A 130554-nucleotide genomic window follows, 5' to 3' on the forward strand; every position below is an offset into this window, starting at 1 on the left:
ACATGCGGCTCCGTGGTCCTTCCCAACCTGCCTGCATCGCACGGCAATGCTGCTTCCAATGAGGAGGAAAATTCCCTTCTCTTAGCCCCAAAGGCACCGCAAGATGGTCCTGAGCTTGGGAAAATAAAGGTATAAAACTGCTTGGATTTAACCTCTTATTCATTGAGAACTGGTCTCGTCACTGTCGTATTGTTTCTTGACTGCACCCTGATGCAGAATGAAATGGGAGCTTTAAACGACTATTTCATCCCTGGAGTCCCACACACCTCTTCACACAGTAGCACAGAAGCCTCCAGCTTTCATTCCTCCTGCTGTTTCCCACCGAGGATTTGCCTTATTGCAAATTCCACTCTTACTTGCAGCCTGAAACAAGAAACACCCTCTTCTAGACCCCTTGGCTCCCTTGCAATCTGCTTATGGAGCCCAGGCTGTGTAGCCTGTGGCATAAAGTCTAAGTGACTCCTACAACCTGAGTGATGCCTGGGGCTGGTGGAGGGTGAGCTGTGGTCTCTGTGTCCTGCAGGATCTAAGGCAGAGGGGCAGGGAACCAGGAAAGATGAACTGTCCAATGCCGAGCATCATCAATTCCCCAGCAAAGTGGTTTCCATCATGGGAGTGTATTTGCTACGTGAATCACATCCCATTCATCACTGCAACTGTCTGGATGTAGCTTTGCTAGCCAGGGCTTGGCCTCTCTGTTCAAAAAGCCCCCAGTGTGCTGTGTGGCATCTTCACAGCACAGGACGTGGATCAGAGCTCCTGCCTGACTCACTCTCCCCATTCCTCACTTCACAGAAGATGCTTCCTTTCATCCTGGAGAAACCTGTGCTTCCTGCAAAAGGATGGACAGGGGAGACAGGATGTCTTCACGCTGTCATCACTGAACTGCAGGCAGGTCCTGTGCCCTCCATCATGTCTTCAAAGAGGTGCCATGGATGGGAAGCTGTGCAGCTGGAGAGCAGCATGTTATGAAAAGCTGCTGCAGGGCCCTGGCAAACATGCCCTGGCTTGAATTCATAGCCTGGGGCTGACACTCATTTGGGCACAGGAAGAAGGATGGAGAGGTCTGGTACTCAGATATAAAACACGGGCCTTTCTGACACTGTGAAACTCAAACCCAAGAGCAAAATCATTTCCTATCGCCATGGCACTAAGCTCACGGCAGAGATTTTCACCTTCTCTGCTTTCGGAATAATTCATTTAACTTTATGGCATTTCACTACCATGCAAGTCAAACACACCAGCAAGCGTCTAGATGATGGCCCTGGGGAGAAATCTCCTTGACATATTTGATGCTGTATGAGACAACGCAGATGGTTGTGGAGGAGACTTTGCTTCCTTGGCAACCTCAATGCCAGGAAACCAAACACACACACGCATCCTTCTAAGGTTACAGCCCAGGAGAGGAAGCACCTCAGCTCTGCTCACTGCCCTGGTGGTGAGAGCGGCTCTGGATGGTGCTGTGCTCACCCTGCTTTCTGTTCACAGCCCGAGCAATGCAGGCTGAGCTGGAGTTTGCTTTCACCCCTGAGTAATGAGCATAATGAAATGTGTTTTGGCGAGTCCGACTGACGACGACAGTTGATTTCTCAGGGTGACAGGGAGATTTACAAGCTTTAGATAGCTTACAGGTCCTTATTTACAGCTCTCAAGCTGCAGCCCAGACCCAGGCACCCATAGATTTGGACTCAGAAGTTGAGCAAGTAATGTTTAAATATCTCTCCCTCCTCTTGATTCGCTGCCTGTGGGATTAATACCCATCACAGGTATGGGTGTGAAGAGAGAGCTGCCCGTCTCCTCCACCGACAGCTCTGGGGAATCCAGAGCAGGTGAGTCACTGTCTTTGCCATGGAGAAAGGCAAAAGACTGCCCTTGCTGGCTGAAATGAAAGGACAGAATGAAGCCTGGATCATCCTGGCCACAATTTATGGGGGAGGCAGTGGAGCACAGGCACAGGATGCTCCCAGTGTTTAAATGGTGTGAGTCAGCAGAACTACCCTCAATAATACCACCTGAGAAGTAGAGCTTGTCCATTAAATATATCCTGCGGATCTTTCTCTCCTTTCCCATCCTTCCCTCTTTAACGCAGGAAGAATCCCACTTAATCTCTAGGGAGCTTTTCCTGAGCAAAGGAAAAAAAACCCACCAGGCTTGACCCTGACCTTAGCAAATGGAAATATGATGTAGTGAGAATTGAGACCTGAGACTCAACTGGCATCTTCAGTTCTGCTGCTGAAATACAGCAGGTCATTTCACATCTCTATTATGAGCCTCGGATAATGGGGAAGCAAATTAGGTAATTCCATTTTTTGTATTAGTTGGTTTTCTTGCCAGCTGGGAGATGGGATGTGAGGTATGTGGAGAATGACTGCAGGCACAGGATGAGCAGCTGGTCATAGATATTGTTTGGGATACTATTTCTGCATGACCTGCTCCAGAGATATCAAAAGAGAGTGTGTCTGTCTCCCCTGACATCTATACCTGCTTTCCATCACTGACTTCAAAGCAGTTGCTCTGCTTCTGCCCGTATTTGGGGATTCAGGGCCATTGTTTAAAGATAATCTTGAACCTTAGCTCACCTTTTAAATGATCAAAAATGAGTTATGTACAGAGACATGAAAATTAAAGCACATCGAGGAACCCACAAGCAACAGCAACATGTGCAGGAAAGGGAGCCTTTGCCACAGCTGACAGACAGCTGTTTATGGGGAGCATTAGAAACTCCAGTTCTCATCCTCCTCATCGCAGAGACTGACTGACTTTTGCATGCAGGTACATAGGAAAAGACAGATCTGCAGAATCAAGAGCAGTGTTAGTGAAAAAACAAGAAGGAAACCCCAAAAGATCACTGCATGAAACATCAATAAACTTAGTGAAGAACAACTAGCTCCTAGGCAATCTTTAGAGACAAAAGACACAAAAACAATGTCTAGAAAGTAAAGCCTGATTAAATTTAACAAGAAGTTTTTTTAAAACAAACACAAAAAATGCAATATGTGTGATTAATGAAGCAAAGTATTTGATTTCTCATCTCATGGGGTCTTCAACTCCAGACATTCTGGAAGAGATGCTTTAGCGATACCCATTAGCAAGCTCAACCGAGGATTGAAAGGAGCATATTTGATGCTCTCATGCTTCTTTCTGATCTAAAAATCCATGAGCATGTTTGCATTTGGTGAAGCATTTGATATCATATCATAAAATTTAGCTCTTTGGATGATCTGAGTGCGATAGTCCATGGACCAAATCACAGCTGAGCGACTGCAAAGAAAGAGGAATGCTAAGCAGGGAGTTATTGTATTATAGAATTATGTTTATTAGGGCATCACAAAGATCAGGTCTTTGGTCTTTTCTTGACATTTTTATTGATGACTCTAAAGAAGGACTGAACAAAAGGATGACAGGCATTCACAAGAGTGACATGAAGTTGAAAGGGATCACGAACACGAGGGAAACCAGAAAGCTAATGTAAAGGAATCTGGATAGTCTCGAAACTCAGAGTGAAAATCTCTCAGTGCGATGAATCTGAGCTGGGCAGATTGGATGTCTCATATCTGCTGATGCCTGCAGGCTTTGAAGGCGATGCTCATTAAGACCATGCCAAGGGGGAAAAGCCTAAAAAAGGGCAGCGTATGTGGAGATGCTCCATCTGAAGCCCTAGAGATATGCGATACAGCAAGCCAGAAGGGAAAACAATAGGGAATCCTTTAGCACTTTTGGCAGGCAAGCCATTTAATAAACACATCTACCAAGAATCTTCTATAATAAAACTCGATGTATCATTTCCATTCACTGAGCTAGTGTCATGTCTGCGAACTGCACAAGGCTTTGTCTCCTCCATGCATTCATTTCCATCCAAATGCCCAGGCAGAGCCTCTATTAGCAACCTCTGTTGACAAGAGTGGATTATTCAGGGAAGTGTAACTAATTCTCTTATTTCTACGAAATCTATGCTCGCACGAAAATTCACAAGTGGAAATGTCTACTGTATTTCCTGTGGTTTAGGTCTTTGGGGCTGGATTTAAGGAGGGATTCCAGAGATCCCAAACAGGGATTAAGACTCGGAATCTGCCGTGGTGTGCAGGTAGCCTGCAGTTCCCTTAACCCAAAGGACACAAGAGGGTTAGGAGCAGGCAGAGGACTCCCAGGGACACTCTCAACTGCAAATGGATCATGGATCTATAAGCCCTAGGGGGAATCAGGCAAATTTAGCCTGTCTGTGCAGGTTGCCCTGCCGTGCTGTAGCATTCCTCCATCCAAGAGCCCTTGCCAGCAGCCAGGGAAGGGTATTCTGGAGGAATGGCATGATGGAGCAGAGCAGGCAGGGAACAGGGACAAGAGAACCCAACGCCAAATTACTTTATGTGGCTGTGGAGCACCCAATGCTAAAGGATTTGTATTAGGTGAAAGCTTGTAGGTCCATCCCACCATGTCTGGCATTAGCTAATGCCTGCGGAGCCACAGTTTACATGATTTCATTCTTCTGTGACCTAGAAGCTCTTTCCAATTTACTCCCATTGCTCACCCAAAGCATTACATACAGATCCTCATGCAGAACATGCTGTGCTGTGGCACCTTACTCCATTGGCCTGCACTGCTCCTGAGCACGGCTTTATCTCTGTGTAAAATAAAGGTCGTTACGGTGTCGTGCGGGTAGTGAAGGCTTTGAAGAAATGCTTTGAAGCACACTACAGAAGTCGACATTATTACCCACTGCCCAGGGATTTGGAGAGGGTTTAGTCTGATAAAAAGGCTTTGCATTCTGCTGGCAGAAAGCATGATGTGAAGTGGAAGTTTTGCCAAGCTGAATTCAAATGAGTTGATTTTTCTATCAGCCCTTCTTCTAGAGAATGGGTATCCCATTGCCTGGGCTGTGTGAGGTTTAATGCTCTAACAGGTTCACTCTAACAGTGAGGATCCACTGGGTAGAGCTGTGCTGAAATGTTAAGGGGCTTGATTTGAGGTGAAGTTCATGGTACACTGGAAGACATTAAGCACATCTGGCTCAGGAGAAGTGCTTGTAGGGATCTTGGTGCTCGGGATTTAGAGGCAGATTGTGCAGGGGACAGGAGTTGGAGTAGAAGCTAGATTAGCAAATCCCCACAGCTAGGACCATGGTGAATTCGGGAGGATCCTCCTTAGGGAGGATTGTTTGTTATGTTTGGCTCCAAACAGTGCCGTTAGACTCCTGCCTTCATAAACACTACCTTCTTTCACAGGTGTTTGGATTCGGGAAACAAAATAGGGAGAAACAGGATGGAGTAGACATCTTTCATCTCAACTGCAGTAAACCTATTAGCATCCCACAGGTGAGAAAGGGTTTGTGGCACTCTGCTGATAACAGCACTGACAGCAGATGTTTAGTGCCAGGCAAATTCTTTACAGCCAACCTTATTTGAAGTGCTTCCTTCCAAAAACCCTCAGCTGCATTTGGAGTGATGCTGGAAATATTTTAAAAGGTGGTTCAGGCAGCAAAAACAAGAGATGGGTGGAAATTGCAGCTCACAAAGGCTGGTTTAAGTGACAATTTGTGTAGTGGGAAGCGACATTTATTTAGTTGATTTAAAGGTGCTCCGTAAAGGAAACAAATACATTTTACACCTACTCTTCATGTGTTACAGAGGCTTGAAGATTTAGTTGGAAAAACATGTTTGCTATTCGAGAACTATCAGGACGTTTCCTTTTCTGCTTTGATTTTTAAACAGAGTGGAAAGTAGGTGTGATTTTTTTTTTTGAAGTGATGAGATACCTGAAGCTTCTGAACATCCAGATTCTTATACCCCAGGTGTCTTTCTGATATTTGAATTAAACAGATGATAACAAGCAACAGCGGGTTTCTAGCAATATAAGAAATAATCCTTCCTTTCCCGATTGCTTCTCTTTTATCTTTTCATCTAGTAAGGTCATAATCCTACTATTTCTCCACTCATCCTTAGACACCCTCCAGCCTAAGATAAAGCTTCATGTTTCTAAAGTAAAGACAGGAAAAAAATCCTTCTTTGGCAATCACAGCAAAAACAACCAAACAAAATCCTCGCTAATGAGCTGCAGCATTCAGCCTGTTTTGAAAGCAACAAACCATAGCAAGAGCTCACGGATTCTCCCCTGGCAGTACACCTTTTGGGATGTCCTCCTCCTGGTATCCATCTTGCCATGAAGCAGGCTTAGGTCTGGTTGACACTGGGGATTTGGAAGCCTGGCTGCAGATGTTAACAGATGTTTCCCTGCCTTCCCCAGAGAGTGGGTGCCACTTGCACATCTCTAATCCTCTATCTGCTGATTCCTGTAACAAGATGCTAAGGGTTTGATCTCACAGCTTCCAGGGGAGCTGCTCCACCGGGGAGTTATTCAAGGCAAATCAAGCTCACCGTCATTCCCAAGGAAAGGCGGGTGCTGGGATGACAGTTGCAGGCGTTGCTCCATTAAACCAGAATTAAAGTCTGCTGCTGCTTAAAGGGGAATGTTTGAGTAGAGCCAGGAGCTGGTTTGCCTCATCCTTGCTCCATCGGGTGCTGGGATTCCTGTGAACTGCAAGCAGATGCTTGGCAAGGCGCGTTGCTCTCTATAACTAGCTCTTCCGTAGCAGTTTGACATCCAAGCTCAATGAGCGCATCCTTTACAATACAGCACCCGGGATCAGCGGGGTCCCTCCAATCCACAGTGCGGGATGGGGAGGGAGTGTAACCTCTCCAAAGGCACCCATCGGGGTGAGGTGTTCCACCAGGGGATGGAGAGACAAGTCACACAGCAACTCTGTGAGCTTCAGCCTTTCTGGAGACCAGCTTCATGCTCCAAAGCATGACAAATGGTGTGCAGACATCCCAGAGTTGCTTTCATAGTGGCAATGACAATGATGTGCTAGTGCAGCATCCTGCAAGGACTTGGCTGGATTCTCTGCTTCTTATATATATATATACACATATACCTGTGCAGGTATATGAAGGACTTAAAGCAGCACTTTTTAAGACACAAGCAAGCAGGTACTGATGGATGAGAAATTCTGTAACAGCACACAGATTTCCCCTTTGACCGAATCTGATTTGTCTCTCCCACAATGAGAAAGTAAGTGCCATGTCTGGGGGTGACAACAGTTCATCTGGACCAGGAGATAGTATAAAATCCAAATCTGCCTTTTACACATCCAGATCACTTGTAATTCTGGCTGGAGTCCTGCTACTTGGCAGTCCCTTTAACATCATCAATAAACCTCCAAAGCCATCTGAGGCTTCAAGATTAGCAGCTACCACCCCGACGAGTTTATTTTATGCAGCTGAAGAGATGAAGAAATACAGTCTGAGGACACAATCTGCAAATTATCTTTGAACAAGAGAAAGACTTGAATTATTTGCCAGCTTCCTTCAGGTTGCACTTCAGTGGGCCAGGCAGGACGTACTGCATGAATAGGCAGTGAAGCAGTGGGAGGCAAAGTCATAATCGCCTTTTGTGTTCTTTGATTATTGTTATCCAAACTAAACAAAGATTTGTGGTTTAATGGTGTCCTTCTTTTCCCTGGTCTTATTTCAGATTAACTGCTAGACTGCAACACTGTGTATTAGCGATAGTGTAGGAACCTGTTCAAGAGAGAATCTCTTCACCCCAGCTTAATGATTGCACCCACCTTTGTTTAAACAAAACCTGCTGCTTATCATAGACTTAAATTGCAAGCCTTTGGCAGCAATAAAGCTTTTAAGTGTCTGCAAAAAGCCATAAATGGTTTAGAAAGGTTACAGGAATAACAGGCTAATAATATAATGCGCTGACTAGAAATGTGCAAAGGAGTCAGACTTGTCCAAGCATATCTGAAGCTTGCTCTAGATCACTGGTCTTTAATTAGCAATAGGGCTTCACAGCAGCCCTCAGACCACTTGTGGCAGGTGAAGCATTGCAATTTTGCTGTTCTGCTGGTTGAGGTTATCTATCAATAGACACTGGAAGAATGATTTATCCTTGCAATTATCATGTGCTCTCTTGTCTGACATCCAAGCCCAAAGACTCTCTGATTGAGACCTGGTTGCTCCTTGAATTTCTATCTCTGCTAGTAGCCTGGGTGTTTAGTTTTGAGACGTCAGAGGTGTGCTCATGTAGCACTGATCTCTTACAGGTTATGCTTTATTTCCTTCCTCACTGGAACTCTGCTCTTTATCCAGAAGGTGTATTACCTCTGCTGAAAATCCTTGGGAAGGTGGTTTGCCTCATTTTGTACACATTCCATTTCTCACATAGAAACACGTATTCATTCCTGCAAATCCAGCTTGCCTAAACCCAACAGCTGAGCCAGCTTCAACTCCTTTGCTTCTTTCTTCTCTGTGCAATTTCTCCCCTATTCTGAGAGCTAAAAATACATCTGGGTGCTGCCTGGAGGCCATCAGAGAGCACAAAGGAAAGGGCAGCCTGAGCTTCATATGCATTGCTAAGCAGTGCATGAAGAGCCTTCCTCACAAATGGGGATGCTCTTGTAATAGGCATCCATAAATACAGAAATCTGCCATACCCAGAAGCAATTGCATATAGAAACACTCTTGCTTCTTCTATTTAGCCAGCACCAGACTCTTGTATAGAAAGTGCAATTGTGAGTATGAGCTCAAACTCATAATGATGCTGAGCAGGTGTAAACGGGTAGAACAGCTCAGCGGGGAGATAAGCTCCACCATCTCTCACCCCTGCAATCAGCACAGCCCTCTCCTCCAGGTTCCTATTTGTAACAGGGAAGAAAAGCAAGAAAGGAAAACAAACACTTTCTGCCTTTTTCACTGACTGTGAATTTCCTCTCCACTTCTCAAAGTCCTGTTCTCCTCTGGGGAGTGCAGGCATCTACATCCACCCCTAGATAAATGGAGATGTGGTTTCCTTGTTATCCGAGTGGGACTCTTTGTCCTATACCCATGGAAAACGCAACTCACCAGGCAAAATCTAAACCCCACAAATCAGATCCCCAAAAGATGATTATTCAGATAAAATGCTTATTATAGACGGGCTGGTAAACTCCCCTTGCTCCTTTTTATTACTGCTCTGTTCAGAACAAACCACATGATGTCATTGAAGAACAGAGTTGCGAAACGCCACATTCCAGACCAGGAACCAGGAATGATTCCCAAATTAGGCAAATGACATGTGAAATATCAGTAAGAGGAAAAAAAAAAGAAACCCACAAAAAACCCCTAAACCAAAAAAACCCCTGAAGCCATATGAAACAAATTACAGTCTCCAAAACCGTCATGGCAATGACTCCTCATCTCAAACACATTTACTCACAAAGTCCTCAGTATCTTGAGAATATGGAGCTAGGACTGAAAAGTTAATTTAGAATTCAGGATTAATATTTGCATATTATTTATACAGTAGCAATCTGCAAATATTTCCTTTTGATAGTGCTGTTTGACAGAGGTTTTAGATGTCTTGCTTCCCACCGTAATGGCATCTTTCAAGGGGTTGGACTGTAACGAAGCATCCACGCTCCCTCTGCTCCAACAGGCTATTTACTTGTTTGACTGTTAATATGAAGAGCAAGTCTTATGTTATTCTGAGGGCTGAAAGCCTGGAAGACCCTACTCCATGACCATCATCAAGATGAAAACCCCTTTTCCCCTTTGTTACACTTTCGGGACTCCTTTCCAGTACATCATTTCTTGAGGCTGGTTTAGTATTTTCACTTCTGGGGTAGAATTTCCCTCTTCTGGCTCTAAAGGAAGTTAATACAGCAAGGACAGCTGGGTCAGTTCGTGTTGTCTCAAGTTAGGTGACATCTGGGAAGTCCTCAGGAGATAGAACACCTCCTGGGGCTTTATGCCTTGTTCTCAAGCAAGTTCATTCATTTTCTGCTGGTTCAGCCTTTTTAACATATGAAGGGGAAGAAACTCCACTAAATACCTTGTGTAGCTCAGAAAAAATGGATCAGAGCTTAGATATTATTTTCTTAAGAATCAGTCACTTGAGATTTCTATTGAACAGGCGGGAACAAAGCCCAGTCTGGCTTAATTAAAAAACTAAACCAAATTAAATTGTACTTGAGCAGTTCCTCAGCATCCCGCACAATGTGGTGAATATAACATCTCTTTGCACTGCAGAATGGAGACACCATGGAACAAACCTGGGTCCTCCAGGCTCCAAGTACAATGTTTAAGCCACGGAAGGAGGCAACCCTTTGCCAAAAGGAGGAGCAGGGTCGGTGGGTGCTGCAATATTCACCCACCCATCCCATGTTGTCCATTCTCTATGGCTCCCTTGATGAGCCACAGGACTAATGCTGCAGAGCAGCAGCCAGCATCTCTGCTCCATCTCCTCGCAGGTCACAGACACCTCCAGGCACATGCTCAGCTCCTCAAAGCAATGCAGAGTTGGAAGGGTCACCTAAGCCAAGAGGAAGATTCCTCTTTCTTTCAGAGAGCTTCAGCTGCAGCTCCCAGTACTGCTGATGTATAATTTCAGCACCAGCCTCCTGAAACACTCTGCGTTTGGTCACATCTGCATTTCTCTGACATCTTTTAGTGGAAAAGACGTGCAGGGCTCATGCAAGAGGTACATGGAGGTACAAATTATGGGACCCCCTGATTCTGCAGGTTCAATTTCCAAACAGAGTCATGCCTGTACCCCCACGTATCTAGACATCGCCGATCAAACCGAACTGAATGCAAGAAATACAATAAAATCATTCAAATCATTAAGCACCATCACAGAGAGGCTGTTTACTCCCAATTATGCTCAGACTCAACCAGAAGAGGGTATAAATAAGATCCTTAGATGGCAGGAGACAGAGCAACGGCACAAATGGAATTAACTGCACTTTGCACATGGTTAACACCTTCCTCTTCTTCCTCCTGCTGTGCAGGTTCTGACCTGAGCACCAAACACTCCAACAGCATAAGCTTACTTCTTAGGAGGGTGAGAAACAAGCCAGAAGAATCTTGAGCTTTATCATTTCTAGACTGTTAGGAATACGTTTGACATCATACATTGCACCTTGTCAAACAGAGGAACTCTGCAGTGACAATAAATATTAATTCCCTGTGCTGGCTTTCAGCCTAAATCTTAGTAGATTGAAATATCTGTCACAGGAATATAAAAACACCTAACAAAGTAGCAGTAAAAATCAAACAAAAGTGCCGGATTCAGCATCTACCACTGCCCTGTTTATGCTAGTCAAGTAATAGATGTTCCAGGCTGTGCATTTCAGAGGCAATTACAGAGATATGTGCATACAATACAGCAAATCCTTCCGCAAATTTGCAGGGTGTTTATTTCAGGGAGAAGTCTGGCTCTTTTAAAAAATGGATGTGAAACGCAAGGACTCAGCTTGCAAAGCCCACAGAGCCCCTTTGCCAGTCCAGCACCACAGCAGCAATGCCCAGGTAAGATTAAAGATGATCACAGGAAAATTGTAGGTCCAGCGACATCCATTTCTCATGCTTTTCAGACGGATTTTGTGTTGCCCACCCACCCCACATCACTCCATGGCAAAGCCAGCTTTGAGCAAGCTTAGGAGGAGTCTTTGCTGTTCATCTCTCCCTGCCCAAGGAAAACCAAAGGAACAGATGTAAGGATGAGCGTGAGACATCATCTAGTGTTTACCCATCACTCCTGTCTAACAGCTGAGCACTGAAGGCAGAATCCCAAGTGGATTCATACCCAGGATTCCCATACGGTGACTGTGAAATACGAGTTTTTGAGGGTGAAGAGTGTCTTTGACTAGGTACATGCCCAGCACACGGCACTGTGGAGCTCTGATTTCACACAGACAAGCAAAGGCGACTGGTAGATGTGGATTTGCACCTTAAGCTCTGTGACCAGCCAGAGGTGGTTCCTGCTTTGGAAGCCCCTTACTCCTCTTCCATAGAATCACAGAATGGTTTGGGTTGGAAAGGACCTTAAGATCATATAGTTCCACGCCCCTGCCACGGGCAGGGACACCTCACACTGAATCATGTCACCCAAGACTCCATCCAGCCTGGCCTTGAACACTGCCACATCATGCTGCGGAGAAGCACTGCAAGAGGAATAGCAGGGTACAACCAAGAGGAATCCGACAGAAGCCGAGCAGCAGCTGGCAACCATCTCAGAACAGGCAGGGCCAACGTGTTTACAAATAGTGGGGCAGTGTTTACAAATAATAAATCATGTGAGAAGCGCTCAGAGCCTGCATCACCGATCTGACCTCCTGCCCAGCCGCATTGTATTTGGTTCTTATCTGTTTATTTCTTTTCCTGAACAGAAATAAAGTGGGGCCCCACTTGGAAACTGGGCAAGTACACAAAAAGCAAGCAATGAAATGAAGCTGCAACAATGACCGATTCACACAGCCTAGGGGGGCCTTCTGCACGCCGTCCATGTCAAAACTCCCTCATCCCAAAGAACTTCCTGCAAAAAAACATAGGATGCTTTTATAACCGAGTGGGTGGCATTCCATACAGCATCCCAATTGGTCAGGGAAGCCGATGAACCATGCGCTATTTCACTGCCACCTTTCCAACGGGACACTGCCAGCAGGAATACATCCCTGTAATCTTTTTCACAGTTTAGTCACACATTCCTACAGATTATACCCTGCCATGCCACCCTTGAACTATAGAGTTTAATAGGAAGGAAATCAGCTCGCTCTTCTCTCCCTTTTTCTCCCTTTCATTTCGGTGGCAACATACCCCTCTTCCTCCACCACAATTACTTTGCAGCGGGGAAGCTAATGCTTATACTAAATACAGGGAGCAAAGTAAGTTATATCTTAGCAGTTATCCTAGCACAGGCTCCGTGCTCCCCTATTCCCTCTCGCTGCCTGGCTCAGCGGATGGCACTGCATGCTCAGCACACCCGGGATGCTTTGCAGAACCGTGGCTGAGATTTCCATCAATCTTTAAGATTTTCAAGACGTGAAATACAAGTAAATAATCGGGAAGCAAAGCCTGGCTGACCAAAAGAAAGGCAAAACCCAGCAAATCTGGTCTGTAAATACTTGAGTTCAGCAGCTACGCCGCGCTGAACCGGCATCACAGGCACGTCTGTTCCATGTCTGATCGCAGCTTGAGCCCTGTGATCGCTTCGCATCTGGGCAGATGGTGCGCGTTGTAATTAAAGCAGTCGTTATCGGCGAGGAAATGGCGCTGGCACCGCCGGGGCGCCGGGGACCCGGGCGAGGAGGAGGCGCCGGAGCCCGCGGGACCGGCCCCTCCACAGCCCCGCCGAGCCCCAGCCCGGCCGCGGGGCCCCGGCCGCGGGAGGCGGTGCCTGGCGGGGAGGCGGGACAGGCCGGGCCGGGGCCGGCGCTGCTTTCCGGGGCTCGGCGCGGCGGCGGCGGCCGGAGCCGGGCAGGATGCGCTCCGCGGCTCCGCTGCTGCTGCTCTGGGCCTGCCTGCTGCTGCCCGTGTTGCTGCCGGCCGCGCCCGGCGCCCGCGGCAGCCAGGAGCCGGCGGTGAACGGCAGCCGCCTGCCCGCAGAGCCGGCCGGCGCGCCCGGCAACCACAGCGGGGCCCAGCTCCGGCCCGTGCCCGCGCTGCTTCGAGACCTCTCCGCGCTGAAGGCCGCCGTCATCGGGGCCTGCGGCCTCACGGCCGCGCTCATCGCCTGCCTCCTGCTCCGCGTCTTCAGGTAGGGCCCGGCCGCGCCCTCCACCGGCAGGTGCCGGCTCACGGGTCGGGGCTGACGGCTTCGGGGCTCCCCTTGCCCCGGCCGGGGAGGAGGAATGGGGCCGGGGGTCGGGCTGGAGGCGTTAAGCCCCGGTGCGGTAGGAAGCCGGGTGGTGCTGAGGTGCTCGCCTGTTATTAGTGTTGATAAAGCCTGACTCCAAGCACACCGTGTGTAAATGCCTCGTGAAACTCCTGGGCAGTTGCAGTGGTGCTGCTGGCCTCCAAATCTGTGTAAAATAGGGCAGCAGTTGGGTTGCAGGTGGCTTTTTCTCAGGCTTAGGGAACACGGGTCCCAGCTCTGGAATGGGCACAAACCAAAACACGTGAAACTCCAGCTAAACATATGGAAATACACGTGGGTTTGGGGTGGGGGTGGCAGTTTGTTGGGATAAGTGATCCAGGGAGGGGGCTTCATCCATGGAGATACCCAAAGCCCAACTGGACAGCCCTGCTTGATCCTGAGAGGTCCTGTCCATTCTCAGCCACACGTGTCTGGTGCACACGTGGGATAACACAGATGCCACCGCTGGGTAAAAGAAGATGAATCATCTTTCCTTTTGCTTTCAGTGAAGCTTAAGCAGACAGGCTTGAGGAGGTTCAGCATAGCCAAAAGCTGAAGTTGGTTTAGACCACGGTCCTGGTCTGACTTGAACTGTGATGTGTTACCAAACTCCCCGATGTTTCCATCAGGTAGATTGCTGAGGGACTCAACCTCTTGCTCTCAGCTGAGGACAGAAACTCCTGGTTGCTCGCAGAGCCAGGAGAAGTGCTGGTGAGCAGCAGGAAGCTGGGCAGAGGTTTGCATCAGCTTGGTGCTCAGATCTCCTCCATTGAGCGTGGTATAACCAGCGTGGGCTGGTTCATTCACTGCCCTTCACACTGCTGGAGTGGAGTGGGTTGGTGCTGGCGTGTGCTTGAGTTATCCAGGCGGTCCTTGAAACTCATGTCATGTCCAAATTACATGAGCAAATCAAACTCAGTCCCTTTAGAAAGCCAGTGTTCCTCTCGGCTTGTTGCCAGAGGAGAAGAAAGGCAAATATTAAAGCTCCATTGGCACTGTTAGCGTTAATTATTATTTATCGCCGGGTAGTGGCGAGAGTCCCCGTGATGCATGAGGCTGTTCCTGACTCACAGAGTCTACAAATAAAACATAGTTGTCTGTTTGTGCCCAGCTTTACCAGGAAGATTGCAAACTCTCAGTAATTAACAGGCATCTGGCTTCCAGGTAGGAGCAGCAGGAAAGAGCCCGGAGAGTGGAGCAGCGGTGGCGGGGAGGAGGTGAGCGCCATGGCTCAGGTGACAGAAGTGGTTGAACAAGTGGAGTAGGCATATTCTTCCTTGTTCTGTCTTGGAGCAGCTCCTTTGTATTGACGCGATGGCTGCAGCTGAATGCTCTGCTTCTCCTGCTTCTGAATTACCTCCATGTAGGAAGGGCGATGTTCACAAGGGTGGTAAACTGTGGTCTTGAAGACAGGAATGGTAAGAACTGAGATTTTATAAAGAAGTTGACATTTAGCTGAATTACTCTTACGCGTTGTAGCAGCTGGCAAAAAGACAATGCAAATAAACTTACCCATTAAAGTGAGGTGGTTTGGGAGAACACAGTAAAACATTAAAGAGATTTTTTGTTTTAATCAATACAGCTGCTTTGCAGCCATATAAAGTTGCCATGGAGAAACACAGCAAAATCAGTAGTAGGTATATAGCTAGAATTAAGAAAACTATAAGTTCATAATGAAAAGTTTCTACTCCTGGTTCTTCTTGATCTTGGAGAGTTTATTTCATCTGCCTCAGTTTGTTCTAGGTTATAAAGCGAGACCTCGTGTCAAGGAGACCTGGCATAAGGCTGAACGTTTCTAAGCCAAACAGAACAAACTGATCGCCTTTAAAGACCTTTCCCTGTACCATAATCAGCAAAATCAGGTCCAGGTTAAAGTAACCTTGGGATTGATGCATTAATTCTCCCATGTCCGAGTCATTGTTACGCAACTGATCAGAGTTAATACAGCATTAAAGATATATATAAAAATCCCACCCTCTGAGGTCTCTCTTATATCTTTAATAGAACCTGCAAGGAAACTGGAAAATGAAACTTTTGGCTTCTGAGTATGTTTCTTTATGTGACAGAGCACTTGTTTGTAAACAGTCATCCCAGTTGCAAATGAGACAAGTATACCAACAGGTACGTTTGTACAGTGTCACGCTGCAGCTGACAGCATCGATCGGAGGAGATTCTGTTGCAGAGGAGATAAGGGATTTACCCTCAATAAATGTAGAGCTTTTCTCCCTCAGAATAAGAGCTTTGTTCACACTTAGTCAAAAACATTGGGATTTTTTTCCTGAAGTGTCATGGATTCCTATTAAGGAGGTTTTGCTGAAATCCAATCTTTGATTAAACCTTCACTGTGAAATTGCTGGAAGTAAATTATCTTTTTAGGTATGGGTTGTAGAGATGAAATGAACCAGTGAGTGGCCAGATATTCTCGTCACAGGCATTGGATTTCTTTCTTAATACATTTTATTTTTGTATACATCTCATTTTTATATAGTTTTATGGGTATATTCTTTTCCTTTGTTTGTTTGAGTTGGGATAAATGCATTTCTCCAGCTCTCCAGCTCTGTTTTTAAGACAACGCTCAGACATTCCTCTTCATCCCTTTTGGGAACGTTCCGCTCTGAATTCCGCTGGTGGTCGTGTGATTCAGAATGTGGTCTCATCAAGAGTGCTCTGAATTTCCTTTCACTCCGTGGATTGTGAAGGCCAGCCAAGATTTTGCTACTTGTCTGCATGTGGCAAGGTCTAATTTGCTATAGTATGTTTTTTTGGTGGGGGAAGCAAGCTCAGTTTTGGGCTTGCTTTCGAAATTCCCTATACCCCTGGGCCCTGCATGCTCCCAAACCAAAGCCATTTCCACAACAGACCAGATTTCATGTTGTTCCCAGTCAAGTAGTTGGGGAGTTTGCATTACTAAGAAAAACAGCGTCTTGTGACAGCTTATGAACAGTTCATGCTACTAAAGTCACTCTTTGATCTGTGTTTTGGATTTTGCCTTTTCCCCTCCATATTCTGCCCTATTTCTCTCTCTCTGTTCATTCCATTGCAATACAATTCTTGGGATCAGCTCCCAAGAAGTGTAATTTTTCAGCTGTGGCTATCTGTGCTGGTAGACCATATGCCTTCTAGGGAAACCAGGTGAATTCCTTCTCCTCAGATGAGCCAGCTGAAAGCAACCCGAAGCTTTAGTTGCAGGCAACTGCGCTGTGTTTGCTACATGTCTTGACCTGCCCTTGAACCAACAGAACCCAGGCTGGAAAAGGCTCCTATTTATCTAGGTTTTTAGAGAAAAGCTACCTGCATATTTTGTAATTCAGTGCTTCTGGTTCAATTTTGATTTCCTCCTCAAAACCCACTTCAAACTGAGTTTTCCAGTAATTGCAAAACTGGTATAAATTACTGAGATGGAGGAGAGAGTTTCAAGCATATGATCATAGGATACAAGACCCTTGGTTCTCTGAGCTGGGCAATTGCTCTGGGCCATCCAAGGCTTAACCCTAGAGAGTTTGATTTGAAATTAATTGTATTATAACCAGTTAGAGTACGCCAGCAAAGCCAAGACCTCTACCAGGAACAGGAAAGAAAACTTCACCATTAAAATGACCTTAAATGGAGAAGAAAAAATACAACCCAACCCAACTGACCCCAAAACATATATTCGTGAAAGCTTTGTTAAGCTGCATGTAGTTTAGCTAGAGCCACAAATGGGACATTTGTCCTGGGTCTCAGAGGTCCTGTGTCTTTGGGCAGACTGGATTGTCTTGATGTGAGCATGACAGTGAAAAAGCAGAAAGAAGGGAGAGGGGATTGCTGCTGTCTCATACTGTCTTTAGCTCTTTATAGCTCTGCTGTGAACAGTCGCAACAGGATGAATGCTGTTTCTTGTAGGATTTGCTGCCTTGAAGAGTTTGGGTAAATCATAAAAGTTTCTATAGCTCTGTCCTATAAAACAAGGACACATTTCGAGCACATCTCTGACAATATTGGTCTGACTGTGCTATTATGTTTGGAAGTACGTGTTGGCACTGGTACTGACCACCAGATGTGAGTGGCTGTATTTTAATTACCTACAGACATCACTGCTTCATTGAACCACAACAATATCCATTTAGGTGTTCCTGAAGTTATTCCCCGCAGCAGTCTCTGATTCATCTCTGTTATTAGCAGCACAGTTAACCAAGGGGAGCTTCTGCTCTTTGTGGCTGCATATATGCCATCTTAAGGACTTGATTGTTCAAAACCACAGCACTTTAGTTTGCTATAGCAAAACATATATTACAGAAAACATGTAAGGACTGAGCTTCATGGTTTAACTTTGTTGTATACAGCACCATCCAGAGAGCAGAGATACCCAGACAGATGAACTGTAATGAGATATCACTGATCTGATTCATCAGCTGGTAGTGAGCCTGGAGTTTCTCCAGGTTTATATTTCTTTTTTTCTTTAAACTGCTGAGGGAGCCTATTAACAGCAAATAAACTGGTCCCAATTCCATTCCTGATATAACATTGCTGCAGTTCTAGGAGACAGATTGTAGCTGGCTTAATCAGACTTCCAACAAGCACTCTGCTAAGGAGGGATAGGGTTGTTTCTTTGGTTTTTTTTTCTTTTCCTAGGGGATGGTGCCTTTCCTCTGCACCTCTCGGCAGGAAATGTTCATGCTAGATGAGAAATGCAGAGACCTCCCTCTCTGGTCAAGAATAGCATTATCTTTGAATATCAGGGTTGTTGACTAAAATAGATTAGAGACATAAATAGTATACTGAACTAGTGAGTTGACTTGAGCATTTACTCCACCACATGATGCCTCAGAAAGGAGGATGAAGTGCTGCATGAGACTGATGCCTGGTCGAAATACAAAGGCACAAAGTCAGTGTTCTGCTCCAGCCCATCTCTGTTTGTGCACTGTGTGGTGTGGTGGAGGGAGTACATCTGATATCTGATGGACCAGACCCTGGTGTGGTGCACAGTGCCGCAGGCATTTGAGCCCAAGGGCAGTGCCAGTGTGCAAACCCACTTCATCCTCTCTCTGTTAAGCACTGTGCTCACTCCACCTGCATTCTGCTAACACCAGCGAGCTGGTTGTGTTGGGAGCAGCACTGCTCTACAGTGAAAGGTTAATATCCTTGGTTGCAGTTAACTCCACACCCATGGTGATTCTGTGCACCCCCTTTTAATTACAGGAAGGTGGCTGAAGTCACACAACAGAAGCAACATGAGTTTTTTCTTAAGTGGAAATAGTTTTGTGCACTGAAATACCCAATACCACTTCTACTCTGGCTAAACCACTCTGGGAGTGTTTCAGCTTGTTATGCAAGGGGCATACTCTGACCACAGCTTCCAAAATGCTTCTTGCTTGCTTTAAAACAACCCACACACAAACATGGCTGGAAAGGGGATTCTCCCTTTGCCCATGAGGGTTAACATACCCTGATCCTATCCAGGAGGCCTCCAAAGTTCATGAAACATTTGTATTCTGCAGTTCCTGCCCTGTACTCTGCTGCCTGCCTGTAAACAAGACATGCTGCCTGTTCCCACCCACTGGATAAAGTACTTTTCCCCTGATGATTACAGGGATCTTACTGAGGTTTGGGAGTTTTAATGCACAATGGTTTCCTGATGGGTAGGGGCATTCCCAAGCTTTCCTTCTCATGTTTATGAAGCCTAGGGGAGCTTCAGTGAGCAAGTGTGGAAAACGGACCACTGAAAAGTACAGCTTAATAACAAATAATCCAGGTAATCTGGCATAGAAATAACTGAGGAAGAAGAGGCAAGGAAAGCCCCTTTTGCTCTGCCAGTGGCAAAGAACTGATCGTAGCAGCTTAGCCAAAAACCAGCAGCAAAATGAGCTTCCTCCCTTTTCTAAAGCTGAGGGTTGGGGAGGATTAATAGATCACTACGCAGCGACTTCTGCTCCAGGTCCTCTTTAAAGTCTAACCCAAATAGACTAATTAATGGTTGGAGGCTAAAGGGTTCTAACTTTCCATTTCTAAAAGTACCTATTCTGCAGTAATTGCTTCAAACCCTCCAATATTAACTGTTGTAAGATGAACTCCTTAGAATAAGTTATGTTTGCTAATGGAGGGCACGAGGGAGGATGTCTCTCAGTGAAGTGGGCCTGATAGGGAGGTAGGGTCTTAAATGGGTGAACCTTTGAACCCCCCTGCAGGCTGTATCTATAAGGCAGAGTGATGAGGCTGTGCGTGGTTTGTTCTGACAGGTAGACACAGGTTAGTTTTGGTCTATGTTTAGGCTTCACAGTGTGAGTAAATGTTTGTTTCTTGTAAAAGCACTTCATTACTTGTAAGATGAGACCTCCCTGCATCACTTTGCTGCTAGGTCTTGGCTGAGAAGCAGAATAATATAGAGAAGTGTTTTCAAAAGGATTTTCAAGTGTTTGGGTTAAGAGTCCTCCTGTATTGGATATAAAATTGCTTGTTTCAACAACAGCAGTAATAGAACAAACCATCCTGTGCTCTGTGTGACACAGCGGCACAGATTACCACAAAGATTAGACGACAGGAGATGACTTTCTTCTCGCTTCTGATGCAATCTTAGCCTTCAGAACAGAGGGGAAATGCAAACTGTTCCATCCCAAGGGCTGGGACCTGTTTGTTCAGCCTTGGACTACTGCCCAAAAGCAGTGCTAGGCAGAGAGAGGCACTACGACTTCCACGTCGGAGCTGTTTGCTGGTTTAAGTTTCCTTTTAAGCCTGGAAGGGACTGTAGTGGTGGAGATGCATTTGCAGGGCTTGAGTCTCGGTCTCTCTGTGATGCTCACACCTCTGTTCTCGCCGCTGTGTAACGCTTTAAAAGCCATCATTCTCGATGCAGAAATGTCAATGTTGAGTGCAGCACGCCTTGCATGATGTGCCAGGGCAAGACTTCTTGATGGTGGAAGCATGCTCATGACATGGTGTCTGCTCAGAGCAGTAGCTGTGGTAACCAGAAGTTAGGGGCTGCTTGCTTGTGCCTGCACCAGCTCCCTTCTCACGCTTGGCTGCTGCCAGTTTTGTTTTATGGAAGGTGAAGGGGAAAATTCTTCTCCCCCTGCAGGCTCCCTGTACACATGAGCACCTCCTTTAATGTGTAATCACAAAACTGGATTCATGCATGAGCAGCATGACCCTCTTAATATGCATGAAAGGAGTAGGTGAAATAAAAAGAACCTACACAATTCAAGCTAGAGGCAGAAAATTAGTTGAAAAGCCATGCACCAAGTGTTTGTTAATTGAGAGTAAGTGTTAGAAAATAGATCTCAAAACCATGGGACATGCAGATGCTTGAGCATCTCCATTTCAAAAGGAAAATAGGGCTGGTATCTGTAAGAGGAGAGGTGGTATCTACCATTAGCTTTGAATGATAGTTGGTTATTTGTCATAGCACCTACACAGCACAGAGCATGAAACTTCTTAGACAAGGCTCAGGGTGGTTGCTTTGGGAGTCCTGAGCTTGGTCTTATAGCAAGGAAAGAGAGCAGGCTGCTTGTACCCAGCATCAGCACCCCTTTGCTCCTAATCCTGCCCAGAACATTGCCTTGTCTCAGCAGGGCTTGACCTGGGCTTTCGCATCTAAACATGTTCACTAAGCCATTGGCTGCTTCAGCTGATTAAGCGCACATCTGACTTCTCGAGCGTGGCAGCAGAGGACTGCCCTGCTCCTGCCTGCCCTGGATGCCAGAGCATCTCTGGTTTGTCAGCAGCTGAAAGACTGACATTGATCTGGATTGCAGTTGATGAGAAACTGTGCTCTACACTGACAGGTACAAATGGTGGCCTAGGAAAGGCAGCGGGAAGGGACAGAGGCTCTGCAGCCCGCGCGTCTGGAGAGGCCAGAATCAAACAAGGCAGCGATTCCGCGTTGGTGGGAACAGCTTCAAGGAACACTGAATAAAGACAATCCTTTCCTTCCTACCTCTCTGTTTCAGGTCTGGCAAGAGGATTAAGAAGACCAGGAAGTATGACATAATCACCACTCCAGCTGAGCGGGTAGAAATGGCTCCTCTGAATGAAGAAGACGATGAGGACGAAGACTCAACAGTGTTTGATGTGAAATACAGGTACTGCTGTGAGCCTGTTCTGTTAGGCTTGCTCACTGAGCTCTTACTAGTGAAGACAGCAATTTTTTCTGTGCTGGGCCAACTTGGCAGAGATGAGGCAGTCACAGTCTCCCTTTCACTTTGCCCAAGTTTTATCACTTTACGGCCCCTCTGCCTGTTCTCAGCACACATTGCTCTGTTCTCTCCTGCTCTTGTGATAACCACATCACTACCCCTAGGCTGTCTGCCCTCAACTTTCCTCTGCAGAGCAGCACAACGGGATCCAAGTGCCCCAAATAGCTAATAAGGTTTAACAGACTGAACCTCCCTCTTGGACAGCTCTTGGCAGTGGTTCCTGTGTGCTCTCAGTGTCTGTGCACACACTGGATGGAGGGCTGTGGATCAAGGGCTGCTTTCCCAGGCGCTGCCATCGCTGTGAGCTTGGGAGGGAAATGATGACCAATCTCCACTAACTTTGGGTTTGTACCAGGGTGCTCACACGTTGTTCTGTGACACTGAGGTTCGCAAGGGCTTCACTGGCAAGTGCTCTAGCTGTGCTGCTTCCAAGTCTTGGAAGGCAGATGCAGGGACTATAAGAATGAAGACCTTAGGCGCACTGTAGGGGAGGATCAGGTTTGAGATCATCTTAGGAACTGAATGTGCACAAGTCCATGGAACCTGATGAAATCCAACTGTATCCTGGGCTGTATCAAAAGAAGCGTGACCAGCAGTCGAAGGGGGTCATCTTACCCCTCTACTCTGCTCTTGTGAGACACCACTTAGAGTATGGCGTACAGTTCTGGTGTCCTCAACATAAGAAGGACATAGAACTGTTGGAGCAAGGCCAGAGGGGGCCATGAGGATGATCAGGGGCTGGAGCACCTCCCGTATGAAGACAGTCTAGGAAAGTTGGGGCCGTTCAGCCTGGAGAAGAGAAGATGCGTGGAGACCTCAGAGCAGCCTTCTAGTGTTTAAAGGGGGCCTATGACGATGCTGGAGAGGGACTCTTCATCAGGGACTGTAGTGATAAGACAAGGGGTAATGGGTTCAAACTTCAACAGAGGAAGTTCAGATTAGATATAAGGAAGAAGTTCTTTACAGTGAGGGTGGTGAGGCGCTGGCACAGGTTGCCCAGAAAAGTGGTAAATGCTCCATCCCTGGCAGTGTTCAAGCCCAGGTTGGACAGAGCCTTGGGTGACATGGGCTAGTGTGAGGCATCCCTGCCCGTGGCAGGGGAGTTGGAACTAGATGATCTTAAAGGTCCTTTCCAACCCAAACCATTCTATGATTCTAAAGAGAGGACTGTGGTCCCTCACTGATGTTGTCAGCAGTTACCCCTTAGCAACAAACTTTCCTTAAATGTGTTTGTCTTTTTGAGATAGAAGTGATGTGACAACCCAAAACTTTTGGTGCCTATTCTGGGCCTGAGATTTATAGCAACCACTCAGCACATCAAGATGCTGCATGTTGATTTATGGCATCAGGGTATCTGCATCTCTTATTTTTATTTGCATCAAGCCATCCACAGCATTTGAGTTGCATTCTCATCCAAATAAGGCCTACTCTAAAATCTGTCTCACTTTGGCTGAAATAAGCTCTCCTAATTATAAAAACACACGTCTTGACAACTCCTAACGGGAGATTTTACAGACTTGACTCATGTTGCCCATCTCCTAAGTTTGGAAGGGGCTGAACAACTCACTTGCTCTGAGCACATGTGTGCCAGCATCTAGAACACATACCACTGCTTGCTCTGCTGGCTGTTTTTATAATAGCTGTGTTAGTTCTCTATAAATGTCAGGCAATAATTGGAAGCCCTGGAACAATGAAGGGTGTGTGTTGTGCCTTTATGTGTAAACAATTAGTTCTTGAATTAGAAGCCTCCTATCAGTCCTTGCCTGACCATTGCCATTCTCTGTAGCTGCCCTGTGTTCGCTCTGATCATTTCAGGTTGTGCAGTTTCTACTTTGGGACCAAGCTTTGTTAAACCCTAGTGCAGCGATCTGTCTTACCACAGGCTGCTTTAACAGCCCGTGTCTCCTGCCCTTCCTCCTCTTAACCGAGTACTTTCCCTGGGAGATTTTGGTAGTGGGATCAGAGGGGTTTCCAGAGAGCGAGAACAAAGATTCTCAATCATGGCAGTGCTTCAGGAGAAGATGTCCAACAGTAAAATACTAGATGAACAAAGACGAGAGCTTGCTGGAGACAGTCTGACTTGGGGGAGCGGAGGTCGTATTATCTGACGTTGTTTCCTCAGAGCACACACTGCGCTGATGCTTTCACACAAGTTATTCTGTCTTTGTGGGTTCCTTAGCAGTACAAATGGCTCTTCACCTTGTTTGATGTTCTGTTTGGAGACCGTACGGGTTTTTGATTCTTAGTTAACCAGTCCTCTTTTCAGCTGTGGGAATTCCTCCTTTTTGCCACAGTGCAACAGCTATTCCCCATGTTCTGAAGTCCTGCTTTCAGGCATATGTTTGTTTAGCTCAAACAGAGCTACCTCAGTTCAGCAGGGGAGATCATCTTACAGACAAACCCTTAGTAATACTGATTTTGGGACTGCTTATTTGAGGATGTATTTGCTGTATCAAGCTCTCTAGTTCCTTTGTGTGGCTTGGAGACTGCATCCCCAAACAGTTCCTATCTCCCATCACCAGTAAAGACACTTCTTTGTAAATCTGAATCACTGATTTGGACCACCGACATCCCCATCAAACCAGTCAGGAGGTTCTTCACAGGTGCTCGTGTGTAGGTGGGAAGAGAGGGCTAGAGCTGCAGAAAGGGCATCTCAGACATGCCTGTAGTAAGTCAGTGAACTCACTTCTACCAGGTCTTCTGTTGGGGTTCCTTCCCCAGCACCCTAACCCCCACATTGGCATTCAGGAAATAGTTATCTCATGCCATATAAGACTTCCTTTGTTTTTTGTAGCTGAGTGCAGATTCCAGGAAGACTGGGTAAGGAGAGGTAACTTTATTCCTCTCTGTGGTTAATGGGAGTTAGAAATACAGGTAGCTCCACAACTGGAGAGATCGGTTTGATTTGGATATTCAGCAAGTGCCTGCAGCTTCAAAAGCACCTCTGTTAATTGCTACATCAGGAAAGCTACTCCATTATCCCAAAAACCAGAGTGAAACAAATTTGTGCAGGTGTGAACTTGAAGAGGTGTCACTAGAGCAGGTGCATAAGGCATGGGGTGATCCTGCTGTTTCACCTTGTTAAACAATTAAAGCAACGTGTCACGAGGTGCAGCAGTCGTGATGGGGACAGGAGTGATGGCTGTCTCCTGGCAAGTACCAACAGGTAGAGTATTCTGCCCTCTTTCATCTCTTTGTTTTTCAATTCAAATGAAGGTGCATCTTTGCCAGCAGTCAGTATCAGTTGTGGCAGCTGCTCAGGTTTATTCCAGCAGCCTCCTAGCAGTGAGCTCACTTGGCTTATGGCACAACACACTTCTGGCCCATCTGTGCTACCATGTCTTGGTGAGGGGATTTTGACCACGTGCTGTTTGGTGACTCTGCCATTACTGGGATGGCTTTCAGAGAGGCTAAACCTCACGCAGCCCCATGCTGCAGCACGATCCGGTGGTGCAGTGCCATGGCTGACAAGAATCATTCTCATTTCCCAATTCTTTATTTCTCTGTGACAATGCTGGTACTGAAAGGTATGCCTCAGGCTGGACTGCCCATTGTTCGCTGTTGTAACATATGTGCTGCTGTATCTACATCAGAAAATAGCTTTCTAGAGCTGTTAAAACCAAGAATTTTCAACATCTCCCTGGCTCCTGAATATCTCGTGAAATTAGCTGGAATCTTTTGTCCTGTTCATATTTGATTTAAAGGTTTTGAAACTGTGGAGAAAAAGGCCCATTCTCCATAAAGCAATGATTTGTGATGGTGTTTGAACAGTGCTTTCCATTAGAAAGACACCAAAAGTACTTTTAAAATACAGATTTCTGAGAAGAGATGGGAATGGAGTGGAAGGGAAGCCAGTTCTCCAAAGAGCAGTGCTGCAGGGGCACACTGGCTGTGATGGTCTGTAAGCATTATTCAATTCAAGTGGTACTTTTGTGTACTGAAGAGAGTCCTATGCTTTCAGATCACTTAGGGTTACCATCAGCGTGGCAATAGGGAAAAATCTGAAGAGCTGGCCAGGAGTGCCATGATAATGAGTACCTCCTGTACGTAATAGTAAGTACATTACCCCAGTAATAACCTGCTCTGGCTGATACACAGGTCTGGTTTTGGGTTTGTAGCATAAGTCTTTGCTGCAGGTGATGTGGGTAGGCTCTGAGCTGGTTTGTTTGAGGTCCTGTCCCATTGTTGAAAGATCCATGCTGGCACTTGCATCTGTATTTGGGGGAGTCTGAGATTCCGTGCTGTCTCCCCTCCATAATGCAAGGAACACTAATTAAAAGGCAGTTGGTGTCTAGCAGCAACAGGGGAGAAGCGACGTGTACCTCTCCAATTGTTCTCATGCAGTTAATTTTCTTTCCTTCAATGCTTTGTCCTTGTGTGTATTTGTTTCCAGTCTTACACGAGCCATCAAAGAGCAGCAGAGAGTATAAATTGGGCTGTTGGATGAAGGTTGTTCTTTTCCTTTTCTTTTTCCTTTTTCTTTCTTTAGGAGGCTTTAAGGTTTTGGGCTGCTGGTAGATCCCACCCCCCACTTCCCTTGGGCAGTGAAGCAATGAGAAATAACCACCTTCCTCCCATAAAGCAGACTAATGAGACCACTTCAAAATCTTAACTAAACACAATCCTTTCTGGGGATGCAAAAGCCACCCACTGCCTGCCTCTGGCAGATGCAGAAGCGTGTGTGTGTGTGTGCTGGATTAGATACCCCCTTTGCGAGCTCATTTTCAGTAGCAGAGGAAGCAGTTCTGTCAATGGCCTCTCTAATCCTGCAAGCAGAATTTCTGTGTGACAAGAGGCTGAAAGCAGAAATCAAAGATTGTCACAGAGCAAAGATGCCAAATCAGAGACATTAAAACCTTCTTAAAAAGCTTCATGGGAACTATTTTTTTATAATATGGAGGATGATTTTCTATATGTTTTTGCTCTGGTATTGAAAGAGGCATTTAGATAAGTTCAGGAATTGTTCTCTAAGTATTATAGAGCTACACAAAGAAAGCAAACCGAGCATGGGAAGGATGTGTGTTTCTGTGCTGCTGAAGGCTAAAAAGTATCCCTGGTCAATGATTTTTGGACCATACGGACTGTATTCATCATCATTTTCCAGATGTCAGATTTGGTTTCATGTTTTATGATGGGATTGCACTTGCTGCATATCTTGGAAAACAAGTTAGTGGAAAGCTAAATCCCATCCTCCAAGTGCGCTCTTTCTCACCCCACCAGATGATCTTAAGATTTCCCTCTCCTCTTTGCTCCTTTAGCCCTTTCTTTCAAGAAGCCAGGGAAAGTTGTATAGGTTTCATGATCTTCTTGATGGAGCTAAGCCATTGATTCATCAGGCAGGCAGCACTGTGTGATATGTGAGAAGGGAGGAGCGAAGTAAAGTAGGTTACGCGCAAACGTCCCTGACAAAGCAGTGTTAGCATCCATCCCCCATCAGAGAGCACTCGACTTGTTTGGTGTAAGAAGAGAAATGAGATTAAAACAGCTGCAGAAAGAACCAGTTTCTGAAAAGGTAAATAAAATTGTTAGCTTATTAAGCTTAACGCTGGCACAGCTCGTTGGGGGATTTCTTGTCGACTTCAATAGAAAACCGAAGACAAGCACTGAATAAATTCTGTGGCGCCTCGCACATGAAAGGCTTTGAAAGCACTTCAGTAATCTGGGATATCCGCAGTGGCTCCTCTCCCCGCTGACTTGCAGCTGTTGGAGGGAGCATGCTCTGCCCTTGCCACGCTCCCTGAGCCCAGATGGGTGGATGTCACAATTGTCCCTGCAGGGTGACACGTGCCACGTGAGAGCCCGGGCTTAGGGAACAACGTGGAATCTAAATGCCGGAGCTGGAACTGTCCCAGTCCCAACGTCAGGCTCCTAAATAAGTGCTGGAAGTTTTTCCTGGGCGGATTGAAGCCTCCATCCTTCCTGTCAGCTAAGTGAAATTCCTCAGTTTGTTTTCCACATGGATTGTCATTTGTCTCTCTAGCAGCAGAATACAGAAGCAATTTAGGAATGCATCTTCCAAAGAGCTCTTGAAAGCAGAAAGATTTATGTGTAAGGAGTGGTGGCAGGCAGAGGGAAGAGGGCAGGGATGTCTATTCAGCCATCATGGGACTAAAGGGCTTTTGAGAGCTTGCAGGATGTTTTAGAGGAAAGATGCACCACATGTAAAATCTGGATTTTTGGATTCATGCCTTTTTCAAGCACTGATAGCATTGAACTGTGTGGAAACATCTTCATCACAGTTGCAGGGCTCAGCCTGTGATACCCTTGAGTCTTTTGGGAGTCTCTGTAAAATGAGAGTTACACTATCGGTGTCTTCCCTTTGAATACCTCTTTTCCACATTCTGACTGTGTGTGCAGCTCTGACTGGAGCGTGGTATTGTCTGCTTGTTAGAGCAAGGTGTTGACTCTCAGGGGAGGAGCTCTAATGGATTTTTTGCCAGCAAGAGCTTCAGGCCATTCTGGATGGTGCTTGGTGAATCGTGCTGGGGTTTGTTGCAGCTTAATTTTTCCTCTTTCAGCGGGCAGCAGTGCAGGTTAAATCACTGGCACAGTCAGCTGCTATAAATACAACAAATTGCCAAAGCTTTGGTGCTGCTCTTAAGGATTTCCCATGAGTCCACAGCAGGGAAAGAAAGAGATGGTCGAAAAGCAATTTCTGTTTGGCTTTGGCAGGCCAGGTTCTTTTCTTATGGGCTGTAACAGGGGTTATAGAGCACACCACAGCCTGCTGGCTCATTCAGTCCATGATACAGTGCAGTCCTATGGGAGGCCTCGCACCTCCTTCATGGGGTGTAACAAGTTCCTATTAAGACTTTCTTATTTGAACCCTGGAGCACTTAAAGCAATAGGGTACCAGAAGGAGAATCCATAGCACGGAGGAGAGGCCACGGGTGTTGATGGATTAAGGGCTGTGCTGGTGTGTAAAAAGCCGAGAGGTCCAAGATGCTGTTTCATTTGCTGCCCTGTGCACACTCCCTTCTCTGCTCTGCACAATGGCAGGTCGCAGGATCTTTCAGCACCTGGGTTTTTAATTCACTTGGTCTAGCTGCTTCTGGCATGGTGTTAACATCTCATCAGTGTCCAGCGTCACCACAGAAATCAGCTGCTAGAGGGAACTGATGGCAGTCATAGCGAATGATGCTGCCTTTTCCTTTGTGTGCTTTTGGATTTTTTACCGTTTTGCATGTGGGTTCTCATCTCTGTCTGTGAACTGTTTAATTGCAAACCCACAGCTGTACTAATTCTTTCTGCTTTCCAGGTAAAGCAGCTCCATGGAGTGTTGGTGCCCTGCAAGATGTCATTCTGCTGTCGAGGGACCTGCTGAAGCCATAACCGTGAAAGGGGAGGCTTTCATCTCTGCGGCGTTACAACCAAACCAAGCCTCACCTCCTCAAGGTGCTGTTTGTACAGCAGGCTGTGGATCTTCTGACCAAAACAGCACCATTCAGTTCCCTGGTTTCCAAACTGTGTTGGAACAGAGTTCCTCTTTGCAAACTCAACTCCCTCTTGCTTTAGGAGGGCTGCGGTGTCACTAAAGCATGACAAGATGCAACCCTGTGTACTGACTCCCAGCTCACTGTGGTCTAAATAAGTTTTTCAGAAGGAAAAAGGCAAGGAAGATTGAACCAAGCTGGCCCAAGGACTTGTTTTCTAAGATGCTAATTCAGTACTTCAGTCACTGCTAAACTTTGGTCATTGTTAATCAGATCATGTGTTTAAAAAGAAATAGAGTGTATTTTTTGGGTCTTACGGAGGTGACTTATGAATTTAGATGGTAAAAACATGCTGAAGTGACACACGCTGTGCTCAGTGTAGGATTCTGGGGGAAGAGGGTGAGAGGTTGACTCATAGAGAAGATTTTCTTGACTTGCTACTGATTTATTTTTCTCTAAAACAACAATTGCACTAAGCTTTCATGATGCTATTCTCATTGTCCCAAGGAGCTCTGATCAGACCAACTTCAATAAGTGAGACCGCAGGGAAATAGGAAGAATCAGGCATGCCCTAAACTACAACAATCTTGGATTAAAGAAGATATATTTTTGTAATTTTCTGCCCTTCCACAGGGAGTGAGAGCAATGTTTTGTACTGTCCTGTGCTGACTGTAACTTGTCTACAATTCATCTATATTACCTTTTTTTCTAAGCAAAATAAGCCCTCATGTGGAATGATTAGCTTGCAGAAAGAACACCTCTTATTTTTCATGGAAGCTTCATGTAAGTGATCTTAATCTGTATCAAACTGGAAGTTTTCCTCTACCGTTTGCTTGACAAATCCCATTTAACTCAAGGATGCATTTTTAACCATCACTCTGCTATGCTTCGTGCTGCAGAGGTCAGAGCTGTGGGATGACACTATGAGAATTAGATTGCTGCATCTGGCTGGATTGAGTTTAGGAGACCACAAGCATGTACACTTTCAGGCCATCGTTAGAAAGGGCAAACCTAACTGGTTTAGTTTCTTTACTTTGTGGTTTTCCTCTAAAGTAACCACAGATGCAATTCAGACTTTACTGCACTCCTTAACACCTTTCATTTTGGGTATTTAAGTTGGCTGGAACGCCGCTTTTCTTGGGGAATGCATATTTTCCAATTGTTTTAGCATTGTCCCACTGTTTGCTTGACCATCCACTAGCCTCCTGCAGTTACAACCCCTCAAGGAGACTGCAGAATTCCTGGCAAAGCACCAGCCGTGCAGTGAGCTGCCAGTTTTGGGTTTTTAGTTAGTTTCTTTTTCAACGTCTATTGGGATTTGGGGCTTGCTGAGAATACTGATCTGCTTTGTCATGGTACCATGACCTACCCCAGTTCTGCCCAGCTCCCTTGGGCCCTGCAGCCAGTGAAATGAGGTGAAGGGGAATCTTTTTCCTTCCCAGCAGCCTTACACTCTTATCAAAGAAGCTCCTGTAACAGAGCTTGCTTTCCCTAGCTGTGACTCAGCAAAGGCTTTGCAAACAGCCTGGGTGGAAAAAATCCCACAGCAGACAGTTGTGTTCGTATTAGTCATCAAGGCAATATAAAAATGCTATGTTATTTTCATTCATGGAAAGAGTTTGAGTCATTCCATATTACTGTTACTAAGCAATATTTAACATGTCATTGTGAGGTGAGGATGGGGCTGAGCAGGTTGTGTTCTAGCTGGTAGGAGTCACAGGGATGAGTAGGTTGAAAGGTGCTGCGGGTTGAGATGAGGTCTGGGGCTCTTTCCCCACTTAGCTAAAGCAGGTTGCAGACTTAGCCTGGATGATGCTGTGTCTCTTCAGGACAAGTACTCTGAAGACCAGAAATTGAACTTCTTAGACTGAGTCTTTTTGAAGTAGAGAAGTGGCAATGCTGAGAGGAGAGATGTTAAAAGCTTCTGTTTGCGTTTCCAGAGGTGATGGAGCAGACACCATGGCAACATGTCCACGTCCACTCTTCTGCCGAACTCATTAAGCTGAGTGTCAGGCACTCTGGGTGAGTGGTGGAGAGGGACTGAAACCTTCTCTTTGCACAAAAGAAAGGCAAGACCATGTAAGAGATGAGAAGAAAAGGTGCATAAAGGGCACTTCTCCTTTCTGAGGGTGAGTCAGTTCTTGAAATCAGGAGTTTCATTCCAACAACTTCAGGTCACTTGCTAAGTTCAGCTAGCAAAGGCCATCCACTCCTATTGCTTGTGGCTAAAAAAACCCCACCTTTTCCATAACATGGCCAAATCTCAATGGTGAACAGGGACCAGGTATTGAAGATGTTGAAGATGGAGGTGCTCAACTGCTGCTGGGGTGCTCTGGCTCCTCAGGGAGATCCCAAACTGCGTGCCATAAGCTAAAAAGCGCTTATAGGGAAGCAGCAGCTGCTTGGTGGAAATAAAAGGCCAACCTCACCCGTTGCTCATGGTCATGAATATAATCCAAATGCTTCGTTTGATACTCAATGGCTGTTGCAAATGTGAGGCAATGTTTACCTCTACAGAAGTTGCTGTATGTGATTTAAAGTGTCTGGTTAAATATTCTATAGCTATATTTAGTTAAGATTTTAAGAGCACTTGATGTGACTCATCTAATAGTATATATATGAATATTTTTTTAATTGTAGGAATTGGAACTGTTTGGTTCAGGTAGTTCTAGGAGTTCATCAGAGAAGAAATAACCATTAACCACTATGTGAGTGTTTTACCTTAACGTTCTGTGTATGTTACGCTGCAGGTTTAATGTGGTTGTGACTGTGTCTTAGTATCTGCTGCTGTTTTGTGTTGCGTAGTCAGACTTGCTTTGTTCAGGAGCATTCTTAAAGGCATAATTTTTGTTACAGAAAATGAAAAGAGAAATGTTATTACTACAGATGTCTGCCTGTAGCTTGCTCACTGCTTACAAAACCTACCCACTAGTGGTAGAGCAGGCAAATTAGAGGCTTTCCTATTTGCACACGCTGCGCCGTGGAGGAGGAACGCTGTGCAGAACTGCAGCTTCTTTGCTCCAACCACAGCCCTGTCACCCGAGGTTACATTTGAGAAGCCAGAAGTCAATGTGCCGTGCTTGCCTGCAGATTTAAGCCAGAACTACACACCCTGGCTTTGTATTTGGGGTTTGGTTTTTCTGCCTTTCCCCCCCGGAAGATGTGGAAATGACTGCAAACACTTGTTTAGCACACTAACTTGGGCTAGCCTAATGCTTGTCCTAAACCCAGATTGACTTGTAGAAGTCTACAAGCACTAATGAAGCTTGAACACAAGCACTAATGCATTTGAGCATTTGGTTTGTAACTGCTCCCTCTGGTTCACTGTACATGGTATAATCTCTGCAGGGTGGCAGGCTATGATTTTCATTAAGAGTTTTTTCTTCTGTTAGATGAGTTTCTGCTGCTGCTGTTTTTGTGTGAGGGGTTATCAAAACTGTGTGTTTTGTTTTGTGCAATTGCTTGAACCTTTTCTAAACGATGTTTAAGAGAATTTGTCATTGTGACCAAAGCTTCTTTTTAAGAAAAAAACCTGGTAGGATGAGTTTGAATGGACTTCTCATGTTTCAGTAGAAACTGCCATCATTAAACATGTTCTTGAAATCCCCATTGTGTTGTGTTATGTCTAAGGAGGGAATGGGAGAGTGGCTGTTGCTTGTTGAAGTTTGGTGAATTTGGGACAGCCCTCTGCGATCCATCATTAGAGGGGTGCAAGTCCCTTTGTCCTGTGACCCTGATCCAGAGTGTGGCAAGGGGGAAAACTGGTTTTAGCTGCATAGTGGAGGAATATGTTTAATCACACAAAGCCCTCATCAACCATCAAGAAGCCAGGCCTACATCTGGATTCAAATGTCAAAACCTCAGCAATAGGGAAGATCTCAATACCTTTGACTACAACCATGTTCAGTACCTTGGAGCCCACAAACTGTAAACCTGTTGTCCCAGACTCCAAACCCAGTCGAGTGAACCAAGCCGTGTCCCATCCCTGGGGTCGCCACGCCACGCCACAGCCCTAAAGCACTTCCTTCCACTTCAGCCTTGCTTGACCAAGTTCGCCATCTCTGAATCAAGTTTGTCTTGTGGCTATCAGGGCGAGACAAGATGCTGGAGTGCTAGAAATAAGGAACAGGGCAAGCCGAGGCTTGTTTACTGTTGTGTACGTTTTAGCAGTACTCTGAAGACTGTTTTCCTCTTGCAGACACTCCTAGACCCTGAAGCAGCTACAGATCCAGTACCCCACGCACAAATCAGTTCTTCCTGTCTCCTCTCCCACGTACCGCACCATTGCTCCTGTCCTGATGTCTTCATCTCTTTGGTAATAGTCTTAAAGAGTAGTTCAGTGCTGCAGACAAAAAGCAGCTGCTGTCCAGCTGGTGCTTTTTACATTATATCCTACCAGTAAAGTAAAGCTCAATCTAATTCAAAATACTCAGCAAAATGCTATGAGGCCTCAGCCACGAGCCAGCTGTTGTGCAGCAAAGCTGGTTTGTGTGGGAAGTTCAAGACCCCTTAATGTGAGCCCCAACCTAACACCGAGCTGTGGCTAAGTAGGACAGGCTCATCTTAACATAAGCTGCAGAAGTGAAAATGCCACATAATGCAAAGGCAGCAGCCACAATCTCTGGGTGCACTTAACTTCCTGATGAGTTCTCAAGTGGAAGATGAGCAAATGACCAAAGATCTGGTGTAAATTATTAGCTAAGTAAGAGCTGAAAAGCTGGAGCTTGATGAAGATGATTGCAGCCAGGGCTCTGGGAAGAAAGGGCCGGTCTCAGTTTAACCCTTTCTGAATTTTGACATGGGGGAAACCTGAAGCTACAACCAAGTTCTTGCACAACAGATTCCTCACACAGTCTTCATATATATCTGTATCTATCTATCTATATATATAAATGAGTCCTATTAAAGGGTTATTTTGTCAATATCTAGAAGAGTTCTGTGTGGGCCAGAGTATAATTCTACTTCCCCTTTCCCCTGTATGTGGCTGTTGCCACCTTTGTACAAGCTGATCTTTTACTATGAAGTCTGTGTGCAAGTGCCAGATTAACTGAATGGAGCTGTCTAATACACATTTATAACCCTGGAAAGGGAAGGATGCCTTTCTTGTGTCCTGGTGTCAGTGATCTTTGGATGCCTGGATACTGATAACTGCAAAACTGCCAGCAATGTTTGGCAAGTGCCGTCAGAGAGACATTAACACGGAGACGATTTGAATTATGCCTGACAATGAGCTCTGTTAAGAGAATGAAACAGGAATAGCTCTAATCACTTAAAGACCAAGTAGTCTGCAAACAGGCTGCACAAACACATCACTGAAGATAGTTCATCTCCCTATTTATCAGCTGGTAATTACCAAATTCCAAGAGGCCCGATGCTCTTCTAGCTCTGGTTTCTAACATGTATCTACTCCCCTGAGCTCAGCCAACTAAGCTCCTGGTTGGCTCGCTTCTCCAGTGACCATTTGCTCATGGCATGTTAAATGAGCTGAGTATAATTCAAAACAGCACTTGTATCTCATGATAAACAGCCCTTCAGTTCAAGAACACAGTGTGGAATGGGTGGCCATTGCTTCTGAAACCAAGAAGAGAAGGGTTCCCCTAGCTCCAGGGCGAGAACCCACTTAGGCTGCGGATGGATGAGTCAGGGGAAGGAAGGTCCTGAGGAGATTGAACAGCTGCTTCATGGCTTCAACCAGCATGTTTAATCTCTATTTTGGAAGAGTTTACAACCTTAATTGCCAGCCTTCAAAGCCTGCCAGCCCTGGCTTGAGAATACACTCCTACTTGTTGCCTGCTGCTCACTCCATGCCCTCCCATGACAGAGGAGACCAACTGATCCGCACGTGGAGCAAGGACCAGGATCCCCTGGGCAGGGTTTCAGCTTTGTAGTGTGCAGATGGGGGACTGTTGTTTTGAAAGATGAGGAGAGATAAAGACCAGATGACCTACTGCACCTTCCCAGCCAAGTCAATTTATTTTGAGGGTTTTATGTGAAGGGTAACATATCATCTGCTTACAGCTCTTCCCGACTCCTCTGGCTTTCTTACACTGCCTCTTCCTAGGTAACTTAATTCAATATGCATACTGTTATTCTGGCCTGGCAACAGATTCCTGCTCAGCACCTTAACCAATTCCAAAACCAAATGAGCCAGTTTGGACTTATTCTGACCTGCCTTGGGCAGCACAGAGCATCCCTGGGGACTCCTCTGTCAAGTCTAAAAGCCAGTGAAATCACTGTGGCAGCACTCCCACTTACACACAGGCAGGAGAGTGGCTTATTCTGGGCTTTAGGATCACAGAAACCAAACTCCTACAGACCTTCTTGCCCTACCCGCAGTAAATCCTCAGCTATGAGTTTCAAATGTGTATTTCTTGTCAGGTAAGTAGTCTGTGAAAGGGACACAGAGGGACGTGGGTTGATGTAGCTGGTCCCCATCAGCTCTAATGCACCCCCTCAGAATAAACATTGGAAGGCTGCAGAGCAAAAATATTACCATCAGTTCCTTGAAGCATCACTTGTAAATTCTTTGCCTCCCCGAAGCCATCCTATCCACGAGTTTCCAGACTGCCTCTGCTCCAATACAAACATATTTAGCTGAAGAGAAGCTCTCTTTATAGACACTTTTCTCTTCTCCTGCCCTCAATTCATAAAGGTTTAAGCTCAGGTCAAGAACATTTGGCATTTCCCCATTTCATTGCTGCCTGGCTGTCAGCAGAGTTGTCTCGGTAGCACCTTTTGGACAGTGTCTGAAATTACCCAGCTCTCTCCATCTCTTTGTGTAAGAACTCTTTACAATACAGATCCCAGTGGCACCAAGATGTTTCTCAGTGAACAGAACACCCAGTCTATTTAGGTAGTTTCTCATATTTCCTTTCCTGGATCCTTTTGCTGATGATGCAGCAATACTCTCAAAGCTCAAGAGGCGAGCGCAGTCCCTGCTGCCCCATTTACCAGGCAGCTTCCTCTGACATTTCTGCCACTAACTTCCCCCCAGTTACCTTACTCCCATCCATCACCCACTCAGGGGTGACACTTGCCATGCTCTGTGTCTCCAAGTCACCCAGACACACTCACTTCTCCTCTTGCATGGCCATGGATCAGCTTTTGGCTTGGTAATATGCATCACAGACCATCCTTTGGCCAGTTATGCTTGGTAACAAGCAGGCTTCAGTGGGACTTAATTCGAGCTTCCAATCTGAGCTCCTGTAGTTAAGAATCAGGCCTATTTAAGCAGTATTAGCATTCCTGAAGCTTGCTAAGCTTAAATAAAACAATACCACTCAGGATACTTAGAGGCAGGGTGAGCTTTTGCTGAAGAGCTTCTGTTGAATGAGCTGTTCAAATGAACAACTTGCTCTGTCCCTCTGTGTATATGTAATGTGTTTTAAATCACCGACTCGCAGCGCATTGTTTGCTACTGTTCAAGGAAACAAATGATTTGCTTTTAACACAATCACTATCAGAAGTAAATTATTCAGCATTTGCTGCTTGGAAGTTAAGAAGCGAATCTGAATTCCTTTTTAGTTCCTTCCTCTTTTTTTATAATAGATATACAAGCTGCAGGGCACACTTTTATGCTCCTGTAGTCAAGATTTTTGTAGAATTGACTAATAATCTATTTTGCATATTTATAAACACTTTATTATTTATTAATAGAGCATTTCAGGAGTAAATTTATAATCCTGCCATGTGATCTCAGCCTTTCAGAGAAAAATGGTTGCTCGTGTCAAAGAGCTGGAAATTAGAGCCAGGGTAACAAAGAAGTGAGTGAGAATCTCTCATTAGTGTGAGAGCAAAGAGGCAAAGGCCTTTTGCAAGAATGAATCCGTGCACACAAGATGGCTCAAAACCCCCACGTTAGATGTCAAGCACAGAACACAGCACTCAGGATATGTCAATTCCCTGCTCTGCTTACTATAAACCTACAACATAGCACAGCCCTACAGCTGTATAAACACACTGCCCAACACAACCTGTGCTCTCTCCAAATTGCTGTTACTGCACTCAGCCACTCCATCCCAAGGTGTTTTAAGCTTCAGAAGCTTTGAAGGGAGTGCTGATGCCCTCCTTGGTGGATTCAAGCCTAAAGACCGAATACAGATGCCCTGTCACTACCCTACATCTCACCCCACTGATGTTGGAAATCACAGACCACTCAACCACTCCCAGTATCAAATCTGGATGTTTCAGGCATCCCATCTCCACCCCAGAGCATTAACAAACTGCTCAGAGACATGTCCCAGGAGCAAACAAATATATGCACACATATGGTTCTGATACCACCATTGTATTCACTTAAATACAAAACACTTTCTAGGTACTCAGAAAAAGCCCCTTACCTTCTTTAGGAAGCCCCTGGAGATCCATCCTTATTGAGACTGCTCAGCTCGTCTGGTCTCCACAAGCTCTTTACTACTGATCTCCTTGCACCACTTGCAGTGATTGCTCCACTTGTGCCCTTTCTCATTTTCTGGTCTTCACACCCCTCCCACCCCACCCCTTGCACCTCATCAAGTGACCCAATGCCTGCCAGGTACCTTTGTTGTTAGATCTCCTTCCACCCCAGTCCTCATCTGTCAGGCCCAGGTGGAGGAGGAAGCCCAATTAACAAGGCACAAGGCTATAGATCCACAACAGAGTTGGCAGCTTGAGTAAAGACATAGTTCTGGGATGAGGGGTTCTGAGTTATGCATGTTCCCCAAATCACAGCCCTTTACAAGGATGCTGAGGCTGTCCCGCTGCTCACACTGCGGCTGTGCTTCCCCCAGGGCACTGGTGGAACATAGAATTGTAGAATCATAGAATCAACTAGGTTGGAAGAGACCTTTAAGATCACCAAGTCCAACCTTTACCCCGGGACTGCCAAGTCCACTACTAAACCATGTCACTAAACCATGTCACTAATGAATTAATGTGAATACCAAGACCCTTCTCTAATGAGCCCCAGTGCTGCCTCAGGGCTTGTCAAGCACAGGAGGTCATCTCAGAATCAATCATAGAATCAACATGCTGGTTTTGGAAGCAGTGTGTCCAGAACTTCACAACACAAGGCAAAACCCTGCAACAGTGGTGTTGCACTCATTCCCTAGCCCTAGAAGATGCTTTTTCCTGGCTGCTTCCAGCCATAGAATGAATGACATTTGTTATCCCCATGCCAGGGCAGTGTTATTCACCCGGTTAACAGTGTGTCTGGGCTTGGCATTGCTACCCACTGGCTTTCTGCGAGGCTGAGCTTGCTGCTCATGCCAACCTGTGCAGCCTGAGCCACCAGAACACCCTCACAGAGCTCCATCTCTTAACCAGGGCTTCGCAGGTTGGACAGGACATTAACACCCTGCACAGGGGGCTGCAAAGCATAAATCTCCAAGAAATCTCAGGAACCACATCCAGCTCTTTTTCGATCTGGAGCTGGCAAAGCAAGGAGTGTGTACTGAGGTTTCACTTGGCAAGGGAGAGGTGATTAATGAGTCTGGCGCGTAAAAGCTTGGACAGAGAACTGAGGTGACCTGCCGGGCTCTTCAGCAGCAGAACAGGGCCCAAGGTGGGTCTCCTCCTGTCCTGGGGAGCTGCTGTGCAGTTTTCCCTGCACCGGTGGCATCAGGGGGCTGCTGCTGTGACAGGGCAGAAACCTCTGGAAGGTGATGTGTTCTGCACTCATTCGATTGTATTTTCCTGAAAGGAACTAGGAGAGTCTGGAGTTTTCTTTGATTTGAATTCCAGAGGAAGCAGAGCAATCCGGCTGTGCCTCTGCCTTCTGATGGGGAGCAGGTGGGGAAGAGCACAAGTAGAGGAGAGAAGGTGAATCGAGCCGTAGTTTGGCAGCGTACCCAAGTGTGGCAGCGTGTCATTGAGGACATTTAATTGTTCCCTGCAACTCAAATAATGTGGAAGGCATTAGTAATAGTAGCAGCTTCATTATGTTCCTTTTCTGATGCGCTGTCTAAAAAGCTGAAGTCTGAGGAAAGACATTTGGAAACCAGCATTTTAGGCTTCCTTTGGCATTTTGGTTTTTCTGCAGAACCTGAAAATACTTCAATGCAGCTTATTAAGGGCTAATATAATGTGTGCAAACAGGAAACCTGCGCACAGAATACAAATAACAAGTTTTTAGTAGGTGGGGTGTCAGTTGGTGATTGCAGTGCTGAAGAGCAGAGCTTCTGCCCCCCACATCTTTGACCCTCCCAATAACGCATGAGCTGCTAGAACAGAGACCAACAGCCTTTGTTAGGAGCTATTTTTAATTAGCACAGAGCAAAACACATCCTGTTGGCTTAGAAGCCTCGTTGGGATGGAGGTAGGAAGGTGCAAGGAACACGGCATGACTTGAAGAGCTGGAGAAGAATCTGTTCCTGCTGCCTTGGTCACAGTGGAGCTCAGCTCAGACCCTGCTGCTGCACATTTAACATGGCCAGTACATTAAATCATCTCACTCCATGGCTCCATCTGTCTATCCATCATATCCCACTGTCCAGCTCCCATCAATGGGGTGTTTGGAAATGCAGGGTGGCATCTCTGAGCACGCTGTGGGTCTCAGTACATGGACACGTTGTTTTGCTTTTTCGACTCTGCCCATCCAGCAGTAAAAAGCAAGAAGGATGGATCCTGCTCCTGCTGCTACCAACACAAGTGTGGAGCCACCCCACTGCTTGCAGGAATATTGATGCCTCATGTATATAAGACAGATTGATTTTCTTTTCACCCCAGTGCACAGAAGGGAGACACGCTAAAGAGACATTTTAATGGCATTGGGGGTAGTGGATAGATTGGTGGTTGCATGAGAGATTTTCACGTGAGATGCTGGGGTTTGTCACAGCTCAACTTCCTTTTCAGTCTGAAATGTTTGCATTGTCACTGGGTATTTACCATCACTGCTGTGATGAGTTTTCCTGGCGCTGGGGAGCACAGACTCACTGAGAAGGAAAAACTCAATGTAGCAGCAGCCTGGAGCTATAGGAGGTGAGAAAATCCTCTTGCGCATAAGACAAGAGGCTAAGCTGAGATTTCACAGCTTGCTGAGGCGTGGTCTTTGCAATGACCTACATTTGTACATGATACATGGGACCCAAACCTAAACAAGACATGATGAAAGAGCTGAGGAAGGGCAGAAGGGGTGTGTGGTTCCTGGGAAGGCTCTGGGAGGCTGCAGTGGTTGGAGCTGGACCGTCGGTGCTAGGATCAGTGCTGCACCAAGTGTGCTGGTGCTAAATCAAACCGAGGTGCCTGACCTGTTTCCCATCAGCCGGTAACAAGATGAAATCAGTGACAAATACATCTCTCCCTGGGCTGCCTCAGAAAGGATGGGAAGAAGAGAAAAGGAGCATCGATGATGATTTGTCCAATGCACCCGAGTCTTGAAATAAATAGTTCAGGAGATGTGAGGTTATTTGCGTTCCGCCACCTCTTCAAGCCGTGCTGTGTCCCTGGTGCCAGGCTATCCAGGGCTTGGAGACATGCCCTGGGTGAACATCATTGTCCTTTCAGATGTTACTGTGTCACTCAAAGGCCACCATGCACAGCTGGGTGACCTGGGTGGTTGTCAGCATGTAATAGCTAACAATACGCAGGAATGAAGGGGGTTTTCTCTATGCCTTGTCCCCAAAATGTAGCAGGATGCTCCTTTTTCTCCTTTCCCTCTTTTCTCACCCCATTCCTCCTCCTTCCTATTATTTTGTCTTTTCTTTCATGTTCAGCTTGTGGAAGGAGTTACTAATAGCAGTCTAGCACCGTTCAAAATGCCCTCCCAACCCTGTGGAACGTAGCAGGCATGTCACGGCTTTTCCTTTTTCCCTGTGCACAAAATCTAGCCAGTATTACTCATATTTTCTCAAGACTGAAGGTATTCTTGGTGTTGAGGTGACATGATGGATGGAGTGAAAACGAGGTCTGAAGGGATCAGTGAAATTGGCGCTTCTATAGAAGATGGATGAAGCATCCGAAGAATTCCCTTATTCACAAAAGCATTTGCCAGGTTGGGTTTTTTTTTTCCTCCCCAATGTGAAGGAAGAAGAAACATGGAGTGAACAGTCTGCCTCCAGTGAGGCCAAGGCCAGGGGCTGCCGTGCAGTGTGTGTGCCTTTGCTTGCCCCTGCCAGCTCCATTCGGCATATCAGAGAGGCAATAGGAATGATAAAATCCCTTTTGTTGTCCATCCTCCTCCTGTAAGGGGAAAATACAGACAATGCTGGTTGAATAGATACCTTTACACAGAGACCTGAGTTTGCTGTTGGCTTGGGCAGGGCATGGTTGCAGCCACATGTGCAGGACACGGCTGCTCTCAGCAGCATCTGGTCAGAACTTCCCTCCTTGGACATCCAGGCAAAGCAGGGCATTCATGTGTGCATTCCAGATTCAATCTGAAGCTAGGAAACACTGGCAAAAGGGGCTTATTTGGGACTGTGAATGTAGGTCATGCTGAAGATGAACAACCTACATTTCCCAGGTTTGAAACTGCAGAATAAAGTAACAGGCATCGAGCCCTGCGACCATCCCACTGCTGTCCCTGAGATGGAGGAAGCCAGCATCAAATGTCTGGAATAGTGAAGGAGATGGCCTGTTTTAGGGACAACTGAGATGCACTAGACTTGGAAATACAGTTTGTATTGGAAATACAGCCAATATTGACTTACTGAAAGGGCTGTGAGCATCCTGGAATAGCTGCTGGTAGAGGAATCACAGACACCTGGGGTGCTGGTACATCTCATCCTTTCAGCAATAATCAAGGCTCACTACTCTGGAAGAAGTTAAGTGGCTTGCCCTAGGTCAAGCAGGCCATTTTAACAGAGCTCTGTGAACCAGGCTCTCTAGGAAGCATGAATAAATGAGATCTGCTCCCCTCTTGAATCACAGCTCCGATTCCACCTATTGTCTCCAGGCCCATGTTCTGCACTACTGCTGCTCCTGCCTCTCCTCAGGCTCTCAAACACTGGCTTGAAAGGATTTGAAAAGATCCCAAACGAAGCTCGTTTGTTTATTCATTGGTACTTTACTGTCTTTTATAGGGTTATCTCAATTAGTTTGATCATCTCAATGTTCACCTATTTGCATGCTTCTCTGCACACCCTGCCCCCTGCAAAAAGTCTGCTAGTTAGGGTTTTGGAAGTGAAAACTGATCACAGACTCAGATACAGGAGCTGGAGCGGCAGGAAAAACCCAGCCCTTTGAAGCAATAGGAGGCTCAGAGGAGGATCACAGTGTTTTGCAGAGGTGTGCTCAGGTCACCACTGCAGCACGCTCACACGTCGCATGAGAGCTGGAGCTGCCATGCCCGGTCCAAAGGCATCCTCCTGGGTGCGTGTTTGATGTCGGAGAGATGGAGCACACTGGATGTCAGCCGGTGTGTGGAGGTCAAGAGGCAGGACACAAACAGTTTCTTGGCAGGATTGGGCAATTAGCAGCCCTTTTAGAATCCCCAGCAGCATGTGTGCTGCTACCTCCGTACTACCTGTGTAGTCTCATTGGTCTTAGCACTTGCAATGGCCAAAGCCTTAGTGGGCGATCAAGTATTAGATACCCTGCTCAGCTGTCTTGACATTAACTGAAGAATTATTAGTATAATAAGCATTTTACCTTGTTGTTTCAAGCCTCAGCACAGAACATTTTGTAGAATTTGACTGCAAATTTGGACCCTGTGGCTTTTGTCAAAACACTAAATGCTGAATTCTCCACTTCCCTTCCTTCTGACATCGCTAATGATAATAATCGTCCCCTCACAGCTGTTAATCCTCTTTGCAAAATGCTCTGCTGGCCTGAGTCTCCTCTGCCCTGCATATGCTGCAGTCATTTATATCAATTCAGTATGACCATGGAAATGACCTGGTGGGACTTTAAAGTGCTGTAAATGACCACAGAAGAGATGGGCACACACTGTTCAGGGATGGCTTCACCAGTTATTGAAGTCTGGTTGGTTTCGAGTTGGAGTCTGTCCTTTAGTGTGGGTATGGCACAGCCATGTCTCACTGTAAAGGGATATCTCAAGTGAGGAGAATCACAGCAGAAGGCACTTGCCAGAGCAAGGACCTCTCCTGAATCCTGTCTCAAAGACTCAGACATAATAACTTGACTTATTTTGTAAGATGAGCAAAATCCAGTCTGGTTGCTGTGTTAAAAACACACTCAAGCAAACAGAACCTGCAGGTGATGAGCCTGACCCCCTGCCTGAGATACTGGGATTCTTTACATCTATCTTCTCTTGATGTGCAGGTGTTAAGCCTCAGCTCATTTCATGCTCCTCTCTAAAATCATCTCTGAAGTGATGGGTCCCCTCAGACTCATACTAATATAATGATTGCGATGTCTCTGGGACAACCTTTGCAATGGGCACAGATTAATCAAGTACCAGTTATGGTGCAAATTTAACCTCACAAGAGAATGGCAAGACCTTGAATGCTCCCTTGTATAAGAGTAGCAGCGAGCTTTTATTTAATGTTCTCCAGCAATCTATCTCCAAGAGCTTTAACAAGGTGGGCTACTGTTTCTCTCCTCCTTTAGAAAATGAAGAGCAGCAGCAGACACTAAATTACCTCCTCAAGTTCACTCATTTGAAGGGCTGCCTGGTGCCACCAGGAGAAAAATTCCCATTAAATATACTTCTGATGAAATTTTCAATTGTGTGTGCTCGGAGTTTTCCATGGGAACAACATGATTTCTGCAGATGTTCTTGACGGAGAAAAACCCAAGCCACGACGAGACGATCCGACCTGCAAATTTCAGGCGTGTTTTCATCTAAGTCGTGGACCCCACAGCCCCACAGTGAAGTGTCGTGATTAGCAGAGGAGCACCAGGGCATGTTATAGCCAAAATGTGATGCCAGTGGGGCAACACTGTCAGTGTTGGGCAGCCTGAAAGCTTTTTAGTCTTTCTAAATGTCCCTATATGTGTATGTGTGTGGCTTTCTCTTCTGTGGGGATTGTCTTCATTCCCCAAGAAAGCAAACGCTGAGACACTGCAGTGGGAATGCTCTCCTCCTGCCTGGTGGGTAGGATGGGATTTAAGCTCCAAAGAGATGGATCACTCTGATTTTCCTGCTCACAGGTCCCCTCCCTTCTGCCACGAGTCTGTGCTCTTACAAAAGAACATATTTGTGTCCTGCCTTAAAGTTTTGAACCGTCCAAACACTGAGCTTCATGATAACCATTGAGGTGTCCAGAAGGAACCAGCTTTGCCTTGCGGTCTGTAGAGGTTTGCTAGTCCAGGTCTTTTGGTACAGCCTTTCCCCATTTCTCCCTCCTGGTTTATTACAGCCCTGAGCCCACTGCCAAGACTTGATTCTTTTTTTCATTAAGTGCCTTGCAGTCCATTTACCATTGAAAAAGCCTTATCGTAAATAATTAAAACTACAGCTGTCAAAATAAATGGCTGAAGCCCATTTTGGCATTGAAATACTGTTCATTTTGCTACGAAATAGTATCCCACCAGGTTGGGGGACACGGGGGGATTGTTTTTTTGTTGTGGTTGCACGCTTGCAGCCAGGAGCCTGTCAGTGCCCTGTGACCAGCAATGCATTTCCCAGCCGTTAGTTCAAATTAGAGTAGCTCTAATGACAAGTCCAATGGCAGCTCCAGCTTCTAATGGCTAAAAGGAAGGTGTGGACTGACCCTTCCCATAAGCGGAGCAGAACGGTTTATTTTGTCCCAGTTTCTGGAAAGAGGAACAGGCACAAAGCAGTTGTATAATGCTGTGTTTGGTTGGGTTTGCAGCCAGGAGGTCTGGGGCCAGAAGCGAGCATGTGGCTTTGGTTAGAGAAGCAGAAATGACAGCAAGAACCATCAAACTCCTGCGGTCTGGGGAGCTTGCAGCCTCCATGTGTTTTGCAGAATCTCCCCAGTGCACTTTCTTTCATTCCAGATCCACCTTTTCTTGATCTCTTCCCTCTAAAATAGAGCTAAGGAGATGTTTTTGCTGCAGTAAATACACATTGGGTTGGACAAATTCACCAGTGTGTGCAGGGAGGATTTGAAATGCATGCAGCAAGTGAAGGGCTTTGAGACGACAGGACTGGAGGTGGTAGGAGATTCCACTTGGGGCTCTGATCCCAGCAGAGTGTGAGAACAAGCTCTTAATATCTCCCAAACCTCCGGTTTCTCTTCCAGTCACTGAGCTTACCCCGAAGAGATTTTCCTACCTCATTTCTAACAGTGAAGGTCCTGATCCAGGAGCTGCAGCCACAGAGGAGATGAAAGGAAGTTATGGCTGAGAATGTGACGTGAACTCTGGGGAAAAGCTGAGCTTTGCAGGGATGGGGAATAGAAGTGCTATGAGCTGGAACAATGCTTTTTCACAGATCATGTGATATGTGGGGTTTTTGAAGTCACAGCTCTTGAACTTGAGATTATTTGAGATGCTCAGCTTTCATTAATACAACAAAAGCTGCAAGTTTCGAACCCTCATGGTTACAGGGAGAAAAAGGACTCTGAGAACCAGAGAAACATAACAAAATTAAAAATAGATGGCGTACAGAAACATTCCCACAGGTATTATCCCAAAATACTGTTGTGATTTAGGAGAAAGGTTGAGCTCTGGAGTTACCAGCTCCAGCGCTTGTACTTCCTTCCTGGGAGAGAGAAGCATCTTGAAACGTCAGAAGCCCTTCACAGGGATTTACCCTGTCCTCCCACTCCTACCCTGGGTTGCAATGACCCAGCCAGGGTCTGTCTCTGCCACATGCCTCTGTCTGGTGCCTGCTCCCTGCAAAGGATGCTTTGGTTGATATGATAAAAGGAGCAAAGCAGAGGTCCAGGAGCCAGGAAACCTGGGGTTTTCTCTCTGGCCCTGCCTCTAACTTGCCGCCTGATCTGCGGTGGGTCACTTAAATCAACCTACCCCAACACAATCACCCAAAACACCGCATGTGAGCGGTTGGTTTGTAGAAATACAGGTCACCCACCTCTGCTGAATACCAAGCTCTGTTTTTAAGTGCCTGGCTTTAGCTATGGAGATGACAGTAAACCCCTCCATGCCTCTGTTTTCCTTATCTGTGCAGCGAGGATAATAGCATTGGCTCATTGTCATAAATTGCATTGAGCCTTTCGTCTGAGGCGGGAGTGGATGTTTCTTAAAGAAAGAACCTCAGGCATTTGGAAGTGTAAGTCCTGGGGAAAATTGGTTTGCAATTAGTCAGATGACTTCTGAAATTATTTTCTCCCTGTATCTCCCTGCTGGAGCACGAGGTGTCATTTCTTGCACGTCACTATTGCTTTCACTCCAGAGCAGGAGCATTTGCTTGCTAAGCTGCTAAGCAAACCCTTCTCCGTTCCTGAAGACCTGGGGCTGGACCCATGTCTCATAGTTCCTTGTGCCCTCATGGAGTGATCTCTGGGCACTGCTGGCTTGTAGATGCTGCTTTTAGCCAGGAGCATCCCAAATCACGGCTGTTCTTGGATTTCTCCCCATTCACGGGTCGGGCTGTGCCCTTCGGGTGGCTTTAAATGCCACCTCCCCTGTGACTTGTTAAAGTGCTTCATCAGTGCCCATCTTCCTCTGCAGGGATGACCTTTAACTCATCTCTGCTGTTGCTACCTGACTCGGATCACCTCAGAAGAAAGGTTGCCATGGCGATTTCATATTCTGCTCAGCCAAAAAAATCCAGCTTCTGTATCTTATTAAATGCTCCCTCTCAAGAACCCTACGTGTGGAGAGCCAAGGCCAGGGGTTGCCTGTGCTCACTGTAGCGAGGAGTTTGTTCACCAGGAGTTTTCCCGCCAGCCGGAATGGCTGTTCCTTGCCCCTTTGCCAAGCCGAAGGGGATGTTTTTTTCCCATGTGAGGGTAGAAGCTGGGGGTTTAAAGCCATTAGCAGCACTATGAAAACACTCCTCTGCAAAATGTCAATCTGCCTTTTCAAGGGGATTTTCCACTGCTCTAATCTAAACTGCGCTGTCAAATGTCAGGAGCGGATGTGTAATGAGGATCAGTTGGGAGCCCTAATTGGATCGGTATTCAATGGGCTGCTTTTTTCCCTGGTTGTTGTTTTATCCTTGGGACTCTGTTTTCACAGGGATACTCGTTAAATTTTAGAAGCTAATCTCTGTTTAAACTATCAGCTCAGGGAACCTTGCTCCTTGGGGGCTGCTTGGAGCCACCAGTGCTTGAATTCACCTGGAAGACAGAGAGAAAACCACAGAACCATAGAATGGTTTGGGTTGGAAGGGACCTGAAATCTCATTCAGTTCCAACTCCCCGGCCATGAGCAGGGACACTTTCCACTAGACCAGGTTGTTCCAAGCTCTTGAACACTGCCAGGGATAAACCCATCGAGGATGCTTCTGCAGGAGCAGTGAGGACCATTTTGGGGTGTAGGCAGTTCTTGCTAAAAGCTAAGTAGCATACACAGTGAAAACTCAGGTCTAAAAGCACCAAGGTCATGGGAGTGATGGAGAAACGCAGGGAGTGCCCAGGGTTCCCTTCTCTGCTGAGAAATGTGAATACTCACAGGCATGAGGAAGGGGTCCAGCTCTCAGAGATGTCCACTGCATTTACCTCCAGCTGGACTGGGCAGCTACAGCCATAGGCAGCAGACCCCTGACTGCTTCTAAGACCATAAACTCATATAACCCCTTTAAAACAGCCAATGATGATGCCCTCATGCCCTGCAGCTGCCTCTCCTGGCCTCATTACCTCCTTTCCATCATGTGCCAGTGTTTCCCTGTCATTCCCTGTCAGAGGCAACAGGTGCTGCACGAGATGATTTTAGTGCTTCTGTCACCAAGCACAAAATGCGTCGTGCTCTATCATCTTGGAATCACGGCCAAAACCCCTCTGAGTCATCCAAACACCATCCCTGCCCAAATCCCAATGTCCTCTGCATCCCACCCCCTGGCACGTGGTCCTGCTCCCCATCCTCTGGCATTGCACTGCAGCCAGATGTAGCCGATGGGGAAACAGCCGCTCGGCAGATCCCTGTGGCAGCATGGAAGCCGCTCCCTGCACTTTATTGTCTCGTGCAGCACGTGCTTCCTAACAGGAAAACCTTTCCCAAAGGGTTTATTTCTCCATGTGAACTCAGTGTCCTGAAAGCTTTTATGCAAACTATTGTCCTTTGACTTTCTATCCCCCCCCCCCCCAACAATTTCAAGCGGATGATTTTTAAAGCATCCTGGTTTCCTATAGTTGTGCTTTTATTGAGTTTTTAATTAAAACCTTGGGAAGACCATAAAAGACACATCACAGATGCAACTGTTTCCATACCCCATTTCACATTAAACATAAATAACCACACACCCCTACAGAACCTCCTCTCTGCTGCCTTTGCCCTGCAGCACATGCAGAGCTCCAGGGGGTCCACGTTTTTAACAGATCCTTTGGCTAGGAGCTGGCTACACACATGTAACACCTCTCCATCCCTAATTGCATTTCATTTAACACATGCAATTACCAAAACGACTTCTTCCAAAAATAAACCACAGGATGTTCAGAGCTGCCTGGCTTCTCACATGGGTTTCAGCCAAGAAATTTATGCCCTCCTGGTCTCCCCTGGAAAGCCCAGGAGCAGGTTGGCATGCTTGCAAACCTGCCCCTTCTATAAAATCCCAAGAAAAGATGCCAGGAAGCCCGTACTTGAGGCAGGTGAGACACCCAGGTTACAAATCACAACGCCTGCCCAGTCATTTCTAGGCATTTGTTACGGTGTCTTAAGTCAGCAGCCTCGACAACTCCCCTGGTCTCCAGCCAGGAATAAAAGTGCTGAAGGAAATCAGGCCACAGCGATTTCCCCAAACCACAGAGCTAACATGCATGGTGATTAATTCTTTTAGCGGAAAGAGGGTTTTTTCCTGCTGTGAACTCTCCCAGGGGCTGACACAATAGCCCCTCTCCTTGGCGCTCATCCCGTGCCTTTAATCATGTGTCCCACACAGTTCTGTAGGAAGATTCGGCAGAAATCTGTCCCGCACGGTGCCTGAAATCGACCCGCTGAGGTCCATCCTTTGAATTGGAGATGTGACCTTCTGATGTGGTGGGTGAAATCACAGTCCTTTCGGGATTGGTGGAAGCTGCCTCTTGCCTGCAGCTAGGCCAGGATGTGTCCCACCACACGCTGGCTTCTCAATGCAAGGAACAGCACTGCATGCTAAGACTTGGACTCTTTGGGGGCTCATTATTCATTTTAAAGAAAAGAAAACATCCAAGTCCAGGGCTTGTGGTTAATATAGAGCTTGTAGGAGTTAAGTTCATTCTTCCCAGAGTTGTCTTAGTTATGGAAGAATTTCAAGAGTCCTTTCTACAGCTTCCTTGAATTTGTCATTGAAGGTTTCCTGAATTATGCTTGCAAACCTCCTTAAATCAGATCACAGATGGACCACAAATGCCATGTTATTGAAGTTGAAGGACACAGCATACTTTCTGGGGAATAATGCATTGCAGTAAGATGATACAGAATAACTAGGATGATTTTTGTTTTGTTTTCTTTTAACCATGTTTCCTTCAAAGCTTCCATCCACAACATAACATTCACCCACCCCCGTAACTAATTCATTATTTTACAGCAAGTAAAATCAAACAGGAGACAAATGACTGTTGTTTAGTGCCATTAGTTTCAATGGCTTTACACAATATTTGAGTCATTGGCTCGCCTCTTGCTTTGGAGGAATCCCAAATCTGGATGAATCTACACGCATTATAAACCATCCATGGGGCCAGGCCAGGCCTGCCTAGCAGATGGAGGTCCATATGCTTTGGCTCTGCACCCATATGGAACACTAATATGCAGTCCAGGAATAGAGCATGCCTCTTCTCCTCTTTACTAGCAATCTCAAATCCAAAGTCATTTTCAAACAGGAGCCGAGTTAAGCAAGTTCATATGGAACCTGTGCAGCAAGATGCTACAAGACTGATGGTCCAAGCACAATATTTCCCTTGCTCTGTGGTTCCTCTGAAGCCTAAATTGCACCATTCTCTAGAAAGCAGTGTATCAGGCTTTCCAGAGTGCTAGTTAAAAACCCCATTACATCCCTCCAATGTGCTTTAACCTTTGCTGCCTGGGTTGTGCAAGAACATGGAGTGCTTCATCTGCCCTCGCTGGAGGAGATCCTTGAAGCAACCAAACCAGCAAATAGCTGTGGCTATTGCACAACTCCTGGGAGGTTTTGTTTGCTGGAGGCACAGGATTAGTATCAGATGGCCTGCCACCATTTCAGCATAGAGGGACTTACTTAACTTTTATTGCTGGCTGCACTCCTCCAGCAGCACTGGCAGGTTTGTTCTGGCACTTTGAGGGGGGACAACAGCCCCAGCTGCTTTTTGGCATTGTCCTGGTGCCTAATCCTTGCTCAAACTCTGTGCTTTTCTCATCAAAAAAATGCAACAGTTACAGCTCAGCTCTGTTTTGGGCACAAGAGCAGTAAATTCAGTGCTTGCACTGTGCAATCTTTAAGGAGGTTGGCATCTCCCTGAAGATGGCATCTCCTTGGCCATCCCTGGCGTATGCCCTCCTTTTGCCCTGTGCCTTTTTTGAGGTGTTGGAGATAGCTGCTGCTGGCTGAGTGCTGAGGATTCTTATGCTAACCAAGAGGGAGATATTTCCATCCAGGCTATTTCTTCATGTTTATTCTCAGCTCATGCGCAAGGTCATGAGAGCATCACAGTGGGAAGGGTTGGTGGGTGCTGATTGCGCTTCTTGTAAAAGTGCTTGTAGATTTGCTTGGAGATGATGTTAAGCAGCTAAATGCATCTGCCTTCAGCTGGATTGTAAATGAAATTGGCATGTGATGGCTTTGCTCTTGCATCGGGCAAGGTTTGATGGAGCTGAACAGGTTATTTCCAGCTGGAAAAGGAGCTTATTGCTGAATGCCTTGATGTTGCTAATACTAGGAGAGAAGTCCATCTTCCTGGGAGTATGATTTCTTTTGGTTATCATTCAGACCTCTGTCCAAGGTCTTTCTCAGTCATTTCTTTACATACATGAGTGATGTGCAACTGTCTGGGGGCAGAAACAAGACATGTAGTCCATTCCCTCTCCAACCTGGAGCTTAAGCTGGGAGTGTTGCAGTATCCATGGTGAGATGACCCAACGTGGAGTTTGGACACAAGCCATCCCATGAGGGTACTGGAGGCGCAGAGGACACTTGCCAGCTTGTGGGTGCTCAGTTGTCTTCATATGGAAAAAATAAGATTAAATAGAAGTGAAGAAAAGGAAAGCTAGAAAGCATTTGATATAGTCAAAAGAGGGACCCCAAAGTGAAATTCTGCTGTCTGGTGCCAAGGACACCACATTTAGAGATGAAAATAGGCGTTAATAAACCATTCATAAATGTGAGAAGCCTAAAAAGAAAAGCAACCAAAACACTGAGAGAGCTGAAAAATGTGTGGTTTAACAAAGCATTCCACTGGAGACCATGGTGATGTGCCTGGTTTTACCTCCTGACGCTGAGGGGGACTCTGGAGCAAACCACTTCCCTGCCACCCCCTGTGGGTCTCAGAGCTTTAAGCTTTAATTTCCATAGTTTCAAGCCTCTCTAGCATGAAATTGGATCCTTTAAATCTTTAAAAGGACTGATGGTCAAAAAATAACATCTACATATCAAGATCTGTAGATGGCTCAACCTTTCTGAGACTGTTCTGCACAAAAAATTAAAACTGAATTCCATTGGGATCAACTGAAACCATTTATGTCTTTTAAGCGAGAGTGTGAAGTCCACAGTGCTCAGTGTTATTCTCAAGCAGTATCGAAACTGCAATGTAAAAATGCAAACAATTTTCATTACACCTTCAAAACAAAATGTTGTGTCTTCCTGGTTTGCAAGACTGGTGTCTTAAGGAATAAAAAAAGAAGATGATTCAGTAGTTTCTTGGCACTAAAATAAAACCCCCTCAGGCAGCTTGAAATAAATGAAAAAAGAAGTAATTTGATTCACAACGACTATTTGCATTTTGTTCACTAATTATCTGGGCTGTGACTGAAGCAGAGGATTGGTTATTGACCCTGCACCAAGCCCTGGCTGATGAAGCATTGAGGGGAAGCTGATTGTCCCTCCTCCATCCCATCATCCATCATTCAGTGGCTGGAAGGGAAGCAGTTCCTCTGCCAGCTCTGCCTGGGCGAGGGGCTGTGGATGCAGGAGGCAGCTGGGGTCTTGCACCGCAGCTCAGAGGAGCGGCTGCAACTCACCCAAGTCAGCTTTAAATAAGGCAGAGCAAGCATTAGTTATAAATGGTTTTGGCAGCAGAAGCCTGCAGACTCTGCAGCTTGACCAGAGGAGCCGTACTCCATGCAGTGCAAGATAAAAGCAAGATCTCCCCCAGGAAAGCAACGGCCACGTCACTGTAGATATATAGATACTGTTGTAGGAAGAACAAAACTGCTGTGCTGTTGCATTTCTCCTCTGCACAGCTCCGCATGGAGCAACTTTGCAGCACACACACAGAGCAACGAGCGTGGAATGAGCTGAATTAAACTTCTTGTCTGAATGATCCCTGTTCAGCCTGGGCAGATCTGTAATGACAGGTTCATTCACCAGGGACCAAACTCACTGAAGTAATCCAGGGGAGAGGAGAACAGGAGCAAGCAGCTCAGCAGCATTTGCGAGCGCAGTGGCTTCATGGCAGGGCTGGCTGTTAGCCCAGAGACAAAAAGAAGCATGTGGCAGATCTGAAGGCTGAGAGGTAACCAAGCAGACCATGGTTAAAAAGAAAAGCAGACCGGGCAGCTGTGCTTCTGGCCATGGTGTGGCTGTGCAAGACGACAAGACTTTTATCCACAAGCTGTTGTAAAGAGAAAATGCACCAGAGGCACATGGTGAGGAAAAGGACATTGGGTTTGGCCAGAATCACCCATTAGACTATTACCCCCAAAAACCACACTGGGAAACACAGCCCACGACTCTGGGCTTAGCCAGGTGGAGACTCAAGTTTGCCTCTATTTTTCAAGTTTAGGTCACTTGTCACCATCTGAAAGCCTTTTGGCACAAATATGCCTAACATATGGGATGGAGCTCCCCATCTCAGTGCCACCAGCATCACCAGTTTGGGCTGGCCTCACCGCTGCAGAGCGCAGCAGGATGGAGGAGCAAAGACCAAAGGGAGCTACTGCAGTTAAGTACATTCATGGTGCAACACATGCATCCCTGCTTGAATAGCATCAATACTCTTTTTGTTTCACTCTTGATGACAGGAGAGCCTTAATTGGGCATGAAGAAATTCATCAAGCAGCAGCCCGGTGTGGCGTCAGGTCCCCACAGCATCTGGCAGCCGCCGTGCTGCTGCCCTGCAGCTGATCAACGGCTGTGGCCTGCCCCAAAATAGCCCAGGTATCATCCACCTACCACTAGCACTTCTGCTGCCTGTGCAGAGCAGAAGGTAGACCTGAAACTCCTCTCCTGCTGCTCCTGAACAGCACATGGGCTTTACAGCTTGCCGAATTGCAGGCGTTTGGGCTTGGTGGAGCCAGGTCCCAGCTATTTTCTGGAAATAGAGATGATAAAGTACATTTCCTACCTGAGGAACTGCTCAGAGAACCAGACCGAAGGACTTTACACAGCTCACTAAAGCGAGGAGAAATTTCTAGGCGTTTTTGTGCATATAAACTCAGCAGGGACCAACCTGCATGGCAGCAAAGTGAAATGGGAGCTCAGCCATTGATTTCGATAGCTGCAGGGTCTTGGCTCTCGGTTTAATGTATTTTTAAAGCAGGGGTGAGCAGGACCCACTCTGGAAATAGAAACATCACCAGCAATTTCATCTCCCTGAATAATTTGCCTCTAACTTGCCTGTGCTTTGATCCAGCAGCTGCTTCAAGGGCACTAGAATATTCCTTCTCCCATCCCTTTTTCACCCCACTTGTGCTGCTGCTGGATTCAGCTCAGTACTCTTTGTAGGGACAGGGAAGACGTCCTGGTGGCTTCCGATGTCCCCTGACAGAGCACTGACATCCACCCAAGATGGGCAAATAAGCCCAGCCTTCCCCTCTCCTTCAGTAGCAAAGGAGATTTCAGGGTCTGTCATTTAATCTCACGGCATTTTATGGTCTTGCCCCCCTTCTCACCCTTCTAGTCCATAAAAATAAATACAAAATAAACATAAACCCCTGCACATTTATTTCATTTGTTGTATTTTTATTTAAAAAGAAGGTTTGCTAACAGCAATCAGTACCGTGCCCAGGCCCCTCAGTACAACAGTTGGCTTTAGCAGTCCCTGCGGCTTCGTCCCTGCTCTGTCCCTCCTCTGTGCCGGGGACAAACCAGGGAATTATCCAGCTTTAACAAGCACTCCTGAATCACGGGAAGCTCCTTGGGATTGCAGACTACTTCCACCCTGCAGTTTTACTCTATCTCCTCCTGTCTCAGGACACCCTAACAGCTTACGCAGAGGTTCACAGCTAGGTTGAGCTTTATCGTGTAATGAAACTCAAGCAAAAATGATAATTAAAAAAGTGCCAGGTTTTAAGGAAATACATAAAGGAAATCATTTTCTGGAGTTGGAAAGAAACATCCCCTCGGTGGCAGATTAGCCCACATTTATCCACTATAATGTTGCTTATACCTTAATCTTAGGCATCTTCATCTGACACTAATTAGCAGGCTGGAGGCTCCTACGGGTACAGTAGCTTCTACATCCCAAAACATGAAAGCGAGCTGTTCCCTTTACCGCTTGAAACACTCTGTTTTTAAAGAGACAACGTCAAGTATTTCAGCCCCAAACTGTACACTTTTTAACCTGCAAAACACAGCTGTAGGAGGAGGCACAAAGGTGATGATACCCAGCCAGGAAAGCACTGCAGTGTGTGTCTGAGGCTTGCCTGTGTAGTGTTATTTATTCTCCCACAAATTAAACCCAAACTGCACTCACTGAACCCCGGACTCACCTGCATCCTGGCACTGAGTGCTAATTAGGAGACAAACAGAGCAGGCTACAGAAGCAGAAAATTAAACAGGCTAATCAGATCAATCTAGTTGCTTCCTTCAAAACCCCCAAAACTTAGAGAAAAGCAAACGTGGTTATAAAAGCTTCTTTGTATTTTGGGCTCTCTCTGAAATGGGAAAAGATTATTTCTTTGACATTCAGCACTAGGCAAGCATCCCACCAAGATCCATCTGACATCCTATTTAGCTGTTCAGAGTAAGAGCTAATCAAAGCTTGAAAGAAAGGACAGAGCAAAACTTCAGGACTACAGTGCTGTGTTCTGGTTCTTGGTGGAGAAACTAAGAATAAATTATTTAGACTTGACAAAGACCCTTGAAGTCCTGTGGTCTTTCTGCTTGGCTGGGTCTCAGGCCTATCACTAGTATTTCAGTGGTTATTTCTGGAGGGGGAGAGAAGGCAGGCTGCTTAGCAGGTAGCATTTGAAAATTAAGAGCTAGATGTACTTATGGTTTTCACGAGCCCTGACAGATGTTAGGTGTCTTTGACTGTGGCACAGTAAGACACTTAATACTAATGGTGCCGGTTTGCAGCAGCGAACCTCCTCTCTGCCACATTCCAGCATCTTGGCTCCTTTATAAATTACTCCTTAGAAAAGGACGAAAAAAATACATGCTCAGCATCCTCCTCACTATCCGCCCAGCTCAACACCAATGTGCCTGTTCTCCAGAAGCCCTCACCTCTCCTCTCTGAGCAAATATCACTGGGATCTGCTTAGCGCTGCTCCCCACCACCTCCTGAAGATCAAGCTGCAGCCCTGGAGGCTTCACCTTCGTCTCTCTGGAGGCTGTGCTCAGCCTCGTAGTCCGTGTTTTGGATGGAACTGTGCACCACTGCCGGGCACTGGTCCCTGCTGGGCAGGAGACAGGTCCTGCTTGGTTCCATGGGCAGTCCCTTGGCTGTGAGAGCCACCAACAAACCTTCCCTGCCCACCCCGCTCCCTGCCCCTTCCCCTCCCCGCCACGAGCACGGGGCCAAGAACACGCCTTGCTGCAGAGCACCGGCGTCCTTGGCCAAACAAACTAACTACCAACCTTGGACCAGTCACGACAAACGGCTTAACGTTTACCCATCACCTAACATACCCTCAAAAACCAAGGCCATCTTCACACCTTTCGGACGTAGGGCGAGCCCAGCAAGCCCACGGCAAGGGGTCTCGCCCAGGCCAGTCACGCCAGATGCTCCAGCATCTCTCCTGCCCCTTCCTTGGTGAACACCAAACAGTTATAATACTCAGGTCAATATATATAGGTACCACGTATATATATTTGTGTCGCTGTTCTGCGCATTAACAAAGACAACCAACCCCACCAGGCACCACTTGTCCTTTCTGCCCCCTCCCCTTCCTCCCGTGGCTGTGCAGGAACGTGGCCAGGGACCACCCTACGTGGCCCCATCACACTCCCCCACAGTCAGCTTCAAGGCTCCCTGCTGGTGCAGCGTCTTTAAGGCTTTGAACTCCAAGGGCATGGTGTGCGGGCTGGCCTGCGAGGTGTAGCCGTACTTCAGGCTGTCGTAGTAGTGGTACTTGACTGGGTTCTGGTTCTGGTCCAGGGGAAAGGGCCAGAAGCCGTAGAGATAGATCTGGTTGCAGAAGCGAGTGGCTAAGGTGTACATGAGGAGGCCGGTGGTGGGTCGCTTGATATGCACCTTGTTCGTTAGCCAGTACCTACAAAGGGAGAGTAAAGGGTGTTATTTCCCCTGCACACGTGTCTTGCATTTTCTCCCTCCAGCCTCTGACTGAGATATATTGGTGATTCAAAGTGAGAGGTTGCTGACTAGCAGAAGAGTTCTCCATGCCGAGAAAAAGCCTCTCCAGGGATTGCTTCATGAATAAGCATCCTCCTGCTCTCTGTCTTGCAGTTACATCACACGTGTTGCTATGGCATTGAAGCATCTCATGCCTTGGCAATCCTTTATGAAAAACAAATCGCTTGCAACAGTGGCCTTCAGTACTTCAGCCTACAATTATCTTCCAATCAACCCAGGAGATCAATATCACAGACCAAACCATCCACATGTCAAGCAGATTCCAGCAACCCCTCGAAGCAGACACATTCATACACACATGCTGACAATTTCCATTGATGAATGAAGATTTTTACTCTGACAGTAAACACAATAGGGCTGTAAAATCATTTGCCTTGAAATAAAGGGTCACCAGGCTGAAAGAGCTAAAACACACTGCTGTGTTCCCATTAACCCAGTGATTGCTGCTGTGATCCTGGACCAAAACATATCACCACACTCCGCAACATCAGTTCATGAGACACAATATGGAATACTGCAGTATATAATATGTGATACGGGGGTCAGCAGTGCTCGCTGCTGAGAAGTGGGTTAGTTTTTATGAGGAGAAGGACAGAGTGATGCACGAGCAGAAACAGCATCAGCAGTTGTATTTTGGGCTGCTGATAAAAGTTACTGCAGCATCAACATCCTGAAAGAAGATGTTCCCAGCACCCACTGCTTATTGCACTGGCAACTTATGTGGTTTGCTCAGCAGAAAAACACTGTCAGAGGAGCAAAATCAGAAACAAAAAGGTTTGGGGAGGTAGATGTCCCCTCCAGGGTGCATGTCTGATGCCAGTGCTGCCCCACAGCAGGCAGGGCTAATGCGGGCAGCACATCCCGTTGCTGCCCGTTCAAACCCATGGATTATCTTTAATAGATATTTCAAAGGGCCTGGGTTTAGATTCAGCCTACAATCATCCTCCAATCAACCCAGGAGATCAATATCATAGACCAAACCACTGAAGCACTTGGGATAAAAGGTGAGGAAGTGGAGCAGAGCATGTGGCATTCGTGTGCTCTTTCCAGAGGTTTGGGATGCTGAACAGGGATGTGGAGCCCTGGAAATTGTTGCTCCTCATTCGCATTTTCTGCTGGGCTACTGAGGGTCTGGTGCTCAGACAGAGGGAACCCTTGGGAAACCTGAGCCTTAATCCTGCAAATTAGCTTTTCACGAAAGCCATTAAAATTTAGCAACCAAAGCACAAAATGTACTTGCTTGTTCTCAGCCAGATAAGAGAAAAATTGACTTTTCTGGGAAATCAAATTCTGAAGGCAGAGTGGCTGCCTGGGCATGTGCAGGAAGGTCGCAGCAGGGTTTATCAGGGTTCCAAACCCCAAGGGTATCCAAGTGCCTGAAGCTTTAGCAAAGGATGAGTATGATGTTTTGGGAAGGAGGTCTCCTTGCCTGACTCATCTTGGTATCCAGCATGAAAAAGGAGCAAGAAACAGGGAAAACCAGTATCTCATAGGCACTGCATCAGTATTTTCTGGGCTTGTCCAGCCATATGGGTTGCACTATAGGGGCACAGCAAAGCTCACTGTGGTATCAAGGCAACCTTTTCCCACATGTAGCCATAAAACAGCCTCCTTGATGAGTTTATGGGTAAGCACATTAGACCCCTGGTGTGCAGAGAGAGATGGGAGATTATCACAACCATTTAACGCTGTGAATTAGGGTATCCTCATACAGCAGGGAAACTACCTGGGAAGAACTGTCAAGCCACATTAACCGGCTGGCTTTGGGGGAAGACAACTGTCTGGGCTTGTTTTGCAGCTGCTTAGCCTTAAATTCTCCTTTTATCAATTTACCAGCTGGAGATACTGGTGACCTTACACCTGCCCAAAATATTAACTTTTGGGTTTTGCTGAGAGGCTGTAAAAACTCTATGAACGTACAATGACCTTGCCAGCACGATGAAGTGACCCTAGCAAATGGGTACAGGACATTCATGTGACCACCAATTTTTCAAGCGTATCTATGATGACAAAACCAACCTGGATCAAACACAGAAGCACCCTACAGAAGCACACTGTCTTCTGCAACCCAGCATGCACAAACAGCCTTACCAAGACCAACAAAGCATGTGCAACTGGTACCCAAAAGCAGCCCTACCAACACCAACCCAGCGTATCCACCTCAGCACACACAGCTAGTGAGCACTCACTTGGTAATTCTGGGGTGGGAACAATGACAATTCAGTTTCTTATAATAAAAAGTAAAAACCTGGCTCTTTTATCTGTATTTCCCTCTATTGCAGGCATGGTATGGTGAAAATGAGAAGGATGATAAACCTTGCTCCTACAGCATCATAAATTCTCGCTGATGGCTGCAGCTTTGGGAGGGGGTGATGGACTCCACGCTGTCCCATCCCACACACACAGATGACATACACAATATATACTGCCCAAACCATAACACAGGTCATGCCACAGCACTTGCAATTTGTTTCCTGCACAGCGAAGGTGGGAAATCCTCCGGTGAGGTCTGGGGAATACTGTTTTAAATGACTGGTTCGTGATAGGAGTGTGGGAGCTATGCAGGAAGATCTCCCTCTTCCCTCTCCCACCACTGGCCAACTGAGACAGTGGCCACATTCCTGGTACAGGAAAGAACAGCTGGGGATGGAAATAAAACCTAATTAATTCTGTAAATCCAAATGAGGTTGTCTGGGCACACATGGGATGCTGTGTCAACAGCGCACCTTTAATATGTGAGGTCCGGGATTTTAATTAGGAGGAAAGATAATCTTGAAGCAGACAGTAATTATTTTTCAAATTGGCTACACCAACCACCATAACTATTAACTGCAACACTTTATGGAAAGAGACAGCAATTAAAAGAGAAGAGCAAAGAGCAGTCCTGAAACCCAATCTCTCCTTTCTCAGAGCCATTCTCACAGCGTGGACCTCCTTCAAAAGCTGGTGCTGTGTTGTTGCTGTAAATAAACCCTCAGGGGTGGAAGCAGCTACAGAGATAGGCTGGTGCCTGAGTGGGATGCAGCTATGAACAGGAACCGTGATGCTGTCAGGCAAAAATTGTCCAAGACAGCTCTTGGTTTGGATCATGGTAGTGACAGAAAATGCCATCAGATGTTCAAGGCTGTCTATTGTAAGGAGGCAGCCTACACATAAGCTTTAGCACCTATCTGAACTAATACTTGATGGTAGCCAAGGACAGGGGCTTCAGGAAGAGCAGCTCAGTCTCATCCTAGCTGGTAGGTGGTTCTGGTTACTCCTCAGAGACATCGGTTTTCCAACAGGTTTCCAAGAAACTTCAGAAGTCTCCTAAGCAGAACTGCACCGCATTGCTACTGCCTGCTTGACCACTGGTGTATGCCTCCTGCGAGGCGGCTGCACTGCAGCCACAGGGGAAGCGACTGCTGTATTTGGACCTTAAAGCCTGGTGGGAATCCTCCAGGAGACATCTCCAAGAGACAAACCACTCTGAAACTGCCCCTTGGAAGCTGCAGCTTACGCTGAAGCCAGGGAAGGTGGCAGCTTCCACACTGCATATCTGGAACACACACCCCACCGCACTGACAGCATAAGGACATGCAGTGATAGAACAAGCGGGAATGGCTTTAAGCTGACAGAAGGGAGATTTAGGTTAGATACCAGGAAAAAGTCTTCCCTGTGAGGGTGCTGAGGCACTGGCACAGGGTGCCCAGAGAAGCTGTGGCTGCCCCATCCCTCGCAGTGCTCAAGGCCAGGTTGGACAGGGCTTGGAGCAACCTGCTTTAGTGGAAGATGCCCCTGTCAGTAGCACGTGGTTGGAACTAGATGATGTTTAAGGTCCCTTCCAACCCAAACTATTCTATGAATTCAGGGAGCAGACCCTGGCCTTAATTTGGGCTGAAACACTGGGTGCAAAACTTGTCCCCAGAGGCAGTGTTTGCAGACCACTAGTGAGGGCAGGGTCTGGTAAAACCCTGAAGTAACTTGTACCCTGGAGGTAAGGGTTAAAACCTGCAGGATAAAGTAAACAGAAAATCCATTGCCCTGATGAATAAAAACCTCAGGTCAATGAAGGAATCAAGTTTCAGCAGTATCATCTGCATTATCTAATGATACAAATCAGAATACCTGAAATAATGCAATTTCAGACCCCTTTAAAGCAGCTTATTTATAAAAGCGTGTTGCAAACACAAGCTGTTGTGGAGGTGCTAGTCCTTGACTATCAGAACTATATTATTAGTCTGCCACACACATTCTGCTCCCATTAGTACTCATGAAAAACCAGCTACAGATAATCAGAGCAAGCGCCCCAGCAGTGCTCCATGCTCAGGTTGGTGCGGGAGAGGAGAGGACCTGCCAGTGCTGGAAGGGCGCAGCACGTATCCCAGTTGCTGGGTGGATGGAGATCAAGTGCTGGAGCCCAGGGAGTAACTGCTATCCTCCATCCAGCTTCTCCCAGCCTTTTCCTGTCTGTGTATCCAGTCTCTTCTGTCATCTCCATGCACAGCGATGAGATCTGTGCTAGACAGGTAGGGATGCGCAGGTCCACGTCCAGATTTACGCTAATGCTGACTCCAAAAGCTGGATCTGGACTCAGAGTTGAGCTTTATCCCCAGTCTGGGCAAAGCCCAAACACCAAATCAAGCCTCTATATCCAGACTTGGCTTGGATCTGGTTTTGGTAGCTTGGCACAAGCAAATCAGTGCTGAGTCATGGATAAATAACTCTTTTCTCCTCCAGCTCTTAAGCTCTGCAATACCCTTTCAAACACACATGGTACCCAACGCCCACAAGCTAAAGCACTTCCAAACAGACAGAAGAAGAGGAAAGTAACTGGGAAGATGATAACCCTATTTCTTTTCCCTTTCCTTCCTATGCCCCTCCCCTTCCTTTGACAAAGAAAAAGACTAAATCTTTTTCTCAATTAACAGGGACAAAATAACTGTGTTGGGGATTTATTTGTAGTATATCCATTGATTTAACCCATACGTGGCTTTATGGGGTATTCATAGTATCCTACCCCACTTGTGAAAGACTATTTTCTCACCCTACACCCTTTGGTCATCTTCTTCCCTCACCTGAGCACAGGACAACTGTTCTTAAACCATCTGTGGGACCAGAGAGGAAGGGCTTTTAGGCATGAGTCCACAGCAGAGATATTTCAGAGGAGCCCCGGTAAGCATGAAGTACCATAAGGGAGGAAGCATGAAGTAATTGGTTTATTAAACCCACAAGTGGGTGACGCTGGCTAATCAACAGCAGAACTGATCTTGAGACAGAGGGTGAGAAAAGACGAGCTGGAAGGGCTGTGAAATGGAAAAGCAGCAGCTTAGGTTGGATGTGTTAGAGAAAAGGGGAGCCTGTGGATGAATGCAGAAGAGCAGGGAGATGCAACCAAAGCAACAGGTTAGGAGAATAATCTGCACATCTCCTGTATGGCTGTAAGCAAGGCAAAGCTGTTGGAAAGGATGCAAGTTTATCAGGACACAAGATGAGGAGAGACCAGGGGAGGGCTTCCACTGTGGCTGATGGATAGGAAAGGCAGCAGCTGAGCAGCACTGCCCTGAAAAATCAGTGAAGGCTTAGACATTGTTTGGGTGTGAGCATCCAGGGAGGCATCTGAAGCAAAGATGAATCCACCTTATGCCCCACCAGGTTGCACCACTTTTCAGGACACATGGCTGAACAGCACTACACAAGCTACAGACCCCGAGCAAGGTGATCACTGCCATGAAGACTGCATGCAAACTGTCAGAGCTATTTGGATGTTAAACCTAATGGAGACCTAGCCAAGGAGCTGGAAGATTTATTGATTTCTTATTTATTTTTTTTTTCTCTCAAGAAGCTCTTAACAAAACCTTACGGGATTAGAATTGGTGACTGCCAAGAGACCCTCGTGATGGACACAGTGAGAAATGCTAGACTGGATTAGACAAGACAAACTGAATCGTGTCCATGAATTCTCTGCAAGGAGTGATAGTCAGACCTCCAGACACAATTATTTTCCCCCGCTTCCTGCATTTCATGTTATTTCTCTAACAAAAGCTGCTTGGCAATAGGGATTACAAGACTTTTTGGAGACACTCACAGATGACTTATAAGGGGCTTGCTTGCTTCCCAGCCAGGAGACAAGCACTGCGCTCGCCAGATGAAATGCTCAGGAGACAGAATCGCTCCGAAGTGAGTCACGCACCCCCGAAACGCATGGCACCGTCCCTGAGAGCTGGCTCCCTGCCATGGCACAGCTTTCCTCTTCAGCCTTAGGTAACGGCTCGCCTTCCTTCTGAGCTCCTCCATCGAAATGCTGATGGCTCTCTCCCCTCCTGGCATGAAGATGGGGGGATTAACCATGTAAGAAGAGGCTCTGTCCTATTGCACAGATTATCCAGAATCATCCACACAAAAAAAAGCTATCAGCAAACGTTTAAGGCATCCTCACAGCTAGGAAGGTGATGTCTCAAACGATGCTGTTAAGGACAACAAAACCAAATGCTTTTTACTTATCTCAGCAATGCACACTCTACAAATGCCCCAAATGCACTGAAAATGATAGAAAAAAATGCTCAATTGCCACTGAAACGCATTCTGGCCTGGGGGAAAGCAGAGCAGGACAATAAATACTGCGGTTCAAGGGGGAGTCAAGAACTCACAAAAGTATTTCACTGGTAGTAAAGGAAGAAGAGAAAAGGCAAAGCTTTTGTAGCCAAATTGAAGCTGGCTGAGATGGCAGCCTTTGTAGAAAGTGCTATTCCTTGAAAAATATAAAATATATGAAAGAGTGCCTCGACTGAAAGACTTCCTGCATTTCTTTGTGATTTCCAAATCAACTTAGGATAGATCATAAAGGGTAGCTATAGCCAGCAAAGGAGAAGATGGGCCATCTCTGTAACCACAGCACAGAGGGATATTCTGTGGGGCTTTGTGGATTATCGATTCTCTGCTGCATACTACATGCCACGAAATGTATTCATTTCACAAATCTCAGATCTGTCAAATAAAGTGTAATGCTACAGACTGGCATGTTCTGCAAAGAGAGCTGGAGAGACAGAGGAAGTCGTCGGAGACCATATCCTTGTAACAGCAAGGAGCTCTGAAGCAGAAATATAGGATGATCATTGGAATTAAGGCAGTTTCACAGAATATGAATAAGTAAACTCATAGTGATTCTGAGGAAAGACTCCTTCTTCAGGTACCTATAGATACCTGAGAGACTTCCTAATATCGCACAAAGAGCATCAGCACCACCACCCCCAGCTATGGCCAATTCATTCAATACTGCCTGAATCACTCTTAAATCCGTTTAAGTCCAAACCTGAGGAGGCTGTGCCAAGGAAAGGGTTAACACTGCCTCCAGCCTTCCCGCAGAACAGCACAGCCCTTTGTCCTTTTGTCCCCAGCCCTGGCTGTTCCCTCAGCTCCTTGGCCAGGTCACGACACACTGGGTAGGTGTTGAAGTGCTCCCATGAGTCCTGGCCTTCTAGGGGGCTGCAGCTTTAATTATATTAATTGTTAATTAACAGACATCTTGTTTTCCTGCTGATAAGTGTGAGAGCACGAAGGCAGGTCAGGCAGCAGCTCTCTTGGCTTAGAGGGCAACCCAACGAGGATTAGCTCTGGCTATGCATATAAGTGAATTAGTGCTGCCTCTGTACAGCCATGACCCACCTTCCTCCACTGCCCCCAGCATGGTGACCAGCCCAAAGGACAGGATCAAGGTCTTGGCTGTAGCTCAGATTAGGTACTGAGAGCCTGCCATCAGCATCTGCCAATGTCTGACCACATGCTGCGTCTATCCCAGACACCCACCAAGAGCAGGCACTTCACTCGCTGGTCTGACTCGTTGCATCCCTCTGAGCCCCGGTAGGTTTTCAGAAACCCAAACCCATATTCCTTTCACAGCACCCACATTAAAAACCCACGGGAACACTAACACATGTAAAAGGAAGACACTGCTCCAAGCCACAGGGGTGAGGGGTGCACTGAGAGACAATGATGAATCTCTGGGCTTATCCCAAAATCCCTGCATGACCTCCAGCCAGGCTCCAACACTGCTCTGTGGGAGATGCACAGGGATGACCAGAGTACCTGGACCATAGGGCTGTGGCAAAGAAGGGCCAGGAAGATGCCATGAGTTGGAAGATAAGCTCAGCAGCAGAGCTTATTGAGGCATCCTCCTCCTCTCCTGCAGCAAAGTGATGCCCAGCCCTTGCCAATCCCTCCACAAAGCTTCCTACGGGAAGTTTCTGGCACTGGGAATGGTTGCCAGCACAGGATTAGCAGCCTGTTGATTTAAAGGGCTTATTACAGGAGCTTAATTCTATTTTGACAGATGAAAGTAAGTCAATTACAACTAGAAATAGCTCAGAATTTGGGTTGTGGGTTTTTTTTTTCACTTCTCCTCCCTTTCACAGAGTTGTGATACCGTTTCCTTCCCTTTCCTTACCTCAAAGACAGCATTTTCTGTAACATGCCTCTCCAGCCTAGGGAAGCCTCAAACACAGGCACTTGGGGCAGACACAGTTTGTTCTTTCTCCCATTGCTGCTTCCTGTGACGCACTGTGGCACCAAAGCCTCCGCTCCTTCCAGCCTGTCTGCAGAGCTGCCCTTCACACCCCTTCCCTGGAGCACTCCCTTAAGCTTGCTCCTTCAGGAAATGACCCCAAAATCTGCCCCTGCCAACCCTCTGCCCTTACACACAACCTGAACTGGGACAGAACACCACCCAGCATGGACCAACAGACCAGAAGAGCTCAGGTTCAGAGATGTGTGGGGTTAGAAGTACTCAAAATGATCAAGAAACATCAGTGCTGAAGCTTAGAGGTGAGAACATCAGCTACACGAGTGAATTCCCATCCTGGGAGATCAACAGGGTCAGTCAGGATCAGCAAGAACAGCTACTGCCACTCCAGCATAACCCACCACTGGCCTAGACTCCCTAAATGAATCATCACTCTCCTTAGAGAAATAAAGCAAGAAAGCAACAACCCACCCCATCCTGAAGCAACTTATGTGCAATTCTCACCTCTGGGGCTCTCTCTTTTATAACCTGCCCATCCCCACCACAACCTGTGTCTCCCACACAGCTGAAGTTAGAAGGAGAGAGCAGAAAGACCCATTCCTTCCCTCCCTGTAAGTCATTTCACCACCACTTGGACCTATTTATCTGATCAGGAGGACCAGACCATGTCAATCCCCTCCTTGCCTTGGGCTGGTCATTTAAGATGAGCAGTGCAATTAGCACCATCACAAAGGCTACTCATGAACAACCCTGCCATTGCCATGAGCTCCCTGACCTGAGGAGCTGTGCAGGACTCACATGGGTCACTCAAGCACAAGGTGCCAAAACTCATCACTAGCTTGGTACACACACATTTCTCCAAGGAAAGCTCTAACCATAGGTTGGGAAGTTATCATTGTGACACCCAGGAAAGCATTGGAAGACGTAGGCTCACTATATTGCATGACTGAAAGCCCTCATGCTCAAAGGGCAGAGCAGGGAGCCCCTGCTTGTGAGGTGGTCCTTAGTTCTCATCTAGGGACCAGCCACTACCTATGGAGGCCCTGCAGAGCCGGAGAAAGAAACAGCTCCAGCACAAACCAATGGATCGCTCTCCAGATTGGGAAGCTCAAGAAATCCTGGCTCTGAGCACACCAGAAACACTCTCACCCTCGGACAGCGTGCAGCAGGCGCAGTGAGGGGTAGGCAGTCCTGACGTTGATGTGATGCTTCAGGATGAGCTCGTTCACCCACTCCACTCTCTCCTTTCCCCCCTTAGCCATGAACGCCGGGATCCAGAGGATGCTGCCGTTGAGGCTGTGGAGGCGTTGCAGCAGCTTCTCCCTCCAAGTCTCATTCACCAGGTCCTCGAAGGCCCGTTGGATGACCGAGGGGTTCATAGTCACCAGGTCTGTCTTCATGCCCACGTCCTGTGAGTACTCCTGGACAGGGGCCAGATTGCACCTGCAAGGAGAAACACCAAACAGCCCTTTGCAATGGATATAAGAGAGGGCAGTGACAAACATGAGGGGCACTTGGTGACAAACACGAGGGGCACTTGATGCCAAAAGCCAGAGACATAAGTGCCCATTCGCCTTTGCTTTTGGGAGAAGGAGGAGAGAAAATGAATCTCTGCAATAAAGAGAGGCTCTGACCTGGTAATGATGAGCCATCTTAATATCAGGTCATCATTCCTCAGCATGACGGCATGTGCATGCATACTCCTCTGGGGCAATGCTAATAACAGACATAACTCTGGTGTCTGGTGGGTGGCTTCATACGTATCGGTATCTCTTCTGGTGCGGTTCAGAAATAACACGTAGCAACAAACCTCCCATCTTTGCTGCCACGGCAGGTTTGCAGTGAAACAGCCTTTCCCAAGCAAGGAAAGTACTCGCCTCTTACATCTAGCCCTGCTAGGGTAATATTATCCCAAATCTCTTTTCTCCTCCTGGTGAGTCTCTGCTAACAGCAGACACAGTGGCACCAGCAGCGATAATGACACCAGCAGGAGGTGGATGCCAGGACATGATCTCCACAGGGTTTGGCTGTCTGGAGGCTGTGACCTTCAAAACCCATCTCTTTCTGTAGGATTAATTGGTGCCTCCTCCCAGGGTGGGCATGCAGCGATGGGCACACATGCTTCTCCAGGAGCTGCCGTGCCACCAGCTCCTGAGTCACACCAAGGATGTGGGATAAATTGCCAACAAATCACCCTCATTATATGGTGCTTTCCTACAGCTCCTTGAAGAGGGATCTGTTGCCATTAAGCTGTGCCATGTACGTGGCACTGGGTAAATGGCACCAGGGACCAGCTGATGGGGAGATGCAGAGAGATGCTCCTCCAGTGTGGTAAAAACCAGAGGGTAGATGTGTGTTTGCACACTGCGTGTTCTCCTGTGGCGTTTTATAGAGAAGTTACAGTATTTAACGAGCAGGAATTGCATCCTAACCATCTGTGTCGATAATCAGCCATTACTACTGTTTTCTCTGCTTTACAGATGGAGAAACTAAGGGAATGGTGTAAAGAAAATCCGGTTACTGGCACATGGAGCCCTTCTGATCCACTCATCGCAGGAGTAAAATCACTGAAAATAAACACTGGATCTGAAGAGCTATATCCTGGACACAGAGCCCATCACTGGATACTGCCAGCCCTGCTGGAAAGGCTGCCTGGATGGGGCAAACATTCCTCAGAAAGATAACCTATGGTGGGAAGAGCATGACCATGCCAGATCTGCACTAGCTGGGGAGAAGTAGCTCAAAATCCCAATCCTTACACCCAGAAAAGCTTTTCTCCTGCAGCTTTGCTGCCTGACACGAAAGCCTCTCCCTAAACTTTGCCAGAACTGCAATAAGCAATTTTCCCCTTTTCTCACTCTGGTTACACTTAAGGATGTGAACGATAACACCCTGTCCCCTGCGGACAGGATGGAGCTGCTAGCAGCCAGGCAGGCTGGAGCAGCCAGATTTGAGCAGGGGGCAGAGGTGACATTATCCTCATTCCCATGTCACACTGGAGACCACCTCTGTGAGCCGCTGATGGATTGGGCTGTCTTCATAATAGACTCACCAGAAAGCAAATGTCTGCACATACATAAATCATCAGCAGACTGCTCTAGCCCCTCAGCTAGCAGTTGTACACAGGTGCCAGGGATAGGAGGGCAGGCGCGCTCCTCCTCTCCACTTCAAGCATCTTCTGTAACCAATTCAGTGTGTCCCAGCAGCTGTTGCTGCAGGTCCATGGGGCAGCACATCTGCAGGGACATCAGTACTGGGGATGGAGCGGTAACAGGGGAGCATCAGAGCTAGATGTGGACAAGCGTGGTGCCAGGGCACCGTGAGGTGCACCCAGTGCTCAAGGGCAGAAGTGATTTGGGGAAGAATTGAACTTGTGTCCATGGAAGAGTCCAGGACAGGGTTTGTTTGCAAGAGGGCAAGCATGTGGGAAAAGAAAGGGAGTCCTTGGGACTGGGGGTGATGAGGGTTAATGGTGCACCATGAGAAAACATGGGTGTGTTTGAAAGAACAGTGGGTGAGCACTTAGTGGTAGATGGAAGAGTTTGCAGCAGGGTGTTTGCATCGGTGAACTCTACACATGCCCATGGGGCTGCAGGGCTGCACAGCACCATGCCACCAGGACTCCAGTCCCTTTCCTCTGCTCCAAACCCCCCCCGATACACCCTCAGCTCCATCGTGCAGCAGGACACAGTCCCTACCTTATCACGAAGCTGTGCGCATCGATCTCGGGGCCGCAGCGGCTGCTGAGCAGGACCCCTGAGTTGCCCACGATGGCGCAGGTGGGGAACTGCTTGCCCTTGAGGGGCGAGGTGCGGGGCAGCAGCTCGTACAGGTTCTGCGAGACATTCATGGTGCTGTCCCTGTCAAACACGTAGTGGATGATGTCCCCCGGCTTCAGTGTCCCCTTCAGCACCGAGATGTCCTTCTCTGCATCCAGGAACTTCAAGATCTGTTTCCTGAGGACAGGGAAGAAAACAGCCCCGTTAGATGATGTACAGAGGTCATGCATAAGATGAACTCTTGCCTCCTGGCTGCTCTGTGGCCCATCCATCTGACTGATGTTTCCCCAGGAACAGCTTACAAATGGGTATCACCATCTCAACGCCTGCTCTTTCTCCACCCATCCCTTCCCGGCGCAGACTAGCATCAGCCCAACATTAGTGGGGGGTGCCTGCATATACCCCAGGAAGACTGTCTCCTTCTCCCCTCTGTGACCCACTGACAGCACATGCTGCTCCCACTTGACCTGGAAAACGGGGGCTCAAGTTCTCCTTATGTTGTTGTTGCGAGGCCAGCTGGTTCAGCTGGGAATTCATTTCCAAGTGATCACTTACAGATATGAAGCCTAGCTCAGCAGGAGATAAGCCTTTTATTTCTTCCTTGACTTCTTTAGTTGATATACAGAGGCAATTTGCCAGCTTGCACTAGAGAGGACCGAATCTGTCTCTTGTCCTATAGGTAATTACCAGTACCTGATCTTCAAAGAGAGTGTCTGGTTGTGTCTCCATTTGGATGAGGCTGGTTTAATGTTGTGCTTAATGCTTTCATTACTTCTGTCAACAACAGCTGGAGACGAAGAGTCATTTATTACTACTTCAGCTCTAGAGAAAAGAAAGATGGGGAGAGGGAGAGAGGCAGGATCCGTTAGCATCCCAATGGCACTTCTAATCACTGTCTTCAGCTCTGGCTGCTGGTATTCAAACTTCATCAGAAAAGCAAAATCGTAGTTATTAGCTAAACGAGAACTGAAAGCCTGTTTGTGTTCTGCTACACTCAAGCAGACATAAATCCTTAAATACCTGCTCACTTATGCGAACACACTTACAGCCAGGCACAGCAATACAGAAAACACGATCTTACACAGCTAGCTGTAGAAAGGCATGCACACACAAACACAAACAGGCTCTGCAAAGACAGGCTGGCAGATGAACACTTAGAGACAAGACACCCCAGAGCCTGAGGGAACCCGCAGAATTCACCAAGACGTTTTCTACATGGACCCTGTTGTCTTGTGGTTGCACATGAACACTCTGAATTGGAGCCAGCTCAGCTCCTGGAGAGGGTTGAAATCCTCATCAGAGAAGTGCAATCTTCACTTCACCCAAAGGAGAGATTGATTTAGCTGAGCTGCTGGGTGCTGCTTGTGAGTCTGGGCTATGAGCATCCCATACTGAACGGGGGGAAGCTGGCTTGCTGGTAACTTTTCCCTTGTTAGAACGAGGATTTCAGCATGTCTATTCCTGCTCCAGGGCCAGAAATGAGCGGGGGGACAGGCAACAACTAGGTGCTGTGGTTTGGAGATGATCACTGGAAACCCCCAGCTCTTAACCCTTTCTCTAAGAAGCAAATCAGCCCCAGCACTTCAGTGCTGCTTACATCAAATGGCATGAATTAAGGAAGCCTCCAAATACTTGATGCCAGCCAGCCACTCTCCAAAGAGAATACCCAAGCATCTCATCAGAAGGCTGCGCGTGTATTTGCAGCCCCAAAAAAACCTTCACACTTCAGAGCACTCTGAAAAACATACAGCCAAAGCAGTAACTATCACCTAAAGGGAATCTCCCTCTCCGGTGCAAAGGGCTTTTTCCAGCTGGGAAATGGTTTGTAAATAAATACATATAAAAAAGCATGTAAACCTCAAGGAGGGAGAAGAGTGAGAGAGATGAAGCAGAACTGGTGGCCCAGGGAAGGAGCTCCCATGGACACACTGTGGCTCACACTATGTAATGTTTTGGAAAGGCAAGGAAATGTGTTTATAAAAGCTGGCTGTGTGGTTGTGTGTCCTTGTGTGTGTGTGAACAGTATCTGCCAGTTGAGGCTGTTGGCTTTGTATCCATTGTGCATTTTGCCATATCACGTGTCTTGCAAAGCTTATTTATAAGGTATCGAAAATCATAAAGGAAACAGGGTAAAGAAATCTTGGGAATAACTAGGATTTTTGTTGGTTTTGCCCATTTTCTGTGTTTTGATCACGGGTGGTGGCATCGTCACAGAATATCACCCTTCCTCGCATGGCGTCACTAAGCTGTGCAACTGTGGCACTTGGTAATGCTAGGCTGACGTGAAATCATTGTGAAAATCACACTGAGAGACTATGAATGAAGCTGTGATGCCACGAAATGACTGCAATGGAGCAATGTTACTGAAGTGCTTTACTACAAAGCCGAATGAAGTTCCGATGTCAAAGACAGCGGTCCCTCTTCCAACAGCACTGAGTAAACCTATGAAAATGGCAACTCCAACACGGACTTATTTTCACAATAAGTAACTCTCTGTTCCTCATCCTCTCAATCACCACAACTTGCAGATCCTTGGTTATTTGCAAATGATTATTGCACTGAGATGGAGGAAGGAGGGGGAGAAACGATTAAGAAAATGCAAAGCAGAAGTGAAAAGAAACAGATACATTTGCTAAATAAGAACAGCACTATCCAGTGAAGAGAAGAAGCAGATTAATAGCTGCCTTACAGCAAAAACAAATGAACACAAAATCTAATTTACAAACCTATTAGATTTGCTATGTAAGCTGTTCACAGCTGATCTGATTGTACCTCTGCCTCCAGAACTCCTGCAAGACAAAGGAAATGCATTATTTATAAACCCAGCACCTCTTTGCCAAGCATTGTTCAACAGTCAAGAGATCCTGCTCTGAAGGGCTCTGAACGGAGACACCGCTGCGCTGATCTTATCCCACCCCATCCAGGAGGGACATGTCCCCATGCGTGTAAAGGGCTTTTCACATCCATTGTCATTGCTGCCCTACTGTGACCGTAAAATCATTCCTGCAAAAAAGCTCCTAACCACCCCAATTAATAATACTTGTGCAATCCAACCAGCCATCAAAGACATCTGGTCTCCGCCATCAAAGCAGCATGCAGCCTACAGGTTGCATTAAATACATCTCTGCTTTCTTATTACGAGTCAGGTGTTAGCAGTGCATTGAGAAGGTCTCCTCCATCCTCAGGTTACCGAGGGACTTTCCCTATGCTTTTCAATTGGGGACTGAGCTGAACGATCTGGATAGGATTCCCACCACTGTCTTTTTGGGTTTTCAGTTGAGACCACCCTACATCTCCATTTTATCCAGACCAAGCCACCAGCCTTCTGGGTCACTTGTGGGACCTCATCCTCACAGTGTGCTGTCTCCCAGCTCCCAGTGACCCAGGCCAGACCCAGAGTCCCATTCCAGCCCACTTTGACCCCTGAGTGCCCTGAAGCTCCTTGTCCCCACCTTTGGTGTTACCTGGCTGAAGCTATGAGGCCAACTCACCACAGTCATTCGCATGCTGGAGCTGAGACCTAAAGTGACATCCTTGTCACTCCCATGGCTTGACACCACTGCACAAGGATGGGTACTAGACCTGCCTAAGCAAGACCTAAGAGAATGGACAGCCAAACTTTCCAGCACTTGTACAGTGCTATAATGAAGAATAAGTGGGACCAAGTCCCTTCAGAAACCAACACCACTCACACAACCTGTGAATTCTCACTTAAAAAGAAACACATACAAGTATTGGTCTGCATTCACTTGGCTGCAGAGCCCCATCTTGCTTTAGCTTGCTGTTTTCAAAAGGGTAACAAAGAACAAGTCACCCACTTTCTGATGCTCAGTGGGAGCCGAGCTCCTAGTCAGACACATTTTAACTGCCACGTGCTCATTGCTCTGTTTTATTGTTTCCATTGCACAGATATCCAAATGAACACGCTCATAAAGGGAACCAAATTTTCTTCCAGCAGAAATAGTGCTACCTGGAAATATATACCTTAATGAAAACGTATCTCAGGAGCACATATTTCTACCAGTCCTGAAAAAAATCCCAAATGCATTAGACATAAATGAAAAAGAAATAGAGTGTGTGAATGGTTGGTGCCATCAAAAAAGACTTTCAGACTTGGGGGATGTGAGGTAAATCAATCCCTTCATTAGGCTGAGCACAGCCCTCAGCACCGCCTAACATCAAACCTTTGGGACAACAATGGTTGTCCCTTTCCTCCCTCCTGCTGGGGACCATCTACGGCCAAGTCAGAGTGATTCTTGCTCCGATACTCTCCTCTTTCCTTTGACAAACCTGAGAGTCAGCGAGATGCTTCATTTTTTGGTGCATCAAGGGAACAGCAGGACTAGCTTATTCCTAGAGCCTGCTGGCATTTAACAACCTCCGCTTTAATGGGGTTCACCGCAGGGTGTGGGAGCAGACTGGATTAGTGTGCAAACCACGCATGCTTTCTGAGACGTCTCCTCTGAAGGAGCCTTCCAAATGGGATTCACACTCTTTCACACTTGCCGTACGACAGATAGGGAATGGATTAAGGGCTTAGAAAAAGAAGTGCTGCTCCCTGAATAAGTGCTGGTTCGCAATCTCTGTGAAAGGACAAGAAAAAAATCACAGAAATTAGAAAGTGGAGAGGACCTGTTAGCTCCCACCTCATCACATCGTATTATTCAAATGCATTTATCCAATCTAGCTTTACATGCTGCCAGCAACAGGTCTGTGCATGTCTCCTTCTGAAACTAAGGCAGGCATCAGATGCGGAGATGCTGGACGTGAGAAATGCAGGTTGAGAGCACATCTCCCAGCTCACTGTGTGCAGCGCTGGTGGGGAAGGGGATTGCCTGCCCGGTTTTGCTGCCGACCAGCCCCTCAAGGGCAGTTTCTTTCCCTCTCACACACTGTGAAAAGCAGAAGTTTTCAACGTATTGTAATGCAAACAGAGCATGAAGTGTTCTGCTGTCATACATGAACATGGGGGAAAGAGCAGGGCTCTGCTAGCCACCTTCCCATGACTTGCTCCATGGCACTGGACTCACTGCTTTCTGGCCAGCAGCAGCCAGGATGCTCTCACCTAAGATGCTGGCAAAGACACTGCTCCCTGTCTTGGTATTGGTATCTCTCTTAGGCTTGGTATCTCTCTCAGAGATTGCCTGAAGCTGGGACATGATACTTGTCTGAAGGTCTTAGCTGGTTTAATGAATCCTAAAATGCTCCTTTGGCTTCAAAATCATCAGCCTTTTGGCCCTTTGTGTCCTACACTGCAACTTCTGAACATCTTCCTTACAATCTTCCTTTGTACAGGCAAAGACAACAAACACTGTGTATATCATTACATGGGGTGTATTGCCCGGTCCAGCATCCTGCTGAGCTCAGCTCATCAGTGGGTACCAGCCTGGCAAACCAGCTGCTCCAAACACCTGTAGTTTAGTCAAGCATGGCATTTCCCAAGGTCTACCATACTTTATTACCAACACAGCAAGCCAGTATCACCGTGCTGCTTTGTTGCTCCCAACTGGGAAGAGGAGAACATTAAGGAATGGAGGGCACTAGTTAGAAGGCACACGTTTAGAAAAAAAAACTCAGCCCATTTTATTATCCCTTGCTGATCTGGAGTTTCAAATCTCTTGGCTTCAAAAGGCAAAGACCAACCTCGATTAAAATTGCACAGATAGGCATTGATTTTGAAAAGCTTTCTAGTGCTACACCGTGTTTAGATTGAATTGCTTTATTAATCTGGTTGTTATCAGTTTGATTGTATAGCCAGTTCCACAAAGTACCAACCTGCTTCTTAATCCTATTATTTACAAAACACTCTTTCTCTTTGACTTCTGTTGGGATGTTTTCCAGTGATAAGTCACATCTATATGTGCTAATGCCATATTAATGGCTTACGCCATCCTTTCTCATTTTTGCTTTGAGATTTTCAAGCTGTATTTCCACTATCCAAGATATTATATAGGTCAAAACATTCTGTGCTCAGATGTAAAGTGACACTGATTCATATATCAGAGGATAAAAAAGAAGAATTTTCTTATGGTTCAGGCCCAAATTTTTGTGGATGAATAATTTCTGACGAATCAGATATGTGAAGACTTTTCTATTCACCCACTATGAATGGGCTGTTTGGGGTTTTTGCTTCCCTTTTCATGATTTCTCATTTCTTAAATGATTCTCTTAATTATTGCTAGGTACGGTTTAGTCTTGCTTCCAGCAATTTCAATATGTGAAATCAAAGCTGCTTTGACTGAACAAGTAGGTCACACAGCCTCTTTGGGCAAGAGGATCTCTAAGAATAGGCTTTATGCATCCATATTCTCAGGCTTACAAATTCCAAAATGTGTTTTCCGTGGATATTTTACAATGCCCACCTCCGAATCCTGCTTCCTCCAGCATCCATTGCAGACAATACACATGGGAAGCAGGCACGAGAAGTATGACCTAGCCAGAAATTTTATCCATACCCAGCCACCCATTTAGCCACACTTGTGGAGCTCATTCCCGAAGGAACGAAACCTCTGCCTCTTCCTGACCTTGGGCAACCCAAGTCCTCCTCTTCTCCCTTCTCCACATGAAAGAGAGATAATGATCCCTTGGATAAATTCTGCTTAACAATCCCCCATCTGAATTCCACAGAAAGAGAGTTCAGAGTGCCACAGTTTTTATCTTGAGGGGTTCAAATGATTAACACACACTAATTAAGTTTTCAGAACCTGCTTTTGTGTTAGGTACATTTTATGATCCTTGTTTTACAGCTGGAACACTGGGGGGTGAAGTGGCTTGGCCCATAACACCAAGAAAATGACAGTCCCGCAAGCCAGGACAGGAGCACTACCACAGGCTTACAGCACGCCAGTCCTCTTGAAAATGCTGCTTTTTGTTTGCTGAGAGTGAGTATGGCTCTTGCAGGGTGAGAGGGTAGGATATGTCACCCAGAAGACCACAGGAATCAATCTAAGAAGGTCTCACTGGCCTGAAAAGCACAGGCAGCCATTGGTCTGAAATAGCTGCAGGCTGTACCCATAAGGCAGTCTGTATCTATTAGAAAAAGAAACCACCACCTATATTTACTTTGCTTTTTAAGGATTGCTTTGATGTTGTCCTCAAGGCCAGAATTGCTATTTTCTATCTGAAGAGCACATGAGCCTTCTCAGGGATCACCCTCTGAAAATCACTTCCCTCCCTCCCCTTCCCAAGGCATCTGTGTGGTGAAGGGAAGCTGAGCAGGATGCTCACAGCCCCTCCATAGGGTGCTGCTTCATGGCCAGACAGACCCAGTCACTGTAACTGGGGAAAGGGACATGCTGCCCAGCCAATGGAAATGAAATACAAACAGAGAGATCACCCCCCTTGTCCCAGACTTGATAGACTCAGTGCTGCAGACACTCCAGTGACATATAATCCCATGTGCATTCACGGGCATAAGCCAGACCTTGCCGCATCAGGGACTAGCTGCCACCTGCACACCGCCTCACTAGCGATGGGCTTGGATGCACTGACTGCCCTGTTAAATGAGTGGATTAATTCTGCTGATTAAGAGCAGTGCAGTCATTAAGCTAAGCCATGTGCTCCCTGAGCCCTCAAAGATGGAACAGGATTCACTCAGGCCAGAGATGTAAAATGTGGATCAGGATAGAGGTTTCAACACCCCCTCCTCTGCCCTGTGTTGAGACCAGCAGAGCAGCAAATGTGATTCCAGTTGTCTACGAAAGAGAAATAATTGGCTTCTGAGCGCCAACCTGTCCAGTCTGTCCTGCAGGGTGGAAAAGCAAAGGTGTCCCAGGAATTCAAACTGAACAGGAATGCAGCCCAGAGGCTGGAGGCCGGGATTTCTTGGGTACCATGTCCTGGCTTTCCAACTGCATATCAGGTCTCGCTGAAAACATGGAAAAAGGCCACAGTCATCAGCAAGCACTCTTGTGGGCTTCTCACTAGAGACTCAAGTGGTTCTGTGGGGTTTAGGTGAAAGCCCATCCATATCCATAAAAGTTCTGCTATGAGAGGAGAGACAAATTAAGACAGGAAAGGCTTTGCTGCTGGTTAGAATCACAGAATGGTTTGTTTTGGAAGGGACCTTAAAGCTCATCCAGCTCCAACCCCCTGCCACAGGCAGGGACACCTTCCACTAGAGCAGGTTGCTCCAAGCCCCTGTGTCCAACCTGGCCTTGAACACTGCCAGGGATGGGGCAGCCACAGCTTCTCTGGGCACCCTGTGCCAGCGCCTCAGCACCCTCACAGGGAAGAACTTGTGCAAACTAGAAACAAGACAAAGCCAGGTGAGAAGCGATGGGATCAGAGATGCATTTTGGAACCTTGAGACCACGTACTGAAACACATCATCATGCACCCTCTGTGACACCGGCCTTTGCCTACCCAGACACGTAGCTCTCGCTTCTCATCTCGCCTTCCTGCATCATATTTCATAGCACACTAGGAGGAGCCAGGACATCTGACACTTGCACATCATTCCCTGTGACATTTCACCAGTCGCTTCTGAGTCTGTGATCCCAGGGTGTGGAGTAGATTGCGATGAAGAGGATCGGTGGCCATTGGGTAGCTCTGTGTACCCACACTCTCCTGGTGAGCAAGGTTCCCTCTGCGGGGATTAATTGGGACGACATTTCTAAAGCGTTTTGTCTGCTAGGATGAAAGATCTTGCAATACATCTTGATGAAACGTTTGAAATCACACTTCCATGTGTTTAAAATCTCACTTGTTCATATTATCACAGCTTGGCAGCCTGAGTGTCAAAAACTTCCTAAATATCAGGTGCTATTTTTACTGCTCCCAAGTTTCATTCTTTCTATTCTTTCATACGACTGCATTTGGGAGAGTGTGCCCATATCACGGCATTCAGGAAAATCACTTTGCTCTGCTGGGATCCTGATGCAGCTCTGGTATATGAGCTGCAAGGGCAGTGCTTGTACAACCAGGCCTGTGGTGTAGCATCTTCCAGCAAGCCGAGGAGATTTGGTGTAAAGGCACCAGATGATGGTCTTGCTGATGTTCATGTACTTGCTATTACCCACCATGGGGAACACAGATCTATCAGTCTCCTACAAACCAGCCTTGCTAATCTGGCCACCTCCTCCCATGCCTCTGCATCCTGCAGGCTCCTTTCCGGGGACCACAAGATGGGAAGGTCGGAGGTGCTCATCATCCCTCCCTGCTAGATGGTAACTGTGGCTCCACATCAGCTCCTGTGTAAATGAGAGCAGGGTTCGGCTCTGAGATTTCTGCCTGGTTACAAATCACTGTGTGATCGCTGAGGACACAGGAATCAAGACACATGAGTTTGCAAAACAGAGACACCTATTGCTTAACAGAGAATTAGCCAATTAGGCAGAAATGCTTATATGGCAAAACCAGCAAAGGACCAGCAGGAACAGTGCAGCTCTGATGACTAAAAGGCACAAGGCAATGGGAGGGACACCCATAGCAGCCTGCCACCAGGACACTGCTTGGGGGTCACTCTGCACTGGGATAACCAGAGCACCAAACCCAAATCCCTGTCCCTGCCCTGAGCTACCTGCTCTGAAGGACTTGTAAGAGGCAGGAAGATGCTCAGAGCAGCCTGATGGTTACTACTACTCACCAGGAAGCCATGGTCCTGGACTTTCAAGCTCTGTCCCAAAGCCATCACGTGCTTTCCCTGAGGCAGAACAGTCTTCCTCTCACCTGTAGAACGTCAGGTCTCACATCCACTTGCATTCACCATCCCATCAGCACAGCCTGACCCTATCACCCCGTGATGCTCGTGTTTTATCGATGCTCTAAAGACAAAATACTCACATGCTTGCAGGGCTCGAATGTCACACACTTCACCTCTCCCCATCCTGCGTACTAACAGGACCTTACTCCCTCCTTCATCTCGGGTCTTCCATTAGAAGTTTATTCCTGGCATCAGTTCAGTTTCTTTGGCTGTGTTAATTAAACAGTCAGCAAAGAAAAAGACATTGAAGCAGGCAAAAAGGATCCAGTGAAGGGTTTGGGACTGGGGTGTGTGTGTTTGTGTGTTTAGCTTTCCCCTTCTGGAATGCAGAAGGAAAAAAAACCCCAAGAGCCCACTGAAGACCTAGAAAGGAGCTGAGACAAAAGCCTCACTGCTTAAAAAACAGATCTACACTATACATTTTCCCTGAGATAATTTTTTCAGCCAACAGAGCAGAGCTATCAGGGAGTGCAAACAGCAGAGCATCAGTTTTGCAGCAGATCTGTCACCCTGAGCATTCACATACCAAGAGACAAAAACCCCAGTGGCTCCTGCAGCATCTTGGATGCTACGTACCTTGGGAAATGGGAATGGTGCAAGATGAAAAGATATCATGTCTGAGGGGCTGTGGGTCCTCCGGCTCATCCTCCCACACCCATCTCTTGCCTACTTTTCCCACTGGTCTGCGCAGCCCCTTGGAATACTCAAGGTCTGGTTTCCTCTTTCAGTGTTGCTGTGGATGCTGAGGACCTCTCCTGGGCATTGACATCCTCCTGGAGTGGTTGTTCTGTATGAGCATCCTCAAAATAACATCTGGTGCCTCAAAATACAAAGAGAGCTGGGAGCTCCTGGATGAGAGCTACACACTGCAACCAGCAACTGCCTGAGCTATCTCCCCACCTTTACAGGCACTCACCAGCAACGGAGCCATACCAAGGACCTTCACAAGGGTTTAGTCCTCAGACGACAACATTCAAAAGCCAATAGTGGTTTCAGAGCTTGGCCTCCTCTCAATTCCCCTGGCTTATAAAGCCACACCATGGAAATACAGGCAGCAGTAAGGAGGAGAAGCTTAATGACCAACTCAGCTGCTGCTGCTCAACAGTTGAGTGTGCTTCTGGGTGTCTGAAAAGGTGCTGGAGATGCCTTATTGACAATGCTTAACCTTCTCAGGGGAATCATGTCCCCTGTTGTAGCTGCTGGCTGAGAGCTGAATTACATTCTTGAAGATGCCAGTAAAGCCTGGGCTGGAGGTAACTGGTCTCTGTGGAAGAACCATCTTTCGATTCTGAGCTGCCAGACACATGGCAATACCTGGAGGCCGCTGCAATGCTGTTTGACTGAAGGACGCCCTGAGAGAGCACTTCAAAACTGTGTTGTGACTGTGACAATACATGCTTTTAAAAGCAGCCCTGCCCATGGAGAGTGCTGGATGGGGACGGTGTGCTCAGCATGCAGATGGCCAGCCTGGGTATTTTTTTGGTGTTTGTTCGTGATATTCCCAATGGATTTCTGTATGCAATAACAAGGACTTTACTTGCAGTAGCAATAAGAAAGAGTCCAGCACTTAAATTGGGAAAGAGCTGGCCCGGTGCATGAGCAGCCAGCTCAATTAATCAAGCACTGTGCAAACCTTAGAAGGGCCAACAGCAGGGCTGGCAGAGTTAGTGGGATCAGGGTGATGAAGCTGCTGACTGTCTGGCAAAGGGAAGCATCCCTAAAGCTGACGGTGTTTCTGCCTTGTAGTGTCACCCCTAAGAGTGATGATCACCCCTAGGCTGGTGCAAGGACTCTAGGCTGGGTTACCTGATAGCAGGACACAGATTTGTGTTGTGGCATCCCTTGCTGCTTCAGGAGGATCGTTTTGATCCCACCACCCTCACACCGAGCACCTTAACCATGTGCTACCCTCCTGGTCCATCTTCCTCCCTGCTCCCAGCCTGCCCTCTCGCCCTGCACCACTGCCAATTCCATGGCAGGTTTTGGCAGCACCATGCCCATCTCCCTGGATTGCCCCTTTCACATCCTGATTGGAGCCAGGGCTGCTGTTGCTGATGGGGATACATCTCCCAAGGCCACCACCAACACCAAGGCTGCTGCTCAGCCAAGACAAGAAGTTCTTTATATATTTACAGTGGGAACACAAAGAAAAAGGAGCTGTAAAGACACTCTCTTCTTGGTTTTTTCCTTGCCCACCCCCCCCTTTTTTTTCTATTGCATTGCAAGGGGCAGATCTGCTGACACCAGACTGCTCTGCTGTAGTGATTGCTGAAGGACACCTGAAACTCTGCTCCTACAGTGAATTTAGTGTGCCAGAAAACTCCCTTGTTTCCAAAGGCAACAGGGGATGGAAGCCAGAGAAATGGCAAAATAATTATTGCCTAATGTTGCAGTGTGGGTTTATTTCTTGCTGCTGAGGATGACCCAGGCCCAGGGAAAACAAATAATAGAGGCAATTCGAAGTCTGTCTTTGGAACACCTGTGTTTTTATAGCAACTGTGCCTGTAGTTGTGTTTAAGTAGTGCTGGTCTCAGGGATGAAAAAACAAAATACCTGTAGCCTGAAAGCCCAAGGAAAGATAAGGGAGCTCTTATTGAATGCTTTCCTGGAAGATCAAAAGCACATCTGGCATGCCAGTAGGCACCAACGAACAGATGTCCAAGCAGAATAACCATGGTTGCTGCAGAGAATACAAGAGAAAACGACCCCTTCATGCATGTCCGGGAGAAGCCAGGAGGGCTCTGGGTGGCAGCAGGATCTGCTGTGTCACTGCTGGCCACCATCCCAGGACTTCGCTCTGTGCCCATGAGTTCGGCGGTAGCACGGAGGAGTGGGCACTGTACTGCTGACGTCTGAATCACTTAACCCCACCGTTAGCTGCTCAACAAGCCTTTGCTAAATGGACCAACATTTGCAACTCTTTGTTCTCTTCAGGGAGAAAAAAAGGCTTCCCAGGCTGGGATTGCACATTTGCAGGGTTAGAGATGGGAAGCAAAAAGCACACTTGGGCAAAAGGGAAACTTCAAGCCCTGTGGGAACTGATTTGCTCTCTTCATTGCTGTGAGGGTGGGAACTGGTTACGGCTTCAGCAACTCTGCACCTAAGAAGTGCTGGCTGGAGATGTGCATCCTCCTACCACAGCTACTGCCCTCCTCACTGGCAAGCTCAGAAATTCCTCCCCTTGGGGGTCTTGCAAGCTGCTGACAATCAGGACTGGACCAAAGAGCAGCCTTTCATCAACTGAGCTGTAAAGCCCTTAGAGGGACTGTTTATGATCATGGCACTGGGTTTCTTTTTGTTTCACTGGGTTGCTCAGGGGTTCATTAGTCCTTTCCATCCTGCTGCTCCCAAGCCCTCCTGCAGGACACCAACTCCCTGCAGGTAGCACTGCTCCTGCCATTCCCTTGGAGCTAAGCTTAAGGAAACAAGCTATGGAGATTCATCTCCTTCAGCTTGCCCTAGGCAGGAGCACAGGGGTTTTGAATGCATCTTTGTGGCAGTCACCCCTGCACCTGCAGGAGATGAAGGAGTGCTTCACAGGGAGGAAAGGGAACTCTGCAGCCTACCTGACACTCACTGCTTGAGCTCAAGTTATTGTCAGAAGAGGTGCAATTAAAGCCAACACCGAGTATTTTCTTACTCAAATCAGTGCTCCAACATTGCTTTTATTTTCCAGCCCGATGCATCATGGGGCTTTTGTTAGAGCCCTGCCATACCAAACGAATACAAAGGTCTCTCCACTGGTTCCATTTACATGAATAGTTACAGGGTGTCTGTGGGCTTCTGTCCTGCAGAGAGCTACTACTCCTCCAGACCAACCTGAGTAATTGTTGGCTTGTGTGCACCTGCTGTGTGAGTGCAAAAAAGTGTATGTTGGTAGAATATAGCACCTTTTTCAACAAAACCTTCTGGTGCAGAGCAAGTCTTAGACTAACTCTGGGTCAGGCGCAGTAAATCACAGCCTGAAACATCTAAGCAGGACATTTATACTCCCTGGACCAACCTTGACAAGAAGTGTTATGACTACAGCACGCTACAGAACACTCAGAGCAAGCACATCAGCCACCATAAAGGACACAAAATCTCTCTGTGGCATTCCTGAGCCTTCGAAAGGCAGGCGTTAGGAAAGGGCACACGTGGAAAAAGCGACAATTTACTGACAAGCTTCCAGGCAGGCTGGAAATATGAGATACTTCGATTCATCACTCAAAAAAGAGCAGAATGTAATTCCTCTTGTGATCAGGATGGAAAGGCATGTGGCCTGGGCTAGCAGGGAAAAGGTTGGCTCATGTTAAGACCAACCCATTACCAAGTGTCAAGTGCTCCCTAAGATGGCTCAGGCGCTAATTTGAGAAGTCACCTGGTGGCAGTGGGTCACCAGCTCCCTCTACAGACAATCAGGACACAGCCGGACCCCTGCAGAACCGCTACAGCCGACGCATAACAACAAAGAGTCCCTTTAAACTGGAGCAGAATTTTCCTTCTCATCACCGGCAATAATTATTCCACTCAACGCCACATCCTTTGTCTTCCTCTGCAGCGAGAGGTCTGCCCCGCTCCCCTATCCTGGGGTGGATGAAGCAATGGCTGCGATTGCATTAGTGTTCCCCAAGACAGACATTGAATGTGGCTTTTGTTTCCTTTCAGGGAAACAAAGAGCCGGAGCGATGGAGGGAAATGTAAGCGCCACTGAGATGCAGGAAAAGTTCAGCAGCCCGGAACCAGGTGGTTGTTTGGGAACAAAGTGCCAGGACCGTTCACAGCAACAATACCTCATCGCGGCAGCACACGCTGGTGAGCATGAGGAGCGAGCCAAGGCGAGCGGGATGAGCGTGTCTGCCTGCCCGCTGCCATCCCGCAGCACCAGCGCTGTGTCCATGGGTGATCTATGCGCATAACGACAGGGATGTGGCAGGGGTGGCTGCAGGGTGGGAGGAACAGGGTAATGAGAGCAACACAGCGTCGGGAGCAAGAAACTGCTGAATTTTCATCCTTGCCCTGACACCTCTTTGTCTCAGTATCTCCGGGCTGCAGGAGGTGGTATAGGAATACCTGGAGGAGCAAGACGGGACTGCTTAAGGAGCAAACATCTCTCAGCAGCCTCTGGCAGGCAGAGCAGTTCCAGCTGCCCCCGGCTCCTGCCTCCCTTCACCTGTGATTTGGGAACTTATTGTCTGGGGAAACAGCTTTTTTCTTTAGTTGTTTTTTTTTGTCCTTTTGCCAGCAATATTGTATTTTTACTTTATACCTAATGACCATTTTGTTCTTTCTTTTTGCAATTTCTCAGTATCTGTAGGTGAGAGAAATATGTTCCCCCCTTCTCCCACCCGTATGAAGCATATTCTTCCAAAGACAATCCAAATTGCAGGCAGGGGGCAGGGTATGTGTAAAAGTGGGCAAGCTGTTCGCTCCTCACAATAATTAGAGAGTGTTTGGATGCCAAGGAAAGAGAGGAAAAGAGTTGCACCTGCCTGCATTTCCCAGCCCCGCTTCTATGCCTGCCCAGCTCTTTGCTTTCCCTAATGCTTAGGCTGCGCTCGCCATAGCAAAGGTGCTCCATGGGGTGTAGAGGAGGATGCTGAGCCACACGATCCATTAGCCAAATATCCCTGGCCTGGGGGATAGCTGCACAAATATATAGTACCATGCAAGCCTCTCACAAAGAGGAGTTGTTCCCTCCTAGACACATAGAGAGCTCCTGAAAAACTTTGGAAGGGTCTATTTCTCTACACTGCTTTGCACTGCTGCTGTCACACAGTCCACTTTACCTACAGGACCTGTCTGCAAAAGATGCTGTTATCATGGGGCCCTCAAAATTGAAAACCCTTTATCATCTCTTGACCTGCTGCAGATCAGGCACTTGGCTTTTCCACATCTCCACAGTGATGTACTTCAGCCAGGTCAGAGCACTGTGTTGACCATTCCTGGTATCACGGCAGCACATAGGGATGAAGAGCTCTTTGTGCCGGGCTCCTGTACTAAGAGCTTAAGGTGTAAGATGAACAGTGTTCGGCCCCTTGCTGTGTTTGAGCTCATCAAACCTGAACCATTTTGGAGATGCAGTGGGGAAAAAAAAGGGGTGAGAATAGGGCAAAGCAAGAGAAAGGGTCAGTTTGCCCTACTTCTTGATATAGCAGGGTCCCACCTCTGCTCTGTGCATCCCTGTGTCAGAAGAACAGCTGATGTGGGAACTCATCTATGAACGGTCTGGGAATAACGTGTATCAGAGGGCACCGGACTGCAGGACCTTCACAACCTGGAGTGTAGAGTGCTTCTCTCCTTTCCAGTTACCTCGTGCATGCTGGAATGCTGTATGAAACAAGCTGCTTGTTGTTTCTACAGAACTCATCTGACCCTGTCGCCATCTCTGCCACTGCACTGCTTGGCAGCACTCCCTTGGAGAAACTACAGCAACAAACTCAGATATACCAGGGCTTGGAGATAAGCAACCAGCGAACATCCAATTTCCAGTACACCCACAACACTGGGAATCCTTAATGAACCAGAGTGAAAAACAGGACAAGTAAGTAACAAAACAGAATAGATTTTCAATAAGGGCACAGCAAGTTCTGGCAGGCAGATCTAGCAGATAAGCAAAGAGAGAGAAGAAAGAACAGAAGACGGAAAAGAAGATGGGAGGAAAGCAAAGGGATCAGAGCAGCCTGTCCGATGGGGGAGGAAGCCTCAGAAGCTTTTCATTTCCTTTATTATTATTGTATAGATAGTGCCAGCTCATTGCAGAGCAACAATTCATCCAGCCTGGTAACCTACAGCCTCGTGCTGGATGTTTCTGGACACTGCTACTGACCTTTAAGCACTTCTTGCCTGTAGCACCCAATATAATATAACAATGAAACAATGACAAACATCACTGCATTTCACTTATGATTTCAGGCAGGTGTTTGTTTTGCTGTAACACAGCGGACAATGCCACAGAAAGCCCTTGTGCCATTTAGGCACTACGAGTGCACCCCACATTACTAGAATGACTTGATTTGTTTTCCCACACTGCTGTAGCGAGTTCCTCAAGTTAATGCAAACCCTACACTCTCTACATTTGTTCCTCTCAGCCCCTAAGTTTCCAGCAGCCCTCAGAGATGTGGTTTATGGGGTGGAGAGGGTGTTGTTTCCCTCCTGAGACTTAGGGGCTGCTTTAGCCCCTGTCATACAGGGCACTTGCAGGTAAACACCCACTATGGAAGTGATCGGGAAGGGGTGATCACAAAAGCCCCTTGGATTGAGCTCTCCTGCCATGCTCTATCACCCCCACCCAACTGATCCTTGCTCACCCTCTCCTGCCCCGCGGACTGGTGCTTGCTCCACCACCCTGCAGACTGGTCCTTCATCCATCACCCCCGCGGGCTGGTGCCCTCTCCACCACACCCAGCTGGACCAGCACCCAACATCCTTGGGCTGCAACTTGCCCCACCAGCCCCGGCCAGCAGACTGCCTGCACTGACATCCCGCTTAAAGACCCGCTCCATCAGCACTGCCCGTGCCCACACCCCTCTCTCCAGACCAGTATCTGCTCCAACATCTCTAACCACGCTGGTACCCGCTCCAGCATCCCTACCCAGACCTGCACCTTACGGAGCATCCCTACTCGGACCGGCACCTCAGTGTCTCTAACGGGACCGGTACCAGCTCCCGCACCCTTGCCCGGACCACGGCCCCGCGCCCCGTCCTGCCCGGCGGCGGGGCGGTCCCGCCCGGGGCTGCTGCCGGCTCCGCGGCACTACGCGGGAGCGCAGCGAGCTCCTTCCCACTTCGGCACGGCAAGAACCGGGAGAGCCGGAGACAAAGAAACTGTCCGGGCGCCCGCCCCCTTCTTCTCCTCCACCACCGCCGCCGCCGCCGCCTCCCCGCCGCCGCCTCCAGCACCCCTCTCCTCCGCGCCCTCCCGCACCCCTCCGCGCAGGGGAAGGGGGGTATTTATTTACCCGCTCTCCTCCTCGATCTCGGAGATATCGGCAAAGATGAGGAACCCCACCAGCAGCGTGAGCAGCGCCAGCGTCCAGCCCCGGCACGGCAGCGGCATGGCTCCCGGGGGGGCTGGGCCGGGCCGCTCCGCGGGGTGCGGAGCGCGGAGCCGCGTCCCGGCTCAGCGCCGCCGCCGCCGCCGCCGCCCGGCGGGGCCGCTCCGCCCCCCGGCGCCCGCGGAGCGCCCGTCCCGCCCCGCCCGGCGCAGGGAGGGGGCTCGGGGCGGGCTCTGCCCTCGCCGCCCCCCGCAGACAAAGTTTGCGGCGCGTCCCCCCCAGGGGACACACGGGGGATGCTCGGGACCTGCCGCCTGCGCGGCCGCGGAACGTCCCCTCCCTTGCGGTGGGGTCAGGCCGGGGGATTTGGGGGTGCGGGCGGTTTCTCACTGAAAGGACAAAAACTGGCATAAATCAGACAAAGCCAACGGCTGCTTGCGGTGGTGGTGGTGGCACCTTGTCCTCCCCTGCAAGGTGTGCGTGATAAAGCAGATCTTTTGGGATGGAAAACACTTTGTAAAAGGAGATGATGATCACTATTACTATTAATCACTATTAATTGCCTCTATTACTATTAATTCCTATTTCAGTAACAATAATTCTTCGCACTACTATAAATACCGACCATGACATCCATACCAGTCTGGCCACATCTCTTTAAATCTCACTGGAGTTTGAACAGGCAGGATTTATTTGAGCAGGAGCTGCACAAGAGGATCTGCTACTGAGGCGCTGGGATGTGTCTCTGCCATGCTCACAGCCCCTGCTAGCAACCTCCTGCTTTGTCATGGAAAGAAAAGGTTGCAGCTTCTATCCAGAAAGGGAGATGAAAGTGGAGGAAAGTTGGGAAAAAGGAGAAAGGGATTGGCTGGACCAAAGAACAGCCAGAAAAAGACCAAGAGGTCATATCCCTGTTATCTTAGTCCAGGGCCAACCTTGGAGAGGAGCATCCTGCTGTGCTGGGGTGAGTCAAGGCCAGCCTGGCCGAGAGTCTCCAAATGCAAGCATAATTCCTTCAGACCAGAAAGTTGCTGATAATGGCAATATCTGGCGACGCACACACCAGCGAGCTGGAGAGGGACGTGGTGGATTTATAATGCAGCAGATAGAAGAAGCACAGATGTGTCGAGAGAGAGAGATACTAATTGCTTACATATTTAAAACAGCATCTTTAGTCTGAATGGGAGGCACCATTAAGCAAAACAGAGCTATTAACTGGGGCCACTTGGAAAGCTGCCACCTTCCCTTCAGTGCACGGCTCTTTGCATCAGTACAAAAGTATGTTGCTCAGGGCGTGAAGCACTGTCAATGTGTGATTCCTACCGAGGATGCCGAGGTGTTTTGCACCGGAGTAAGCGTGTCCATAAATATGGGGACATGTAACTCCTGTATTGTGTACAGAAGGCATGCTCAACAAAAGACTCTTCTCTTTATCTGGATTAAATTGTGGAAGGTACTTTCCTGGGGATTCTGAAACTTGTGTAAAAAGAGGAGGCAAACAAATCACCATTACATTTATAGGTAAAAAAATACAACATAGGTGAGTCTGGTACAATTACATTGTAGTGTATATGGCAAATTTACAATCCCATACACAGCTTTTGTAATACAGCACATTCAGGCCCCGGGGGAGAAAACGATTTTAGGTGATGTAAGTAGCCCCATAATTTACCTTCTGCATAAATCTGAGAAAAGTCTCATTTTTCCTTCTATTCTTCTTGATCTCCTTTTGCTCACCCTCTTCTGGAGTTTCACGGCAGTGTGACTGGCCTGAGGATGAGGAAACAGGCTTTGAGGTGACCTTGCTGGTGCAGGGATGGACATCAGGGTTTCCCGAGATGCAGTGGGGCAGAGCACCAGTCCCCTGTGGTTTGGGAGCACCACACTGCAGCTGGCTTTCCGACTTATGCATCCTCCAGAACACGGATGGAGATATCTGCTCCTGCATCTCTTTCAGCTCCATCCCAGGTGGTGGTTTGGCTTCTTTTGTCTTTCTGTTCCAGTTGCCAATCATGATGGTGATGTGAAAGAGCACAAATCTCTGAGCAATAAGTGGGGGGATTGGACAATGTGTGATAGGAGTCACTTTGCCTGAATGAGGACTCTCGCAGGAGTAGGGTTGTCCTATCTGCTGAGAGGCTGCTTCTGCTGATGAGTAGCTTGTCTTAAAATACATGCTGGGATTTGACTCTGCTCCTGCATTAAGTCAATGGAAATGCTGCTATTCACTGGAGTGAAATAAAGCCCCTCCTTGCAGGGTAAGCTGGGAGTTAAGCTTCATGCCCTTCACTGGAGAGCTCTGCTGCTACGGGCTTGCACAAAGAGCTCTCTGAATCTTGTACTTGGTGTCATCTGTTGCTTTATTCCTCTGAAAGATGTAGGTCGGAGAAAAAGGTCATTCTTCAGCTGATCAGGATTCAAACACAAGGACCAGGACCTTGAAGAGCAGCTGGTTGTGAGTGAGAAGGCAGCAAGCTATATAGAAGATGCAGGAACAGAGCAGCTTGCTGAATTATTTTGTAACCAATTAACGAGGCTGTATAACATCATCAAGTGTGACTCTGAAATGAAAACCTAGAGATCTTGTTGTACTAAGCTCTGCACGATCAGGAGTCTTACTGTAGTGGTAGAAAGAAATGAATATAATAGGTACTGACTGCAGGAGAGGACATTTTATTCTGCATTCACTCCGAGTCCATCCTTTACAGCATCCTGGCCAGACTTTGGGAGGAAATAACGCACCCTCGTTTCATGCGTTGCTCATTATCCTGAAGAACCGCAAAACTGCTTTGGAGAAATTGCTGTAGTTCCTCAAGTGTTAGTCATCCTGCCCATTCCATTTGCTATGAATCTTCACATGATTCAGATTTAAACAGGTGCATAAATGTTGCAGGATTGGGTCTGTAAGCGTCCAGAGCCTCAATTTTATGTCTCATTTGTAAGATGTGTTGCAGGAAGATGAGAGCAAACTGTCGCAAATAGACTGTTGTGCTAGAGTGATATGTTCTGAAACAGAATAAAAGGCTATTATATCTTCTAGTTCCTAATAATTTGAGGAAATAATTCTGTATCCAGAACATTTGCAGTAAATACAATAACGTATACTTAGAAAAAAATTATCTTGGCATAAAGGCAAAAGTAACTGCACCAGAACAATATTGCATTTTGCTGCTTTGAAGGGGGAAGAAAAAAGAAATGGCATTTTACATTTTCTTTTTGACCTTTGAGAAATATCAGGAATATGTAATAGCCATATTCACCAACAATAGCTCAGAGGGTTCAGAGAATAAGAGTTAAACACCTTGGGACATTTACAAACAACTGGCAGAGAGGCGATGAATTTAAGATGTGGGTATGAAAGGCACAGATATGCAGGGAGTGCGAAGGTAATACATATTTAAAATGCTTTTAATCTATGTGAGAAGCGTTGTTGAGAAAGGCAGTGGCTCCTGAGCAAGCAAAGGAGGGACAGAGAAGATGACCCATGAGGTCTTTACCATACTATGAAGAATGAGACGACTTGGTGCAGCGAGAGGTCTCAGGGGACCTTTCTCCATCAAATTTGTAACACCATAAACCACACATAGCCTTCCTCATACCTGTCAGCCCAAATGAACAAACTTTACAGCCCATTTTATACAGCTTAACGGTACTCTGATGAACAGGCATGACAAATGGGAGCCTGTATTAACCAGGTTGTCATGTTTCACTGTGTCGTTATTGGCAACAAACCTGCTTCTCCAATGAAACCCTCAGTCCCTCCCATGAAAGTCAGGTGACTCTTGAGGGGCATGAAGTGTCTTTTCCTCCACAGAAAGTTCATTAGGAGGAAGGAAGAATGCTGATTCAGTAGGATGGATGCCCTCCATCTTCTCCTGAATGCTCTTGATGGTTTCTGTGCACAACAAGGGATTGGAGTGTAGCAATCCAGCATCTTTGCTCATGGATGGAGGAACACAGGTAATCACCAAGCACCTTCCAAAACTGTCAGTCTCCTCACCTGGCTTTATTTACCCTTGGGTAGATGTTTTCCAGCTGGATCCCAAAGCAGCTAGGTCCATTACTAGAGTGCATTCACCTGCTTCCCGGCTAAGCTGTGAGTCTTACTAATGGATTCCCATACACTGGACAAACTGTTTGTCACAGGCAGGAGGATATGGATATGGTTCTTTTTTTAGAAGCAGATAGCACTGAGACGTAGCCCTAGCACAGGCATTTAGACAAGTCCCGATGTCGGTGAATCTGGATTTAGCCACATCAGAGGGGTCTGTTACATTCTGTGATCTGTGCCCTGTTAAACTGAGTGAAGAAGCCTCCTTGCTCCTCAGGTTGGAAGGGAGAGCCTTCAGTTCCTTGGAGAAAGAGCCAAAACCCTCCTGATTTTCTATTTTCAGGGATTTTTGCCATAGGAAGGAGGACTTCAAGTCTATCATCTTCTTCGTACCCAGGGTGGTGTAGCAGCAATAAGAAAGCTATGGTGGTTCACAACCAAGAGAGAAGAAAATTAAACTGTATTAATTTCAGGCTCTATTAGGATTTTAAGAAAGTAAAATCAATAGAAAAGGATGGACTCAGTAGGGAGTGTGACCTTATTTTCCCAGTGTCTGAAGGGAAAGTGCACACAATAGAGAGACAAAAATACTCACATCTATAAAACCAGATCAGTTCCTTTGATGTTGAAGAAGAGAAGTTAAAACGCTTACGTAAACTGGCATCATTTGGCTGGCATTTAGAAGAGTCCTAAAGAGAAAAAGCAAAAAACCCACCCCCAAACCAACCCAAACATCCCCAAATCCAACCCCGTCCATTAGTTCTTTCTATTTCTTTCTCTCCTGCAGTAAATTACAAAGATGCGATTCATGCAACATTTCATCAAATACAACTCACCATTATCAGAGCAAAATGTTTGATATAAAACAAGAACGATCTTACTTTCTCTTTGGTCAGATAAGCTGGTTTGGATTAATAAAAATGCCACAGTCACAATGATCCCGATCATTTGCATGTGAAAAGCCTTCCACCTGGTAATGAAAACAGTTCTTCAGTTTTGCCACCACTAGTCACGAGAGATAAGGTCTGCCCTCCTCCCCCTTGCAATTAACCATGCACCCACAAAAAAGGGGAAAGGCAGAAAAAAGAGAAAAGCTAGAACATGTGTGACAATTGCAAACTGCCTGTGAGCTCAACCTGGTGCTAACGTATTGATGCTCCCAGCTGCACAGCTTTTACAGCCTGGCCCTGTGTGCGTGCCAAGCAGGAGCCTCCAGGTTGGGAAGGCAGAGCTGAGTATGTGCTTGTATGAAGTTTTTATACCATATTAATAGCATTTTGGGGAAAAAATAAGTTTGCACACCCCCCCCTTTGTGATTAGGAAGCCACTGGGTGGCAGTGCTGTGTGTGAACATGTATATATATACACACACATAATGGGGGGAACACTTTTTTAGGGAGGTGTCTTAAACCTGGGTATGTTTTGGTTATCGTCGATATGCTGAAGGCCACTGCAGTGCCCAGGGCTGTAGGCAGGAGAAGAAAGGGCTAAAAGATGGTTCAGCTTCGAAGAGTGTAGATGATGCCATGTTTCCATTGAGCTGTGTGAAACTGCAGCCAGGAGCGAGTGCCCAAGGGTCAACCCCAGTGTCCAGGCTGATCCAAGCTGTCCCAGCCTTGCATCAATTTTCTCACGTGGTCACCAGAGCAACAAAGCAGCCCTTTGCTGATAGTCCTGAAACAGAAACAGCACAAGACACCTGCCCTGCTCCCTGCCTCTACCCTAATCCACACGCTTTGCCCTTGTTCTTCCCACCCCATGGAGAAATAGTTGACCCAGCAAGGCCACATTTTCGCTGACTGAGAATATGCACATGTGCTCAGTGTGTATAAAGCATGCACATTTCTTGCATATGACCAGCAATGATTTGAACTTAGCGATGCACACCCTAAGATAATTCCAAACTGAGAAGTATTTCTCACTTATAATGGTAGACTTTAAGCATCTGATAAACAGATACAGGCTTCAGATGCCAAACTAAGACCTCATCAGGTTTTGAATTTTGTCTCTTATCTCAGTTCAAAGCGGCAGAGATGTGGCATTTCTTTGAGGTTTTTTTCTGCAGTACACCTTCATCACAGTACTTCCTTCTGCATTTCATGGCCCTTAAAGCACAGGTCATGTTTGACTCTGGTTTTGCCCTGTTTCAAGTTGGCAGGTTTGATTAATCTTGTCCTATGCTTGGCAGAAACCCAATTACTCTCCACAACTGTGTCGAGGAGGTCAGTCTACCTAGTTTGGATAAACAATCCTATATGCGGGATGAAGAAATAAGCTGTGTATGGGCACCATGAAGTATGGGAGGGGGTTTCTTGCAAGATTAACTTGAGACTTCGGAGTGTTGCTGCCTATGAGAAATCAGAGTGAAAAAGAGATGATGACACAAGAATAGATAAAGAAAAGGAAATCTTTATAACCCTCCTTTGGGGGCCTTCCAAGATCATGCCGCTAACCACTTGAAAATCTATCACCTTAGTGACGAGCACACCTGAGGAAACCTGCAAGAAGGATGGCTTGTTTTTTTTGTGGTCTTCTTACAGTCCTTTGAAATATTTTGATATATTTTGATATAAATCTTTGCTCAACATGCAGATTACATCAGCAATTAAAACAACAAAAAAAAAGAAAAGGAAATTGTGTGCACACATGGTCCTTTGGAAATGAGAACTTTCCTGCAAGGAAAACAAGAGATTCAACAATATGTTCCATTTAGCAAAAATGACAAAATCTTACAGGGCAACATAAAGAATGCAACTTTTTCTTCCCTCCACTTCTTGCTAACAGCTAAAAAAATGCTGTGCAAAAGGCCTTTAATACAAAACCTCATTTCAGCTCTGGAAAACCACTTGTTTTCTGTCTACAGTCACTGTTGTTCTGCTCCCCATCAATAATAAATGTTTTTTCTCCTCTTTTATAATAATATTTCTCATCCTTTGTGGTGAATGAATTGTTTTGGCTTCAGAATGAAGGGAATTTTGAAAGAATAAAATTGGCAGGGAGATTTCCCCTGAAGAGCTCTAGCCAGAAGCAGCAGAGAGAGCGTGGCCTCCAGGTTACTTCTCCTGCAGAAGCAAGAACAGAACTTCTTTGCCCAGAGCTTGCTTCTTGGTGCCCAACACTGAGAAAAAAATCAGCTACATTTGATCCAAAAAAGCTTTCAGGGCATTGCAAACACCCCGATCACAGCAGGGACAGGATATTTTCAACATCATACTCCCATTCTGGATCCCAAATTAAATTTTTTAATACATGACCCTGATTACGCAGCAAGACAGGCTTGAAAACCCACCTCTCTGGAAATCTGATTTGTTAGTCCAGTGAGCATGTTCCCAAGGAAGGAAAACTTCAGTGTATCTTGTGCCTAAATGTGATTTTTGCTCTGATCTTAGATCATTATGTGGCAAGGAATATGAATGATTGATCTGCTGCTGGATCACACCTAACACAGCAGAAGGTGGAGACTTCACGTAACACTGCCGGCAGGTTTAAGTGTACAAATGTGGGAGGAGTAAGGAGAGAGAAAAAGAGGCAGCATGGGGGAGAAAGACCACAGGCATGTAACAGCCTTCCTGACCTAGTGATTTATTTATGGTGCTCCTAGAGGGGAAGAACCCATGCAAAGATCATGAGCCTGGATGCTGCAGAAAGTGGTATGCCGGCATATATTTAGCAAGCAACAATACAAGGCACAAAATCTACAGAGGATGAGGAAATACTTCCACTTCTTGTGAGGTTATTGAATTATTGGTGTCAAAGAATGGAAGAATTTTATCTGGAGGAACAAGGAAGATTTCCCTTGCTGCTCTCTATAAATAAATTACAGAAAGATTCTTGGTTTTGCTTCCTTGAGAGCCAGGGTGTTTCCTCTCCCAATGCACACCTCACCATGCTTCCCTTCTGGTCCAGCCAGCTCATTCAAGGGCCTTTATATGGAATTTTGGATACCGACAGCCATCTCGGGTCTGTAAGAGAAAAGGCTCTCTTCACACAAAGATGCTCTGGAGATACGTTTCACAGTGAGCTGCTGTCTCCAAGGTAGGTGAACAATGAAAGGAGCGTTGCAGAGAATAGGCCTCCAATAGAACACAAAAAAAAGAAGAATCTGTGTCAGCTGAAACCAGTCACAGCGTTCATGGGCCTGATGAATACTTGCACTGGCAGATGGGGATGTTTATGAAGCACGGTGTTGCCTGAGGGAACTGCACAAAGATTAACTCTGAACTCACCGAAAGGCCTGATTTTGCAAGGCACTGAGTCCCTGCAGCCTCTAACGAAGGGGGCTACCATAAAGAGGTAACCACAGGTTACTGTGGCTACCATAAAGAGATGTTATCAAAGTGGTTCTTTGATTTGAACTGGAGCAAACCCTGGATTTCACCAGGATGGTGCAGGCACAAGTGGGACCTGCAGCAGCAAAGCAGGGGGCTGCACTGTGTTGTGGGGAGAGCAAGGGCGAGCACGGGGTGTTCGTTTGCATTCATTAGACCTTTCCCATCACAAAATATTAAGCCCTAAATGAGGATACAGCCTCACTTTAGAACTCTTAACTTTGTTGTCTAAATTAGACCTCGTCAGGAACAAGATCCTAAGCAAAAGCCTGGGCCACCCCATTTTGTTTCTGAATTTAGCTTCTGCTTCAACTTTGGGGATTTCAGAAGGAGGTAACCCTGGTGTGGCCTGAGGCTTCTGGAGGCCTGTGGGGACACATGGCACCAAGTCTTCCAGCTGCCTCTCCAGCTGTGCAAAGGTGAGGGTCTGATGGCTTGAAGAAGGCTCAGAAGCATCAGCATTGACTTGACCTGGGGAGCTGGATTTAATTACTCCAATGCTTGGACTCACTTCCCGATCAAACTTGTCTGTTCATAGATTCCTAGTGCGGAAAAAAATAATATCCATTTATATATGGGAACATAATAATCCAATCAAGCTTCATCATTCCTGTTTCCATTCTAGCAGCTTATAACCACATAATTAAAAGCACATAATGAAAACATCATAAAAGCACACAGTAAAAACACACTCACCATGCAAGTATTGCCATCTTAGCACATCCTGAATAGAAACACCATAGAGTTCTTGGGGTTTCTAGTATGCAGTGCTACATCCCACTCACCCTTTCTACTTGAGGAATGCTATCTATTTAAAAGACAAAGGTTATGGGAGATATATGTAAATGTTTGAATTCAGCAAACTGAGAACATGAAAGGTCTCCAGAAGAGTTTTGCCACCTTGGCTTTATGAAATTGGTTAGAAAATTATGTGAGAAAAGCCTCTTCAGCTTCTTTTGCTGCATTATAGCCTTATTGGAAAACCCATATGAGACGGGTACTGCATTAACACTCTTCTTCCTTGTGGTTTAAATTCAGGTTCATCTTCACAGGCACTCTTTTGCATTACTTTGAAGCATGCAACCAGCTCCCTCTGCCTCCTTGCTCTAGCTTCATTTCCCTGACACTTTTTCATACATCCTTGCTCTAGCAGAATGTAGTTTGCTTTCACTGTAGATGAATCAACACCCTGAACCAGCAATAGCATCTGGACTGGGGGATGATTCTCCACCCTGACAAAAGATATTGGTTCATGCTAATTCTGCTTTACACCCAAACCATTTTGATTCATGTCAGATCACTCTCTCTGTGTTGCATTGAGGCATCAGTGGCAGAGCAGGAGCACTTCTGGACTTCTTTTCCCACTCCATGTGGCAATAACTCCTTTACCTGAGGAAAGTTGCTCAGGTCAAAAGCCTTGAGCGGTTGGCCACAGAACCTGCCCACTTGTACCCTCATGTATTTTCCAAGTTTCTCACACGGTTATTACACTGAGCAAATAAAATGGAAACGAATCATCTATCCCTTCAGTAACTTTATCCTTCACTTCAATAGTGGCAGAATAGTTACTTCTGACTTTAATAATAGCCCCTTGAATTCTTCTCACTTTCAAAGATTTTGGTTTGGGTTTGAAGCCAACATTCCAGTGACACTGTGAACTTGATGGCTCAGCTACAGGTTGATTTTTGTGTTATTTATTTTTAAGCCATAGATGTTACTAGTATCATCTAAGACAACTGAACCTGGTTGTCTTAGAGATTAAAGGCAGTATTGTTCCCAATTTTTTCCAGCTGCTTTTTTTGCGTCTTTGGGAAGCACTTTGTACTCGCATGGCTTTGCTTTTTTCCCTCCATTGCTTCTCTCCTTTGTTTGCTTGACACTTTCATGCAGAGAAAGGCAAGAAACATAAACTAGGCAAATGTGATTTGATCACAGTGCTGGTAGGGGGCAGGTACAGTCAATCACGCTGCCTTGAACTCTCTTGTGTGTGATCAGCTGGTGTGTGATCAGATCTTGTTTAGAGAGAGTCCTCTGGAATTATGTAGCACAGAGATGCTGATCCAAAGCCCACGTTCAGGAGACGCCTTTGCGCCAACTCTGGATCGGGCGTAGCATGTAAATATTCCCCCATATAAATTGCAGATGTGGGATAAGCTGGAGGCTGGTTTACCAAAACCTGTAAATTGATTCAGCCACAGAGCAGAAATTCTTGGCCCTGGTCCTTCAGTTCCTCTCATGAAACATAAAACCACCATCAACGGTATTTTTTTTCCATGTTCCCAGCCTCTTCAGAGACACACTAAATTAACCTGAACTCCCTTGGCTTCCCTTAATCTTACAGTAATGCAAGATGCAAAGCAAACCCCTTGTCAGCAATCACGTTACAGATGAAGGCAGCAAAGCTGCCCCCCTTACACCATCCCTGAGCTTGGTCCCTGGGATTTTAACTGTTCCTTTATCTACTGAAAAGGAATGTTCAAAAGTTTAATTGGCATGTAATGAGATAACTATAACAAGTTAATTAGTTCTCAATTAAATTGCGTTTACCATACGTTCTGAATATGTTGCTGGCAATTAACGACACCTAATGAACTTGCAATAGCGACTGAGTTTACAATGATAAGGAAAATAAGAAGAATAATGTTCATACGTGGTTTCATAGCGCATTAAAAGCAGCAAATGATTTAATAAGTGTGAGGTTAGATCACCATATGCATCCAGGAAGTTTATTCTGGCACATCTAACAGGGTCTGGGAGGAAACAATTGGCTTTCAGGGTAGGTCTTGTTGGGAAAAAGAATTCCCTGAGAGCTGCAAAGGAGAAGGAAAAGCAAAGCTGCAGGATAAGGTCAATTATCCACTTTAGGCTTATGAAAGCGTGGCAAAAGAAGATCATAACAAGCAATTGGATTTTCTTGTTATGGAAGGAGGAATTTTTGGAAGGTGGGAACCCTGGTGGATGAGGGAGAAGGGTTAAATTCTTTTCCAAGATCACTTAAGCAGGTGAGTATACGGAGAACAATTTGTCTCTGTGTTGCAAGTTAACCTCCTCTTAATGCTTTGCGCCATTAGAGTGCCACACTGAATAGGCATTAGAAGGAAAAAACCCTACAAACTAATTTACATTTTAATGAATTTTTAATTGAACCAAAATCTGTTGTTTCTGTTTAAAGATGCAGTGTTGACTTTGTGGTCTGTGCTGCTGAGAGCCAAGTGGGATCTTAATGTGATAAAAACAATGATAACACTAAGCTTAATTAGGTTTGAAAGCGTGCCTGGTAAAGTGGTGGGGAATGAAAAAGTTCCCTCCCTGCACTGAAGGCAAGCAGTGAGGCTGGGCAGAGCCTGGGCCCTTCTGCCATCCTGGCTGAAGCAAGAGCCAGAGCTGCTACTTCTTGTTCCTGCAAAGCTCAACCAATGGCATGAGTGGGGTGGGAGAGAAAAACCTGATCCCATGTGCAACCGAATCGCCCACAGTAATTTTAGCTCCATCTCCTGCCATTAGATCCAGCTTTAGCGATAGGCAGCACCTATTAGGGTTTCTCCAATCACTCTTCTCTTCATAACAGGCTATATCAAAATGTTAGGACCTGGGAACTGTGCTTTCCAAGGCCAGGACTCTCATGCGCTTCATCATCCTGGAGCATGCCTCCATCAAAACAAACATCTCCTCCTCCTCCTATGCATCCAAGCCTGCATAAAGCTTGGAGACAAGAGAAAAGCCCTTACACAGGGATTTCTGACCAGCTGCACTTGGATTTAACCAAAATGCTCCCTAGTACTGAGGTGTGCTCATTTGTTCTCTCTCTGGGGTACCTATAATCCTGTTCCAGATGTTTTAAGGCATTTTGTTGTGGTTTTAATGTCTTGTACCAGGCGCTTTGCCAAGTTGACCATGGCACACACATACCTAAGGAGCCCAATTGAACAGCAGCAAAGCAGCTATTTTAACACTAGTTTCTTGCATATCCTCTTCTTTCATCCTTCCTCCGGCTGCCTCTGCTCCTGGGAGGATTGCTCTGTTCATAACATGCTCAGGGTTTCACATAATCAAACCTTGGTTTTATTAGTTATTATTTATGAGGTTATTTTTGATTTGGTTGTACAATGAGCATAAGCTGAATACACTCCTCAGCTCCACAGAGAGCCCACACACCTGACACTCTAACAAACCCAAATAAAATCACAGCAATCAAAAACAAGCTATGGTAGCAGATTTCAAAACCTGTTAAAATCACTATGTGAGCTTCATCTTCAATACCCTGCTGCTACCTACCAGGCCCTGCATTTTGCAGCAATTTGCTCTACTATTGCTCTGTTATGACACTTAAATTTATATTGTGTATGAGTCACTACACTTCAATGCTCAACTTTGACCTTTACATGATATGCCATGTTATTTTTGACTTTTAAAAAGTAAGGGTGCCCCTGACCAATTTATATCATACCTCCTCCTGGTGCTAGTGGACAGTAATTTGGTTCCCTGTTAGCATGGGCTGGAAATACTGCCTTCTTAGAGAGTTTGTCACTAAAAGCATCCTTGCGTGCTTAGTGGGCACAGAATGGTTAAGACAGAGGTCTTCCACCTTGTCACACACCTGAACCACTTATTTCTAGTTGGAAGCAAGCAACTTTTCACTGCTCCATCAATCTATTAACTGCTGGTGATTTTGCCTTCAGAGGCATTAAACTACAAACTCTCTATCCCTACTTTGTGGCTGTGACACAGCTGTCGCTCTCTGAAGCTAGATCATCCAAGCAGGGAGAGCCAGAGCTCTCCTCACATTGCCTTGGCTTGCGAAGTTATTCCTGCCTGCCCCTCCTTGCTTTGCAACAACAGGAGTTAACAGTGCAGGCTGCTGGGTGTGATAAGCAGAGTGGTCCAAGAATAGCCCTTGGTCCTGGCAGGCCATTATCCCGGAAGAGCTGGGACATTAGGAAGTTAATGGAAGGGGAAAGAGGTCACAGAGAATTCTGAATTTCAATCAGGGATACCAGGACCCCCGAAGCCACACATATCAAGAGAGGTAATGTACTGAGCACAGGACTCAGCAGGCTCTTGCTTCTGCACGAGACATCACAGTGGGGGCTCACCCACCCATAGCAGGTTATCAGGAGCACTCTGGGCAGGTGGGATGCTGGTGCTTCCCAAGAGCAGATCTGGAAGAGGTTAGTGTTCTTCCAGTGTGTTGTGGCCTCTAAAAATCCTTGTTTGATTGGCCATTGAGCATGAGCAATACCAGAGCTGAAAGACTGGGCGCGAATCTGGTTAGCAGGGCTAGGAAGCTCTCAGGGGACAGAGAGAGACAGAGGAGAAGCCTTTTTGCATGTCTTTCTGCTGCACGTGTGCAGGAGCTTGTCACTCCCTAGCCCATACGGAACAAGCTATCTTGAAATCCAGGAAACAGCTGCTAAATGGCAGAGATGTCTTTGCATTTATATGATGATCATTACTGGAGTGTGTGAACTCAGGCTTCTGCAGGTAAGCTGTACATGTGGGTGGGTGCCACCTCATTTTGCTTCTGCCTTCAAAAAGGGTCTTTCAACAAATTGTGCGCTTCCTCCCCTGCCTTCCTCTTCTCTCCTTCTTTCTCCTCCCGTGCTGCTGCTGTGGGAAGTTAAATGCCAAGTCAATTGAGCAATTTTCCATTTTACTCTGACAGTTTCAGACATCTGAGGTCACCTAGAGATCCTGTGGTACTAAGTGATGGACCAGACCAAGGGACCACCATCTCCCTCGCTAATGAGCCTCAGAGTGTGGCTGGCAGGTCCTGGCATGCAGAAGAGGAATCTCTCTGCCATAGAGGGCTGTGGCTCTGATTTTAGCTTGATCTGAGTGATACAGGCTTCTCAGACCCAGACAACATTCACTTCCCTGCTTTCAGAAATGGAGTGATACTCAGTAAACCACTCTGGATACTAGATAAAAATAGATGGGAAAGAGGTAATCCACCATTATTTAGTATTGAAGTCTTTACTGTCTGGTGGATCCAGCTGTGCTGGTGGCACCTTCAAGACCAGACCTCATTGCAGAGCCAAGAGGGGTGTGCTGGATGTGCAGTCACAGATGAGTTTTTCAGAGCAGGCTCAGGGGATAGTTCACCCTAAGACGCATGTTGAAGGTGTTATCTATTGCTGGCATCTTCCTATGAACATGGGGAGGGTGTGCTGTGGAGTTGACCATGCTTTTGCAGAGCTTTCGCATGGAGTGGGCACAGCACACTGAAAGCTGAATATCCATTCCCAAGTGCTACCAGTCACAATTCCCCCCCCAAGCACCTATTACAAAAGTTGCTTTTGTGATGGGCTTTTAAAAAAAGAAAAGAAAGCTGGCTAGTTGCCTTTTTGCCTATTTAGGTACCTATGGCACTACAGAAAAGACACTTCTGAAGTGAAGGATCCCTTAGACAATTATTTCTTTCCCTAGTTCTATGTAAAATCTCTGTTTCTCCCTCACAGCTGAATCGGATCCATTGATCTTACACTGCAAGCTTTGCCTCTCCATTTTCACCTGCTTCTGCCTCTGTTTCACATAGTCTGGTAATGATTTCCAGCTACAAAAGCTCACTGCCTCTTCATAATGGGTCCATTTGTATCACAAAGCCTAATTTTGGGTACCTGGATGAAAAATATCATCAAGGCCCCATTTATGAAAATGTCTTTAGCTCTGAATGATGATTTTGCAGTTCTTTTTAGGAAAATGAGGACAATGAAAGGAATTTAGTGCAAAAGGGTCTACGAAGCATCTGTTCTGCATGCTGCAGGCCACAAAACATTTTCCATCTCGCTTTAACTTACTGTCTATAGGAAAAAAACAATGCATTGTGCTGCAGGAGGTCTCCCAATGTCCCAGGTCAGCATCTTTGGGACAGAAAGGTACATGAAAGATGGCTTTACGTGAATGTTGCTGCAGTGGTTCAAGATGTTGCCTCCTTCTCAGAGGGGAACATGGAACCTGGACCTCAGCTGCATCCACGCAGGTTCTGGCACTCTTCTTCAAAGCCACCATCACCACATGTTGCAGAACATGGTGCAGAAGAGGCTCTAGTGCTAAGCTGAGGGGAGAGAAGCTTTGGTGGACAGGCAGCAAAACAGGCTGTAATTTCTTAAACTTTTGTAGGAGGAATTAATCTGCCTGTGCTCTGTAACCAGGAGATATGGGGTTGTATACCCATTTCCAACAAGGCTTAGGTCAATTGTGGTCATTTTGTTCCCCAGCTCTGTAACAGACATGGGCATAGAAAAGCTGTCTTTCTAAGTGGATTGTTATAATTGACTCAAGCAGAGATCAAAAACTCCTAGGAGATTAGGAGTATAGTTGTCTTTGAATGTGGATAGTTCCTAGCACAACAGAGCCCTGACTTTGGTTAGGCTTACTGCAAATTAATAAGTGTAATAAATTACATAATGGATGGAAGAACTTAAACAAAACACTGCTGCCCAAGAAGGTAGAAGTGATTTTTCAATAGCACACTTTTCAGGTTTTCACCAGGCTTCAGCTTCAATTTGAATAATGAAATAGATGAACAAGTGAAACACATATGCTTAAACCACAATCTTAATTTAAATACATTATGGTCAAACAGGGCACACTCTACACAGGCGGAGACCTGTGCAGTGAAACAATGAACAAGATGGAAAAGTGCTTCAGAAGTGTTTAAAAGCTATTCCCATTCAGCGGGAGTGGCTCACATTTGCAAAACATTTATTCAACTCTTCGCTGAAAATAAATCCTGTAATGTAGCTGCGTTATTGAGAGGTTGCAAAGTGGCAGTGGCCTCTTTAATCATTGTCCTATTCAAGCCCTAATCAGGGCAGCACATGCAGGAATGAGTGGTAGGGGCTGAGAATTCACCTCCTCAGCAGGGTCAGGTTGTGTGTGTCTCTTCTTTCTAATTAGAAGCTCTATTCAAATGTTAATCAGCAACACCATGATTAAGAAGAATTAAAGAGAACATTTGGACATCGCTCCACCAATGTGGCTAAAAAGTTTTTTCCTTTCTTGTAACAAGTAAGGATGTTCTTCTGGTGCAACACTTGTCTTCCAAGTGTTGTTCGACTTCACCTTGGCAGCAAGGATGCCAACCCTCCTCCAGGATGCAAGGGAGGTTGTTTTACATCCAAGACCTTTTGCCTTTTGCCGGCGATCTGGGCAGCTAGTCCTTAGTAAACATTGCTGGTCTGCTGAGGCAGTGATGAGGTACTTGGCCACCACAGCCAAGAGTAGCTTGGGAAATACTGAAGACAAGGATGGCCTAGGATAAAAATCACAGGAATAAACTCTCCTCAGTTATTCCAGTGCTTTAATGACCTTCTTATCCCATCTCTTCTCTGCCAGCATAGGCTCCTGAACTGCCCTGCTTGGATTTTTCTTTAGAGAAAGGAAGAAAATCACTGGTGGGGTGAGATGAAATCAAATGAATCTGAGCTGAATGGGAGAAGTCAATGAAGGAATATTCTTATAACTGATGGAAATGGACATAACCCTGCAACTGGAAGGGACAAAACCACTGGAGCTAATATCAGGATGACTCCAGACCAGACAGAATAAAGATGGACCACAGAGCCAATGGACACTTTTCCGTCTAGAATTGCTCTGCTGTCCCTTCCTTAAAGGGAAAATGTGCTACATGATTAGGGACAATGTTCTTCTCCAACACCGTGTCCTGAGGTGCCTGCATCACATGCCATGCATTGCTCAGTGATACCACATCATTCCCAGTGCCTTCCCGTGCCCCATAATTAGGAGAAACAAAAAGCTCTCTTGTATTTCTTCTGAGAGTTGTGCTCAGCTGGCATAAAATGAAACCATTTGTCTAATGGTCCAATATTTGGAAAAAATCCCTTCAAAGAGACTGCCCTGGAACCTGTTGGTCCTCCAAATACATGAAATGATTTAATTAAAGGCAACAATTTAGACAGCAATTTTAGTGGATAGTGACCTCATTGTAAGCCTGTATTTCACCATTACAGAAAGGCTGCAGCAGGTGAGACTGCCCTCCCGAATCAAATGGTGTAATGTAACCAAAATCATAGAATCATAGAAGAGTTAGGGTTGGAAAGGATCTTAAGATAAACCCCGACACAAAAATAATCGTCTGAACTCTGTCCCACTCCCTTCATCTGCATCTTTCAGAAAAATGAGAAATCAAAGCAATCAGTTCGTTTCTGGTGGAGAATTTGGATGCTGCCTCCTGCATCCATGCATAATCCTCAGCGCAGCGTTCATTAAGCTGTGATGATTCACAACTGGCTTCTCCAGCTGAGGCACAGGATGGGTCCAACTCTGAATTGTCTTCACTATCTGGAGGCATTTAACTCCAGGGGTGAAAACATACAGATTGATGTGGGTATTTTGAGGTTGATTCTGCTCTGCAAAGTCAAGTATTGACTTCAGTCGGGTTTCTGGTAATACAAAAGTAGGCAAGCAGGGATTCAGTTTTGCAGTATGTATTATATATGATTGCTTGGGGCAAAAAAACCCAAACCTATCAGTGTCTTTAATTCTTCTTAGTATTGTAAAGGGAGAAAAAAGTGGTGGCAATAATAGGCTGTGTGCTTGCAAAGGACTTCCAGGCTAGCTTCATTTTTAAAGTCAAGCTAAAGTTTAGCACAGAGTCATCAGACACTTCAGAAAATTAGGGGTTTCCAAAGCATACAACTCCCATGTCGAGATGCTGGTTAGCAGTCAATATCCAGTATGAATCTCCAAATATCATCTGGACCTTCAGCATACCTTTATGTCACACTAATAAACATTCACATCTCAGCTACCACCACTAAAGAGCGACTCTTTGCACTGGAGTCCTGCCTGACGGAGATAGACTATAATCTTGGGATGCATATCTATACCAGGTTTCATGTATCCAGCATGACAACAATGATAGTGGATGTCTGATGGAACAGACAGCTGTGTAAGTTGTACAAACTCATGGTTTACTGACCCATGTCACATCCACATCCCTACACCTGCACTAGGTAGCTTAAGTGTGGCTAGATCAGCCTGCCCACATGACAGTATAGCTACAGAGAAAAATCAGGGGAGAACTAGGATTGTAGCAGAGTGTGCCAGTGGGAAGGGGAGTAGAAAACAGTTATTCACTGTTCTTGCAGCAGAAGAACAAGAGATCATGAAATGAAATTCTCAAGCAGCAGACTTGAGCAAATAAGCGTTTTGCACGTATGGTTAAACTGGAACACACTGCCACAGGACTACATGGAGGCCAAAAATATTCATGGCCAGAAAAAAAATGCCAAGAGCCATTAAAAAGAAAGACAAACATTGCCCAAAGAAGTGCATACACTGCTACTGCCTGAAGGTGAAAGGACACAGAGAAATGTTTCCTCTGTTCCTATGCAAAAAGCTTCTGCTGATGATCACTGTTACAGACAGAAACCAGAGTGAAGCTGATGCTTGGTTCAGCTCAGTACAAACAACCATTCTTACATCTCTAAATAAAAAATGTTCTGTTCATAGGCTTGTCCTTCCCAGGGAATTCAGCATTCAGACTGAGAGGAGCCTGTCTCAGCGCCACAGCTGCCCAGGTCCCCAGCATTTTACTGCTGTCTTCATCGTCAGTCTATACAGCATTATTCAGTGTCCTGCAGAGCGGCATCAGCCAGCTCCAAGCCAGGCAGAATCTGTACTATTGGCACCTGAATTGCATGTGCGTGGAGCTCCCTGAAAGTTAGCATATAAGCATTTCTCACCCACAGGGCTACTTCACTGTCCCTTGCACCTTTGCACGACGGAAGCATATCTTTGTTTAATTTTGAGCATTTGGTGATGAGGCCCAACATCCCCTTTGCTCATCACCAAAGCCATAAAGACAAAAGACTGCAAAGAACCACCATGTCAGTCTGTGCCATGTCAAACACATCTTGCTGTGCACCCCATCAGCCTTGGGGACATGAGGAAGAAGACTGGCAGGATTAACAACACACCAGAAGGACAGACTTACAGTTTTAGTTATTAGCTCAGCACCATCAAATTCAGGGATGAAGTTTAGCAGGGCAAGCAGCACATCCCTCATGGTCTCTGCATACACAACCACCTCCTCAGCAGGCTGCAAGAGCCCTGCCAGCCTGCCTGGTGCCATGCAGGTCCCAGGCAGTCCAACCAGCACTTTCTAGCCACATCAGAAGCCCACAGTTGGAGACACTTTGTCTGCAGCATAACTGAGTCATGTCTTGGAGCACCATTAGTCTCTCCTTATGCTCATTGTGGTGCCATTTCAAGAGCTTGACCTCCTGTGGGCAAGGGTGTAATACTTTCACTGACGAGCTGGGTCATCTTAGCTAGACTGAGATCAGCTGGTGTCATTTAGCTAGGGACATCCAGTGGTTACCACTGCACTTGATTGCTTAGGAGAAAGACTGGGATGGGATGAATTCCCGGTCTCCATATCTTTCATTTAATGAAAACGTGACTTTTCATCAGACCCCTTCTACATGCCTAAGTATTGGGCACTTTCATCTGGCAGTAAAGTTCCCTCAAAGCATTTAAAATAAAAAACCCACAGAGCTACAAAACACTGAGGTTTTGATCAGAAATCGTTATCCTTCCCACATGCTTAGAAATATATTCACATCCTTCTTACTTGCTCCTTTAAGCTAACAGTATCTCCAGAGGAGTTCTTCCAAACTCACCTATTTCTTGGCTTGCAAAGAAATAAAACTCTTGATTGATGATCGCAGGCAGATGTGATGAAAGCATCCCAATCAGAGGCACAACACTGTTCCCTGAGTAATGGCTTTCCCACCCCCACAGCAGGCAGCACGTATCAAGTGCTGAGCTTGCTCTTCTAGCAAGCACAATCCTGCACCATCAAATCTACATAAACAGCCACAAGTCCACTTGATAGAGCAAGAAGAAAGCAAATAGATAAGCTCAGAACACCCCCTGTCCTTTTCTTTACTCCTGTTAGCATCCAGGCGTGAGCATTCGTCTGTTGCAGTAGGTCATTTGTTTTAAGATTGTATTTGGCTCGACAGGGAGTCTAGACAGAAGAGTACACTGTTAATCTGACAAGTTCCCATTGCTCTTCCATGCATCCAGCACATCTTGGATGAGCTGGTGCCTCGGGGGTGTAGCTTGGTCCTGCAGGGAGGCTGCTTTGCTACAAGTCCTGGGTGACCAAGCCAGGTCTTTTCTGGAAGCAGGGGAGGAAGGTGCTCATCTTCCTCGGGAGCAGGGTTTGGACCTTTCAGGGTGACATGACCCAAAAAACTCTTGCCAAATCATGAGTTAAAGGAATGGTAGATAAGCTGCTATGGCCAGCATGAATGAATAGATAGGTTGCTTTTTAGGGCAGCAAGACTTTGGTTTACATACAGCATAAAGGATATTTCTGTGTAAGGCAGTGAGTCCTACCTCAGCCTGAGTTTGATCCCTGGTAGGACACAAGCTGGATCCCTTTGCTGCTTGCAAAAATCAGCAGTAACTGGAAAAAGCTGCATCTTATCAACATGTTTTCTAAAATGCTATAATTCTCACCCCAAGCTGTTCCTTGCTATCCACAGGCACTCTCTTAGAGCATCTTCTTCAGTGTGTGTAGGTAACCTCTGCCATAAAGAGGTCACTATGTGGCTGTTTCTTTGTAATACCATCAATTGTCATAAGTCCTAGACAGCTTCTGAGCAGAGACCGGCCAACAACAACCTTTTTGGGGGTCACGAGGGATTCTGGACTCCCATTCTGCATGCACAATTGAGCAACAGGCAGCCCACCAGGTAGAGCTGTCCCACTTTAATGCCAGGCTCTGAATCCTGATTCAGTAGTTCTTAACAGCAGCAATAATCAGCCACAGAAAGATGGACAGGCCAGGGTCATTTTAGATAAGGCAACCATGAAAAAAATGACAATGTGACAGAACTGCACAAGGGAGAACTCTCTCCACAGTTAAGGCTCTGCTGACAAAATGGTGCAATGTCCCAGCAAGAGCTGCTCATTCAGCTCCAGAGCTTCAGCTGCTAGAGTTTCTCAGGTGGGATTATTCTCTGATGAGAAGAAGACAGGGAGTGAAAGCTATGAGAGGTGGCTGTTTTCGAATAGAAGCTCTGGAAGCCCTGGAATTAAGGATGAGCATACCCATGGCACTGCACAGTCTGGTTTAGGCTTGTGTTTTGCTTTGTTGCAAGATGCTGAATGCTCTCTCAGTGAGTTCAGGAACCCGGTGTTCATCTACAAGCATTCACCCTCTGTCTTCCTACCCCAGTTCTCCCCACTATGCATAAAAATGCACAAAATTGTCATCAAATAGCCAAAACCTGTTTCTGAGGGTGAATATCTAGTCCAAATCTCTAGATGTTGCACAGGGCAGGGTGCAACATCTCCTGTGTGTTGAGTTGGGCCTGATGCTGCGTGAGAAGCCCACACCTCAGCGATGCTCCTGGCTTGCCTTAGCCCTGGTTGTCTCCTCACCATGTGGTGTCCAGAGCTGGTGTGTGCACATGTGCACCCCTGAGGGTACATGAGCAAACAGACCAGGGAGGCAGCTCCAGATGAAGACTTTTGGCTGCAGCTCTGAACACTCATCTGCCAATGAAATATTTATGATGACATGTTGCCTAGCAATGACCAGATTGCCCTGAACAGGCAGGAGATAGAGTATACTATAGTGTGTGGGAACCAGGGGGAGACTGTGAAGGGGAAGAAAATATATCAAAGAAAAACCAACTCCAAATGGCCACTGATTTTGCTGGGCTTAGTAAGTAAGAGATGAAAAACAGATTTTGTTCAGTAAAGTGCTGGCTTGGTCAGACTAATTTCACCAGCTAGGTAGAAGACTTACAGGGATAAAAGCAGGCAGTCAGGAAGCACTTAGCTGTTATGTAGCAAAATGGTTTATTTTTGTCACTGCTTGGCGATGTGTGTCCGAACGGCACTGTCCTGTGGTGTTTTCTTCCCTCTCGTTGTCAGTGTGCCAAAGCTAATTAAAGCGAGCTGGGTCTATCTGTGAAGTGGGATTTACTGAAACAAACTAATCAGGAAGGCAAAAATAGCATGTATTTTTGTCATTTGGAGGGAATTGGTTGGCTCAGAAAGAGGATGGAGGAGAGAGACGACACTGGATGTCATCTGTTTTGCCATCTGATGCTCCTCATTTGTTCTGGTGTGTATTCAGAGCACTTTCAGGTTGTTGTTTTGTTTTCCACCTCCTAGATTTAACCCCATTTCCAACAAGCTGAGGAGCCAACAGGTGAGCGAGCTAGCATTTCTGAAAAACAACCACTTCAAAAAAGCTGATGCTATCTTTGTTTTTTGATGGACCTCAGTAAAAAAAAGGGGAAAAAGAGAAAGAGAGAAGTTCTTTTCCTGTGAAAAGAGATCATCTTTCGACTTCATTGGCAGCATTTGTTTGCTGGAGCCTTTGCAGAGGCCAGCTGTTAATAGATCAGAGCATGCATGAACCTTCTCATTCAATTTATCACCAGTCTTGCACAAAACGATTCGGCTGCTTTCGCAGGGGCACAGTCAATCTACCTATCTCATGTATCTAGAGAAGCTCTGATTATCATCCACTGCCTGGCAGTCCTTATTCTTCAAATAGGGAAAGAGATGGTTGCTATCTCCATTTTACAGATTCACAGAGAAGTAGCACTGAAAGCCAGAAGAGGACTTTGCATCATCCAACCTAACACAGGTTGGGACATTTCATCGATTACCTCAATTCTTTGTGTGTGACTGATGTCCTCCTTCCCCATGGCACCTCATCCCACCACCAGGTGATAGAGTCTCCCTGAAGAGCTTGTTGCTTTTGGTTAACCTCTTGGATAACTGGGTTTAACCTCAAATCAATGCATATCTAATTTCAGCTCCAACCAGGAAGACTGAAGCACAGAGAGCCTGATGCCATGATCTTCAAAAGCAACTGGGCTCTTCTTTTTGTTTTAGGATTCAGTGGGCTTTAAGTACCTAAATTTTTTGAGGACCTGAATATGCTCTAGGATCCTAATGAATCAAACCACAGCTTCTGGGTCAGAGATGCCACATAAAGCTCCCCTTTCCTACCTCAAGAGCAACTCTTCGAGGGTTTAGTTTCAAAGATGTTCACAATCCTAAGGGATTCAGTTGATGGGGCTGTTTGTAACAGCCACAAGTTTTGGTTGGTTTGATTGTTGTTTGTTGGTTTTCTTTCCTCAAACCATTTCAAAGTCATCCCCAGAGGCTGTAGCAGAGACTAGGACATGGTTGAAGTCCAGTCGCAGAAGATATCAATAAACTGAGGAGGGATCATAGAAGGAGAGTGAAAAACACTCAGGTCTGGAGGGGGTGATTTATGATGACAGATGAGGCAGAGCTCCCTGTGTTGGCTAAATGATGACTAAGCAAGAAGGTACTAATATAGGAAATCTATTTGAAACCTCAAGGGCAAAGATCAGCTGTTTCAGGTGGGTGCATGGCAGTGCTTCGGGAAAAAGTGTGGGCCCGCTGTTAAAATCACCTTCTCAGCAGGGAGGTTGTGGCATGCTGAGGAATGGTCTCTATAGGGGCCAAAGGACTTTAATAATCAGTCTGGACACCAACCAGCAAGCACAAAAACAAATGTATGGGAGACACTTGCCTGTCTAGACCAGGAGAAGTGCTGTGGGATGGGACCAGTGTTTTTTCCTCCCCAGGTTTTAGCAGTCTCCTTCAAGTGTTCTGTTGACAGCTCGAATTTCTGCACTGCTCTGGCTTCCTGGAAGCTTTTTGAGCTTCGTCATTTTGACAGGCCATTTCTATGACATTTTCTTCTCTGCTGGGTTTGCCAGGCAGGGGTGACATGCACTAGACGAGCTCTCAGCACTGTCCTTCCACAAAGCAACCCCTGGGCACCTGCCTGGGCTGCAGCAATGCTTGCCAACCTTGCAGCTTTTCCCTCCCAGCTTTTATGCAGAGCAGATGTTTAGCTTGGTCCCTTGGGGATGTTCACTGAACTGCTTGCACGGTGAGAAGAAATCCCTTTTTTTCATTGTGGAGCTCTACAAAGGCATTGGGATGTTTGTGTCGTTCTCTTTCAGAAGTTCTGGGGACAAGGTTACCTCGTCCCATTCCAACTCGCTTGCAGTTAGCAGGGAGGAACTAATTGCTGCCTTCTTTAATAGATAAACCAAGGGCTGTTTAACCTTTGATGACTGAGTGAGTCTGGGAAATAAATTGAACAGTCTTCAACACAACGAATTATATGGTCCAAAAGAAGCCGAATGCAATGGCAGGTCCATTCAGCTGTTAAAATTGAGGCGCAAGGTGCCAGAACGTGACACTCTCCTCTATCCAAATAGATGTCTGTCCATCAGAACAAGAGCTCAGGGTTGGGGTGATCAGATATGGCACGTCTGTGTCAGGATCCAGACTCACCAACTACCATCAATGGGCTGTCACTGGGGAGATATTCCCCTCAGCACTGAATCAGATAGTGCTGAGTCAAAATCATGCCCTTCAGGAGATTTCAAAGGCCTTCACTTCTTACCCGATGCTATCACTTTTATTAGGAGCTGGAAGTGTGAGATGCAGCGAGGAAGCACCAGCTCCCCTGAGTTCAGTGCCTGGCTTTACCAGTGGTTTGCTGGATGCCCTTGGAAAAGCCACTTAAGTTTTTGTTGCCTCAGATTTCTCAGTTGTACAATCCAGAGCTGTTCTCAAGCATAATTAACTCATAATCTGACCGCAGTTTCAGGCATGTGGTTTCTAAGAGGAAGGCATGATTATTTAAAAAATCGGGTATTGAAAGTATTAATAGATTTTTAAGGCCTGAAGCAATGACTGTGCTAATTTATTTATACAGCATTTGTTAACCAGACTGCAGAACTTCTTCCAGCAGTAGCTACATTGCAGTCATGCTTCTAAGTCCTGCCCATGCTACAGCACACCCTCTAAAGAGATGTTAAGTCTTGATTTAAAGATCTCAAGTGACAGAGACTTTGTCACATCTATAGGTCAGCTGTTGAAAGGCTTATTTACCTGCATCGCTAAAGTATACCATATTGCTAGTCTGACTGCATCCAGGATCAGTTCCCACTGCGCTAAGATTAAAGAGCTGTAAATGTGAGCAATCTCTAACCCACGTGTGAAGATGCAGACGGTGACTGAATGAGCTCTTTGCATTCTGGTGGATAAACGGAACAGATTAGGGTTTAAACTTCTCAGAATAAAGCAGGTTTTCAAGATCTTGAATTATTCCTGGAACTCTCTCCCATTTTTCCAGGATCTTTCTTTGAGTTTCAGATGCCCGAACAGAAGGAAGTATCAAAGCAGATCTCTCTGACATTGCATTTAGATGTAACATCTCTGCACTACTCATAATCTCTTTCCTTATTCATTCTTGCTCATATTTGTGCTCTTAGCTGCAGCTTTGTCTGGTAGTTTGCATTTGACTGGTTTCCTACTGCTATGCCCCGTTTCTATTCCAATGGAGTTTTTGAACACTCTCAGAATACCTGTTTACAACCTGATCGATGATTAGACATAAGGATGAGTAACTTGGTATTTTGATCTAAAATAACTGAACAAGTGCCCAGAAGTCGGTCTGAGTTGGAGAGGTGGAGTCAAAATCACAGCTGGAGTTGTTCAATAAGGGCTTGAAAGTATACCTTGGGTGGAGACTGGAATTAACTCCAAGGTGGGGTTTGCTGCTGGAGCACATCAAACCTGGCATTAAAATTATGAAATGCACTTATTATTTTTTTCCCCTCACTGTGGCTTTGAGCAAGAATCAGCTAAGGGAAGTACACAGGATTAGATGCTGCAGACATTTATTCTAAGTTTTTATTGCTAAAATGGGAAAGTAAGGAGGACTCCTGACCTGAGACAGTACCAAAATATAGCCAGGAGAAGCTTGGGGTACTCAAATAGGAGAGAAGATGGACAGGGAGAACCGAGTTTCACTGGTGTGCGTGTAATACCTGTTCTTTGCTAGCACCTTATTTAAATACAGTCTTGCCAATTCGCCTGTGAGTTGCTGTGGGACCACAAATGACCCTATATACATCCTATATAGCCCCATCTCAAGCGCATGACTATAGGGCCGCAACACAAGAAATTACCAAATAAATCTTTGAGTCACCAGGTTCTAGAAGTACATTAGAAACAAAATGTGTCCATTAAATATTAATTTAAAAAGAACAAACTACTGCTTCAACATGATAAAGGAACTGCGGCTCCCGGATGTGCCCTCTTGCAGGGAAGGAGGAGGATGTGTTTTTACAATGAGCTGGTGGAGCTGCCTCAGAGGCTACCTGCACCTTGTTTTATTGCTCTCTTCTGATCAGGTTCCCAACTTTTTCCCTTCATTGCTTTATGTCTTCCACCCTCTGGCTTGTGAGAAGTAGCCTAAGGGTAAAACAGCAATGCAAAGCCCTTGATCGCCCTGGGGTACAGCACAGCAAAATGCTGATGCTCCCGCATTTCTTCTGTTGGTCACAGCAATTAGATGGAGTCCAACCCGGACATGAGGCTCTAGGGCTTGGCAAGAGGAGCCTTCCTCTGCTGATTAGTGTAGCAGCTGGCACACATCCTGTGCTTGCACCACAGCCCTGCTGAAATTTGACTTAAAACAAATTAATTCCCTGACAAGTACTGCAAATGCTCCGAGCAAAGGTAACCCTGTGGAATGCGGTGTCCAAAAGCCTTCACCTTATCGTTGCTAAGAAGAACTGGTGATTGCTCCAGCTGTACACCCACCACTTCTAGAGCAGCTTGCAGATGCAGGATGGTGCAAACCTCCAAGGAGTGTCCCTCTACAAAGCTGTCATCTTGTGGAGGAAGACAAATCAGGACAAGGAATGCAAGGAAGATGCAGGACAGTGGAAGAGCGGATCAAGGAATCATCTCTGAGAAAAAGCTCTGTGGGAAGTGGAGGGTGTTGACATAAAGGAGAAAGGGGTTTCACTAAATAGAAGGTAAGAATAAAAAAAAAAAAGGGAAAAAACCATACATATGAGAGTGGTAGAGAAACTGCAGAGAAATCTACAGTTGAAAACTGCTTGCTTACCTGAACTAAACTCAAGGTTGGGTAATTCCAATTAATAAACCCAAGTTAAGAACTCCATTTTCTTGCCAAGTGGATATATCTTGCTAAGTAGAATAGACAGTGAAGAAAGACAGTAAGCAGAAAGAAAACAAAAATACAGGATGCCCTGAATGTGAGGTGTCAGAGGGAAGTACTAGAGGCTATACCAGGGGAATGGAGAGGCAACTGCAGGAATAGAGAAGTAGAAATGAGAATTGTCCAAAGCAAATGGTGAGTGAAAACCAGGAACTGTGAAACCAGCGGAAAGGGAAGCTGAAGGAAATGGGAATAAAATCCTGTACAATAGTGAAAGACAGGGGGACTGCTGGCAGAGGGAGGAGGGGGAATAGCTTGCAAGGGTGAAAGGGAAGAGCAAGTACCTCTGAAAAACCTGGTACAGAAAAATCACGGTCAGTCACATAAAGGAGTATTTTGGCCTCTGGTAAAGTCCCTGAGGAACTTCATACAGCGCTTCCAGCTGCTGTGCTCAGATAGACAAATGTCATCTTCTTGGAGGTTTTGTATTGCTGTGTATGGAGCTGGATTAAGGGAGGAGTCAGTGCCATGATTTACCATGTCTTACATCAATAGTATCAAATTATGGCTCTGTGGTTATTGGGGGTATATGGTGGAGTATGTTTTATTCCTGGTAATAAATGTAGTGTTTGCCCTGGGATGTCAATCAATAAAAAACTGCCCTAATTGCTATTGATTGATTCATTCATTATAACACTGAACAATGAAAACCAACACTCCTGCGTTGTCACAGCCCCTGAAGCAACAGCAGCAGAGCTCTCACAAAATCCATTTCACACAGTAAAACTCAGGATTTCAGATGGGGACAAACCTCTGTGAAACTCCTAGTGACCTCAGCTCTCCGCCGAGGAGCCGCTGTCCATCACTTCTTATTGCTGTGGACAAGAGACTTATGTTCACTTTTGCCTCTTCCATCATCTGGTACTGAATGGGAAGAGAAAACCTCTCCTTTCTTTCTACCTCAGTTCAGCAATAGAGAACAAAGCTTCCCCTAAGTGAAAGTGTAAGCTTAGATATGCTGTTGGTTCTGAGGCGTGTTTGCAGCCTGCAGAGATGCTCAGCAGCACGACGATTGGCTTTGCTTAATAACAGTCACAAAAGATCCTCATCCTGCCAAAGCAGCATTAACTCCTCCCTTACAAAGGACTGGGGGTGGGCAGTGGCGGTGCTGCGGGGCTGACAGCTCTCTCCCAAAGACACCCGGCTTCTGCTGTGCTGTGTTTACAAGGCGAGAGGGTTTTATGCTACTTTTGGCTCAGCGGGATGCTGCCAGTATAACAAAACCTCTTCTCTTTTACCTAGGAGGAGGCAAAACACTTAAGTCACAAGATTAACTTTGACACAGCTCTGAAACTGCTCTGGAGGGACAGAAGCGATGCAGTGGTGCCTCCAGCCTGGAGAGCACGGGCTTGGGATGGGGCAGAGGGCTGGCTGCTCAGCTCATGGCTGGTTTTTGTTATTCCCTTACTTCAAACAATGCTCGGGATATCAGGCAGTCCCAGAACAAAGCTGCTGAGGCTTACAGCATGATACAGAAAGAGGAGCCTTGTCTCCTACCTCGCTGGTACCCTCAGTCATGGCTTCTTGCTTTGTTCTGGGGATGCCTCTACATCCCCTGCTTCATCAGATGCCTCTCCCAGATGTGAATATATGTGCTGGCAATTAGAGTTAGCGCAGGCAATTACACTTCTGGGGTTTCTCCCTGGTCTCACCTCATCTGAGCAAGTCAATTAATCTCCCAGCATCTCAGTTTCTCTGCCTGTGAAAGAGATAATAATGCGGACACCACCCAGCGTGGCTTAATCGAAGTGCTGGCATCCCCCTGGCTGCAAGGGCTGCAGAGGTATGATGGATTTTTTATCTCGGGCAAAGTAAAATGCTATTGTCTGACTTGTGGTCATTACAGCCACCGAACCATTAGCAGCCTGTGCCCACCTCTGGGATTCAGTGGGGCACTTCCCAGGACCTCCTGCCTGCTGCAGCTTTGAGCCATGGAAGACCCTGCTGAAAATAACAGTACTGGCGTTTTGGCTCAGGATGATTCAGTTCATCTATTTATCTCTTTTTTTAAGTGCTGATTTCACTGATATCCTTTAAAAAAAATGAGGAAGGAAGAGAGAGAAATCATTCAATTAAAGATGAAAATAATGGCCTTGTTAGGCTGTTGTTGCTGAATCAGGCAGGAGGAAGGTGAATTGCAAACATATATTTGAAAGCAAGGATGTACAAGGCGTCAGGGTCTCTGTTGCAAATAGCTGCTGGTCTGATGTGAGGAGAGCAAGGCTATGAAGGAAAACAGCCCCAGAGAGATGATGGAGCCTGCCTAGGGTTGTGCACTAGGGGTAGGAGCAGTGTCCAGCTCCCCTGGATCACAAAACCTCTCCACATCTCCCTCATCCGCTCTGCGTTATTCCTCACAGCACTACAGAGCATTAGTCTCAGCCTTTCTTGCAGTGAAAAGCGACCCAATTAGATTCCAGGATGAAAATTTACCAATTAAATAACTTTTCTGCAGAGAAAATTGATGCATACATGCCGTATCTCTTCAGGAGGAGATGTCCATTAGTGCTAATTGTGCTGGTGGCTTTGGTAATGGAGACACTGGTCTGTTTGGAGTTGGATAGACAAGCTTAATCCTATTTTAGTTACGCTACTAACAGATAGGGGCTGTAATTACTTTAGTCACTAGTTCTCTGAATCACAGTGTAACCCACGATCTAGAGGGAAAAATTTTTGTATCCCATTATCATTTCCCTCACATCAACTAATGACTCCAAAAATAAGCAACATGTTTAAATTCATAGTAATTTCTATGTGCTCTGTGACAACTCTATTTTCATCATATGGTCTTTAAATACTATATTTTTACATAGAAAATGTATTTTGGAAAAGCTGGGAAAGCTATTTATTGGTTATTTTTGGTATACAGTGAGTGCTTTTTTGGCATTAGTCCACCTTATGTCCACTCAGATTTTAAGGCGAGACTAAGTGGCTCTGACATGAGTAGAGGGGGGTGAACAAATTGAAGAAAATGCAATTGGAGTTAATGAACTTTCCAAAACTCAAAGTGGACTGTAAGGAGAAGCTCCACGCTCCCCAATAACAACTTGTTCCAAGATAAAGCTTGTGGATGCAAGCAAGGCATGGGAGCTGGAGCCATGTCTTGCTTGCATACAGAGGAGGCTGCAGCCCTTCTCTGAAAAATCCTTTGTGTTCTGAAAGCATATTCTCCCATACAATAGGTTGGTCATCTTCCCAAAATTTCAATTTTCCATTAGAAAGCTATAGATCTGCCCATGGAAAACAATCTTTCTCTTAATTAATGGTTTAGGGACTGAAAATGTAGATTTACTATAAAATAATAAAACCATTTTCCAGAAGTTCCCACCTCTTCTCATTTTCTCATGCAGTTTCCATTAGTGTGTGCTCATCAATCTTAAAGCACCAAAGGAAGGGGTTGTTTGTCAGGGCGGGATTTTGTTTATTTGCTTTTATAATGCAATCCTAACACAACACTTGAAACTCAGGCTCTGAAATGTCTGGATGGGGGCACTGAGCCTTTGGAATAATTTTTATGACAGGCAGACAGGTGAAAGGGAGAAATCACAGGAGGATTCAAATGTCTGATAACAGAAGAACCAACCTGAGAGTTCACGGGATGCTGAAAACAGATGGCTTTCTGAGAGGTAATCTATTTTCTCAATTTGGTGTTGTGGAAGGAACATAAACATTTCCTAAGGAGAAGATGACTCCTTGTCTTTTGATTAAAGGCTCCTGCCCCCCATGCAGCCAGTAACCTAAACAAGGAAGAAAAGAGATAAAACTAGGGTGGAAAAAATAAGTTAAAATAGAAAAACCAGGTTGCATTTTCCAGGTCTTTGCTGGAAACAGGATGTAGAGAGGGTGAATACTGCTCATTATTATCTGAGAAGCATTCACAGACACAAGCTTTAGGAAAGCCTAGTGGCAGGTTAAGAGAGCACATCAGCAAGCGTACGCAAATGAGGAGGTACCTGCTCAAAGATAAACAATGCATAAAACATCCTGCTTATGCAAATGGATGATGATGACATTACCAGGCACTGATTAGGCAATGAATCTGATTTGCTTAGGGCCCTTCTTATCAACAATGTACTGTTTTTTTTAACGTATCTGGTAGCTGTAACCATGGTTCATTCCTCCTTATTTGGCTGTCTCCTGAGGTTAGGTCCAGTACTTTGGAGATTAGCACAGGAGGGAAGGCTCGAGATCCAAGGGTGTCCTATAAGTGAGACTCCAGACATGCTTGATGAACAGGGTGGATTTGTGCTTGCCACAGATGAAAACAGCTCTTTATCCATTCCGTAAGCTGCGTTGTTCTTGCTCCTAAGGATGCTCGGGTATACATCAATTCCTTTCCAGCCTCATGCCGTGAAGGAGAATCTAGTCATGCAGCAGAAAGACAAATAGTGAAATAACTTACAGAGTAGTTGGTTAGAAGTTCACTTCTTGCTGTGCTTGCAAGGTTTATAACATTCTGTTTTTCACTGCAGTGGCAGAGACATCATGAAAGGACAGGAACACTGCACTTGTATCAGCTGATGTGGTCCCAGGTATCAAACAGCAGCATTTTCCTCCTTTGATAGCATTCATCGTGAGGAAGATTTTTCTGATAAACAGCGGCCATTAGCACATTCTGCAAGTGCCTTTTCTAAGCCCATCTCATCTTGGCACCCGTGACCTGCAGAGACTGGTTCCTAGCTCTACAAATTGGCAGCAGATCACATTAACAGATGGCCTTGAGTACACGCGTGCCAGGACTCATTATGTGCCTCTTCTTTTTTCCTCTTTTTTTCTCCCCCTCGAGTTGTGTGTGGACTCCATCCAAGCATGTGGCAACATCTCTCACATCTGGGATCATGATGATACACCTTTGTTATACAAGAAAGGATCTGTCTCCATTTGCAATGCATTCTAAAGTCCTTGCTTACAGTCAAAAGGAGTGAAGCATCTGTCTGGTTTGAGTAGACAGCTGTGAATTCCTTTTGGATAGCTTGGGGTGGGCTGCTGGCAGCCTACGTAGAATGAAGCTCCTGGGAACCACCCAGCTCTCAGTAGACTCCCAGTCTCGGTAGATTTTCCTCAGCCAAAGAAAACCTCAAACACTTCCTTAGCTGATATTCCCATAACAGCCACAGCCCAGGGAGAACGGGGCACGGAGTATTCTGGAAAATGGGAGCAGGCTGCAGACAAAGCCCAGAGAAAGGATGAAAAGAGCCTGGGGTATGTTACTGCTCAGGGCATATTGCTGGGGCTGCCTCGGCTGCAGAGCTGGGCAGGGAACCTCTGACAGGTTGCAGCTAAAGGACATAGGGCACCGTCAACACTAACAGACATTGGGTTTGAAACTTTTAGCTTAATTTGTGTAACTTCAGCTCTGTGTTATTTATCTGATGGAGAAAGACTTGTCCCTTTGTCTTCCTGAAGATCACCATGACTCTGCTGCTTCCCCCATTCTGTCAACCTCCAATTTTTTTTATCCCGGGAGAAATATGTCATGCATTGCTCTGTCAGTCACTTCTTCAGGGATACTGAATCTATTAGAATGAAAAAGCTGGTTTTAAATGACATGTCATGCTAAACTGTCTCATTACCTCCAAACTGAGATGAAATGCGTTCTCTGTACGTACAGTTTTTCCCCCCCTATGTCTCAGTATTCTTCTTCATTCACAGGAATGGTGTTTAGCCTGGAAGATTATAGACTGGTCATAACCAAAGAAGAAGAGAGCAAGATTTACTCTAATCATGTCAAAGGGACCTCAGTGAATATTAACTGACAAAGCATACACAGATCTCAGCACACCCTCCTTGCCCGCCTGTGAATTCATCTGGCTTGATAAATGGGAGCGGTTTACAGAGCAGGCAGAAATTGATACCGAAGAGGTTTCTTTCTAGAATGCTCTGTATAAATTACTGGATGCTTATCTGTGAGTAATTCCCTTGCATATGCTAACTGTCCAGACACTTACAGCCTATGGCAAAGACATTAGATAACCTTCGATTCACAATTGCTGGGGGCAATCTTCATGCTAAATAAACAGTTCATCTCTTTTGGACTCAAATGATCTATCTGTTTGCAAGTATCACAAATACCAGTCCAGAAATGGATACTTAAGCTACAATTTTTTTTCAGCTGTCCTTCCTTTTTCCGTGCCTGCAATTTGTGGCTGCACTTTATGTAATTTAGCAGCCTGCTACTTCTGCCTCATCTGTTTCATCCATCAGGTTTCTAATGTGCCCATCTAGGCACCTGCCAGGTACACGGACCGTTAAAGACATGATTTTTTTAAGCTTACTCTTTCTTGCTATACACACTTTATTGAGGGCACAAACTACCCCAAGTACCTTCCTGTATTTGCCCATTAGGCAACTTTGCTCACGGTTCTTTCTTGCTACAGATCTATGTGCTGAGCTGAAAAGGAAATATTTTTCCACTGAGCTCTCTAGGCTTGAGATCAGAATGCATCTGAGCAAGAAGCCAGGCAAGGATGCAGGCAGAGTGAAAATCAAGCACTCAATACGTGAAGAAAAGAGCATGTCCAAGCACTCAGACAGGTGAGTGACAAATATCATCCTCTTTTGACATAACTCCCCCGACCCCAGCTTAATACAGACATTGCATAGTGTTTGTTTGGCATAAGCTGTGTTTATAGCTCTATTTTCTAGAAATAAAATCCCTATCTCTGCCTGGAAGTCAAAGCAGATTTTCTTTTTCCCCCAAAGGAATTGCACTGGCACTCACAGCCCGTCTTGGAGGCCGCTGCCAACCAAATGTAAATGAGCCAGGACAAGTTCATCACACAAAGAGAAAACCTCAGGCTGCTGAAAGGCTCCAGGCAACTTACAGTAGCAGATCAGAACCAAGTGGTGAAAGCTGCTACTACTCCAGTCATCAAATGCTATGCCAGGGATGACCATTCTATCGTGATCCAGCTCCTAAGCTAAGGAAATTTTCAGCCCTTTGCTGAAGGTGACCTGAACGTGAATTGAGAGCACATGGCCAAAAGTGTGATATGCTGGGAAAAGAGTCACACATGGATCTGCTGTCCCTGCCTGGAGGGACAGAGCATCCCATGGAGGGTAGGCACAAGGCTCAGGTGGTCCCAGATGCTACTTTTGACTTAGATCTGCTGCTACACATCATTCAGAACATGCATCTTCAGCCTAACCAGCAACAAGCTGAAGGAGAGGGTCTGCACTGGCCTCCTCACCCCAGCCATGAAACAAACTGGAAATCATGATCAAAACCTGAGCTTAAGACACTATTCACCCAACACCATTCTTTGCTCTAACTTTTGCTGCCTAGCATGTTGTGCTGATAAGTGTAAGTTCCCTTGGAAGTTATCAGTGAATCTGGCTCTGTTTGTTTGCTGGATTTGTACTCCTCAGCTCTGGAAGAGGTGCTGATCCCACGCCTCATTCTTGGCATTGCCAGGGTCCTTGGCAGAAGGCTGTGCGCAGATCTCTCCACAGGGAATACTTCATTAATTGAGTGCTGACAGGCCTCCTTACTATGTTTCCCCCTGCCCCCGTGATGGTCAAACATGTAATTTTTGCTCCTAAAAGATGCTGCCTGCAATTCTGCACGGCTCAGCTGCGTCACATAAGCCTCAGCAGTGGCAGAGGGTCTGGCTCTCAGCCTAAATCTTTTGGGAAAGATGCAGCACTTCCCACCAGGCTTCCAGGATCTCATACAGATGCAGACATAGGGCTTGTTTTTTGACAAGCTTCTTCCACCTTCTGGGGTTTAACAGCTAATGACAGCCCATTTCTCCTAGTCAGAGCCTCTGTGAGTGCTGTAAGCCATGGTATCATCTCCAGGCTTGGCTGCCCTCTCTCTCAAAGCCAAGATTAACCCCTCCTTTCCCTGATTTGCTGTGTGAAAGCAGCACCCAGCTGCCTACAGCTGCAAGGCAAAGCTAAACACCTGGAGTCCGTAACCCCAACTAGGGGTATCCTGCTCCAGCTTGGGTGTATTCCAAGGTCTCATACGGAGGCAAAATGCCTCTCTCTGGTTCTCAATGGCCTTGCTGAGAGAGTCCAATATTCTGCAAGCTTTTTTTGGCTGCCATTGCACATAGAACTAATGATATTGGAGAATTGTCAAGAGCAAATCCAACTATGCCCAGTCCACCAGTCCAAGCACATGTGGAGACGGCTCAGATTATTTCCCCCTAGATCTGTTGTAGTCAGTTACACCAACGCTCAGATTTACCTATTCATGGAGATTTCTGAGATCCTTCTGAGGTTCCCCACCATCATGATGGCATTCGACTGCCCAGAATACCTTAGCTCTTCCTCCTCACTCCAACTGTGTTGCTAGCAAAGGCAGAGCTGAATGGATGCCCAGTTTGATTTGGTATCAGAGGAGCACATACACTTGCCTCTTGCCCACCAGTTCCTGCTCATAAGAACCAGAAGGCAGATTTTAGACCACTATTGTTTTTGCATAAAAAGCTGACACAATTGACTATAAAGGTCAAGGCGAGGAAGAAACCTCTTTGAGTTACTCTCTTCAGCTGACATCTAGGAGCTACTGCCTGTCTGTCAGGGTAGTGCTGGAGATAAGCCCAAGGTCCAACCTCAGCAGTGACCTACCGCTCCTCTAGACCTGGCCAGTGCAAACATCTCTTGCCACTGCTGCATGCCTGTGATTTGGGTCAAAGAAAACTTTCTGCATGCTTTCAACAATGATTCATACAGATTTAGTGTCTTACACAGAAGGAAACTGGGCACAAGTTTCTTTCTCTGTCTCAGCACAGCCATGCACATTTCCAACTTAAAGGAAAGAAAATCTAGATGCTGTTTGTACCTCCTCATGCCTTGTTGCAATAGTCTCCCTATTACCTTCCCCAGAGGGGAGAAGAGTTGCCTTCATTTCTAAATTTAGCTTTAATGAGTGCAAAATGAACAAGGTAGCAGGGGAGCCTAATCTGGTTAGCAGAGCAGGAGCAGAAAGTACAAGATGTTTGTGTGCAGTGTTGGATTTTGATTTCCTGTGCTGAATCCACTGGAGCGATGAAAGGACTCCAGGCTCCCGAAACTTCAGTGTCTTTGTGGATGTACAGTTGGGTATGAATTAAGCAGGTAGTCCTTACTGCCAGTAATGACAGCAGAGCTGTATTTGGCCTTGGGCAAACACACATGCCTGCTGATTTTGCTTCTTGGATGCTGTTTATGAAGGGAGAAATAGCACAGGCTGGAATATATGAAGTTCTGTGCAAAATCACTCACTTGCCACAGCTTGCAGAGGTACTTCACCCCTAACACATACCCTCTGGCTGTTCCTGCTATCATCCCTGCTCTCCAGTCTGAGGGTGCCTGGGCTGCCTTTCTCCTCCAGCCCTGGAGCACTACAGGTCTGTTCATTCATATAAGTTTGAAGCAAAATTATTTGCTGCATTTATTCAACTCCAAGATCCCCAAACCAACACTATCAGGATACCTCAGCTTTGCTCCAGCCCTGATTCTCTGCCGATACCCTTTGCATTATCCTTTCTACTCTTCACAGCCCAAACGAAGTGTTGCTGAACTCAGCTAAGATGCATGGCAGTATAGATCTGCGAAATACCTAAATAGATAGGATACCCTATCTGACTTTTGCAGCTGGGATTTGGGATTTACACAGAATGTTTTGTCCAAGGACCCAAACTACTCAACAAACCTTACAAACCCAAATTCCTGGATGCATTGCTCCACAAGCCAAAAATAATGTTGGCACCATTGTAACCAAAGTTGGCTTCACTGTCCGAAAGCACAAAGAAGAACATGTACAGAGAGATAAATTATTCAGATGCCACTGCAGGGCGTTTTAAGCCAGGACTCCGGAATTAGCACCTGGCACTTGTCAGAAATGGCAGAGGATGGCTCATGATTGCAAATGATCAAGGCATTTCCTTTGGTCTTGTGTGAAAGCCAAAATTCTCTTCAGAAACATTAAATTCCACTCATCCAGTGCTGATGCCACCACTTTTGGCAGAGTCCTGGGAAGCCCCAGGACTCCTGGAGGTCTGTGGACCAGACACACGTAAAGGATTTTCACACTGAATTTCAGCATCTCCGCACCCACAACTTCTAGTGAAGTCATCTGAGGCGGCTGCAATGTTCCAAATCCTTTCCTAATTAGATCAGCAGTCTTTTCACCTCCTGAAAGGGCTTGGTATATCCTCTGGCTTTTAAAGGATTCTGTATTAAAAGCAGAGATCTGACAAACTGGAGTCTCCTCAAATACAGAAGCAAACGGAAAGACACTAAAGACTTTTTTGTTCTTTTTTGGTTTTCTCCCCCCCTCATAGTTTTGCGTAATGACAGCTAGAGAAATAACTCTTGTTTGTAAATAACCCATGACCCTTTTCATCCGAAGGGATTTTCGCAGCAAATCAATCCATGTGGGTTTTTTTTAAGACATAGAGGGCATTAACAACATGCTCGCTCAGACTTCTCGTTTCTATTTTAACTTTTTCAAGGCTGTGAGCACAAATATGTGAATACACAGAAAGAGAATTAAATAACACCACCTTCCAACCCAAACTATTCTATGATTCTGCAATCTTTAACTTCTCACTAATTCACATGGGCTTATTTTCAGGGGATGGAGCAGATATAAATTATTTTTATACACATTTCTGTTTCAAGAGATGAATGAAAATGGTAAGAACCATCAATTATTCCATCAAGCACAGAGGCAGAAAATCAGCTGTGTTTGGGCAAATCATTCATATGAGCACCAGGGTCAGTTATTCCCCTACATAAGATACTTCAAGCAGTACATAAATTAATACAAAAGGATGGGTTCACATTTCAACGTTCCTGCAGTTGCCTGGTATCATGTAGACAGTGGACATTTATTGTTGGGATGAGGTTCATTTGTATGAGTGGGCATAAAGATGATGCTGGATCTGTGGCTGGTAGCATTTGCAGGGTGAGCTGACAGGACAAGGGAAAGAAGGCATTATTATTCTTCTTCCCATTTTACAGGTGAATAGTTTCCCTCTAAGGAAACAAGAGCAAGTGGAAGTGTATAAACGCCTGAGAAGAGAACCCTGGGTTTCCTTTCAGCACACGGTGCTTGAGTCACAAGGTGTACATATTCTCAAGAAGCTCCACACCTCAGAAATTCAGTGAGCTTTGCCCTCACCACCTCCAAGAAAACAAATAGTATTTAGAGATGCTCAGAGATAGCAGGTGGTCCAGAGGTCACCAGGGAGCCAAACCCCCACATTCATAAATCCCATGGGTGAGACCCATGCAAGCCAAAATGAGCGAACAACAGTGAAGTGTTTGTGAGATTTATATAATGCTGCTTGAGTGTTTTCCTTGGAGATATTTCTGACCTTTGCCACAAATGTTCATACAAATGATATTTTTGTTTGCAAGAACAATTGTGAGAAAGGAAATGCTCGGAAATCTGCATTTGACTGAAGCTCCACTACAAAGGGGCTTATACAGCATACAGAAATCTCTTTACTGTATATAAAAGTTTCAGCTCCCTCAGGAAGTGAAGTAATACGACCCAGGTAATGTATTTTACAAAACAGAAAACAGCCATGAGAAGGCTGGCAAACAGCCAGGTGCAACTGAAATGAACTTTAGGATAGAGATGCATCAAAGACCGTGTTTGAATAAGGAACATTGTCGTAAAAACCAAGCCCGCTCCTTCATGAATAATACAGGACCAAGAGACAGGTCTGAATTTGTCATGTAAATTATTTACTGTAACTGTGAAATGACCACCTGTCTAGGCTTGAGGCAGTGTTTGAACCAAGGCCCTTACAATAAAAAGGGAAAACAAAGTTGCTCAAGCTAAAGAGGAACTTACTTGCCATTGAGGAGTAGTGTGTTCCTGCCCTCATGCACAGAGGCGTGAGTCAGGGATGTGACCCCCATTGGGCTGAGCTCCCTGTCTTCAGGGAGGGCTTTTCACCTTCTTCTGCTGGTGAGCTCAGTGATGATGGGACCGGGCCACCAAAGAAACATCAAAGCATCCCAGACAGCTGAACCTACTAGCAGGATGGCCAACGTGCCAGAAGGCAGCAGCGCAGCCTGCCTTTAGAGAGGATGGCCTTCTTCAGAAGGGGAGGTTGGGCTTAGGCTTAGTGAGATTTTAACACTTAATATAGAACTGTTATGAGCTCAGGCAGAGATGTCTTGATTTGCAGAGGCAGTTCCTATATGGGATAGACAGCAGCTCCATGGGACCCGCCTGCCAAAGCCAGTCTGAGCTAACACCGATGAGAAAAGAGCTCTTAGAAACGCAACACCTTTGTGCCCAGCCAATAGCAACTGTTAAAAGTGGAATTAAATCTGCACTGGAAGAAGTCTAAAAGACATTGCTAAGGATTTTGGATACACCTTTACAGGGCTGCCCCAGACTGTTCCCACCATTTCACTTCCATCAGCTTCTCCATGGTGACGTGCAGCTCTGTTCAACCTGAGCTGGAAGAGAGACGAGCTGATCAGCGTTTCAGTGTGGTGGTGTGGGGATTTTAGTTTGTTTGTGGTGGATTTTTTATTGTTGTTATTTGTTTGCTTTTTTAAAGCTGTTACTCTGCAGAGTGCTACCAAAAAATCCCAGCAGATCTATAATAAACAAGAGCTACATTCAAAAGCCACTCGATATACCTGTTTAGATAACCTCTCTTACTCTACAATTGTCTTGTTTCTCTCAGGGTTGTCATAGAGAGGAAGATATTGATGAGTTAGTGGTGTGTCAGGGAGAGTGAAGTCATTTACCTTGTTCTTGAAAGCCTTTATTTTTTGACCTATTTCTCCTGTGTGTGTAACTACATCATCTCTCTCTGTTGCTTCACGTCAATTTGGACATTGGGAAGAGCATCCTGCAGGAGAGGCGGTGCACAGACATGGTTAATGCTGCACTGACAGGGACTAGGGGAGTATCTGTCACGTTTAGCACATCTTGAGACAGAGATACCTTGTAGCAGGGAAGTCAATAGGTTGTTTAGTTATACTGAGCTTCTAGAAGGCAAAAACCTCATTTTCACCTCTCTAAAGAAAGGAATGTGTTAGATATCGGTGCATTAGACCTTAAGGATGTCCCATCAAAACATGGGATGCTGTAAAGGTTGTTGTTACCTTTTAAGAGAAATGTCTTACTGAAATCAACAAGGTCTTCGCTCTCTCCCTCATATGAGAAAGGTGACGAATGAAAGCAGGCAGTAGGTTTTTAATCTGTTTTCCCCAGAAATAACCCCAAACTTTTCTTCCCAGTGCATTCTAGTTTTGGTTGCACTTAACCGGAACATTGGAAGAGATAAAAGGTGAATGATGCCAGGCCAGGCTGTCTGAGTTTTAACCACCAAAAGGCTTCTTCAGCAGAAGTAGTCTTGTGAAAAGTCCAAGTGAGCACGTAAAAGGTGGATCAAGAGCTGCCTATAAACTCCAGCCCTTCTGAAAGGTACAAACACTGCTGAAGACTATCCTCTGGACATTTTTTCCCCTGCCTTTGCTGAAGCATGCAGCTTTATTCCTGCCCCACACAATATACCTCTCCTTTTCAGGTATCTCTTAACAATTGCTCCATTCACACTGGAAGGCAGCACTGTCAGCAGAATGGTTTTGATTGCAGCAGTTTATTAACTAAATGTACTAATGAACTGATGCACCCTTTTATTGTCTCACATTCCTGCTGTCAGATGTCCTGCTGCGTTCTAACAATACGTAAGATTCTAACTTGTTTCATCTCTCCTGGCTTTTGTATACACCCTTGCACTCCCATTTACAGCTTTGTATAGGGCTACAGATGCAAAAACAAATAAACATGTATTCTTGCAGACATCTTCACCTTCTTCTGAATGCAGCCTCCAAAAGGTGGCTGCTGCTCTACTTGTTTCTAAAGCCTTAACTCAAGTGATGACAACATTTAAATACAGCTACAATAAAACCAGGTAGCTAATTCCAACGATGGTAACAGCAGAGCAGGGAGAAGCTGGTAAAAAGGAACCAGTTCAAATAATATTTACTGAAAAGATCCTAGATGTTATTAACCTGATTCTCCTCTGCCATCAGAATTACACCAAGGGATCTCTGGTTCAATGAGAATCAGACCCTGAAAGGTGAAAAAAAAAAAGTCCTTTTTGCTAACAAGCCCATAAACTAATGGCACTTGAAAACCTCGGCACGCCAGGCTTTATGACCCGCAGTGAAAACAGAGTAGATGTGATGCAAGGGTGAAGAGAGTCCACTCAAACCTCATCTTCAGCTGTACAGAGTGTTCCTGTGATGAGCAGGCTTTGGTTTGCAGCTCAGTACCCTCTTTCACATTGCCATGAGCGTGTGGTTCAGCAGCATGTTTCCACAGTAGTGGGGAAGGAATAAATCAAACAAAACCATAAAAATCAAACACCGTTTTGTTCTAATGTCATTTCAACAAAGGCTGGGTTGTGTTCTGACTTCTGGCTTCATCCGGAAAACTACGTCTTTCAAGTTGCTCTGCTCCTTTCCAGAGGCATTTGAAAGTTGTGTGGGTGTTAGTACTGGATGAGCACTGATTTCAGCAAGGAATTAGTACATGCTCTGAATGGAGAAGATACGCTTTGTATACTGAAGGCTTGCAGGAAAGAGAGCTCCAGGATTTCAGGTAAATGCATTCCTAATTAATCTAAGGGGAAAGGTAGCTTTTGGCATCCTCTAAGGGTTGCCACAATATCATCATCACATCATATAGATTGAGCACTCCATTTCTTTTTGCATGTGAAGAGAGCGTTGGAAAGATAACAAGTTTAATCCCCAAAACTACCTTTGAAAGAGAAAAGCAGGATGAAGCTCCACTCCAGCCAGAGCATTTCCCAGCCTTCTGAAAGTCTGGTTGCTGAATTTGCCAGACTTCTGCACTTGCCTGCTGGAAGCAGCCTGAGGACCCCTGTTTATTTTGCACAGGCCACCCTGCAGCCTTTAGGGGCACATTCGCTCCTCGCTGCCATCTTGAGTCCATCTGGGAATAAGATAGAAGCCTTTATCCCATTTTCTCTCCCACCTCTCAGTAGAAATTTTCCTAACTTTCTGATAAGAAAACTGGTTTTATTCTTTCTGGCCATCTTCTAAAGGCGAAAATGGGACCTCTGCTCAGCATCATCATCCCAGGCTCATGGCTTTTAATGAAAAGCTGAAATTCCTTCTATTTAAGGCCAGGGAGGACTAATGGACTAAATAGCCTGAGAGGTGAAGGAATGGCTCTGCTGAAAAGCCATGTGGCAGCCAGCAAAGTCCATGTGCCGAGCTAATATTAACAACAGTCAGTGAGCCCCGTGCACCTCAGGCAGGGCAGAAACTCCCTTGAACTGCTATTGGTCCTCCTCAAGCAGCTTTTCCCTACCTACAAGGTCAGTGAAACCACCAGATTTTTACAGCTGCCCTTCACCTTCATGGATTTTCCCCTCTAAAATAAGGATCTTCCTACTGAGATGTCTGTATTCTGAAAGATATAAGCCATAGCTACGTAGTCTTTTGCAACCTCTACACAAAGACAGTGAGATATGAGCAAGCTCTGCCCCTGAACATGGTACTCCCAGCCTGAGTGTGAGCCCAACTCAAGCATCGTGCTGCTGGCAGCATCTTCCCATCCCCTGCTGGGAGCACCAGGGAGGAGATGCAAATTTGCCGAAGAGCAGACACAAAGCCAATTTTAAAATGGATACTGGCCTCAAGCTAACAGGGAAAATGCACCATTGGCTTTGATTTTTAAATACATTAGTTATTCTCTCAAAGAGTGGATCAATGGAAAAAGGAAACTGAGCAATGGATAACACTTTATTTGCTTAGGAGTAGGATTTATCCTCATGCTGTCTGGCAAGAGCATGGCCTGCTGTTGGGGAACTGTGTGCTCTTGTGTTTTTCCCACAGCAGCTGCATCTGCCTCTAAGTCCCAGTAACCACCAGGCTGGTCACATAATACAAGCATTTACCAGTGGGGTCTGGAGTGGCAAGAAGCATCTGTAAGAAATTCCAGTGTCTCTATGCACTCGTAATTCAAAATAGAGCAAAATACTAAATTTCAGGATTCCCACTGAAGTGTAATGTTAAGCAGAAAAGATTGCTTGAAGGCAATCAAAACATTTCATTTTTATAAAAGTCCAAACACTCTAATTAAATTTTATATGCTGATATAATTCAAGCTACGGTTTCCCAAAGAATACTCTAAATGATCCAATTCTAATAAGACGCTGTGAGCTCAGTGACTTATTAGAAACCATTTCATGATTTCTAATAAGATTCCATTTGAATGAAATGTTGCTGAAATTGAGATATTCCCA

The 130554-nt window shown here is 46.2% G+C and overlaps 2 protein-coding genes and 1 long non-coding RNA gene across 3 annotated transcripts; 1 reads left to right on the forward strand and 2 right to left on the reverse strand.

The window, feature by feature from the left end:
- Positions 1–12174: 12174 nt before the first annotated feature.
- On the reverse strand, positions 12175–13183 carry LOC115613006. Its single transcript, XR_003993230.1, has 2 exons — positions 12941–13183; positions 12175–12351 (listed from the first exon to the last, which is right to left on the reverse strand). It is a non-coding gene; the product is annotated as an uncharacterized LOC115613006 (long non-coding RNA).
- Positions 13184–13223: 40 nt separating this feature from the next.
- Positions 13224–32881, forward strand: FAM174B (family with sequence similarity 174 member B). Its single transcript, XM_030498232.1, has 3 exons — positions 13224–13572; positions 21594–21725; positions 29098–32881. Exons 1-3 carry the CDS (start codon positions 13298–13300, stop codon positions 29099–29101), a joined length of 411 nt encoding a protein of 136 aa, XP_030354092.1. The 5' UTR covers positions 13224–13297; the 3' UTR covers positions 29102–32881.
- A 21409-nt stretch (positions 32882–54290) lies between these two features.
- On the reverse strand, positions 54291–87139 carry ST8SIA2 (ST8 alpha-N-acetyl-neuraminide alpha-2,8-sialyltransferase 2). The gene is made up of 6 exons (XM_030497147.1): positions 86806–87139; positions 71889–71951; positions 69856–69984; positions 69082–69339; positions 66533–66826; positions 54291–56785 (listed from the first exon to the last, which is right to left on the reverse strand). The coding sequence occupies exons 1-6, from the start codon at positions 86901–86903 to the stop codon at positions 56500–56502; spliced, it is 1128 nt and encodes a 375-aa protein (XP_030353007.1). The 5' UTR covers positions 86904–87139; the 3' UTR covers positions 54291–56499.
- Between the last annotated feature and the right edge of the window lie 43415 nt (positions 87140–130554).

Source organism: Strigops habroptila, chromosome 9 (genome assembly GCF_004027225.2).
Source record: "Strigops habroptila isolate Jane chromosome 9, bStrHab1.2.pri, whole genome shotgun sequence".
NCBI lineage: Eukaryota > Metazoa > Chordata > Aves > Psittaciformes > Psittacidae > Strigops > Strigops habroptila.

What these genes read in the sequence shown, in the direction of transcription:
- FAM174B (XM_030498232.1), top strand. Translation starts at nt 13,298, where the DNA reads ATGCGCTCCGCGGCTCCGCTGCTGCTGCTCTGGGCCTGCCTGCTGCTG. An exon ending in CTCCTGCTCCGCGTCTTCAG is followed by an intron (nt 13,573 to 21,593) that starts GTAGGGCCCGGC and finishes TCTCTGTTTCAG; the next exon opens with GTCTGGCAAGAGGATTAAGA.
- ST8SIA2 (XM_030497147.1), bottom strand. Translation starts at nt 86,903, where the DNA reads ATGCCGCTGCCGTGCCGGGGCTGGACGCTGGCGCTGCTCACGCTGCTG. An exon ending in GAGATCGAGGAGGAGAGCGG is followed by an intron (nt 71,952 to 86,805) that starts GTAAATAAATAC and finishes TTTGTCTTGCAG; the next exon opens with GAGTTCTGGAGGCAGAGGTA. An exon ending in GCGCACAGCTTCGTGATAAG is followed by an intron (nt 66,827 to 69,081) that starts GTAGGGACTGTG and finishes TTCTCCTTGCAG; the next exon opens with GTGCAATCTGGCCCCTGTCC.